Source organism: Quercus robur, chromosome 5 (genome assembly GCF_932294415.1).
Source record: "Quercus robur chromosome 5, dhQueRobu3.1, whole genome shotgun sequence".
Lineage (NCBI taxonomy): Eukaryota > Viridiplantae > Streptophyta > Magnoliopsida > Fagales > Fagaceae > Quercus > Quercus robur.
This window is the reverse complement of record NC_065538.1, coordinates 86,119,806-86,244,137: the sequence shown is the minus strand read 5'-3', so window position 1 is coordinate 86,244,137 and position 124,332 is coordinate 86,119,806. Positions and strand designations below refer to the sequence as shown.

The 124,332-nt window shown below is 35.4% G+C and overlaps 4 protein-coding genes and 2 pseudogenes across 9 annotated transcripts; 3 read left to right on the top strand and 3 right to left on the bottom strand.

Moving 5' to 3' along the window:
- Positions 1-9,999: 9,999 nt before the first annotated feature.
- On the top strand, positions 10,000-15,411 carry LOC126728893 (beta-amyrin 28-monooxygenase-like; annotated as a pseudogene).
- Positions 10,615-15,059, bottom strand: LOC126727550 (oligopeptide transporter 7-like). Of its 5 annotated transcripts, XM_050433263.1 has the most exons (5): positions 14,514-15,059; positions 12,183-12,641; positions 11,564-11,818; positions 11,067-11,249; positions 10,615-10,926 (listed from the first exon to the last, which is right to left on the bottom strand). In XM_050433263.1, exons 3-5 carry the CDS (start codon positions 11,774-11,776, stop codon positions 10,696-10,698), a joined length of 627 nt encoding a protein of 208 aa, XP_050289220.1. In that variant the 5' UTR covers positions 11,777-11,818; positions 12,183-12,641; positions 14,514-15,059; the 3' UTR covers positions 10,615-10,695. The 5 variants fall into 5 exon arrangements, with proteins under 5 accessions (XP_050289220.1, XP_050289222.1, XP_050289221.1 ...); XM_050433265.1 differs by lacking the exon at positions 12,183-12,641 and having other exon boundaries at positions 11,564-11,825; XM_050433264.1 differs by lacking the exon at positions 12,183-12,641 and having other exon boundaries at positions 11,564-11,806.
- A 2,218-nt stretch (positions 15,412-17,629) lies between the features above and the next one.
- LOC126727549 (beta-amyrin synthase-like) lies at positions 17,630-62,269 on the bottom strand. Of its 2 annotated transcripts, none has more exons than XM_050433261.1 (17): positions 62,254-62,269; positions 22,540-22,725; positions 22,067-22,156; positions 21,733-21,930; positions 21,455-21,539; positions 21,117-21,283; positions 20,811-21,002; positions 20,609-20,722; positions 20,234-20,353; positions 19,932-20,054; positions 19,740-19,838; positions 19,331-19,387; positions 19,000-19,190; positions 18,722-18,899; positions 18,432-18,512; positions 18,257-18,340; positions 17,630-17,981 (listed from the first exon to the last, which is right to left on the bottom strand). In XM_050433261.1, exons 1-17 carry the CDS (start codon positions 62,257-62,259, stop codon positions 17,859-17,861), a joined length of 2,094 nt encoding a protein of 697 aa, XP_050289218.1. In that variant the 5' UTR covers positions 62,260-62,269; the 3' UTR covers positions 17,630-17,858. The 2 variants fall into 2 exon arrangements, with proteins under 2 accessions (XP_050289218.1, XP_050289217.1); XM_050433260.1 differs by lacking the exon at positions 62,254-62,269 and adding an exon at positions 39,938-40,291.
- Positions 62,270-65,109: 2,840 nt separating this feature from the next.
- On the bottom strand, positions 65,110-73,951 carry LOC126728892 (GDSL esterase/lipase At1g29670-like; annotated as a pseudogene).
- A 25,686-nt stretch (positions 73,952-99,637) lies between these two features.
- LOC126728890 (cysteine proteinase inhibitor 1-like) lies at positions 99,638-100,012 on the top strand. The gene has a single exon (XM_050434646.1). It carries the CDS (start codon positions 99,638-99,640, stop codon positions 100,010-100,012), a length of 375 nt encoding a protein of 124 aa, XP_050290603.1.
- A 9,519-nt stretch (positions 100,013-109,531) lies between these two features.
- LOC126728889 (cysteine proteinase inhibitor 5-like) lies at positions 109,532-109,834 on the top strand. The gene has a single exon (XM_050434645.1). It carries the CDS (start codon positions 109,532-109,534, stop codon positions 109,832-109,834), a length of 303 nt encoding a protein of 100 aa, XP_050290602.1.
- Positions 109,835-124,332: the final 14,498 nt, after the last annotated feature.

The window sequence follows — 124,332 nt, the reverse complement described above, 5'->3', positions numbered from 1 at the left end:
TTCTATACCTTTCATGGCTTTAATAGTTGGGTTTGGTTCAGCATATTATGTACTGTTGATGGATTAGGAAAACCAAGACGAAAAAAAAATATATATATATATATATATAATATATGAAGTTACAGTTGGGAAATGAGTACGTGCTTTTGTGTATATATTTGTCCCTGTGGCTATTTGTGTGTTGGTGGGTGACAAAGTATGAACAAATTTAAACAAAGTTGGGAAATGAGTATTTAGTGCTGAAACATTCATCGTTACTTTGATGAGTATTTTTGGAAGTAGTTTTCCCCCTTAAAGCTATTGTTAATAATTGTTTAAGACTTTGATTAGTATTGTTTCCTAATCAAGATGACTGCTGAATATATTTAGGGTTTACCGAAGTAGTACTTCATGCATAATGCGTGTCTATGCATCTTTTGCAGTAGGAGGATTAGAATGTAGGTGTTGTGTTTAACTCTTCGTAATGCAGTTTTTGGTTTTGTTTTTTTATGAGCTGATCGTGTTTCCATTGCTGACCATCAGTTAGTTATGGCTTCAAGGAGGGCTAAGAGGGGAAAATCCAAAGCTGCATCCGAACCTGAAGTGGTGTTTGATCAATTAAGGTTCGAAACGCACGCGGATGAGCAAACCTTTGAAACCTTGATTAAGTATAGGTCTATTTGGGGAGAAAGGCAAATCAATCTAGATGAATTGCATCCTTCTGTCCTTGGGAATCTACAGTCTAGGCATTGGCTGTCTCTGTGTACAAATATACAACCCCCTCCAGTTGATTTGATTAGAGAATTCTATTTGACTCTCTCGGTGTATAAGGATGTTCACGATAGTCATTGGCTGACATCGTGGATACGTGGTGCTTTTTGGATGGCTTTATGCTGTGCTTGTCATTGCTTTTTGGATGGCTTTATGCATAGCTTCTAGCTGCTTTTTGGATAGCTTCTAGCCACTTTATTTAGATAGCATTATGCACAATTTGTAATAGTTTTTTGGACAATATTTGTAGCTGACTTATGAAAAAAATTCCAACTTATAGTTGATAACTATACACTTATCATATATGTGAGAATGAATATTTCTTTCAGTACAGTCTTTATGGTTTTATTTGCCACTTTCTTTTCCTTCATGTGTAATTTGATTGTAGCAGTTTTTCAAATAGTATTTGATTATTTGTAATGGACATGTGAACTATTCAAACAGTTTAAAAGTTTAGCAATCAAAGTTCACAAATCATTCTCAAAAATTTATTTAACATTCCCTTGAATACTGATACTTATTGGCTACCAAAACATGATATATGAACAAAAGAATTTTAGTTATAACTACATTCTAGCTTTAATATCATTTTTCAATTCATGTGTTTATCTTCACCGCCATTTTCAACGTTTTAATATGGTCAAATTTACATCCTTACACAAATATATTAGTGTCAATTGTATTCATATGCCTCTTTAAAATATCAAGAGGTGAAAATTGCTAAAGACAAAGGCCACAATTCATTGGACATTATAGAAGTCCAATATAAGAAGTTAGAAGATTTAAAGTATAGACATCTCAAGTGATATTGCCCAAAAGCTGTTAAATTTATTCATTACAAAATCCATTCGGCAGGATGTATTACATATGAGAAGCCATTTCACAAGTCTATACATGAATAACCATTCTATGCTATAATAACAAATCATTTACTAACTCAAAAAAAGAAAAAAGAAAAATCATTTACAAAAGATTTGCTCTAACAAATCTAAAAGGGAAAAAATTTCCCAACAATTTCCTTCTTCCTTCTTAATGTCTTCAAGCTATGTTAAACAAATATACTTTAAACAATGATAGCTTTCAAGCAACTAGAGCTTTAGCCTTAGTCCATAAAATTGTAGTTTTTCCAATAGTACTGTCACAACATACAGGTCCATGTTTGAAGCTAGATGCCGATCTTGAAAGTATCCTACACAATAGTAGACAACATCAAAAGTTTAGCAATCAAAATAGAGAAATTTTTAGAATCCAAAAATTCAAAACTTTAAAGGTTGGGAAAAGAGAAGACTTTAGTGAGGTCAGTTTAGAGCAAATATAAATCATGCTAAACTTCAACCATGATTCCAAGATTAAATTCTTTCTATTAAGCTTAAGAGAGTACACACCGGTTCAACCCAAAATTGAAGGAAGAAATTAAAGGTGATATTTATGTCTACAGTTTAGGATTAAAGGGTGATATATATGTATATAACCAATCAGTTTGAAGGTGGAAATTCAGAGGCACCAAAGGCAAGCAATGGAAAACCAAATCCAAATCCTCTACGTCCAAATCCAAAAGCCCCTCTGAGATCTACTACCCCAAGTCAAAGACCAACCATTTTCATCAACTCAATCAACAAAAACCGCCAAAGTAACACCGATTGTAAACCAAAAACTAGCCACCAATATTAGTAGTAATAAGCAAAGGGAAATTCATAATAATAATCCAGTTCAACAAAATCCAGAACCCAGTCCAAAACCAAGGAAGCAATCATATTCACCAAGTGTGACGAGGGGTCCAAAAGCCAAATTCAAGCAAGAGAATACAGAATCAAATTTTATACCTTATTCCATTTTCTCTTTATTATGAGTGTGAAATTTGAATGAATTTGTAAGTAAAACAACTTTGTGTTTCCCTTAAATTTTATGACATAGCAAAAGCCAGACATAATATTGTAACCCAAATAACATCAAATGCCCACCAGTCACCACCTTCTGTATTCACCAACCCAAACTCACAAAATCCAAAAAGAAGAAGAAGAAAGAGTTGCCTCTGGCAACCCACCAGTCCTTGGTCATCAACACATGCACACCCAACTTAGGTTTCATACCCATTATCAAAAATCTTAAAATTTCAACAATACTTTAATCAAAATCACGAAATGAAGCGAATTGAAAAAGAGATGGGATCAAATTACCTTTAGGTGAGCAAATCTGAGAAAAAACTTGTCAGAATCAACAAAGACCATGGTATTTGTAAAATGGTAGAGTATAAGTGGGGAAGATATAGGTTCTTTTCGTGGTGTCATCATCAAGGTGGAGCGGTCATCAAATCGTCGCCATCTGGTGGATTACCATCAGCTGGAATTGAAAGAGACAGAGACCATCAACTGGAATTGGAAGAGAGAGAGAGAGAGAGAGAGAGAGAGAGAGAGAGAGAGAGAGAGAGAGAGAGAGAGAGAGAGAGAGAGAGAGAGGAGAATGAAATTTGAATTCTGAAAAACTCAGATAAATAAAACTTAAAGGAGCTGGCTGGGCTATTGAAATTTGTGAGGGTATTATGAATTTAAGTGTTACACGTGTCCTATTTTAATTGGAAAGGCTCACCAAATAAGTTGCTGACATGGAGAGAGTGTCCCATAGGATACTTTCTCAGAAGTTGTTGCTTTGATGTCCAGAATCTCAATTGAGTGAGATCACAATATATGTCAAGTGACATGATAGGTGAGATTCAGATTTTGAAAAACAGTTGAGCTAGCAATCTCGCCTCTCTCTTTGTCAAGCGAGATTGACAGAATTTGAGAGAATTTTCTTACACTCATCTCTACCATACTTATCTAATTAACTCTCTCATATGCCCCTCAAATCCCACAAGATAAATAAAAAATTCCCATTGTGAAGAGCTAGAGAGCAACTCTAGCTTTACCCTAGAGCCGAAAACCAATTTGTTTTCTCTATCTTCTCTCCCTCTCCAAATTTTAAATTCTTTGATTTGGACTGTATTTATCTAGATTACACCATTTTCTTTCTCTTTTTATTTTTTATTTTTTTATTTTACAATAGCCTTCCATTTTTTTTTTTTTCATTTTCTTAAGGCAAGCCCTCTAGATCATAGCTAAAAATGACTAACAAAGATAAACTTATCAATCTAAATTTATTAATAAATTTTTTGTATCCATTTTCAGAATTTGAGAATAAAAAACACTGGGTACTCTATTTGACATTTGATTTTTATATATGAAAAAAGTTACTTCCCTAATAATATGCTCACAATCTTTTCTCACAATCTTCAGTTTTTATTTTTTATTTTTTTTAATGAAAATGTCACTGGACTCATTTTACTGTAAATAAAAATGCCAAAAAGTTATTTTCTTTTTTTATTCTCACGTTTTTTAGGTATTGAAACTGAAATGATAACAAAAAATAAACCACGCTACTAGGCTTGTCTTGTTGCAAAAGGTTTTACACAGGAGTATGAGATTGATTATGAAGAGACCTTTGCTCCAGTTGCTCGTATCTCATCTGTTCGTGCTCTCCTAGTTGTTGCTGCTGCTAGTAAATGGGATCTTTTTCAAATGGATGTTAAAAATGCCTTCCTTAATGGGGATCTGAGTGAAGAAGTCTATATGCAACCTCCTCCTGGTCTCTCTGTTGAATCAAACAAGGTTTGTCGCCTTCGACATGCACTTTATAGCCTTAAACAAGCTCCATGAGCTTGGTTTGCCAAGTTCAGCTCCACCATCTTTCACTTGGGTTACACTGCCAGTCCTTATGATTCTGCCTTATTTCTTCATCGCACTGATAAAGACACCATTTTGCTTCTCCTATATGAGGATGATATGATCATAATTGGTGATGACCTCAGTGGCATTCAAGAACTCAAGGATTTTCTCAATCAGCAGTTTGAGATGAAAGATCTTGGACATCTCAGCTATTTCTTGGGTCTTGAAATTACTCATTCCATAGATGGTCTTTATATTACTCAAGCCAAGTATGCTTCTGACCTTTTGTCTCAAGCTAGACTCACTGACAACAAGACTGTTGACACTCTAATTGAACTTAATGCGCATTTGACACCCTTGGGGTGGAAACCATTATTTAATCCTTCTCTTTACAGACGATTGGTTGGCAGCCTAGTTTATCTCACAGTTACTCGCCCGACATTTCCTATGTTGTTCATCAGGTGAGCTAGTATCTGTCTGCTCCACGATCAACTCACTATGCTGCTGTTCTGCGCATTCTTCGATACTTAAAGGGCACTCTCTTCCATGACCTTTTCTACTCAGCTCAGTCTCCTTTTGTACTTCATGCATTCTCTGATGCTGATTGGACAGGAGATTCCACTGATCGTAGGTCCACTACAGGTTATTGCTTTCTCCTTGGTTCTTCTTTGATTTCTTGGTGAAGTAAGAAACAAATTTTTGTGGCCCGCTCTAGTACTGAAGCAGAATATCGTGCCCTTACTGATACCACATCTGAGCTCCTTTGGCTACGATAGTTTCTTAAGGATTTAGATATGTCCACATCCTTTGCTACTCCTCTTTATTGTGATAACCAGAGTGTCATTCATATTACTCACAATGATGTCTTCCATGAACGGACTAAACACATCGAGATTGATTGTCATTTTATCCGTTATCATCTTGTCCATGGTGCTCTCAAGTTTTTCTCAGTCTCCTCCAAAGATCAACTTGCAGATATCTTCACCAAGTCACTTCCTAAGGGACGCACTTGTGATTTGGTTGACAATCTCAAGCTGGTCTCACATCCACCTTGAGTTTGAGGGGGACTGTTAATGTGTATTATATTGTGGGCTTTAGGCCCAGCTAGATTACTTGTATAGCACACATTCTTGTACTACACTCTTGTACTGCACACATATAGGCACTCATGTATATTCTTTGATCAAGAAATACAATACTAAAGATTTCAGTATTTCTAACAATAAAAAAACTACAAACATATGGTGACATACTTAATACAATATTAATTATTGGACACTCTCAAAAGATAAACATAAAGTTTCTCAAAAAAAAAAAAAAAAAAAAAAGATAAAGGTAAAGAGCTCCACTATGTTTTTTCATTAAAATTATTAATAATGTTGTAATGAATAGCTAAATGATAAGTCATAAAAGAAAAATTCATAAAAGACTATTACGTAACTCAAGTTTAACTTATTAATTAAGGAATATATTAAGAATGTTGACACAAATATAAGTAGAAACAATTCACTTACGAAATTTAAAAATAAAAAAAAAAAAAAGAAAAAAAAAAACTTTAAAATGAAAATATTCAAACCATTTCTACATATATAAATTAAGAGACACTTTTTGTTGTTGTTGTAAATAATCAAAATAAATCATGGGAGATAATGTCTTCATTGATTTTGTTCCTTAATACTGGTTTTTCTCTTTTCAACAAAACCAAAATTTCAAATCATTTAAAAAATTATGTGGAGTATATAAACAAAAAAAACCCACACGCTTTTAAGAGTTCGTTAGGGGTGAAAAGGATTACAAAGAATTTACCGGAATTTACTAGATTTGACCAAGTCTTATGCTTTATGTTTCACTAATTCATTGATCCTACTAACCAAATTGGTTTGGGTTTTTTTTTTTTTTTTTTTTTTTTTTTTTTGAGAGAGAGTTTTAACCTATGATGTCCGCTTCTGATGATAGCTCTTTATCATCAGACCAAGACACCAATTAGTTTTTGGTATAGGCGGGGATCGAACCCCAGATCTCTTATACAACCATCAGAGACTTTACCAGTTGAGCTAACTGGAACCCACAAGTTGGTTTGGATTTTATAACTATTCTAGAATGAAAAATCCTAGAGGTACAAATTATTTTATAACAAAATATCATACTTAATTAATTTTCATTTGGATTAGGGTTTATTGAAAATATTATTGATTTATTTACTGAAAGTTGGAAAATATATGATCTTGTTTAAAAAATAATAGTTTTAAAAATTGAAGATAAAAAATAAGTTAATAAAATAATAGGAAAAAGCTTTACGAAATACCAATCTACTCGGGGCTTGCTTTCATATGCTTGGCATGGCATTGATTTCTATGGATGCAAACAAAAACTAATGATCCGTTTGAATTGAGGGGGAGAGAGGGAGAGTAGAGTAGAGTAAAGAAGAATAGACCCAAAATTATCATATTTTCAGCCAAATCAACTTTACTCCCCTTCACTCCTCCACTCCCCCTCTCTCTCCCCTCAATCCAAACGGTCCCTAAATGTAATAACTCTATTTGTTTCAATAGAAAACCTTATATAAGTACAACTTTTCACATTTTTCTATATTTGGTAGTGTAAAAAAATGGGTTAAAAAAAAGTTATCTCTTAACTTTCCTTATTTAGTTTGGCATGAGATAGAGTTATTCTCCACTAAAATTTTCAAGAAAACAACTTTATCTCATGAGAAATTAAATAAGGAAATTAATTTTATCTCATGCGAAGCTAAATAAGGAAAGTCAATAGATAGTTTTCTGTTTTCGAACTCATTTTAAGGTTGCTACTAAACATAGGAAAATGATATAGTTTTCTAGAAAATAATTTTTGAAAAATTATTCATTATCCATAAAATGTTAATGTCGAAACAAATAGTTATATTTGCCAACTTTTAGTAAACAAGTCAATAATCTTAGTTACAATTATAAGGTTCAATGTATTAGATTCTTCAACTATATTTAAATTTTGAATGTAATTATCTTTGAAAAGACAATAATTTTTTATTTTATTGATCAATATTACCATATATATATATATATATATATAAAGATATATAATACAGTAGTAAAGATAATTCTTTTTACTGATATAAAAGCAGTAAAGGAAATTTGGGGAAAAACAAAAGTCTCTACAATAATTATTACTTCAAAAACTTTTTGGAAAACTTTCTATCATCTACCATTCCTCAAATTCTATTGTTGAGTTTGATAGGCCAAAAACGAATTGACCCCTTGTGATAAATTAACCAATTAATTTAGCCAAGTGAATTAATTAAGTTAATTAACATGCAAATGCGTGATAGCACAAACATATCACCAATAACTAAAGTATGCAGCGGAAAATAAATTTGACACGGTGATTTGTTTACGAATGGGGAAAACCTAACGGCAAAAACCCCACCGGGTGATTTTCAGGTCACCACTCCTGAAATTCCACTATTATCAAAACAAGCGGTTATAAGTAAAGGAATCCTAGTACCTTATACCAACCTACAGTTGAACCCTTACCCCAATACCCAATTAGACTTGTTCTGTAGTGACAATTTCTCCTTTTGATGCACGACTCCCAAGTATGTGACTAACTAATGCGTGGATCCCAGTACGCGACTTTAATCACCAACTAGAGAAGGTTGTTGGTTGCAAAGTTCTTCAGTTCATCCTAACGATGAAGATCAAGAAGATGCTTGGTCATAAAACCCTACGGTGCACATACACAACAACTTCTTCACAAGAATGATGAACTAGGGCAAAACTTTGTCTCCGGTTACAAATTGCTTGAACAAACTTTGCTTAACACTTGTGCAACTTGTGTACCCTTTAACGGCCCTTAAAATAATCATTTTATATGTCTAGGGTTAGAAGAAAGGAAAGCCCAAACATATAATCCCGGATTAGAGTCAAAACAAAACTGGAATTCTGTTTTTCATAAAGCTCGACAGATACCTGTTTGTCGAGCAGCTGTCGAGCCACGGGGCTGGAATAGCTTCTTAAGCTCGATGAATAGCTAGCTGTCGAGATTTAATGAACATCACTTTTTCAGCTTGAATCTTGGACAGACTTGCATGTCTTCAACACTTGATCTTGAAACACAGTTTCTTGAAGTATTAAACACATCCTAGATCTACCCAAATACAAGTAAAGTGCGTTTTGTCAAAGAATAAGCCAATTACATAAAATAGTGACATATGTTCCTAATAAGTGAATCACATATGTCCTAACAGAGTTGTAATGTATATAAATATATAAATAAAACTATATCTTTAAGTATAAAAAGACAAAGTTAATAATGTTATTATTTAAATGATGTAACATTACGTTTCAAAAAAAAAAAATGATGTAACATTAAATATATATTTTAATTTGTAATATATAATTGAAACCACGAATTGGATCCATTTCTTACTTTTATGGCTAGTTTTCTTATACATTTAAAATAAAAGTTAAATCACACTGATACAAAATCATTGTTTAGTCATCTTCATTCACATTTTTGTATGAAATAGAGTTGTTAGGACAAAAATGAATTGACCCCTTGTAATTAATTAATTAATTACCTAAGTTAATTAATTAGATCAAATTTCATGCAATAGCGTGGTAGCACAAACAAATCACCAAATTATCTAAATGCAGCGAAAAATAAATTTGACACAGATGATTTGTTTAAGAATGGGGAAAACCACTGAGGCAAAACCCCACCAGGTGATTTTTAGGTCACCACTCCCAAGAATCTATTATTATCAATCACAAGTGGTTACAAGTATAAGGAATCTTACCAAACCCTTTAGCTTATCCCGAAATACCAACCTACAGTTGAACTCTTACCCTAATACCCAATTGGACTTGTATTGTAGTGACAATCTTCCAGTTCAATGCACGAATCCCAATACGTGACTAATTAACCAATGATGCACGAATCCAAGTACATGACTGACACTAGCAACTTGAAGAAGATGTTGGTTGCAAAGTTCTTCAGTTCATCAACGATGAAGATCAGAAAGCTCCTTACTTACAAAACCCTTGGCGTAAAGACGCAGTAGCTTCTTTAGAGAGAATAATGAACTAGGTCACTTTTTGCATGTATTCTCCATGTATGACGGCCTTTAAAATAAGCCTTATATATGTGTAGGGTTGTGAGAAAAGAAACCCTACACATACATGTCAACTAGGGCCAAAAATCATATCTTGAAATTCTAATTTCGTAGACCTCGACAGAAACAGCTTATGTCGAGCTTCTGTCGAGTTTCGACTTTAAATCTCGATAGAAGTCTTTTTGTCGAGATTGTTGTTGAGCTTTAAGGAACAACTCTTTTTCACTTGTTTCTTGATCAAATCTTCATGGATTTAACACTTAACTTGAACAACATGTTTCTTGATGTCTTAAACTTATCCTAGATCTACCAAATTACAAGTAAAGTGCATTTTATCAAAAGATTAGCCAATTACATAAAATATGTCGCTACCAAGAGCAAATGGAGATTGCGAAATTAAAGAAACCAGGGGAGTTACTTAACTGGGATGACATTCAAAAGATGAAGTATTCATGGAATGTTGCTTGTGAAGTGATGAGACTTGCCCCACCCCTTCAGGGTGCTTTTCGAGAGGCCATTAATGACTTTATTTTCACTGGTTTCTCTATTCCCAAGGGTTGGAAGGTTGGTATATTCATTTTTTTTTTACACCATGCTTATGCTAATGCACGTGTTTTTGTACCTTGGTATATATATTTTTGTACTTTGTTATATACACTTTAATTTGGACGTTTATATTTGCAATAACTTTGCATTTTAAAATTTTGTTAATTTCATAGTTATATTGGAGTGCAAATTCAACACATAGGAACTCAGAATTCTTCCCAGAGCCTGAAAAGTTTGACCCCTCACTACAAGAAATTTGATTATTTTCAACGGTTAAAACCGTTGAAAAAAGTATTAAAAACCGTTGAAAATAGTATTTTCAACGGTTAAAGTAACCGTCGAGAACCGCCGTTAAAAACTATGTCGAAATTTTTTTTCTACGGCCTATGCAACCGTCGAAAAAAATGTTACACTTTTATCAACGGTTAATAAACGTCGAAGTATTATTAAAAGCCGTTGAAACATAAACACAGAAAGATGCTTATTACTTTTTTCTACATGTACTCAACCGTCGATAAAGGGTATTTTGAGATAAATTTCAACAGTTTGTAAACGTTGAAATAAGTATTTTCTTTAAAATAAATAAATAAATCAATCAAATTCATTCTTAGGCCACATAGAAAAAAAAGAAAAGAATATACATAAATACAGTAAGGAGTCTTTTGAAGAAGAAGACTCCTTACTGTGGAAGACATGATCACCAGGGCAAGTACATGGGCTGCCTGTTGGAAGCAATGCCCTGTCACATATGTTTGGAATTGTGTCCATTAGCCACCATGCTGTTGCCAAATGCACAGGTGCTGCTACTATGGTACCTGCCACCTAAAAAGAATCATTGCTATGGAAATCAAGGGACAGTAATAAATAAATATATTATTATCATTTTATTAAAACAAAACTTGAAAAATTCATTTCCATAATATTTTCAGTTGTGAAGAGGAATGCATAAGATAATAATTAACCTGTGCCACGAATATTGCTCTTGGAGGAATCTTCATGTAATGACCAAGCTTGCAGTCTTGCAAAAAGGTGATCTCCTGTTTCATACTTTTGTAGCCATAAACTTTGAAGCATATGTTGGCAACAGGATATCCTGGATACAAATACCCAATAATATACTCGGTGATTACATTTAAGGTTGGCATCTGCTCACGAGAGAAAGATTTACTCATGTTAGAAGTTAGAAGACTAACACCTGCATGTAGTAGATGTAGTACTCAATGCACAAGTTGATAACACAATGCTGGTTAAATTTAAAATCTACATATAGGATGAACAAATAAACGCCATTTTAGCATTTACATGAACTTTAGCTAGAATTGATTATGGTGAGTGAATAGAAAGGTAGAAAACTCAAAACAACCCAAATTTACGGTCAAATGTGTGTATGGTGGTGAAAGAATTTACTGCACATTGATAAAACTTAATGCAAAATTTGTAATATAGTGCAAAGACATACCTGATTTGTTGTGGCAGTGATGACTCCAACAGGAAGAGTGAAAAATAAGGCAAGACTGCATGCTAGCAAGATGCCCCACCATGGTAATTGAAGTTGATCAATGTAGTACTGGCAGGAAAATATGGTTGCCACAATGTTAACCACAAGTAGGCACATAAACCACCATTGAGGAACTTGCTTATATTTTCTCATGAGCTTTGTGTGCACATCCATCTTCTTCTCTTGGAGGGCAGACTTGCTTGGCTGCCATTTTCACTACAACCTTGAAAGTATGAGTGACTTATTGATATAAAACAATGTACAAGGCTATAAGCTAGTTCACCCCTGCCTAGATATATATATATATATAGGTGTTGACTAAATCATTTTCAATTTAAAGAGGGCTACTTTATATGGCACATACATGTACAAACACACAGAGGCATGTGCTAGCAAAACAATATCTATTTTATGTTGTTTTGTCCTATATGAAAAATTTCCTATTGAATTCATCAAACTCTCCATTTCCTATAAAAGATACAATTACAGGGATATTCTAAGTTACACACATCTAACAGCAATCAGGAAACGATTCATTGCAAATTTCAAACAAACAATTCAAGTAGAGAAGTGTGCTTACCTTCCATGGAAGAGGAGCACATGAACAATAGTTGCAGCAAGGCAGGTAAAATTAAAACCATAAGTTATAGCAAAGAAGGTGCTCATATAGAGAGGGCCTTTACGGTCATATGCCTCATTGTTAAAGCTGAAGTTGGGGTCTATTATAGCTGAAACATTATATTTTTGGCCAGTAGACGTGAATAGCCCATCTGAGAATATAGGAAACGTCTTGGTCTCGTAGATATTGAGCCAATATGCTATAGGGGTAATGACATACATGAAAAGTGCAAAACCAACAGCAACATTGGCTGTAGCAAACCACGGACTGGCCAATGGGCTCCCAAGGTAAGCGGAAACATTAGACCAATCAAACCCCAATGCACCAATTTGAAGACCATGAAGAGTTTAAGCATAAGCAGTTTAATGAAAACCATAAGCATAGGCGTATGGTACAAAAAGCTTTGAAGAGTTTTTGTATCTGATGGGATGACAAAAAGGGAAGGGAGATCAGTTTAGACTTCAAAGTGAGTACTGAGGCTATAAACCAAAAAATTGGAAATTAACAACCATCTATATCACAATGTGCATTATAAAATTTACAACCGAGCACATCTAATCAATTACAACTTACAACTACACATAATCACATAATTCTCAAAAACCCTCCTGGTAGAAAAAAAAAAAAAAAAAAAAAAAATACAACCACTATGACTCTGAATTCTCATATAATACTTTAAGGAAGGCCCCTAATTGGTTGGCAATCTAATGCAATCTCCCCTCCCTATGTTATATAAGCAATGTCTAAGGTCATATAAGCAAATCTGAAAGTCTTAGTGTGCACATTAAAATGAAGTAGTGTTAGTGACAAAAGTATAAGATTAAAACAAGCTCATGAGAAACAGAAAGAAGGCATTATAGTTGAAAAGTGCAAGCTTCTGTATCCATATCTAAAACTACTCACTATAATTATCAGGTTCATAAAGAACTGACAAAAAATGGCCCTTTCAATCATAAAGCAACAAACAAAAACAACCATATAACTCTTGTAATTGCAACCCTGGGTCTAATATTCAAGGGTAATAGGACCGGACAATCCTACTATTTAGATTGCAATTTTAAGAACCACATACCATGCTACCATATGATATCTAGGACAACAGAAAATCAAAGCAAGAATAACTCTTATTAATAGCAGAAAAGCAGAATATCCCTTTGAAATTTTAGAGCTATAATGACAATGACATCTTTCAGTCAATTCCACAAAAAAACAAACATTAAAGTTGCAAAGTTGGACTGTTATTTAATACTAATATTGTTAATTTACATTTCTCATATTCACGCACAATACAAAACAACATGATACCAAGCAACAGAGATTAACTCTTAATCTTATTTTCCAATAAAAATTCTAGATAACTGTTCCACTTGGTAAGTATTTTTGCTTTTCTTTAACTTTACTCACCTTGAATTATTTCAAGTGGGAAAAATAAAATAGAACTTTTACCCTATTCCATCACAAACACTGCTACAAACATCAAAACCAAATTCTTAGCTCAAAATCACAATCAGCAGCTAACAGGTCCATTATGGAAGCAATCACCTCCGCTAGAACTCATGTCACACCACTGCTTCAGCCTCCACACACCATAAAAACCAGATATGAAACCAGGTAATTTGTGACAGCAGAGAGTATCATCTTGCCAATGAAGTTCTTATCCAATCCCCAAAAAAGTATAGACAAACTAATCCCCAATCGAACCCGAAAAGAGTCCACAGAATAATAAAGGGGAAATGGGAGTTCTCAAACATATAAAAAATTTCGTGATTCAAAAGTAAATCTATTATAATGCTCTCATAGTCCTCTTCTATGCTAAATCAGCCATTTGCAAAAAAAAAAAAAAAAAAAAAAAAAAAAAAAAAAAAAAAAAACTGAACCAATACAAAACTAACTATTTACAACTACCATAATAAATAAATAACACTGTTAAAAAACAAAATACCCAGATTTTCAAAATACCAGAGAGATAGCTTTATGAAAAATCAACACGATCAATATTGCTTCAAGGGAACGAGTCATGAGGGAATCGGTAAATCCACAATTACCAGTGAATGAAGCATCTTAGAATCACACAAAATTACCCAAATCCGCTTGAAAATTGGAGCAATCAAACAGTATATCATCAAAATACATGCTGGAAATACGAATACCACAGAAACCAAAACAAAACCATAAAAAGAGTGATATAAACCCTAAAATCAACTAGAAATACACGAATCCAATCCAAAATCAGAGCATTCAAAGCGAATAACAGAGTATGGACAAAATTACTGTATTCAATAAGAAATGGACCTTAGAGAACAATGCAACTGATATTCGAGACGAATCAAGCAAAATGATCTTCGTGTCGTAGTGGTGATTGAGCTTGAAACCCTAGAAAATTGGGGGAGATTAGATGAGGCAGGCGAAGAGTAGTGGAGTTGATGGAAGACTTCGACTTCGACATTGTGAGTGACGATGAGACAGAGCCACCGCGTTGAGAGAACAATAGCTATGCGATTGCCATGACCTAGAGCTTCGAAATTTCCATGATTGAGAGCTATGAAATTGGCTTTGAAATTTCTAAGTTTTGAGTGAGAGAGATTTGAGCTAAACTTTGATTTGTTCTGTATCTTTATATAAATTCCGTTTTTCTAATTTTCAACACTGACAACCGTAGATAAAAGATGTGGTTTATCTTCTACATTCAACAAACCCGTGGATAAAACTTTTTATTTAATTTTTTTTTAACACTTGGTTCAACAGTTGTGCCAACTGTGGAGTGGAAATAGGTAGGTTAATTTCCTTATTTTGATCAACAGTTGAGTACAACTGTAGAAATTTAGGGGTTTTATTAACATTTTAAGTAACCGTAGATAAAAAAAAATGTTGAAAAAACTCAAGTTTGTTGTAGTGCCTCAAGATTTGAAGGGAATGGACCATTACCATACAGCTATGTACAATTTGGAGGAGGACCTAGGATGTGTCCTGGAAAAAAGAGTATGCACGCATGGAAATTCTGGTTTTCATGCATAATGTTGTCAAGAGGTTCAACTGGGAGAAGTTGCTTCGCGATGAGAAGATCATTGTGGATGAGAAGATCATTGTGAATCCAATGCCCATACCGGCCAAAGGGCTTCCCGTCTGCCTTCTTCCTCACCATGCTTACCGGCACCCTAATTCCACCATCTTACTGAATGTATGCGGATAAATAAGGGTATATGATGAGATACTTGAATGAATGCCATAGCTAATAGCTTAATAGTGAGGATTAGGGAAAAATAGGTAACTAGCATTAATTTTCTAACTATTTAGTTAGTAGTTAAGGTTTCAAAACTATTTATTTTTATAGCATCTCGAGTCTTTTAAACTCGATTTTGGGCAATAACTCGAGCATAAAACACTCGATTTCTATGCTCTAATTTCTTCCAACGTGGCATAGTTTTCCACGTGGGTAGACAGAAATCGAGTCTCTAAGACTCGATTTCTAAGGGTTATACATAGACCCAAGTCATGAGGAACCAGAACGTTCTGGGAAGAAAGCAGAGAGAAAAAAAAAAACCAGAAACAGAGAGAGAACAGTGAGGAACCAGAACGTTCTGGGAAGAAAGCAAAGAGAAAAAAAAAACCAGAAACAGAGAGAACATCAGGGAAGAAATCAGAGAGAAAAAAAAAAAAAAAAAACAGAAACAGAGAGAGATCGGAGTGGGTCTCGCCTGGGCTCGCGAGACCCAGGCCGCGCGCTGCCTGGGTCTCCCCTGGGCTCGCGTGACCCAGGCGCCGCTCTGCCTGGGCTCGCGCGACCCACTCCGATCTCTCTCTGTTTCTGTTTTTTTTTTTTTTTTTTTTTTTTTTTTTTTTTTTTTTTTTTTTTTTTCTCTCTGATTTCTTCCCTGATGTTCTGGTTCCTCACTGATTTTATGTATAACCCTTAGAAATCGAGTCTCTAAGACTCGATTTCTGTCTACCCACGTGGATAACTATGCCACGTTGGAAGAAATTAGAGCATAGAAATCGAGTGTTTTATGCTCGAGTTATTTTCCAAAATCGAGTTTAAAAGACTCGAGATGCTATAAAAATAAATAGTTTTGAAACCTTAATTACTAACTAAATAATTAGAAAATTAATGCTAGTTACCTATTTTTCCCGAGGGATCATCTTTCTTTCTTTTTTATTTTTATTTTTTATATGTACAGAATTTCTTTAGAAATCACAAAATGTTACCTTAATTTACTTGTGATATTTTTGGCTGATTTGTAATGCCTTCCATACAAGTCTGTCCCTCACAAGGGTGCAAGAACATCTTAGAAACAATAGCTATTCCGTAAAAGTGGTTCAATAATATTTTTTCAATAAATAATATCTTGACATGATATATAAAACTAATTAACTCAAAATTTTTTTTTTTTTTAATTTTACTATCATGATTAAAAGAGGGTTATTGTAAACATCCCATTTTATACTGGTTTATAAACTCAAACTCTTGGTCCCCAGTGATGATATTAGAAGGCGAAAGTCTTGGTCAAATAGAGCATGAGTTGGAGGATGTAAAATGAGAAAATCATGGAAAAGTTCCTACAATTGGGTCCTTCAACTTTGGGCATGAAAGTCGAAGTACTCATAACCCCAAAGCTACAACAAGAGAAGTCAGCATTTAAATCAAATCATGAGCACAATATGAGGAAGTAAAGGACAAGGAAAATAAGTCTTTACCTCCCAATTACTTGGTGAACAGCCTGAACCATATGTGGATAGGTAGATCCATAATCAAAGTCCCTGATATGGTCCACATCCTCTAAAAATGGAAGTTGATGGGTCTTTGGTGATGAAGAGACATGGAAAATTCAATAAGTTTTGATAAGATGAAACAATGAAGTAATCAAGGAAATTTGCTGAGAAGAAGGCTTCAGTTAGGAGAGGGAGTGGAACAGTTTTTATTTTTATTTTTAAAACTGGTGTGTATGGAAGTTTGGAGGGAGAAGAGAGCAGAGGGTAAGAGGGGGAAGTAGAGGAGAGTCAAGTTTCCTATAACAAATCTTGAGGTACAAAAGTCCCACAACATTGATATATAGTTTATATGACTATAAAATAGTTAAGTATTTATAAATAATTTTAAAAAAATAAATAAATTTACGGGTTAGTATAAATTTTGTATCTTTATCAATGTCCTGATTTTTCTTTTCAAACTATTGGAAAAGACTTGAGGTAATGTCTTTTGAATTTTGTATTCCCCGCTTTCCCTAAGATTGTAATATATTTTGTAGTTTAATAAATGTTTTCTTCAAATATATACACACACACATATATATATATATATATATATATCAACCTTTGGCCCGGAATTGATTTATTGACTTATTTTAAACGTGACTTAAGTGACCTGTTCAAGTTCAAATGTGATGTAACATAGTGTCAATTGTGTACCAATGTGAAAATCAATAATAAGTTAATAAGTTCAGAAAGACATCGTGGAAAAGGTTGTCTGTATCATTATTACATAGATATTCCTTCAAGTAGTACCACGAGTGATTATAGGAGTCCAAATCTGCCGAATAATGTTATGAACTTCTACATCCCAGAATAGTAAGAGAATTAAAAACTGGGTTTTATTTCAGCGTCATTCATATATTACTTGAACTACAGAATTCACTGCTTCACTTAAGTGATTCTAGATGGCAATGGGACATGCTTGCGGTATTCAGCGAGAGCCCACAACGGATATATATTTCTGTATGCTGCATAGTGTAACATGCAGTTCTGCATGAAGACTCCAGTGATTTCCTGCCATAAAAGAATTATATAAATGGTTAAAAACGCTGTCAGTAAAATTCAAGCATAATATATTTTCATAGTTTGTTACTTTGTTTCTCTCTTCCCTCCTCGATAAAAAATTCTTGTTTCAATCACCTAGTGTCACAAGCTAGTTTTAAACCTGTGTTCTTCATAGTGCAAGAAAGAAAACTATCTTCATGTCAATCTTCTTCTTTCTTTTTTAAAAAACATTATCTTTTTCCTTCTTTTGATTTTTGAAAGCTATGTTAATTACAGGGAGATACCTGTTGAGGAAAATCACCATCTTCCAGTTGAGAATTGATTATCAGCTTTGCTGCACGGTGAAGAGGTGTTGGGTCTCTTTCAGCCTATTACAAAAGGTTTTGATATAGAATTATGAAAGAAAAACATAAGAATAGATAGTATGTATAATGCTAGATTTTTAAACTAACAACTTACTTGTCCAGCATGAATAAGACCCATCATTGCCCATGCAGTTTGCACCAAATTTGATCTGTTTCCTTCCAAAGGTACATATTCCTACATAATTTATGTAGCATCCACTGAATCTCACGTTTAGAAAAAACAATAACTTCATTGACAAAGATTCTTCCCTTAATAACAATTTGGGAAACAAAATGGGGTGTGTTATTAAAGGTGCTTGAACTGCTATCAATAGTGATCGAATCAAAGATATTATGACAATTTATCAAAGAAGCTCAAAGCACATTCCATGTTGAGACATTTACCTTCTTTGGGCAAGAGAGATAGCTCTCTCCCCAGCCACCATTATCTCTCTGTATTTTGAGTAGAAAGTCAACTCCTTTGCGCATAGTGAGACAATTGTTGTAAGTCTTGCCAACAGCAGCTAGACCTCCAAGTGCAAACCACGAACCATAAGTGAAGCAAACTCCCCAATTTCCATACCTATCAAAATGCTTTATCATGTAATCGATCTTCTCTAATACTCCTTTGTATAATCAAAAATAGTTTCAATCATATCTAATAAACTAGTTGAGGTACATACCATGAACCATCTGGCATTTGTATGTCTTCAAGGTAGTGTACAGCATTTTTAATGAAGTTTTCAATCTCTTCCTTCCTATGCTTAGGGTATAATTTGTTAAACAAAACTAAAGCTTGGATTGCTGATGCGGTGCATTCAACATACTCATGCTCAATAACAATATCCGCGAAGAATTCAGTTGGATTAAGCAGCTGAGGGGGGGTGGGGGGGAAGAAAAATAATATACCATTAATATATGTCAATGTGTGAATTTAACGGCAATTAGATAGTTTCAAAGTATTTCCAAAATAATATTTCAAGGTCAATTCAGTATGCTGAGATCATTACTTACCTCCAACCAATCTGATGCTCCTGCTGGCTCCCATGCGGCTAAACCACCATTTTTACTCTACATTAAGCCATAGAATAAAGCTTATTGATCTGAATAAAGTGAAATACTTAAGAAATAAACAATGTACTAGAGGGAAATAAAGCTTCCACAGTTTGTGCAAAGTGAGTTTCAAAAGCCTTTAGAGTTTTATCATATCATTCAAATGTAATGGTAGCTACAACTGGAATTGGTAAAAGTTTAGGAGAAGATGCTTTAGAAAAAAAAACCTTTTGCATTTGGAAAAGTAATTTTGTTTTAGTTAAACAATTTTATTTTCGTAGTAAAACCAAGGGCATTCTGGATTTCCTATTTCATGCTCACAAGTGCACAATAAGTATTCTTGAAGATACGACATTAGGTTAATCCTTACCTGTAGAGAAAGTAGGACGTTGACAGAATCATAGAACCGCTCTGGTTCCATTTGCTCACCAACAATTTCTGGTGGCATCATTGAGAAAAGCAAGCAACACTGTGAAATAGATTAAATTTGGTGAGGAACACAATGATTATGGATGAGGTGAAATACTTGACTTTATTGAATCATGTAAACAAAGTAAATTACCTTCAAACCTTCTGCGGTGCAATCAGAAACTTGCCATCCATGATCTTGATCAGAGAAGGTCCACGATCCTTTGGAAATGTGACGGTACATGCTTTTGAAGTCCCCAGAAGGACTGTCTTTGACCTTTTTAATTTTTCATGGAAATTGCAATAATTAGATTGAGTGAATACAGGATATATGTGTGTCTGTATATATATATATATATATATATATTTTTTTTTTTTTTTAAATAAAAGAAAAAAGGTCAAAAGGTATGCTTGATTATTAAGGTTAAGAGATGGTAAAAGAATTGAAAAGCAAACCTGAGATTTCTTTATGAAGTCATGTCCCCTTGCGAGTGTAGGTCCAATTTCGCCAACAAGATTACTAGCAAGTAATGCTTGAATGGCAAAACCAGTATCCCACTCTTGACTACCAAAACTCTGCATACAAAATATCAAAATTAGCAAGCACTTATTTTCTTGCAAGGTACCTTAGCAATTATAAACTCAAAACCAGAAAACCATAGGTTTAGGCTTATGCTAAAGTTTAAATGTATATATTGGTGTACATAGCCAACCCTAAAATAGAACAATTTATAGAATGTCTTCTTACACAGTTCAATATAAAGTGAAATGTAAATCTTCAACATGAGGGAAAAAAATTCTACAATTGTTTTGCTAAATATAATTACTAACCTGCATCTTTATTCCATCTTCAGCAACCCATATGTAATCTGGGATCCTAGCAATATGCTTCTTGAAATAATCTCCATTTGGATCTTCAACCCAACAAGCAAGCATACATAGAACCTGTTCACAGCATGTGACATTAGGAAAACTGTTTCATAGCCTAGGTAGATGTTCACCATTGCTTTTCTTGATTGTAAAATTACATTACTTTTTCCACACATCCAATAGTAATGTATCGACTATTCTCATCTTCATAATGAATGTGCTTCATTGTTACTTGAAGAGCCTTCTCTCTGACCAACTTCTTAAACGGCCAACGAGTGAGAAGAGGCTCAGTGAATATGTATAGACTATCCCAAAGAAAATCTTGTATCAGAGGGTGGGGATAGTAGATATCCTCCTGTAATAATAGTTTTACAATCAATGCATTGGAAGAAATATTTAAAAACATTTCTAGAAAAAAGAAAGAAAAAAACAAGTATCAACCACGCGGAGAAAATTAAGGTAAACTCACTTGCGCGCATAGATGACGCACACTCTTCCAGTTAATTTCATTATAAGGTTCATTGTAGAGTTCCTCCCTCAATTGAAGAATGAGAGGTGTGATTGGGCCAACAAACCTTTTCCCATATAAGTATGACATGGGCATGTACACCATCCGGCAGTAGCACCACATTTTGGCTACATTTTAGGGGCAAAGCAATTGGTAAGCCATAAGTAAAATAAGCATTTTGAATGTTGAAAGTTTTATTATGAAATTTCAAAAAACAAAAACCGGTAAAACTTTGTTGTAACAACTTTAAGTAGAGATGACTAATTCAAATAGAAGCAGTAAGTAGATATTGTACAAACCTGGATGCATGGGAAGGAATGAAGGAAGGATCCAAAATTCTGGGGGCATTGGATTGCTTCCAGTCCATTCAAACAAACCAAGTATCTAGAATAAAGGAACATTGCATAGTTGAGTTATTTATCCTATGATAGTTATCATCCAGAGTGTATATATTTGAAACTTAACCTATTTATTTCCAAATTGGTAATACGAGTATGATTAGATTTTAGTTCACAGTACAAATTATTTTTAGTATGTAAGTCTATTGAGATTTGAATTTTACTGAACATGGTCATACCGAAAGCCATGTCTTTCCCCAAGAAGGTATGTGTGTTACTCCACCATGATCAAGGATCCATTTTTGCGCTCTTACACAAGCATTGTCCTGACCTCCATCAAGTCCTTCCCCAAGCATTCGCATACAAATATAGTTGAGAGCTGTGCAAAACATGGTGCTATGGCCCTCTATGTGAAATCCCCAACCACCATCTTCATTCTAATAAGATACAAAATTTACAAAATTGTTGTTATATAGGAAAGATTGAACTAAAAGAAAAAGGTAGGTGAGAAATTTAGCTGAAGCTCTAATTTTGTCATTAAGATTAACTTGTAAAGCTTCCAAAAATATGTACCTGATGGTAATATATGTATCGAAGGATTTCTTTTTGATACTCAGCAGGAAATACAGTATTAAGATGTCCTGTAATATACATACAAAATACCTGCATTTTTTGAAAACCATAAGAAGTGACAAGCAGGCATCTCATAATCCAATTGCACATTGTATTGGAAACAATTGTATTATTCAAATTAAAATCAATCTTATATGTTTCAATGGTATACATTGGATGAATTAAAATAAATTATATCAGCAAGCACAATTTTCTATTGTTTTTCTCCCCCTCAATGATTTAGTATGGTATTACCCTACCAATTACCTCTCACAAAATCCATATAAGTGGAAATTTTTTGTACTGGGTATGACATTTTTAGTTTGATACCGCAAAAAAACTCTACTAATGCATTCTTTGTAAATATTATGCGAAAATAGTTTGTGTTCCATGAAGTATTGATCACAATGATGCTATTTAATGATGAAACTCACCAAGGGTGGAAGGAAGAACAATGGGCCAGCATTTTCAGCTGGCCAATGACCATCACTAGCTTGCAAAGCAGAATAGAAATGGACAGCTCTCTTCAATGCAGTTGTGGCATTTTCATATGTGATTTCTTGCCCATCCTCAATCTTAGTTGGAGTGATTGTTTGTTTGAACTTTCTCTCCCTCAAAAACTGCAACCATTTTGTCAACAAAAAAAAAAAGAAAAAAAAAAGGGAAGGATGACATTAGTGTCAACAAATTTATTAAGCATTAGTAAGCCTAATATATAATTAAATATCATCAATTTTTTTTAATCTTCATAGATTACATTGTCCACAAGTGAGAGCAATATCATCACCTAATAATACTATAGAATTTCATTTCCTATATCAACCAGCCAAAGTTGCATTTATATATAGATCCAGCCTCTTCATTAAAATAATATAATTTTGTGTCATGTGTTCTAAATTATTTATTTTTAGAAAGAGTTTTATTTCTTAGAGAGAGTTTTATTTTTGGAGTCAAATGTGAAACCATATCATAAATATCCATCCAAATGAGTTATTGCGTACAAAAACCAAAAAGTCTAGAATTAATAAACATAAAAAAAATTTTAAATTTTTTTAAAAAACGGACAATTTACATTTTAATTCTAATAATATTCTTACAAGACTTTTTAAAGAGTTAAAAAATATATATATGAATGACTACCAATAATATTTAAATTATATACGTAAGAATTATACTATGCATCTTAATGTATATCTTTTAAATATATCCATACATATGCATGAGATTATAAACTACTTTTAATAATATATAATTGCAAACACCCTATTTTATTCTCAATTAATGATGATACATACCTTTTGGCATCTGCATCCCCTAACGATAAACAAATTAAATGATTGGCCTAGACTCTCCAATATTTTTCTCATTTGTTGTCTATTATCTGTTTTTTAAGTTTACTTTTATTCTTGATTTAATCTCTCTTCTTCTTCTTTTTGGAAAATTTGATAGTTTAAAGTAGTGGAGATTTGAATCTAGAATATCTTCATTGGAAATACCAGGAGATACTAATTAAACTACAAGTCTAATGGCAATTTCTATCCTTTTTTTTTTTTTTTTATGAAAAACTTGTAACTTTATTAAGAAGAAGTTACATCATGAGAAATAGCGGACTTAATCAGTGATGAATTTTTCTCTATCCAGATTACATAATTATAAAAGCTATCTAATTCTTTGGCATGCTTAGCCAAAAGATGCGTAGGCCTGTGGCCTTGTTGCTTCACATGGGAGACTTCAGCTGATCTAAAATCCCAAAGTTGATGGACTACACTAGTCAAAATATTGGACACAGTTATAGGCGAGGTAAATAAACCCAAAAGAGCATCAGATACAATCTTAGAATCACTTTCGACCACCATATCCCTTATACCAACATCCCAAGCAAAAGATACGCCGATCTCCATAGCCTTTGCCTCAATCTCTAATGGACCCAAAGGTTGAAGAATTAACTTACTCAATGCTGCTGTAACTTGTCCGTCATAGTCACGGACAACCACCCCTACCCCAGACCTCTGTGCTTGAGCAAAGACAGCACCATCGACATTTACCTTGTATTTTGGTGCCATTGGCAATTTCTATCTTAAATGCATTATAAATCGCAAAATTTGTTATTTATCATTTGTAGTTGAAGTGTTTATATTTTGTCCGGCCGATTTATCAATTTCAAAAAGATCCGAAATTCCTATCTTATTTCTTGCCCAAACTTCTCACTTTTATTTAAAAAGTTAATTTTTGATCTCAGTCATTCGTATCCATTGCACCCAACGCAGACCCACTCAAGTATTGACAAGGCTTTAGGCTTTTTTTTTTTTTTTTAATTTTTTTTTTATAAATTAATTTTTATTATAGAAGAAATGCTTTAGGCTATTTGTAAGTTGTAACGGGTTGAACTAAAGAAGAAGAATTTGGCCCAACTTCTAAAAAAAATTCCTAAGGTGAGGTAGTTCAGATAGAACAAATTTTCAACTCATTCTTTGGTGGGCTGGATTTATAGAACAAGTTTTCAACTCATTCTTTTAATCTAGTTTAATAATTTTTTAACATAAAGTCAATATAAAATAAATGTGCTATTTTCCCTCCAAAAAAAGGTGCTATTTTTCCTTGGATCCCTAAAATAAATGTGCTATTTAACATGCTTTACGTAATCCCTAAAAAATTGGTAAAAATACTATTTTGGTAAACTTTACCAAAAATTTGTTTTTGTCCCTAAATTTTAAAAAGTTATTTTTTCATCTTAAAAATTTTCTAAAGAGTTTTTTTAATAGTTTAGAGACAAAAATATGGATGAAAAAAGAACTTTTTTCAATAGTTTAAGGAGGAAAAAAAATCTTTAAGTTGAAAGACTAAAAGTAAAATATTGTCAATTATTTTGGGACGAAAAATAAACATTTCAATAATTTAGGGGGAAAATGAACTTTTAAAAGTTAGGAATGAAAAACGAACTTTTGGTAAAGTTTAGGAATCAAAATAATATTTTACCAAGAGAAAAATGTTTTGCACAATAAAATTAATGCTTATAATTATTATTGTGGGGTCCAATAACTTGAGACCCTGGCCCATTTCTACATTGGGGCCCAAGGCCCGGGCCGACGAGGGTTATGGCCGAGGATGGGTAGTTAAAGTCCAAATAGTTTTGAGACACAGCCGAGGATGACTTTGTCCTCGGCATATTCGAGGCCTCGCTGGAGGGAAGGGCAAAAACGGTATAGGAACAGCTTGGAAAAAAATCTAAAATATCTAGGTCAATAGAGAAGAGTACGCTGGAAAGTATAACGACCAGAGAAAGCTGCCCTTACTGCCATTCAATACTCTGCACCTGACAGAGCCATACTCTCCAACTTTTACAACCACCCCAAACCACTTTGGATATGGGCTGATGGGACAAGTATCAGTCTTGGAAAAGTCGATCCTACACGTGGACGGAGGATAAAGAACACAAGTTAGTATAAAAGGAAAAGTAAGCAACCCAGAGAAGGGGGCTGGGAAAAATGGCCAAAAACCAGAGCCTCCCAACCCCCCTCTAGGAGAAAAACTCCCAAGGCGAACACGATTCAAACCATGTATAAACGCCACGAAAAAAAACCCGCCGTCTGGTGACTAAGGCCTAACCTTTCAAACCCACCCTGTTATGGGTCATTACAAATCGCGTCCCTTCAATTGGCGTCCTCTGTGGGAAAGGCTTGTGTGTTGGAACAAGCGGTAGGTCGAGAGAGTCCCTTTATCATTTCCAACAACCGATTGTAGTGTTCTAGCGTAAAGTTCCACCAAGGGCTATGTTTTCTTTACTAGGGGCTGCGCTTTGTAGCGTCAACAGCACGGACGGTTCTAGGGGCTTGGCCGAGGAGCTAATTCTCCGTAAACCAAGATCTCATGTCGTAACCGAGGAGTTAATTCCCCCAATTACTTATCAAAATCAAGTTTTGGACAGAACCAGGGTATTGCATGGTCCTTGGACTCAAACCTATGGGGAAACCAACTACTTATAAAAATCAAGTTTTGGACAGAACTAGGGTATTGCATGTCCTCGGACTCAAACCTATGGGGAAACCAACTACTTATAAAAATCAAGTTTTGGACAGAACCAGGGTATTGCATGGTCCTCGGACTCAAACCTATGGGGAAACCAATTACTTATCAAAATCAAGTTTTGGACAGAATTAGGGTATTGCATGGTCCTCGGACTCAAACCTATGGGAAAACCAACTACTTATAAAAATCAAGTTTTGGACAGAAACAGGGTATTACATGGTCCTCGGTCTCAAACCTATGGGGAAACCAACTACTTATCAAAATCAAATTTTGGACAGAACCAGGGTATTGCATGGTCCTCGGACTCAAACCTATGGGGAAACCAACTACTTATAAAAATCAAGTTTTGGACAGAACCAGGGTATTGCATGGTCCTCGGACTCAAACCAATGGGGAAACCAACTACTTATCAAAATCAAGTTTTGGACAGAACCAGGGTATTGCATGATCCTCGGACTCAAACCTATGGGGAAACCAACTACTTATAAAAATCAAGTTTTGGACAGAACTAGGGTATTGCATGGTCCTCGGACTCAAACCTATAGGGAAACCAACTACTTATCAAAATCAAGTTTTGGACAGAACTAGGGTATTGCATGGTCCTCGGACTCAAACCTATGGGGAAACCAACTACTTATCAAAATCAAGTTTTGGACAGAACCAGAGTATTGCATGGTCCTCGGACTCAAATCTATGGGGAAACCAACTACTTATAAAAATCAAGTTTTGGACAGAACCAGGGTATTGCATGGTCCTCGGACTCAAACCTATGGGGAAACCAGCTACTTATGAAAATCAAGTTTTGGACAGAACCAAGGTATTGCATGGTCCTCGGACTCAAACCTATGGGAAAACCAGCTATTTATGAAAATCAAGTTTTGGATAGAACCAAGGTATTGCATGGTCCTCGGACTCAAACTTATGGAAAGGTCGGCTACTTAATAAAAATTCTAAGTTGCTCAATCCTCGGATCAAATACCAGAAGAGGTTAAAGCTATGAAAGTTATTAGGAAGATGGTGAAACACCTTATTACTCAGCAACCTGTGGGGGCTATTCATTTTTGGGTTATATGTTTTCGAATGATTACCTCCTACACCACACCGAGCATTCAGCTATCATCTCGGCTATTTTGGGGTAAGTATCATTTTCTCAGGTCGGCATTATTGTGCCAGGCAACTCTGTTAAGTTCATAATAATATCTTTTTCTTAGCAAGGGCTTCGACCCTAAGTATCATTTGTTCAAGTTAGCATTATTGTGCCGAACAGCTCTCGTAAGTTCATAATAAGGTTTTTTTTTCTTAGTGGGGAACTTCAGCCCTAAGTATTGTTTTCTCAGGTCGGCGTCATCATGCCAAACAGCTCTAATAAGCTCATTATAAATATCTTTTTCTGTTTTTCTTAGTAAGGATTTCCACCCAAAGCATCATTTGTTTAAATCGGCACTATTATGCCGGATAGTTTCAATAAGCACAGAGCAAGATCTTTCTTAAACTGAGATTTTGGCCCTAAACATCGTTCTAAGTATAGAAGTAAAAAAGAAGTTGCAAAGTAGCGCGTCTATTTACGACATATCCATTCCAAAAAGAAGAGATAGAACATACAAAATAAAGCAATGATGATTTTTATTAATATAAAGGGGAATTACAACGTACAAAGAGGGGCTTAAGCAAGCTTATATAGAAAACGAGTTACTAAAACAATAAAAAAAAAAAAAAAAAAAAAAAAAAAAAAAAAAAAACCGAACAGCCAGAGATCTTTTTAAGCCCTGCTCTCAAGTCTTTCCAAACTCTGCTCCATTAGCATCCATATTGAGAGGAGGACCTTCCTCGGTGGGAGAGGAGAAGAAGAGGAAGAAGGAAAAGCACCAGGATGGATCTGGTAGTGGAAAGAAGAAGAAAGAGAGGCAAAAGAAGGCACCAATGAACGAAGAGAGGAAGAAGTAGGGGCACTTAGTCCCTGCGTCAGTCCTGACTCCTAACACGCTAGTGCCATGTTAGCTATGCTCATGAGAGAGCGGCTGGTACTGATAATGAGTGACCCCAGCTCGGTCGCGCCAAAAGTTTGATGCGACGAGCCCCTGCTTCGGATTTTGGCTAAAAGGAGGGTAAGAAGGATCTTGAGTCTCTGCCATCCCTGCCCTGACCGAGCCATTTTGAGTTTCATAAGAACATGGTATTTCTGGGAAAAGTATGGTTCCTTCATTACTTACTCCTATCTTGAACATATCACAATTTAAGGTGTAACTAGCGGATAAAGTAAACTCTGGAGGAGACTAAGGGTTTCAGATGTCAGGAGGATTAAGGGTCTCTATATAAGAGAAATAATCTCTCACTTTTCTTCTTATATGAAGGGCAAACCAGGAGGCATTTAATTCGTCCAAGTTTCCAAGAAAATCGATAAACGGGAATATACCCATTCCACTTCCCCACGCCGTCAATAACTGTCGAATTTAAATAGTCTCGTAAATGGAAATCATTAAAAGCGCGTTTCGGATAATGAAGCGGCAAGAACACCTCATGAATGAGTTCAAAGGGATGTCTCGTAGCTTGGTATGTTTCCTAGATAGATGAAGAGACACCCACATTGATGAAGGGCAGATCTAAGTAGACCGCAATAAAGACGTGGTATTGCCCAAAACCCTCCTCTCCGACCAAGGGGTCAGACAGCAGGATTTTGAGGGGCTATTATGGGGTCCAATAACTTGAGACCCTGGCCCATTTCTACATTGGGGCCCAAGGCCCGGGCTGAGGAGGGTTATGGCCGAGGATGGGTAGTTAAAGTCCAAATAGTTTTGAGACACAGCCGAGGATGACTCTGTCCTCGACATATCCGAGGCCTCATTAGAGGGAAGGGCAAAAACGGTATAGGAACAACTTGGAAAAAAATCTAAAATATCTAGGTCAATAGAGAAGAGTACGCTGGAAAGTATAACGACCAGGGAAAGCTGCCTTTACTACCATTCAATACTCTGCACCTGACAGAACTATACTCTCCAACTTTTACAACCACCCCCAACCACTTTGGATATGGGCTGATGGGACAAGTATCAGTATTGGAAAAGTCGATTCTACACGTGGACGGAGGATAAAGAACACAAGTTTGTATAAAAGGAAAAGTAAGCAACCCAGAGAAGGGGGCTGGGAAAAATGACCAAAAACCAGAACCTCCCAGCCCGCCTCCAGGAGAAAGACTCCCAGGGCGAACACGATTTAAACCATGTATGAACGTCACGAAAAAAACCCGCCGTCTGGTGACTAAGGCCTAGCCTTTCAAACCCACGCTCTATAAATCATATTGTTTGGGCCTTTTTACGTGCGAACCCAACCCTGTTACGGGTCGTTACAAATCGCGTTCCTACAATTATTATTACTAGTCATTAACTTGCGTGATGTAAATTTTTTTTGCATTAAATTATATTTCTCCACTATACAAAAGATTAAAAATGCAAAAAATGATATGAATGAATACAAAAGAGATCTATTTTTACAAGGTAAAAATCCATGTATAACATGACACCTAATTTATTCTCGAGAATATTCAAAATGGACCGAATGAGCGTAATAACAATAAATATTACACTTCAGCTTTTAGATATTAACTAGTTGCAAACCCATACTACGCACTGGAACCTACCTATTTGTGTAGCAGACTAAAATAATTTTTATAAAATCCTAACTTGATTATGAAACTATGCCATCACATAAATTGCTTCGGTCTTTTATATTTAAATTTGATAAAGAATTCATTGCTTGAACGTGCAATGACTTGCAAAAAATTTGCTAGATGTTTTCAGATATTGCAAAAAAATAAATAAATAATTTAGATATAAAAACTTCCAAAATGCCAAAAAAAAATTAAGAAATCAAAAGATTCACTATCTAGAAATTATTGAAACAAAACAAAATATATATGTGACTACACAATAGAGAAACATAAGAGAAAGATGTGTTATTTTCCAAAGAATGATCTATAGTTATAACGGTTGAAATCTACCAAATTGTTTTAGATATTACCAAAAAAAAAAAACCCAAAAATATCAATGTTAAAACTTCCAAAATGACAAAAAAAATTAAAGAATCAAAATAGTCAAAACCTACAAATTATAGAAACAACATAAAAAAATGTGACTATAGTGTTACCTTTGAAAGAAATAATTCATCACTATAGTCATGGAAATCTGTCAAATAATTTCAATATTGCAAAATAATATCTCAAAAATTCATATGTTAAAACTTTTGAAATACCAAAAAAATATTAAAGAATTAAATTGAAAACAATTAAATAAATGTTCTAAGGCATCCTATAAAGGAAGAGACAATCTTATATTGATGTAGCCTATAATAAGATTCACAAGTAATAGAGATAACAATGATTTATAACATGATCCCAGAAAGAGCTTTTGAACCTTCCATCGCAAAGAGCTTTTAAGCCGTTGTGTTACAACGAACGCACCTTCAACTTATTTGTAATAATAAGAATCTTGAAATTAATGTTTGATATGTCAAAACTCAAAGAGTCCAGCAAAAGATGGATTTCAGTAAGAGGAAGAACTACCCCTCCATAGCTTTGTATATTTTCCGTTGACAATACAATGTAGCTAAACAATAACTTAACAGAAAACAACCATACATATAAATATAAGACATTGACCAATCTTTATAAAAAGATGCCAGTTTCAATATTCACTTCGTGGTGAGGGTCCTCAAACATCTTCTCCACAAATAGTTTTTGGGTTTTAGATTTTCTACACAAGCAGTTCTTAAATAGGAAAGAGTATAGGCAGTGGGAGAGTGTTATTGTATTTGGCTAGAAGTCTAATTTGCATTTTGCATTAGGGGTTATTTTTGTTATAGAATTTTAGTTAAAGTAGAATTTTCAAGCTCTTGAAACATATATCTAATAAAGTTTTACTTAAACTAAACTATTGTAACATTTGATAAGATAATTATACGTTGAAGAGAAATAATAAATATATAAGATATAAAACCTAAAATAAAAAGAAAAAGAAAATAGTGATGACGTGGAAAGTTGGGAGAGTTTCAGAAATTTTGGTTTTATATATATATATATATATATATATATATTTTTTTTTTTTGATAATAGATCATGTCTTTTTTATTATCAACTGCACTTGTTTGCATTGTTGAGATAAATTTAGGATAATAAAAGTATCCATTAAATAATTGATTAAACACCAAATTAGCCTTACTCATTTAGTAGAGACCAAAAAGTATTTTGGACGCACATAGCTACCTCACACTTTTCCACAATATAAACCTGTTTCCCGGACTCATCCTTGGTGAACCTAGATTTATTTCCTTACTCATCGAGACAATTAAGTGAAATGGTTTTTATTTCTGTTTTTGTCTTCCCTTTAACAAATATACAATAACTGACAACTCCTATATTTTCTAAAAATTTACATTTTCTTTTATTTATTTTAAAGATAAATTTTTTCTGGAAGCATCACGTGACAGTGCCAACAATAATATATTTATTGCACAATGAGAGCATATGATAATGAAAGGACAATATATGGGGTATAGGCTAATATTAAGAAATCAACAGGTTTAGGAATATAACCTTAAGTGGTTTTTTTTTTTTTTTTTGGATAAGAACCTCAAGTGGATAATTGTGAGTGCCAGAACAAAATCTGTCACATCGTTCATATTTTCTAGGTCCAAATTAGTAATTATTATACATATATAACAGATTTATATTGTAGAAGCACAAATTATTATTAAAAATCAAACATTTTAATAGATTATAATAATCATAAACTATATAATAAAATTTGGGCCTAGAAGTCATGGCTGCGCCAAATAGCTACACCAAATTTTTTAGATAAAGAATAAACAGTTTATTTGTTCTTATCAACTACTATTAGTTTTTTACCATATATATATATATATATATATATTGTTAGTGTTTTAATAAAACATACAACTTTTTTTTTTTTTTTTTTTTTTTGCATTTTCAACGGCTTAATTGTTTTTATCAATATTTTTTTAATTCTATCTTATTTGATTAATAATATTTTGATAAACATAGTAGAATTTTCGTGTGTTTTTTTAAATAAAATAAAAAATTTTCTATTTTATTTTACATTTTTTTATATGTTATTAACAATTTAAAAAAAAAAAAAATATATATATATATATATATATATATAGCGCTCTTTTTTTCTTATCTAACCTATGTTTTAGGATTTGAAATAAAATAGCCACATTATCATAAACTCAAAATCTATTTTGCATCTAAACAAAAAATTTACCTAAGCATTAAATTGGGCCAATCCGACAAAAATGGACCAAAGTGAACCAAACTAGACCAAAATATACTAAATTGGACCGAATGTACCAAATTAGACCCAACGGTCTAATATGGACCGAATTGGATGGTAATTGATGAAAATAGACCCAATGGACTAAGAAGACCAAATAGACTGAATTAGATTAAATGGACCGAAATGGATCAAGGTGGACCGAATCGGCCGAATTATCACCTGCACTTGTTTGCGTTGTTGAAATAAATTTAGGATAATAAAAGTATCCATTAAATAATTGATTAAACACCAAATTAGCCTTATTCATTTGATAGAGACCAAAAAGTATTTTAGACGCACAGCCTCACACTTTTCCAGAAGGGTAAATTGCAAATTACACTCTTAAAGTTTAGGGTTGATTAGATTTTACACCCTGAATAAACTTGATTTTGCACCCTGAAGTTTGGTTCTGTTAGCAATTCACCCTCCACGGTTAATTTCTGTTGTTAAGTGACACATCATTATGCTGATGTGTTTTATTTTTGCCAAATCAGCCCTAAAACTACGTTGTTTCAGTGATGACCAAGCTAACACAATCAAAACTACATAGTTTCAAGCCTAAACGTAAAACATATTTCTATAGCTTAAATGACAGCGTTCAAGCTAAACTCTAAAAAAAAATTTTAAAAAAAAAAATAGAAACCATAACCCCACAATCTGTCTAACCAGCTTAGTCATGGACAAAGAAACTAGGAATGCCATTAAGAAAAGCTGAATAGCCCGTGAAGAGAATTGTCCCCCTTCCTCTTTCAACCATGCCCGAAAGAACCTAATTCCAATTTTATGGTTACCAAAAAAAATATATTCAAATTTTTACAAATTAATCAAATCAATTTTAAACCCAAGAAATTATTGTGAACACAGCAAGAGTATGGAAAGAATCGGTTAAAAAGTGTTTAGTTTCCGACAACATATATTAATGAAACAAAAATTAAGGTTGAAAGTCAATATAATAACATGGGAATTGAAGATGATTATAGTACTAGCTTATGGCTAGTATCTGATGATAGCTGTTGTGTGCAGTGGAAGGCACCAATGGAAGAGACAACAAGGGACTTCTGAAAGGAGTCAACTAGAATGTCAAAGTAGTTTGTGGGTTGCCAATTCGTATTAGTATTAGAGTAACCATTGCTGCATTGTATACCACGAGATTTGCCTGGGTTCACACAGCCAATGGTTTGCAGACAGATCGTGGGGTTATGGTTTTTGTTTTTTTGATTTAAATGCTGTCGTTTAAGCCAAAGTAATGTGTTTTAGGTTTAGGCCTGAAATTTTCTATCAAAAAAAAAAAAAAGGTTTGAAACTTTCTTACAAAATATATATATATATATATATATATTTATATATGTTTAGGCCTGAAACTATGCAGTTTTGATTGTACTAGCTCTTCACTTGGTCATCACTAAATCACTAAAACGACATAGTTTTGGAGTTGATTTGACAAAAATAAAACACATTAGCATAATGATGTGTCACTTAACAACAGAAACTAACTGTAGGGGGTGAATTGCTAGCGGAACCCAATTTCAATGTGTAAAATCAAGTTTCTAAAATTTTAGGATGTAAAATCTAGTCAACCCCAAACTTTAGGAGTGTAATTTGCAATTCACCGTTTCAAGAATATAAACCTGTTTCCCGAACTCATCATCCTTGGTGAACCAAGATTTATTTCCTTACTCATCGAGACAATTAAGTGAAATGGTTTTTATTTTTTATTTTATTTTTTTAGTCTTCCCTTTAACAAATATACAATAAGTGACAACTCCTATATTTTCTAAAAAAATTCATTTTCCAACAAACTCTTGAAAACCTCTTTTTATTAATTTTGAAGATAAACTTTTTCTGGAAGCATCACGTGACAGTGCCAACAATAATACATTTATTGCACAATGAGAGCATATGATAATGAAAGGACAATATATGGGGTATAGACTAATATTAAGACATCAAGAGTTTTAGGAATATAACCTTAAGTGGTTAACTGTGAGTGCCAGAGCAAAATTTGTCATATCGTTCATATTTTATGGGTCCAAATTACATATATAACAGATTTATATTGTAGAAGCTCAAATTATTATTAAAAATTAAACATTATAATAGATTATAATAATCATAAACTATATAATAAAATTTGAGTCTAGAAATTGTGGTTGCACAAAATAGCTACACCAAATTTTTTAGATAAAGAACAAACAGTTTATTTGTTCTTATCAACTACTATTAGTTTTTGACCATTAAAAAAAAAAAAAACTATTGTTAGTGTTTTAACAAAACACACAACTTTTTTTTTTTTCACATTTTTAATGGCTTAATTGTTTTTATCAATATTTTTTTAATTCTATCTTATTTGATTGATAATATTTTGATAAACATAGTAGAATTTAAGTGGGTTTTTAAAATAAAATAAAATAAAAATTGTCCTATTTGATTTTACATTTTTTTTATTTTATTAACAATTTTATATATATATATATAGGGCTCTTTTGTTCTTATCTAACCTATGTTCTAGGATTTGAAATAAAATAGCCACATTATAATAAACTCAAAATCTATTTGGCATCTAAACAAAAAAATTACCTAAGCGCTAAATTGGGCCAAACTGACATGGACCGAATTGGACAGTAATTTACCAAACTAAGCCCAGTGGACGGAGTAGACCAAATAGACTGAATTTGACCAAATGGACCGAAATGGATCAACATGGACCAAATGGACTGAATTAGACCGATTTGGATAGAATTTGACAAAAACTGCGCAATGCACGGGTCTACTAAAAGTATAATATGATATAGTTTGTGGTTTGTAGTTGTACCAACGGGAGACATGAGCAAGTGGGAATTATGATTTTTCTCAAACCAATTAATTAGCCCTGGAAAAAAAAAGGACAAGAAGTTTGCTTAAACAGTAAAACGTATTTATTCTTTCTTTCTTTCTTTCTTTCTCAGAGTTTCACATTATTGACATGTCCATGATCATGAGTTTCATTTCTACCCACCTAAGTTCATAAAAAATTAGGCTGTAACATCGTACATTTTAGCTTACCTATGTCACCTACCAATCTTATATCTTTTGATTGCTTTAATTATAATTCTTTCTAGAACCACAACAAAAATTTATGAAATTTAACAACATTTCTAATTTGGCCTACCACCTCATAATTAAAGGGACAATTGAAAAATAATTATTGCAAATTGTGGTAGATGCATGTGTAAAGTGGTAGGCTAATTTGAGAATGTTGTGAATTTTTGTTACGTCCGTAATTTTATTGTTAATTTTAGTAACAAGTTGTAAATTGCACGTGACCACAAAGCTAATTAGTTCAGTGTTTTTAGACCCCTATGCCTTCAAACTGATATCTATTGGATATCTAAAGCCTTTTTTAGGAATCTTATTAATTCCAAAATTTTGTATAATTAGTATTATGCTTGTGCAATGCATGGTTTAAGCAAGAATTATAAATAATAAAATTTTAATTTTAATTTAAAATCAAATTATAACATATATAGTAAAAAAAAAAAAAAAAAAAAAAAACCACGGTAATAGAGAGTCACTCAAAGTAAATTATATTAAAGCTTTTCATGTACTTAGATACGACATTTAAACAGAAGGTTTGAGAGTAAAGAAAACCTAGCGAACATAAAAGAAAAATCGTTCTACCCTAGAACAATTTTCCCATAATACAAGTTTTACATGATATTGCTAAAAATTTAAATCATTCATTTCATATAAAAAAATTGTCCTGTCATTGTAAGTCATATAGCAAATAAGAATCATATTACTTCAAAAAAATAATACATCTTTTTTTCATTCAAAATTAAAACTCAGCCGCACATACATCAAGGAATTTAGTGAGAGGGAAAAAAGTGAACCAATATATATATATATATATATATATATATATATATATTCACACACGCACATATATTAAATGTACATACATTTATACATAATCACAGAGGTTATTTGAAGTTAATAGTACAACTATAATTAAAAATAGTATACATGACAATTAGGTAAGATATCCCGGTATAATCAGGGACGGATCTAAGTGGGGGCTCAAGGGGGCCTAGCCCCCTTTAGTCTTAAGGGAGGGAAAAAAAAAAAAAAAATATATATATATATATATATATATATAGAGAGAGAGAGAGAGAGAGAGAGAGAGAGAGAGAGAGAGAGAGAGAGAGAGGTATATTTTTTACAATTTTTTTATTTAGACCCTTTCTTTCAAAACTTGTGGGCCTCTCCCTTACAATTTTACATTGATTTTATTATAATAGCATTTGCATCAATTGTAAAATAACATAAGACCCCAAATTTGTCCAATCAACCCGAAAATACACTCACATCAGTCTATGCATTATTGTGCAAAAATACATTTGTGCTACTGTTACTATGTAAATTTACACAAATACTATAGCACAAATGCATTTTTGTACAATGATTCATAGATTGATGTTAGGGCATTTTGAAGTTAATTGGGAAAATTTACACAATTATTGTAGTTATGCAAATGAGTGTTTTAGAAATTATTTAGATTGAGAGTAATGGTTTTTGGTTAAGGAATAGAGAGATGATTTGAGATAATAATAATTGTGGGGATAAATGGCTCGGATAAGGGTATTGGGTCGTGGGCCGTGCCCGAGGATGCCAAAGAGCCTAAGGACAAACAAGTATTAGTAATGGCAAGTAGGTTATCAGGTCGAAGGCGAGAGCTGGTCACGACAAGCAAGTGATGTTGTTTGAGAAGATAAAACTCCTTAGGAAACAGAGTGGAGGCCTGAAGTATGACCACCCAACAAGTACTAGGAAGTGGACAACCATGCTTGGAAGGAGAATAAGCCTTGGAAAGAGGAGAGTCAACAGAGAATTGAGAAATATCTAGGAAAAAAGAAGCTACCACCACATTGAATGCTCTGCACTTAACCAATTAGCCACATTAATGTGGAGGTGATGTCTAAACAGTAACCTTTAGCTTTACAACTACCCACAAAGACTTCAAAAAAGTTCTAATGGGACAAGTATAAAAAAGATTAGTTATTTGATCAACAAGTGAAAGGCTAGGATGAAAGGAGGAGAAGGAGTATAAAAGAGAAAGGATTCCATTACAGAAGGGGGGATGAAAAAGAGAGAGAAAATAAACCACTTTGTAACCAAGAACCTGAATATTCGTATAAGTTTGAGAGATAAATATAAGAACATGCCATTCTCGGACTTGACCGAGGAGTGTTCTTCTTTTCAACTTGTGATTTACCTTTAACTCATTGAACATTCAATGTTAAACTCACTTTCTAACAAATCTATTGTTATAGGTTTATTGGGCCATTGTCCAAATCTTATTGGACTGTGGATCAATTTGTGTCCTTATAATAATAATAATAATAATAATAATAATAATTTTGGTTAGAAAATAGTTGAAATTTCTTGAATTTTTTTACTTATACTCTGATCTCCTTAACTCAAAATCCTAGGTTTGTCCACGATATTTAAGACACAGTTTTGATTTATATATATATATATATATATATATATATATATATAAACACATTATAATTTTTAAAAGGAACATTCAATCAATAAGGCAAAATCAGGATTCTCAAAAAAAAAGAAAAAAAAAAGGCAAAATCAGGATAGTGATAACGGTATGGAATTTATCTTTACCCATAAATTGAAAGTATTCATATGCCTATTACTCGAATTGTTTTTAATGTTGAATTTTTTATATTTTATTATTTAAAAATTATATTTTATTATTTATCCGATTAATCTCCAATACAAAAAGTAAATTAACAATGCCCCAATTAAAAAAAAAAAAAAAATACAAAGTCAAAAGATGTAATGCAAAGTAAACGTGACGTCCATACTCCACATCTCTAGCATAGTACCCCTTCTTTTTTTCTTTATTTATTATTATTATTATTATTTTTTGGGTTTGTTTAAGGTGAGATTTCCAAGAGTGTTATAAAATTACGAGAAAGTTAACGTGTGTCCAATGGTAGTTAATTTAGGAAATATTTTAATAAACTTTTTATAAAAAAAAAAGGTGATATAATTGTTTTAAGAATATTTATTAACATGGTCTATAATTTTGGGTTATGTTAGTAAATGTTCTTAAAACAATGGTTAATAATTCATTTGAGGAATGTTTTGACACCATTTTTATGAAAATGAAAAAAATTATCAAAATATTAATTATTTTTTTTTTTCATAAAAACTTTCTTTAAATAAATTATTAACTGTTATTCTAAATACATTCGTTAACATTTTTCAATTTATAAAGACTTGAATTTATTTGGCAAAATAGAAACATAAAACTAAAAGTGGATACATATCACTGTCATGATAGTCTAATTAATACTCCAATGTAACTTATCATTAGTAGGTTGGCTGTTAGCATGTGGTGGTTGTGGCTCTACATAATGATCGAGTAGGGGCATATTGACTGACAAAGGAGTAACTAAGCATTCAAAAAAACAGGGCAAAGGCAGTAAAGTATGAACAGCGAAATTGGCTTAGGGGGGAAGGAAGATTAATTACTATTAATTAGGAACAGTAAACCAGCCGTAGCATGCAGTCATGGCAATCCGAAGTTCCGAACTTTTTTGAAATGCAATATTTGTATTTATCGTATTTAAGGATTTTTTAAGACACTAAATAACCGCTTAAAACTAAATCTATTTCATATATATATATATATATATATATATATATATTTATATGTATATATATATTATAAACACTTTTTATGTAATATTTTTTTAATGATGTCGAAGCCAACCACCCTCAAACCACACAAATAATTTCTTTTATCATTTTTTTTTTCTTTTTTTGGAGAAACATACACACAAGGGAAGAAATGATGAAATTCTTACACAAAGGCACAAGTGCAAGACCATATAATTAAGTGATTGTTATGGAATTATTGCAGTATTTGCTTCGTTTAGCCTTCGAATTCTAGCTTGGACCATCTTTCATATTTTGGATGCATTAAATCATAACATAAAACCTAAAATTGATATTCTAACAATCATAATAAGGAGAGGAAAACTTGAATCCTAAACATATTTTTGGGAAGCACAAAAATATGCCAATTGAGCTACAAGCTCTTGGATTAGGGGTATAATTAAAACTTACAAATATACCACTTTTCTAGCGAGTAGATTTTCCTTAAAAAAGAAAAAAAAATCTAGGGTCCAAATTCTGGGCTCTCTTATATATATTGGACAATTACAGAAAAGTAATCAAAAGAAATAACTTTGTAGAATTTGTCAATAGGTATATATTAAATTGAGGGTATGTAACCTATATATAAATACATAATTGGAGGGCTTTCAAATCTGCCACCCCATCTGAAATTAAGCAGAAATAATAATAATAAAAAAGAGAGGAAGAAAAGAATAATAGTATTTACACAGTTTACTACGTACGTACTTGAGGAATAATATGGACATATGAAAGGTAGACAGTAGAGATTGAGAGGTACCTGCATTCGCCAAAGTAGGTCGCCACTGGGCTTGATCTGGTAGCGGTTCTTGTAGAAATTTTGACGAGCCTCTTCAACCTCAGCTCGTTCTTCTGGACTACCAGCCTCAGGGTCAAATTCCCATATCTGCCTTCCAACAAAGTTGTTTGTGCTGAAGATGTAAGGGTCATTGCCGCCCTCAGCTATCTTGAGCTTCCACATTTTCTTTTAACTCTGAGTTTCTTTCAATCAAAATGCACTAAGATGATGTTGATACCACTTCTCTCTTCTTTTCATTGTTGAAAATGCAACTACTGTACACTAGTACTATCAAATCATATTTATGGCCATAACATCATAACCAACCAATACACTAGTTCTATCAAATCATAAAGCAATTTTGTGAGAAGGAAAATACTTAATTATTTATTTGTATATATACGACCAAGAATTTAACTTTTTTTTTTTTTTTTTTTTTTGTTAAAAGGGTTATATTATAAACAACTAATTGTTTACAGACATCAAAGATGGGCTTGTCAGCCTACAACATGACACACTATACATATCTACATTCAAAATAGGGAGAAATTCAAGAGAATGAGGCTGATCAAAAATGACAAAATCATCTTGCATACAGCAGCCCCATCTAGCCAAAAAATCTGCACACATGTTGAACTCTCTAAACACGTGCACAACTCTGACTTGCTGCAATTGTCCTAACAACATCCAGAATTTAACATCAAATACATATTGTCAGTGGATTGTAATTTCCAAAAGAAATTTACTTTTTTAGTGTATATAAAACCAAGACCAAGAATATGTGAACAGTATTTAAATGGTTCATACATGGTTTTCTAAATAAAAAAATGGTTCATAAACACGGTAGAGAACTCTTTAATATCTCCAAGAACTCTGTTTAGCAAAAAAATCTCCAAGTACTCTTTTCACCATAAACACGCGCGGTAGAATATGGAAGAGAGGGAGAGAGAGAGTGCAATGTGGGCTTACCTAAAGAGGGTGCATTTTCGGTAGAAGCTGCCGAGACCTTTATGAGATGTGACACACAAAACATGTGGTCTGTGTTAGGAACTTCTTATTCAGTAAAATTGACAAGGAAAGTAGGTGTAAGGGTACTGCTGTTGTACTCTTTTTCTTTTTTTTTGAACACTACTGTTGTTGTAATTGTAGGACGGGGTTTAAATTCAGTGCATCTATTGAACTGGAGCTGTTGAATAGTGACATATGTCTAAAAGTAAATGTATGTCATTATTTCAACAGATCCAATGCAACTGAATATTGGACTTAAACCTCACCCTTTGTTGTAAACTCGTGATCACCTGTGAAGCAATCTCGGACTACAACCTTCAGTGATAAAACTTCGTCATTACTCTTATGGGACAGACGATGAGTAGTAGATAAAAAACGATAGATACATATGAAAGTAACATGCAACAAGTCGCAATCTATTACATGAAATAATTGTAAAAAATAGTATGATAAAAATTGTGATCTTAAAATAACTCATCACCAGTAGGCCATTAGGTCAAAACCCCTCTTGATCTTGATTGTATAGAGCTGATTAACCCACTGTGACTTATGATATTTCTCTATAGCAAGTGGGGTGATACAAGTTACTTAAAATATATTAACTAAGCAATATTGAGAAATATCACTTTCTTTCGTGTAATCAAAAGGTGCCATTGACACGTTCTAACAAGATCAAGAATATATACTGCCTTGCTTAATAAATAAAATAATTCTTTTGATTTAGTTTCTACCAAAAAGAAAATAGAAATTTGTAATTTTAAATCAAAAAATAATTAAGTTGGATAATAAAAAAAAATTATGGTAGCTATACTTTCAAAGGGCCTACAAATCACAACAGTGTAATATACTTTTTTTTTTTTTTTCAATTGAAGAATAAAATTTGGTAAATGATACAATAGAATGTTTTATCTGAAAATTCCTTTTAACTTTGTTTCAAATTTCTTATGTGCATTACTAGCATTACATCCACTTGAGAATATGTTGGTACACATGTTAATCTCCCCCACCCACCCCCCCAAAAAAAAAGAAATTAAATTTGGACATATAAGATATGTGATTCATATGGGACTGTTGTAAGTGGACTAATTACGGTAGAACGAGAAATCATTCTAGTTTAACAAATCTCTAACGAACCAAGGGAAAATAAAATCGTAAAATCCCCCAAAATTTTGAATACAGGACTAAGTAGTTATGTTGTCTCCTATGGAGGCTATTAATCTAATCTTTTTAGAAATCGTTACAACGCTCAGTCTCAGTTTGACACTTACCCCCCAATTGACATTTGTTGCCAAGCTCAGCTCTAAGATATATGAACTGCAACTAGCCAAAAAATAGCATTCAGAGATCCAGACTCTTCATTACACTAATAATTGGGAAAAATGGGTATTTGTCCCTAATTTACAAACAACGAAACAAAATGCATATGTTTTAAAATAATTTAGCAAAATGTCCTTATTTTTTAAATTCAATTTTAACAAAATCGAGTTCTATGTAAAACTCAATATCATCAAAATCAAGTTATATGTATATTTTTAAGTGGAATTCGATATTAATAATGTCGAGTTTCATTTAAATTTTCAAAAAAATTTGAAGTGACAAAATATACATAGAACTCGACATTACTAATGTTAAGTTTCACTTGTAACTCAATTTTGTTAAAATCAAATTTCAAAAATAGAAGCATTTACATAGTTTATAAATTAGTGGCAAATATCCGGTGGGTGGTAGTGCGCATTGGTTCCAACGTCAAATTTCACTTCCTATGGTCTAGCCATTGATTAAAATTATTTAAAAATAAATAAACAAAGCAAAGAGAAAACATCTATGCTGCTTCAATACAAGAATTTGAGTTGATGATTGCGGTGAACAATGACAACTTTTTGACCAAATCATCTTGACACAAAGTCTAAAACCATACTAGATTTTTCATTACCAAATCCTATTGACCAGTTAAATTTGATGTTTTATTAATATACAATTGCATACACCCTATTTAATTTATTCCTCTATTTTGGAACATAATTTCTCACGTATGCATCCCCCAAGAATGAATAAATTAAACGACAGGCCTAGACTCACCAATTATCTTTCTCACTTGCCAGGTTAAGTTTGTTAAATACTTAGTATTAAAAAAAAAAAAAAAAAAGCTATTGTCTCTTGGCGGTCTCTATCTTAAATGCTTTATAAATCACATAATTTAGTGTGCGTTTGACATGGGCTTAAAAGCCAGTTTTTATTTTATTTTTTTATTTAACTTATTTTTACTACTATTCATAGGTCTTATTGCACTTTTTTGTACTATTTATTAGTCTCACTGTATTGTTTCAACTATCTTTTAATTTTATCTACAGTACTTTTAATAAAATATTTTTAATTTCAGCTAAATAAATTGTTCCCAAACATTCACTTAATATATGAGTTATTTATCATTTGTGATTTCTGTTTTGTTTACTTTATCAATTCCAAAAATGATCCGAAATTCCAATTTTATTTCTTGCTCAAACTTTTTAGCTTTTAATAATAAAAAAGTTAACTTTTCATCTCGGTCGTTCATAGCACTTGATGTGGATCCGCTCAAGTGTTTATCATTTCTTTACTCTTTTAGTCCATGTGATGACCTTCACTCGATCATGTGGGTCCACTGTTTGATGTAAATTACATATCAATCCTTTATCATTTAAATAAAAATAGCAAGCAATAATAATTGACAATATTAAGGACAATCTATGGCATGAAAAATAGACCACCATGTTGTTGGGTGCGTGGCACCTAAAGGGTCTAGCCCACTTGCTTGTCACATTAGTCAAAGTTCAATTAATGTGCTTGCTTCCAAAGTTAGCATGCCATTCCTTGGGTAGTGACCAAAGCATGCTGAGGTCTGACTTCTCTTAATGAGAAGTGTTGCAAGGCGTGTGGAACACGCTGAAGAAAAAGAAAAGAAAGAAGCAAAGGCCATTTGGCCTTGTGGTGAGCTGAAGCACTGAGAGTTTCGGCCATTTTTTTGTGAGTTCCAGAGTGAGCAAGTAACACAAAAGAGAGAGCTTCAGCTGAGGGGTGCAGTCCGAAAAATAGAGAGAAACACAGTGAGAGTGTGAGAGAGTGAAAAAGAAAAAGTAGACATTTTTTCTTTGCTCAAGTTACACACAAGAAAGATAAATTGATGGAGTTCTCATGGAGTTTTTGAGTGCTACAACCATGGAGAGTTGGAGTATTTAGAGGAAGATTTTACTACTGGCTTTGTGGTGAGATTGTATTTACTCCTTGAGATTTACTTGTTATATATCCAATTTATCGTGGACTCAAGTTTAGCATAAATTTGATGGTTGTAATCTCTATTTCACAATGGATATTTTTTGTTTCCATAATGTTGCTATTGCTTGGTAGTTATATATTTTAATTCACATATAGACATAGGGGGACCCAACACATGTGAGCTGGTTCTATTATTGCTAGTGGACCATTATGAATGGCCTTAGTGGTGAAACCTATAACACTGGTCCAATTCAAGCATAGTGACCATGCTAGCATTAGGTAGGGCGTAGCCATACAAATACTAACCAAACTAATTATTGAATTAGTAAAATTATTAAATTAGTACCTGGAACTGGAAGCTCAGTTGTAGGTAGATGCTTATCCAAGGCACTAATGTCAGCAAATGACTCCCAACTTCTTGTAGAGTAGTTGTAGTAGCAACATCACCATTAAGCCCAATAACTGAGTGAGGAAAACTGTTGGCATGAGCTGTCTAATTAGATAAGTAGAGAAATCTTGTTTATGTAAATCCCATACTTCAAGGGCCATCCTTATTTTTAGCCACAAAATGTGTATAGGCTAGAATAGGTTCCAAAAATTCCTCTGGCTTTGTATCTATATACGATTGTATTCAACTCTAAATGAATATACAGAAAAATACTTCCTTTTTGACATGGTATCAGAGCATGTTCCTAGGACCTCTGCTCAAACCACCGTGTGACCAGAAAAAAACCCAAACCCGATAAACTCCATGGCGGAGTCCAAAGACCTAACACAACCTCTCATACCCCAAACTAATTCCCTCCTTAACGATCTGACAACAAAAATGACGAAGGTCTTGACTAGAGCCCAGACCACCCCTCAACCTCTGCTTGCCGATTCTTCAACTACTCCGATCGGTATCAAGTTGGAAGGATCCAACTATGCCTTATGGTCCTAGGTTGTCGAGATGTATATCTCTGGCAAGGACAAGTTGGGGTACATCAATGGAGATTCCCCTCAGCCTCCAGAAACCGATCCTTCATTCAGGAGATGGCGAACCGAAAATGCCATTGTCAAGGGTTGGTTGATCAATTCGATGGACCCTTCCTTGATTGCCAATTTTATCCGCTTCCCAATTGCAAAATAGGTTTAGGATTCTGCTGCTACAACCTATTTCGATGGGACAGATACGTCTCAAGTCTATGATCTCCGGCGTCGTGTCACTCGTATGAAGCAAGCGGGTGGATCCATTGAAAAATACTACAACGATCTTCAAGGTTTGTGGTGAGAAATCGATTTTCGTCGTCCTAACCCGATGGAGTGTGCTATTGACATACAAAAATACAACTCGATTCTATAGGAGGATCGGGTTTATACTTTTCTTGATGGACTAGATGACAGATTGGATAAAACTCGGAGTGATGTGCTCCAAATTAAACCATTCCCTACGGTGGAACAGGCCTACGCTTTTGTCCGTAGGGAAGAGGTCAGGCAGACGGTGATGATCTCGGGTGCAGATACTACTCCAGGAGCAGTTATGGCTTCCAAAGGGATCAAGGGAAGTCACCACCAGATGCCACCGAAACCAAGGGCTCTTTCTCTAAGCAGCGGAAAATCCAACTCCTCATCCAAAACCAAACCACCATCTGATGGCATGAAGTGTACCCATTGTGGCAACTCCAAACACACCCGTGACACCTGCTTCAAACTACATGGGTATCCAAATTGGTGGAATGACTTTCAAGCATGGAAAAAGCATGAAACCTCTACTAATGATGACCACACTGGGAGAGCTGCTGTGGTTACCTGTGATCCTTCGTTATCCCTCATCCCTCAAGTAGAATCTTCACATGAACCAAGTACTTCTAGTAAGGCATTTCATATCTCTACTCACAATGATGATGATGACTGGATTCTCGACTCTAGAGCTACAGACCACATGACATTTGATTGAAAGGATTTCTCCAACACAACTCAGCCGAGACGGAGCTGTGTTGCAAATGCCAATAGGGTCACTTATCCGGTTACAGGGGCTGGAACAGTGACTTTATCTCCTGCCCTTTCATTATCTAATACATTACTTGTACCCTCTCTTTCAAATAGACTGATGTCTGTAAGTCAAGTTACTGCAGATCTTAATTGTGTGGTATTGATGTATTCTACCTTTTGCCTTCTTCAGGATATTCTCACCAAGGAGATAATTGGGCGTGGTACTAAGAGGGGGGGATTATACTACGTGGATGACTTCAGTTCGGGAAGAGCAAATCACATGCACCACACGGTTGGTAACAAGGAAAGACAGATTTGGTTATGGCACCATCGACTTGGGCATCCATCATTTGGGTATTTGAAGCACTTACTACTTGGTTTATTTTCCAATGTAACACACTTAGATTTTAAATGTGATACTTGTATCTTAGCCAAAAGTCATAGGGCTTCTTATCCCCTGAGTATGAATAAAAGTATGATTCCTTTTGATTAAATCCATTCTGATGTTTGGGGACCTTCCCCAATAACTACGTCTTCTGGTCATCGTTGGTTTGTAATTTTTGTTGATGATTGCACACGAATGACATGGCTTTACCTCCTAAAACACAAAGATGAAGTATTTGCTATATTTTAATCATTTCATACCATGGTTCAAACACAATTTTCTGCAAAAATTAAGATCCTTCGCTCTGACAATGGAGGGGAATATGTTAATCAACAATTCCAGACATACTTCAACAGTCATGGTATTCTCCATGAAACCTCATGTTCACAAACCCCACAATAGAATGGTACTGCTGAAAAAAAGAATAGACATATCTTAGAAATTGCCCGTGCTCTATTGATCAATGCACATGTGCCGAATAGATACTGGAGTGATGCTGTTGCCACAGCCATGCATCTACTGAACCGTATGCCCACCAAAGTTTTGCAATTTCAGACCCCGTTAAAGGTGCTTTCCGATCATGTCTCATTACCTACTATTTTGATGATTCCTCCCCGAATTTTTGGTTGTGTTGCTTTTGTTCACCTCCATCAGAATCAACGAACTAAGTTGGATCCATGTGCTGTCCGGTGTTTATTTTTGGGGTATGGAGTACACAAAAAGGGATATAGATGCTACGATCCCATTGCTAAAAGAACCTACATTACCATGGATGTCACTTTCCTAAAATCTGAAAAAAAATTTCCATCACCAGTATCCAATTCCTCTCTTCAGGGGGAGATCTATGGTGAAGAACGGAATTGGTCTGATGTTGAAGTGCTAGACGTTGGTGACAATCTAGCACATCCGAATGATGACAACGACATGATTGAACCTGTACCTAGAACTGAAGCTGGACCTGTACCTGAACCTCTAAGAACTGAAGCTGAACCAGTACCTGAATCATCGGAAGATGCAGAATCTGATGAATCCCTTCACTTTTTAGTACCCGACAACCCTCCTACTGAGAATATCCCTGAGGTAAGCTCTCGTATCACACATTTACAAACTAATGCTATTGATACATCTGCGGGTTATGTTCTACCTTTCAGACACAATCGAGGCAAGCCACCAAATCGATACTCCCCAGACATAGAGGAACGATGATCCAAGTATCCAATAACCAATTATGTGTCTACTCAAAGATTATCTGAACCTTTCAGGGCTTTTGCATATACACTCTCCTCATGTCAGATTCTGAGTAGTGTTGAAGAAGCCTTATCAGATCCGAAATGGGCTCAAGCTATAAAAGAAGAATTGGAGGCGTTGCAGAAAAATAACACATGGGTTTTAAGTGTGTTGCCTGAAGGAAGGAAGACAGTGGGGTGCAAGTGGATTTTCTCCATTAAATATAAAGCAGATGGGTCTATTGATCGATACAAGGCGAGGTTGGTAACAAAGGGTTACACACAGAAATATGGTATAGATTATCAGGAAACTTTCTCACCTGTAGCCAAACTAAAAACTATTAGAGTTCTGTTATCTCTTGCAGCAAACTTAGATTGGCCATTGCACCAACTGGACGTGAAAAATGCCTTCCTCCATGGTGATCTTGAAGAGGAGATTTACATGGATATTCCACCAGGTTATACTACTACTTCAGAGGCAAAAATTGCTTGTAGGTTACAACGAGCATTGTATGGACTAAAGCAATCACCTCGAGCATGGTTTGGCAGGTTGAGTTTGGCAATGAGGAAATATGGGTTTCAACAAAGCAATTCTGATCATACTCTCTTCCTAAAACATCGAGTGGGAAAAATAACAGCCCTCATAGTCTATGTAGACGACATGATCATTACAGGGGATGATGTAGAAGAAATATCCAGGCTTCAAGAGCAATTGTCAACTGAGTTTGAGATGAAGAACTTAGGAGGGATTAAGTATTTTTTGGGCATTGAAGTGGCAAGGTCAAGACAAGGCATATTTCTTTCCCAAAGGAAATATATACTAGACTTGCTGGCAGAGGTAGGATTACTAGAGTGTAAGCCTGCTGATATTCCAATTGTCCAAAATCATAAACTTGGAGAATATGTAGACCAGGTACCAGCGAACAAACAGAGATATCAACGGTTAGTAGGTAAACTTATCTATTTATCTCATACTCGGCCAGATATTACTTATGCTGTGAGTGTAGTAAGTCAGTTCATGCACTGCCCGAGTGAAGACCATATGGATGTCGTAATGTGGATCCTTCGTTATTTGAAGTCCTCTCCTGGGAAAGGGCTTATGTTCTTAAAGAATGGTCATTTGAATGTTGCTGGGTACACAAATGCGGACTAGGCAGGGAACATCACGGACAGGAAATCTACTGCTGGGTACTTTACTTTTGTGGGAGGCAACCTGGTTACAAGGAGGAGCAAGAAACAGAAGGTAGTTGCCTTGTCTAGTGCTGAAGCTGAATTTCGGGGAATGGTCAAGGGAATATGTGAGCTCCTTTGGCTGAAAAAGCTGTGTTGAAGGCCAAAATTTCACAAGAATGCCTATTCCATGAAAAGTAAAGAAGGCCCAACTCAAGCAGCAAGAAGAATCAACATTAAGGCCCTATTTATGTTCAGATTTCCAGCAAAAAAGGTCATTAAAAAGTCCAGCGAAATTCAGTGAAAGAACTGGACCGGGATACCCAGAGGCTGCCAGAGGGCCGGGATACCCAGAGGCTGCCAGACGCCCGGGATCCTCAGGTAATGTAGGACAGCTACTGTAGGATTGAGACAACTCAAGAAAGGTACCACGAAATACAAGAAATGAAGAACAGAGATGTCCTTCTCAAGTACCCACTGGTGCAGCAAAGAATCAGAAAGTATAAAACAAACATTCATGAACAAAGGAGCTGTACCACAAGGAACCAAGAATGAGAAAATCATACGTAGAAGCAACTAGAAGAGAACTTTCAACCCAGCAGTAAAAGATTCCAACTATTTGGGAATAATGACAACAAGGAAATAATACCGACAGCTAAATGAGAAACCTTGAAAGAAGAGAGATTGAAGGCTAATTGCTGAGGATGCCCCGAAATGGAAAGTCAGCAAATGACTTTTAGAGAAACAGCAATAAAAGATGAAAACTATGAGAAAAAGGGAAGAGACCAGCCCTTGAGCAACTGTCACAGCACGAGCTCTAAGGGGCAAAAGAGAGAAATCACTAGTACCATGGAGCCCTAGAAAACACACTATAAAAGGAAGAGAAAGCCCATGTTGAAAGGGAGGAGGATTTTCAGTTGGAAGAATATCAAAAACAGAGTCATTAGAACTCTGTAAAATTTAAGAAAAACAGAGGAATGTCTCCCGGTATCCCAGAAACAGCCACTATAGCACATACTTGGATTCAAAAGGATTCAAATTTTGCAAGTCTTAGAGGCTTGAATAGCCATCAAAGTCTGTAATTTTTGAGCTTATTTGAACCTTGTATCACGTCTTAGTGAGCACACTTGTAATCCACAATCAAGAAAAATAGTGAAATATCTCATATTGATTTGAGAATTTCTAACATTTACTTTGCATATTTCTTTATTATATTATCTTCCTTTACTGCTTCTTGCTGCTCAATACATATATATTCTTACTTGTAAAACTGAGTCCCTGCCCAAGCAAAGCCACTCAGACTTGAGTTCCAAATCCCACAAGTCTTGTGCAAAAGCACTAAGTCTGTGAGAATTGGGGCCAGGATCCTCGTGGCTAAATCATTCTCATAAAATTCATTTACATATATGTATATGTATTAATATATATATATATATATATATATATATCCTAATCTAAGAAACTAACAATTATTTGAAGATATGTGCCTTGTATAGTTGTTCTTGTGTAGGACCTATAGAGGTAAAAAGAAAGGACAAAACTCCATTGCATAACAAGCATGGAGAAAGATTGCATAGTGCAGAGAACCAGAGATTCTGGGTTCTTACAGGCCTAATACGCCCCGGGATCCCACGACAGTACGTCCCGGGATCCCACGACAGTACGCCCGGGGAGGAATCGCATTTTTGCCTTGAGGAGATTTATGTGACTTGCGCACAACTTGGTTCGTAATCAGCCCCCATTTAGCTGCGGTGAACCAAGCCCAGTCCACCAAAATACAACTATTTGGCCCAGGATCCTTGGGCCTGTGTGCTAAAGAAAAAAACACTTTCACATTTTGGCGACTCCACTGGGGACTGGGAAAAAGGAGAGGGAAAAAGCAGTCCCTTCGCAAGCACGGCTCCAAAGCTAGGAAACACCTAGAGGAAGGAAAGTTCCTCTTAGTGCATTCAACACCAAGATCCCAAAAATGCGGGTTCCTCCAACAAATGTTCTACCGAGGGACTCTATATAGAATTTTGGGGAATTTCCCAACACAAGATAAGTTTTATGCGTTATTATTTTCTCTGCTTTACAATTTGAACATAATGGATCATTGCCCTGCTTTTTAAAAGAAAAACAGGGGGTCATGTAGTAATATTTAAACAATCATAATATTGTCTCATTGCTTTAAAGAAAAATAGACAAGTGAACAAATGAAATATATTGATGAAATGAAGATTCTATGAGCTATATAATAGAGAAATGGCCCCACATTTGGGGGCTAATGTATTCTTTCTTTTAAAAAAAATTCATGATATTGTTTCACTTGTTTAAAAAGAAAAAGAAGAAAGAGAAGTAAGTGAATCAAAGAGATCTGATGAAATGTAAATTACATAGCAAAGCAATTTCCTTACGTTGTGGGGCTAAATAATTTTGCAACAACTTGATAATAATATCATATGGCGCAGGTTAACAAAATGGACAAGTTCCTTAGCTCCATGATCCCAGCAAAGTCTAGGAGATCCTTGACTCCAGGAAAGCAAAACCTGGGAGATCCTTGATCCCAACAAAGTTGAGAAGATCCTTTATTCCAACAAGGCTGAGTACATTCTTAATTCCAGCAAAGTCTAGGAGATCCTTGACTCCAGGAAAGCAAAGCCTGGGAGATCCTTGATCCCAACAAAACTGAGGAGATCCTTTATTCCAGCAAGGCTGAGCACATCCTTAATTCCAGCAAAGTCTAGGAGATCCTTGACTCCAGGAAAGTAAAGCCTGGGAGATCCTTGATCCCAACAAAGCTGAGGAGATCCTTTATTCCATCAAGGTTGAGTACATTTTTAAATCCAGCAAAGTCTAAGAGATCCTTGACTCCAGGAAAGCAAAGCCTGGGAGATCCTTGATCCCAGCAAAGCCTAAGAAATCCTTGGTTCCAACAAATCTGAGAGGATCCTTTATTCCAGCAAGGCTGAGTATATTCTTAATTCCAGCAAAGTCTAAGAGATCCTTGACTCCAGGAAAGCAAAGCCTAGGAGATCCTTGATCCCAGCAAAGCCTAAGAAATCCTTGGTTCCAACAAATCTGAGGAGATCCTTTATTCCAGCAAGGCTGAGCACATCCTTAATTCCAGCAAAGTCTAGGAGATCCTTGACTCCAAGAAAGCAAAGTTAAGGAGATCGTTGACGCCAACAAAGCAGATGAGATCCTTTATTCCAGCAAGGCTGAGTACATCCTTTATTCCAGCAAGGCTGTGTACATCCTTAATTCCAACAAAGTCTAGGAGATCCTTGACTCCAGGAAAGCAAAGCCTGGGAGATCCTTGATCCCAACAAAGCTGAGGAGATCCTTGATCCTAACAAGGCTGAAGAGATCCTTGATCCCAATAAAACTGAGGAGATCCTTAATTCCAGCAAGGCTGAGTGCATTCTTAATTTCAGCAAAGTCTAAGAGATCCTTGACTCTAGGAAAGTAAAGCCTGGGAGATCCTTGATCCCAACAAAGCTGAGGAGATCCTTAATTCCAGCAAGGCTAAGTACACCCTCAATTTCAGCAAAGCCTAAGAGATCGTTGGTTCCAGCAAAGGCGAAGTATTTCCACGAATCTAGCAAAGTAAAATGGTTATAAAAAAAAATGGAGGCATCCGAAAATGGATAAAAGTTCCATAATAGCATCAAGAGAAAGTGGATCAAGCATGATTCAACAACCGCCTCATGTCTTGGGGGCTAAAGCCTATTATGCAGTGGACTTAAATATATTTTGAAGGAAATCAATAGAAACACTATATTGCAAGTCAGCAGCAAAATCAACATTATTGAAAACTCAACAACTATACAGTGCATCTATCATCTCTTGCAGCTCAATGATTGGGCTCACCCATGGAAATAACAAGATTTGGAGGAGATACAGAGACCACTGAAGAACACCTACAACTAGCTCTAAAGGCCAACCACAACATCACAAGTATTGTCTGATCCTCTCAATGTACCATTAGCACGTGAAAGAGGGATTGAATGGGAAGCCCATAAAAGTCGCTGCCAATCTTAGTCCTTTCATCTAGCACATAATAAACTTTGTGGAAAATATACTTTATGATGAATCGGCTCCAATTGAAGAATATCTCATTGTTAGGATCTCGAGGGGCTCCCATATCTGGGATCCCGGGGGCTCCTATCGCAGAAGAAGAAGAAACTTAGAGGGAAAGCAGAATATTACTTATGAAGGCACGCGGGACCTGAATGTAGCCTACAAGAGGATCTCGGACCACCATCTTACATGATAGCCCAGGAAGAGATCCTGGAGGAACCTGGGGATACGATGAGTCAGAATTTCCCATCTCCAGGATCCCGAGGGGTTCCCATCCAAGAAGAAGGAAGCAATGCCCATGGTTTGAGGGATCCCTTGGACAGAAAAAGAAAGAAGGAAGAAGACTAATATACTGTTTACGAAGATCCTGGAGAAACTTACAGATATGGAAAGGAAGACATAAATCCTACCAAAGGAAAAACTAGAAGAGGTGAACTTGGGGGCTGACGCAAGGAACCCAGGGCCCATCCTAATCAGCAGTCAGTACAGAAAAAAGAGCAACTGGTGGAGCTATAGAAAAAATATGATGATTAAATGGCGTGAACTCCTTCAAATTAAATAAGGCACGTCCAAAGGATAAATTTCCTTTGCCTAACATCGATCTCCTCATAGATCCAACTAAGGCAACAGCAATATCAACCATGAAGAGGCATGCCACGATCAGGGAACTCAAAAGCTTCTTAGAAAGAGTTTCTTACATTAGGAAGTTCACACCAAGACCAACCTTGGTCAGTAGTGGACTATCCAAACTATTGAAAAAGGGGAATATTTTCATATGGGGAGTTGAGCAACCAAATGTCTTTCATAAAACTTCAACAGATCATGAGTCATTTGCCTACCATATGGGTACTATCCATGGCAAAATCACTATTGTTGTACCTGGGATCTTGATCCCAAGCATACAAAGCATTGAAGAACACTGAAATGAGGTATCCCAACATAGAAAGGGTGTGTATGGCAGTTATGCATCTCAACAACTGAATCATTACTTTTCATCCCACCAAATCCTGTTGGTGACAAGCTCTCATCCAATAAAAACCCTCCTCAATCAGCCCTTGCAATCTTGAAGAGTAGCCCGGTGGTTAATATTAATTTCCTAATACAACATAGGTCTGAAGGATCCCCAGAGCTATCAAGAGCTAAGCTGTAACAAACTCACTAACCCAGTTCCCCGAAGAAGAGAAATACCTATTAAGTGAGAAGATCTCTAAAAAAGTAGTAGCGGTAGAGATCCTTGTAAAGAAACAGACTATAAGGTTTGTGAAGAAAGCCTTCAACGAGCATGCCTAGAGAAAGTCATCCTCTTCCAGGATCCCCATACGAAGATCCCCCACTTGAAGAAAACACCATGACAGAATCATCTTGGTGGAGCTCCTGGCCATCAGTCTACCATTGAGAGCAACCTTAGATGACTCATAAAAGAAGATTTTTTCCATAAAGAATTTGTTCACAGCCAAGAAATGATATTTTAGAAAATCCTCGGAGAAGAAAACAAATCCTCATCCCTTTAAAGAAAAGAAAAGAAATCAGTTCAGTAAGCCCACTCGAAAATGAAGGGCTTTGAAGGAGCTTTTTTTTTTCTGAAGATTGAAAAATTCAATGGTCATGAACAAATTTTCCAAGTGGCATGGCCTAGGACTTGGGAAAAGGAAAATTTTCCATGTACCTAGCCCAGGACTTGAGCAAAATAGAAATTTCCTAAGTGGCATGGCTTAGGACTTGGGAAAAGGCAAATTTTCCATGTACCTAGCCCAGGACTTGAGCAAAACACAAATTTTCCAAGTGGCATGGCCTAGGACTTGGGAAAAGGCAAATTTCCCATGTACCTAGCCCAGAACTTGAGCAGAACATAATTTTTTCCAAGTAGCATGGCCTAGGACTTGGGAAAGGAAAAATTTTCCATGTACCTAGCCCAGGACTTGAGCAAAATAGAAATTTTCCAAGTGGCATGGCCTAGGACTTGGGAAAAGGCAAATTTTCCATGTACCTAGCCCAGGACTTGAGCAAAATAGAAACTTTCCAAGTGGCATGGCCTAGGACTTGGGAAAAGGAAAATTTTCCATGTACCTAGCCCAGGACTTGAGCAAAACAGAATTTTTCCAAGTGGCATGGCCTAGGACTTGGGAAAGGAAAAATTTTCCATGTACCTAGCCCAGGACTTGACCAAAACAGATTTTTCCAAGCAACATGGCCTAGGACTTGGTAATAGCAAATTTTCCATGTACCTGGCCCAAGACTTGGCCTAGAACAATTTTTCTAAATACATGGCCCAGAAATTGGCCAAGAGCAAAAGTTTTCAAGTACGACCAAGAAAATGGTCAAAAGCAAAAGTTTATGGGTACAAGTTGTAGCACATACTAGTGCAGATTGTAAGCATATCCAGTCTTGGCTACAACTTGTAGCACATACTAGCACTGGGTACAAACTGTAGCACGTACCAGCAATAGGTACAAGCCATAGCAAGCATGTACTACAATGCATAGAATATCTTTGGCAAAGTTCATGGGGGGATCCCCTCATTCAACCTATTTTGTAAAACAAAAAAAATCTTGTTGACAAAGCTGTGCTATCTTATATTAAGATTTAATATGCATTCAACATGATTTTTGTATGATACTTTCAAAAAAAAAGCATATCCTAGAATTGCTAGCAAAAAACGTTAGTGCTAGAAATATACTCTTAGTATCAAATGCGATACCAATATAATTTGGTTATACATATATATCTGCATATATTATTGATAGTTTGACAAAGTTGATTTATTGAATAACAATCTACAGCCTAATACTAATATGAAGGTGAATTCTAATCTTTCGCAACATGTTAGTACATCCCATGAAGGAAGTGTAGTAATTCCTTTGGAGTTTCCCTCAAAGAATTATTTGATCTACACATTGATTCTACAAACCAGAAAAGTGTCCAAAAACAATTTATTTTCTCGCGCGTCGGCTACAGGTAACCCACGAGCTCGGGGGGCTAATGTTGAAGGCCAAAATTTCACAAGAATGCCCATTCCATGAAAAGTAAAGAAGGCCCAACTCAAGCAGCAAGAAGAATCAACATTAAGGCCCTATTTATGTTCAGATTTCCAGCAAAAAAGGTCATTAAAAAGTCCAGCGAAATTCAGTGAAAGAACTGGACCGGGATACCCAGAGGCTGCCAGAGGGCCGGGATACCCAGAGGCTGCCAGACGCCCGGGATCCTCAGGTAATGCAGGACAACTACTGTAGGATTGAGACAACTCAAGAAAGGTACCACGAAATACAAGAAATGAAGAACAGAGATGTCCTTCTCAAGTACCCACTGGTGCAGCAAAGAATCAGAAAGTATAAAGCAAACATTCATGAACAAAGGAGCTGTACCACAAGGAACCAAGAATGAGAAAATCATACGTAGAAGCAACTGGAAGAGAACTTTCAACCCAGCAGTAAAAGATTCCAACTATTTGGGAATAATGACAACAAGGAAATAATACCGACAGCTAAATGAGAAACCTTGAAAGAAGAGAGATTGAAGGCTAATTGCTGAGGACGCCCCGGAATGGAAAGTCAGCAAATGACTTTTAGAGAAACAGCAATAAAAGATGAAAACTATGAGAAAAAGGGAAGAGACCAGCCCTTGAGCAACTGTCACAGCACGAGCTCTGAAGGGCAAAAGAGAGAAATCACTAGTACCATGGAGCCCTAGAAAACACACTATAAAAGGAAGAGAAAGCCCATGTTGAAAGGGAGGAGGATTTTCAGTTGGAAGAATATCAAAAACAGAGTCATTAGAACTCTGTAAAATTTAAGAAAAACAGAGGAATTTCTTCCGGTATCCCAGAAACAGCCACTATAGCACATACTTGGATTCAAAAGGATTCAAACTTTGCAAGTCTTAGAGGCTTGAATAGCCATCAAAGTCTGTAATTTTTTAGCTTATTTGAACCTTGTATCACGTCTTAGTGAGCACACTTGTAATCCACAATCAAGAAAAATAGTGAAATATCTCATATTGATTTGAGAATTTCTAACATTTACTTTGCATATTTCTTTATTATATTATCTTCCTTTACTGCTTCTTGCTGCTCAATACATATATATTCTTACTTGTAAAACTGAGTCCCTGCCCAAGCAAAGCCACTCAGACTTGAGTTCCAAATCCCACAAGTCTTGTGCAAAAGCACTAAGTCTGTGAGAATTGGGGCCAGGATCCTCGTGGCTGAATCATTCTCATAAAATTCATTTACATATATGTATATGTATTAATATATATATATATATATCCTAATCTAAGAAACTAACAATTATTTGAAGATATGTGCCTTGTATAGTTGTTCTTGTGTAGGACCTATAGAGGTAAAAAAAAAAGGACAAAACTCCATTGCATAACAAGCATGGAGAAAGATTGCATAGTGCAGAGAACCAGAGATTCTGGGTTCTTACAGGCCTAATACGCCCCGGGATCCCACGACAGTACGTCCCGGGATCCCACGACAGTACGCCCGGGGAGGAATCGCATTTTTGCCTTGAAGAGATTTATGTGACTTGCGCACAACTTGGTTCGTAATCAGCCCTCATTTAGCTGCGGTGAATCAAGCCCAGTCCACCAAAATACAACTATTTGGCCCAGGATCCTTGGGCCTGTGTGCTAAAGAAAAAAGCACTCTCACATTTTGGCGACTCCACTGGGGACTGGGAAAAAGGAGAGGGAAAAAGCAGTCCCTTCGCAAGCACGGCTCCAAAGCTAGGAAACACCTAGAGGAAGGAAAGTTCCTCTTAGTGCATCTGGTACGTCGTTGGTGTCCTTCCCTTCATACTTTTTTCTTTTCTACTGGTGAATTGACGATCACCTTGGAGGATGTGGTTAATGACTTCCTCCTCCCGGTGTTTGGTGAAGAAAATCCCTTTGATATTGATCTTTCTGGTGAGGATCTCGTGGTAGAAGAGAAATTATTTGGTCATTTTGGTGGTCGCTCCGCCTCTCTTGGTGGTAAGCCGGCTAGGATGGGGAGATGGGTGATGACCCTCTCTCTTGAAAAGGATAAGGAAGTGAGGTGGGCCGGTTTCCTGGCCTTTTGGCTTAGTAAATTTTTGTTTAGTGAGTTCCCTGGGTACGAAGTTAAGTCTTCGTTTTTTCCGTTGGCAATCAAGTTGGCTCGAGGTACCCAATATCCTTTGGCCCCTCTGTTTTTGGGTCATGTTTATTCTCAACTGGACCAGCTTCATGGAGATGGGGCTGAGGGTGACTCTTGCTATGTGATCACTTCATCTCTTCACTGTGCCATTCTTCAGATTTTCATGTGGGACCGTTCTGCAGCTACTTTGGCTAAGTGTAGAAATTTGAAGTTTGTGAAGGACAAGTTCCAAGGATCCCGTAAAGGGAAGGCCGGACGTTCAGCAACCTCGTGAGAATTGCTCGGAGCAGAACCAGAAGAACCTTCACCCTCAGAAGGACTGGGAGTACGCTCTCTCCTCTTTCGAGAAGAAGAAGAAGCCATGGAAACAACACACACTATGAGAAGAAAAGAGATTGAAGGTGCGAAAGGGAGGAAGACCAGAGTAACAGAGAAGAAGAGAAAAAGAAAGAGAAACACAAAGAGTGAAAAACTCAGAGAAGCAAAGTGATAAGATGAAACGGCTACAATAAAGGCGCAAATAGCAGTTGGGGAAAACAGTTTATGGAAAGACGCGCCAGTTGCCAAAGAATTTAATTTGAAGTAGGGATTACAGCAGTTATTAATGAGAAATAACGGGAAACGAGAAAAGTGGGTAGACGAGTTTTACCTCAAATACCCAACTGCCACGTCCCGTATAAAGAGGAAGCTGCAAAAGAATAAGGGAATATAACACGCAAAAAGAAGGTGGCTAAAAGCAGCAGAAAAGAGCCGGGATCCCAAGTAAATAGGAAGGGAACCCAGTAGATGTTGAGGTCTAAAAAAAAAAGAAGAGATCATAGTAAAATAAGCCCAAGAAAGAATAAGCTAAGCCCAAAAAAAAAAATGAGTTAAGTCCAGAAGGAAAAACCAAGCCAAGTCCAAAGGGATTATACGAAAGGCCCAGAGGATCCCGAAGCTCAGAAAAGAAAAGCATCCAAAAAAGATCACGGCAAAATATAAGAAGCAAGGATCCTCAGGCACCATCAATAGACGCGGATCCTTTCAGGCGCAAAGAAGAAGGAAGATCGGGACAGCTCGATAGAAAGAAGACAGAGAAAAGAAAAAAAGAAAAACAAGAAAAAAACAAAAGCGCGAGCGACTTCTCACGGCACAGACAGAAGAATCCTCGGGGAACCAAGACAGGGAAGAAGGATGACAACAAACGATCTTTAAAGAAGGCAGGATGGGATTCTGCCCAAATAGGAAAGAAAAGGAAAAGCTGAAGGCACTAGAAGTGGGGATGCCGAGAAGGGCATACCTCAGCACTCCCAAAGAAGATAGCCAACAAGAAGCTTTCAAAAGAATCAGAACTGAGAGAAGGAAAGAATAAGAAGAAGCGGAAAAGGGACTTACCAAGACAACAGGGACAAGACGTGCTCTGTTCGCAGGAAAGCAAAACAGGGGAACCAATGGTTCCCCGGGACGCCCAGAAAACTCCATTATAAAAGGAGGGGATGGGTTGTGAAGAAGGCAGCGAGAAAAAAAGAAAGAAACATAAGAAAGAAGAGATTCTCTAGGAAAAACTATCAGAAAATCTGTGCAGAAAGAAAATACTAAGGGAAAAACAAATACTGCTTCCCGATATCCTGTAAAAGCAACTATGGTACATACTCGGATTCAACGAGAATCAAACTTCGCAAGTTTTGAAGGCTGAAATAGCCATTCAAGGCTACAATTTTTGAGCTCGATTGGACCTTGTATCACGTCCTAGTGAGCTTTCTGTAATCAAACAGATAATGCCTTAATGAAATACTGTTTCATAATTCCCAGGATCCCCACAGTACTTTTTTTTTTTTATCGTCTTGCTAATCCTGCTTTTCTTTCTTTCTGAACTTACGTTGTTAATTTTTGGCACTCCTCGATATCCTTGTTTGTCATTTCTTCTGCATGTTGTCAGGAGTATTCTCTGCATTCACTTGATTCTTAAACAGCCATTTAGCTGCGGTGAGTCAAGGCCCAGTCCATCAAATCCTTTCTTTTTCATTCAGGCTTGGGATCCTTGGGCCTGAGCATCCCGAAAAAAAAGACACTCTCACAAGCTGCTAGCTGAATTGGTGTTGCTCCTAGTTTTGAAATGAACTTGTTCTGTGATAACAAGGCAGCCATTGCTATCTCCCACAATCCGGTCCAACATTATCGCACTAAGCACGTTGAGGTGGATCAGAACTTCATCAAACAAAACCTTGAAGAAAAGATTATTCAGCTTCCATTTGTTAAATCAGAAGACCAGTTGGCTGATATACTTACAAAAGTAGTGTCTGCAAGGAACTTCTACAACTCACTTGACAAGTTGGGCATAAGAGATATCTATGCACCAACTTGAGGGGGAGTGTTGGCGTGAGCTGTCTAATTAGATAAGTAGAGAAATCTGGTTTATGTAAATCCCATACTTCAAGGGCCATCCTTATTTTTAGCCACAAAATGTGTATAGGCTAGAATAGGTTCCAAAAATTCCTCTGGCTTTGTATCTATATACGATTGTATTCAACTCTAAATGAATATACAGAAAAATACTTCCTTTTTGACACAATTTATAAATGGAGGGGTTGATCGCTGTAAGCATTGAGCAATTGAACTACTTTCCTAAAATCAGTTGAGTACCATTCACCTATTAAGTCTTGGTCTCTTACCACCATTCGAGTCATGGATCATTGCCATTTCATTAGGCTTTTTCACTCCTATGACTTCCACCTTTAAATTTCTTTGACAATTCCATGCGTATAAAACACATCTTCACATCCTTTTATTGTGCAAGATCTCAAACAGTTAAGAGGACCGCAGGGTTTTTGCACAAGTATATGAGAAAATTTATGGAAGTTTTAATTTTTAAGACCACAAGAAACGGGTATATATAAAAGAACATGTTTTGCAATATGCATAGCAAAAATTTAATGAACTAACTCTTCAATTTCAGAAATAACAAAAATTACTAGTGCAAGAGTCCAAGAAGTTTGAAAAAGGAGAGGAACAATGATGTGGCAGTTACCTAGTATTAAGCACATTGTATGACATGTGTTTACTGTTTACCTACTAATTAAACCACACTGAAATGATTGTATATAATCATAAGTGAGTTATGTACAATTGTATATTGCACATGACATAGACACATGTTATTTTTTTTTATTGTTGGTTATAGTTTTAATCTACAATCAAGTTTATAGTCAAATTCTGTCTATAAAATATATAGTAAAAAACGACTTGATAATAGAGATTCACATAAAGATATGACATCCAAACAAAGAGTTTGGGAATAAATAAAAACCTAACACTTACATAAAACACTATTAGTGTTATTTTATATTATATTTGTATCCCACATTATATTGACAGAAAAACCCTAATACTTAGAACAATTTTCCAATAATACAAATTCTTACATAGTATTATATTGCTAAAAAAATTAATCATTCTTTGGACCAAAAATTTGTCTTGTCACTGTAGGCCATATAGCAAATAAGATATTACTTCAATAAAAGTTATACATTGTTTTCCACTCAAAATTAAAATTCAGCCACACATACATCAAGAAACTTAGAGACCAACTTCAACATAAAATAAAATAAATACTAGCGGAAAATTACAGAAAAGTAATCAAAAAGAAGTTACTTTGTAGAATTTGTTAATAGGTGTATATTAAATTGAGGGTATGTAACCTATAAATAAAAATATGTAGTAACAAATAAATAGAAAAATTGGAGGGCTTTCGAATCTTCCATCCCATCACAAATTAACCAAAAATAATGATAATAAAAGATAATGATAATAAAAGAGCGGAAGAAAACAAAAATAGTACTTATTGTGACTACTTGAGGAACTTACTTTGGAGTAATAAATAAATAAGACTACAAGATTAATTCTAGTACTACCTAAAAAGTCACAACTTTTACCACTACTATTCTATGTGGTAGATTGTGACTGACTGTATGTCACTTTCACATAAATCTATCATTTTTTTTCTACAACTCACAATTTGCTATATAAACAGTTATAGCAAAGTTGTGATTTATTACATAATCTTAGAATTTTTGGAGGAATAATATGTTGGTATTAATAGGAAAGGTAGACTGTAGAGATTGAAAGGTACCTGCATTCGCCAAAGTAGGTCGCTACTGGGCTTGATCTGGTAGCGGTTCTTATGGAAATTTTGATGAGCCTCTCTTCAACCTCAGCTCGTTCTTCTGGACTACCAGCCTCAGTGTCAGCTATCTTGAGCTGCCGCATTTTCTTTTAACTCTGAGTTTTCTTCAATCAAAGTGCACTGCTATGATCAGATTTGATGATGTGGATACCACTTCTCTCTTCTCTTCACTGTTGAAAATGTAACTATTGTAGTTAGTGCTAGTAATAAATCATATATATGGTCATATCCAACACTAAGCTTTAATATCAATAAGTTTTGTTATTTGATGATAATGACCACTTTTTTTTTTGTGTGTATATACAACCAAGATCATTAAGGATTGAACTTGTATTCAATTGCTAGTTCCACTAAACACGCTAGAATATTGACATATATTTAGTGGAACTGGTCTCTTGACACGAGCTGACATGAGCTTTTCCCAATCATGAATATGGCAAATTTATGAGAGGGAGAGAGCATCGTGGGCTTACCTTGGAGAGTTTGGAAAATTATTAGGTACTCTTGGAGTACCATAAATATGTACTCCATCATCTCACATGAATGGTGGGACCCACCATTCATATGAGAGGAGAAAATACGCATTTATGATACTTCAAGAATACACAATAATTTCCCGGAGAGTTTTAAGTTGGCCTTAACTTTAAGAGAGCACTTTTTTGGAAATTGGACCTGTGATCACGAGTTACGAGTAGGTTTAAACCCTTCTTTATATAGATAGCTAGGATAAGGCTAACAAACTCACTATGAATTTTGAATATATATAAAAATAAATAAATAAATAAAAACTCACTATGAATTTTAATATTTTATTACTCAACATGGGTGGTGATACAAGTTAAAATATTAGCTTGGGAAATAGCAACCTTGATACATCTAACGGAAAGGTGGCATTGTCACCTTCCAACAAGGTCAAGAATACTAGAACTTAATTCTCATTATAATATGTTAAAGTTTAAAACTTGTCGTTGTAAACACAAATTTTAAAGTTTAGAAATCAAATAATTAAAAATGTTTCACAAATATAAATTTGTATTATTAATGAGTGAGTACAATTTTGTACTTATATTCTATTACAACAAAATAATCATTTGATTTGATTTTCTTGAAATATTCTGCGATTAGGGAATTATGTCAATACTGTTAGGTTTTAGATATCTATAAACTAAATTGTTTAACCTATTTAATTAACCAAGTGAATATTTAGATTTATTATTTGAATTTAGGTTAAAACAATAAAGTTATATAATGTAAAGCAGCGGAAAATAAATAACACAATCATATGATCACCTAGGAAAACCAAACTGGTAAAAAACCTGTGGATGATTTAACCTAATTATCCTCAAGATAAAAAGAAAATCCACTATAGAGAATCGAAGTTTACGATAAGACTTAGACCACTAACATTCTATTGCTACCACATGTAGAACTTACTGACACGACCACGTCATGCAAGCTTCGAATCCATAAACTCCTTCTCTATTAGGTCTTTGCAACACAAGCACCCACACTTGTGACAAAAAACACAAACTCACCTATTTGTGACTCCAAGACCACCCTTAAAAGTTTAGATCATCAGCATCTTTAATAACTAGAGAAGGCAGCAACTTCTACAACACCGAATCTTAAGATTTTTCAAGGAATAATATGGATAGAAGATATGAGAGAGCTTTTTGGGTACAAAACCCTAGATACAAAAGAGGCACACTCTTCTTTCTCTGAAAAGCCTTATAAAAACGTGCTTAGGCTTTCCTTTTATATACTACGAGAAGTAGATCTGAAACCCTAATCCTTTTTGGGCTTAATGAGCAGTTGGACTTAAATAAAAATTCTGCAGAAAATGTGTGTCTGCGATTTTCGATCGGTTGAGCCTATTTTTCGATCTATCGAACCAGGTAAATTTCAAATTCTCTTTTCTGTAGCTTGCTTGTTTTTGGATCTTGACTTGTATTACCTTGAGCATTGTCTAATAATATCTATAGACTCTAAGATCTATATCTAGACAAGTTTGTGTTCACGGTTCACCAATTGTTCTAAACTTTTAGAACCTAACTAGTACAGTCTTGATTCAAAAACACCAAATGTCCTCCACTTTGATAGGAAAGCATATTGAGATTGAAACGGAAATACAATGAATCTCTAGTTATGTACTTGATAGAAACTTTTTATTCTTTGCATACTTTATATGATGTTCGAATGTTTGTAATAGTTTTTCCTTAATACATATAACAACATTTTAAATTAATATATTTCCAAAAAAAATACAAACGTTACATATGCGTCATCTTTTATGAACTTTTCATATGTAACAATTGAATTTATGAATAGCAATACTTATTCTTCTATTACAACATTTTTTATTCTCAATAATAAAGATGATTATTCTTAACATAACCTCCATATAGTTTATCAAAAGTGCCTTTAGTCTTCCATATGAGAAGAAATATAATTTGTATCCTCACTCCTCCGATCCATTTGATGTAACAATTACTAAATAAAAAAAGTAGATGCAATGGAGGCTTTTTCACTTCTTTTATTCTTCTGTTAAGCAAGATCTACATCACATAAAAATGTCCACCAAGTACAGAAGCATAGTGTTTCAATGAAAGAAAACACAACTTGAAGGAACAATTATTGATGCTATATACACAATCTCCGATTTTCACATATTATTGACATCATTTTATTATCTATCATCAATAGCTTGCCACCTCAACATTTATGAAAAAAGTTGTGTCTGTAGACTTATTGATAACTATGAAAAATTCTTTCGATCTACTGTTCCAACTATCATATCCTTCCTTAGAGTTGAGCTAGGTGATGAATATCAATTGGGTAAGTGTCAGATTGTGATCGAGCGTTGTATGCTTTTCCTGCAAAAATCAAATTCGCCACCTCTGTAGGATGCAACATATCCCAAAACACATACTGAGTCCTGTTACTACATGGAGTGCTTAAAGGAACACATGTTACCATCCCCGTCTCTACTTCACAGCATGGCTTGTTTGCGATTGTAAGACCTGAAATTGACAACAAGATCACTAACACATTAACCTTTTCTTCTTAAAAGATATATATATACAAGATTTCCTACCATAATGCAACTATTGTCTTAAATATCTTGGCTTACCAAGTCAATGCACTTCTCAACACCCATTACAATCTGGAAAAAATGTAGAATTCTCTGCATGCTAGCAATGTTGTTTCCTTTCACATGCATGATGCATGGTATATATTTGTGAGTTCTATTGCAGATTTAATTAACAGAACTCACCATTATGTGAGATGATAAAATCTTACACTTCGAAACATTGAATGGTTACTCTTGCTATCGTATCCAATCGGCCACCTTTCAAGATGATATTACTCTTACTATCCCACTTATTTATATGAAAAGTAAAAGAAAAAAATTGCAATTTATACCCCTATAATTTAAGAAAGTAACAAATTAAACTTGAATTTTAAAAGAATTACAAATTAAATTTTATAGTTACAAAAGTAACAAATTAAATGTTGAAATTTCAAAATATAATATATTAAGTCCCTAGCCGATTTTAGACTCCAAAACACAATACAGTTCCATTTAAATGGAGTAAGGTTTTATAGTTACAAAAGTAACAAATTAAATGTTGAAATTTCAAAATATAATATATTAAGTCCCTAGCCGATTTTAGACTCCAAAACACAATACAGTTCCATTTAAATGGAGTAAGGTTTAATTTGTTACTTTTTAAAATAACCACAAGATTTAATTTATTAACTTTTTATATTATAGGATTTAATTTGTCAGGTTTCAACTTTCAAAACATCAAGATTAAATTTGTTACTTTTTAATTGTATAAAGTTTAATTTGTTACACCCCTTAAATTACATAATAAAATAAAAGTTTTAATCTATATACCAGCAGATGAAGCATCTCCTGCAGCCAAACTGTAAGTGTTCACATAAATAAATGTTGCACCACTTAGACTGTTGTTGAGGTCATCAACGAGTGATTTAAGCCTGTTGTTAAAGATTTGGACTGCATTGTTGATGATATCTACACACGATGAGCCATTTGTGCCATACCTAGCCATTTCAAATGGAGTACAGCCTAATTGACCCAACCCAAAAAGTGCTATCTTCCTTGCTTCAAGTCTGTACAAAGCCTGGCTTCAAGAAAGAGGCAAATTATACGAAACCCCAACAGTTTTTCACCTTAAAATAAATAGGCTAGAATCCTCGAAATCAAATGATAATATATAGACATAACAATTTTCAAAATATTGTTCACAAATGCTGAGATAAAATATCATGATTGATTCTAACAAAAGTGATATCAATGCCTGTGAAAATGATGTTATTCCAATCAATTTCTCATGTCAACCGTTGTAAAAAATACTAGTAACTCTTGAATAAAACTCATTTGTCCCAATTTCAGTATTCTACTTTATACTTAAGCAACTACAATAGTTCATGTGTTTTCCATTCTAAACTAACTAACTAACTAACTATATATATATATATGTGTGTGTGTGTGATAGGCTGCAATTAGTAAAGCGTGAAACCACTATAAAAGTGGGATAAAAAATTTATATTTGATAATATAAATCATACAAAATCAGTCAAGGAAAGCACCTAACCCTTAATTGTTGAGAATATTGATTAACAAGAACTGTAGCATATTGATCTGGGGTGTAGAGGTGACTTGTTGGGTAAAACTGTGGCATGAAGTAGTTGTTAGTGTAATCATTTTTGCCCATTCCGACTGAGTATATGCACTTAATTGCTTAGGTAATTCGCGGTTGCGTTGTTGTCTCTGAATATAGCAGCAATACGTGAGACTGTAGTAAGGTGATTTTCTAACTGTGCATCCATGCTAATCCGAGCACTGTGTGTGAGACATAACAAATATGTATTATGGTACACAAAGCATTTGTTTTTTTTTTTAATTACATCCTCATCCCTTGTTTTATTTAAAGGTTGTCATAGTTGACATTTGGTCAGCAATAAAAATCATCTATCTCATGAGTGTTCCACTCTATACTTTATCAATGATAGTATGCTATATGTTCTTCTTTTTTTTCCCTTATTAAAAAAGATAAAAACATGTGTCATATTCCAGTTGGTGGAGTATAGAGCAAAACATTAAAGATGTAACTGAAGATATTTATTTGTTAGATTAGTATAGGACTCTACAAGCTGAATAAAATTAAGTACTAAGTAGTCATGCTTCCAAAAATTCCAACATATATAATATTCTTATTTATAAGATGATCAGAGATTAATAATTATCTCATCTATCAAATGATTTAATTTCATGTTTTATTGTCTTAAAATTATGCACAAATATTTAGTATATGGAATAAAGTAAAGTAGTAAATATTGAGTTTATAGGTTAAAGATTGTACCCATTATAATTAAGAGCTAGCTAGCTCTCTCTCTCTCTCTCTCTCTCTCTCTCTCTATATATATATATATATATATATAGCAAGCAACTTTGAGAGGCAAGTGGGTATAGGTATGTTACCATTTGTTGTCCAGATTCACTGCGAATTCCAGCTGCAGCGGATGCATAATTAACTCCTTTGAGTATGTCTTGGCCACTTGCAGTTGCAAAGGACGGAATATAATTTTCAAATCCAAGAAGTTCAGCTGTAAGAAGAAAGGGCACAGTTAATTAGCTGGCAATTTTGTGTAAAATAACTCCTCCTTTTTAGGCCTAAAAAATCGACCATGAAGCAGATAGTCGAGTCAAACGGTCGGATTGATTTTCATTGGTTCATGCACACTCAAACTTCCTAAAACTCGTTGAAACTTTTTGTGTGTCTAAAAGTGGCAACGCTCCTCATCATATTTGAACAAATTATAAGATTCTTATAACAATATATAGTTGTGGACTCCAACTAACTTAACCGGGAAAAAGTTTATTATCGAAGAAGATTTTGATCAAATCTCGTCTATCTATCAATTAAATAATAATAATAATAATAATAACAATAACAACAACAACATACACTTAAGAGTAGTAATAGGTTCATCATTAATTAGGGTAACAAGTAGGAGTGTTCACCAAACCGCATAAACCGCACAAACTGCAAAAACCGCACCAAAACCACCCACAAAATAGTATAACCGCACCGCACCGCAAGTAATAGTGCACCGCATGGTGCAGTGCGGTTTGCAATTTTATAATAAGAAAACCGCACAAACCGCACCGCACCGCACCCTCTCTATATATTAATATATTTATTTATTTTTAATATTAAATATATTATTGATAGTTTAATAACCCTAGTTTTCAAAAAAAAAAATGTTTAATAACCCTAGCAAGTATTGACTAGAAAAGCCAACCCAAAATAAAGAAAAACTAGCTCAATAATTTAAAATTTGGCCCAAAAAAAGGGGAAAAATCAGTTTTGGGTTGAGTAGGAAAAATCCAAAATTTGAAAAATATACCAACTTCAAACTGCATCTTATACATAGTATCGCACATGTAACCGCAAAAATGAGATGCAGTGCGGTTATGGTGTTGGCTAAACTCTAAACTGTACCACACCGCACTGCACATGTGACCGCAAAAATAAAGTGCGGTGCAATTATGGTTTTATCTAAACCGCACCGCAAAGTGCGGTGCTAAAAATGAACTAAAACCGCACCATACCGCACTGCGAATACCCCTAGTAACAGCAACATGATTGGTCATTAGTTATATCTTATTTTTTTTATTCCATTCCAATTTTTGTATTTCTTAAAATACCAACTCTTTTCTCATGTAAGCATCATATTCATGTACTAAATATGTCCTTCGTTTTGTGTAGTGTTTACTAACTCAAGAGTTAAAATCTCCTATTCACATGTTAGAAAACTTTAAAGTTAGCTATCAAGTAATTAAAGAAAAATAAAGAATAAAAAAACTTCAATATAGCACTCAGAAATAATAAAATTAATCATTAAAGAAAGAGACCTATGATATCAGCCATGGTTCGGCCATTGCAAAATCTTCCTGTTGGCCCATAGGGAAAATCAATTCCATATGGTGAGAAATTAGCTTTAGCCCTTGTTGCAAGGCCATTATTGTTTCCATTATCTATACGTTTTTAGACCCCTTAAACAGATTAACCTAGTTATTTAGTCAAGTAATTAACTTAGGTAAATTATGCAAATCTAGGTTAACACAGATAAATCATATCATTGAAACAATGCGGAAAATAAATAACACAACTATATGATAATCCAAGAAAACTAAACCGGTAAAAAACCTAGGGAAGATTTAACCTAGCTATTCTCAAGGTAAAACAGATCCACTATGAAAGAATTGAAGTTTACACAATAGCAACTTAGACCACTAACATCCTATTGCTACCTCGAGTAGGAAACTTACTACCATGACCATGTGACAGCTCCGAGTCCATGGACTACTTCTTTCTTGGATTCATAGCAACCACAAGTACTCTCACTTGTGTTCTCTTTAAACTCTTTATGCAGCAATTGAAACGATCACCAAGCTCTCGACATCAATCTTGAGATTGGAAACCCTAAGTGTGTATGAAGGCAAATACTTCTAGATCTTACAAAAGATCGATTGATACACATGGCATAAATAACAACTATAAAACGTGGCTAGGGTTTTTCCTTTTATACTTAAGAAAAAACATAAAACCCTACACGTCAAACGAGCTTAAGCTGAGTTGGAAAATTTGCAAAAAAAAATAAAAAAAATAAAAAAATAATAATTTGCACGAGTTTTGATCGATCGAGTCTAATTTTCGATTGATCGATCCTTGCAGAAAGTCAATAGTAATTTTCTGCAATTACTCGATTCCAACTTTATATACAAATACTTTGAGCGAGTCTAAAACAAGACTAAACATTTTAATCATGGTTTATCAACATTACATAATGAAGTTCTAATACATTTAAACCTAAAGTCTTAGAACCTAACATTATCAACTAGTGAGTCTCCAAAGATAAAGTAGCAAGGTACTTGCTGCTCTCCATGAACTGGAGATTGCACGTATGTTAACAATAGAATACATGTCACATACAATATCTTAAGCCCCCTTTCCATTGACAAAGAAAACTACAATGGAAAAGCAAATGAGATAGGGAAAGAGAAAAGGTAGGAGAAGATGAAGCAAGATAGGAGGAATGAACCAAGAGCCTTTGTATTCTGAATTCGAAGCCAAGGATGAATACGTATATAAGAGGAGGAAATAAAATAGGCCAATGAACAAGTTGGAATGATATAATAGAAAGAATGGTGATAGAATGACAAAAGTATATATGTACATGTAATGTATGCATTTTTTGAAAATAAAAAAATTTTGTTTGTATATTACATTCAAAACTCAAATTACGTTGAAAAATTGCATGTTTTCTATTTAGAAATATAACAAGAAAATACTAGTTGAGCAATAAGGCTTTTGGTATTTTTCATAATATATGTGTACAACTAATATTATGAATTTAATAATATATAAGAAACAAAAAATAGTATGATTTTTCTGTTAATTTGCTTGAGATTACTACTCAAAGCTGATATTAACTTATTTAATTAATATCAGAAAATAGCTTTTTATATAAAAAATTTATAAAATTATACTAAGATGACATAAAGATAAAGCTCAATTGTAATTTGATTAAAGAAATGGTTTTAAATTATAAAGTAATTCTTATAGTTGTGTACTTTTATTTAATCAATAATATAACCCCTAATATTTCAATTTAAATTTCTATCAATTCCATTTTTCACTAAAAAAATTAATATATTTTTTCAAATCTTTGAATTTAAACATCTAAAACAATGATATATATATATATATATTTTTTTTTTTTATAGTACTAAAAAAATTATATCTCTTGTAAGGAATTAGTCCAAAGGACTTAACGCGTAATAACACAAGAATTGTAACCTTTTGCTTTTCAGTTGAAACAGTGGATTGAGCAAGATCTCTTATAAATCTGTGTGCAAGCTTTACCAATAAATTAGTAATGAGAATTGACTCATATAGTAACTCCTCTTTAGAATTGAATGCAGGATGATAATGAGTTCAAAACCCAGAGCCGGTTGTGCATATAATCATTTAGTCTGTTGGCAACAACTGACTCAGTTATGGGCAAATGAGATCAAAGAGTAGAAGTTTGAGAATGATGACAAAAGTGTGACATGATGTTGTGGTTGATGCATGAGAATGCATATGTCACCATGAGGAGGGTACAAATTAAAATACATGGTATTTGAAGAATTCAGTTACGATTTTATTGGTGGCCGTGGAATGGAGATCAAACTCAAAATCTTCTGTTCCATTTTTTGTATTCTGCTGTGTACTCTACCATTTACAAATTTTTAACCTGGACCTCAAACAAATTGACCTATGATCCGACCATTTTTTTTACAGGTTGACCTGACCCAACTCATCCCATCTAACCAATGACATGACCCATTTTTTAAAAATGGCTTTTAAAAAAAATAAATAACATTCATATTTTTTGTTAAGTGCCACAAGTTTGCCACACTTGTTTAGTTCATCCAATAAAAAGATGTCATGTCATTTTTATTATGCCATGTCATTTTTAATTATTTAAATTCTTTTAGGCTAAAACAATGATTCAGCATCATTTTATTAGACAAACTAAACAAACGTGGCAAGTTTATGTAGTACTTAACGGAAAATATAGACGAATAGGTTGTTGATGCAAACAGAATAAAATTTTATGAAGTAAAATTCAAATTCTAAAACGTTAAGGTGTAAAATCTAAATATTTCCAAAATTTACGGGTGTAGTTTGCATTTTAGCCTTAATGATTGTTGAGAACAAATTTTTCACACCACATGGATTCATTTCATTGGTGACCCACACCACGTCAACACTATCATGGATTTTGGGAAAATCTCTTCTAAAGTCCAAAAGAGCCCATATTTACACAAAAATACGACAAAGCCCATGGTTCAAGCTCATAGCACATCATCTCATTTTTTGGCTCATGATCCAAGCTTATAAGTCTCATCGGGGGAATTTTGGGAGTCGTGGTTTGGAGGGCCAAGAAGTATGTTCAGTAAAGCTCCTTCAAAGTTGATAAAGGAAAGCATGTTGCTTGGCATGTCTTCCCCAATTCCTTGAACACCTACGGGTCAGTGTGCAATAGGTAACATTTGGTAAGCCTCTCATATCACATAACACTTAAAATGATAAAACCCCACATGCTCTTTACATAAAAATTAATGTCCATCATATAATATAAGTTTTAAAATATAATTATATCATTCCATATTAGTTATATTATTATATTCATATAAATCAATTCCAAGCACATGGCTAAATATATATTAATATCTCATATCTAGCTTTAAAATCCTCTCCTTACTCTCCAAGATTTGGTCGAAATACAAAAAGACCATAATTACATCTCTAAAACTTCATCAAATATCAATCAACTAGTCTATTACTTACCAAAATTATATATGGACTATGCATATAATTTTCCAAAAGAGAAAACTTAGCCGAAAATACTAAAAATGACTCCAGTGGAAGTTGGAACAGCTTCTGCACAAGCTGTAACAGCTCCAGCGGAAGCTGGAACAGCTTCTGCAAAAGCTAAAACAGCTCCAGCGGAAGTTGCAAACAACTTCTGCAGAAGCTCTAGCAGGTTGACACATGTCCTAAAAATAATGTCATTCGCCCATTAATGCCCAATCCCAACAGCTGTGATACTAGAAACGAAAGGATTCCATAAAGATTATCTTACCATCTGTAGAGAGGGAAAATTCCCGACCTATCACAAGCTGACACATCACATTATCAAGTCCACAAAATACAGCCAATTACAGAACACCATGTATTGCTGCTAGGTTTTGCTATCACTATTCAGAAGCCAACAGAAATTTGCCAAGTGTCATGCAAGAGCCAATCACGCATCAGCGCACGTGTAAGCGATGACTCAAGCAGCCTCGCACGTGTAAGCGATGACTTAAGCGGACCAATCAAGCTGTGACATGTGTCACCAATCAAGCTCCGCCACGTGTCGCTCACCCACCCCAAAACTCCTATAAATAGAAGCCTTCCTGAGACATTTGAGGGGACCAAAAAAATTTTAGAAGTGAAGAAGCTCTGTGAAGATCAAGCCTCAAAGCCTTCAAGAACTTCAACCCCAAAATCGGAGAACATTCAAAGCAGAATCATCCAGATCATCTGCCTAGATCTTAAAGTTCACAGGAATCCAGCCAAAAGTGTCTGAAAACATCAATAAATCACAAATCATTGAAGCTCAACGGATTCAAGCCTCTAAAGCTCCGAAGAACTTCCACCACAAAACCTTCGAAGACGAAGAACGCACGAAGAACACGAAGAACGCGAAGGACAAAGGATTTCTAAGCAAGCTCATAGCCAGAGATTCATTGTAATTCCGTTTCAGTAATCTTCAATCCATCCCTCAACCAAATTGAAGGATATTTTGTGTTCAAGTCAAATCCACATTACCATAAATCTAATCAATAAGTTTTGCAAGGAGATCGAATCAGAGGATCACTCTTTTGTAATTCCAGAGAATTGTACCACACAATCATCAATACGAAATTCGCATTTGTGAAACTATTTTACTTGTTTGATTAATTTCAAACTAGAAATTTAGTCGCTTACAAATTCTGGCACGCCCAGTGGGACATCTCTGCCTCTCATCTCTTCCTCCTTCAAAAGAAAAGAAATTCGACATCATTTTGCTACTAGCTTCAATGGCCTCTAGCAAGAATGTCCGAAAGTCAGTGGTTGATGATTCCAGTGCTGATGAGTATGTCGGCCCAATCACTCGCAGTCGGTCCAAAGCTCTTGATCGACTCCAACCTCAACCAATCCAAGAAAGCCAACCTCCTGCTGTTACCTCTCTAGACTTTCTTGCAAATAGGAAAACTACCACTAAAGATTCATCTGCCTCGAAAGATTTGGAGACCAGTAATGAATCATCCCCAACAAAGACCTTTTCTATCAACTCTTCACCCGTGATGAGAAACTTAAGGAGTGAAGTACCATTGACTCATCCTGTTTCATCATTTTCCCCGTCATCTATAGAGGTCATGCCAGTAATGATGACTAATACCTCTACGATGGAAGAAAAGATGGCTGAAATGAAACAAAGGGTCATCCTTCTCACAAAGGCACTTGAAGAAAAGGATGTCAAAATTGCAACCCTAATGAATAAGCTGGAGGTACAAGAGACAGGTTAATCAAGTCTTGGCCTTGAGCCGCCACCTGGCTTTACCCCCAAAGGAGAAAACGCCAAAGGTGATAGAGGAAAAGGAGGTGAAGGCACTTCTCAACATGGACATTCCACCTCAATGGCCTCAATATCTGTCCAACAACTGCAGGATATGATTACAAACACCATTCGAGCACAATATGGAGGTTCTTCCACAAGTTCTCTCATATATTCCAAACCCTATACAAAGCGCATAGATAATATGAGAATGCCAAATGGGTATCAACCTCCTAAGTTATTGCAATTTGATGGCAAAGGAAACCCTAAGCAACACATTGCTCACTTTGTGGAAACTTGCGAGAATGCAGGGACTCAAGCAGGCCTCTTTGTAAAGCAGTTTGTCCGTTCACTAAAAGGGAATGCCTTTGATTGGTATACAGACTTAGAGCCTGAATCAATCGATAGCTGGGAACAACTTGAAAGGGAGTTTCTCAACCGATTCTACAGCACACGACGCACAGTAAGCATGATGGAGCTTACCAATACTAAACAGTGGAAGGATGAGCCCGTCGTTGATTATATCAATCGGTGGCGTTCTTTGAGTCTAGACTGCAAGGATAGACTTACTGAAATATCTGCTATAGAGATGTGCATCCAAGGCATGCATTGGGGACTTCTTTACATCCTTCAAGGGGTAAAGCCTCGAACATTTGAAGAGTTAGCAACTCGTGCGCATGACATGGAATTAAGTATTTCCAGCCATGGAAATACGAAACCTCCCGTACCTGAAGAAAGGAAAGAAAGACGGGAAATAAGGAAAAATGACAGGAATACAAAAAGTAATATCAAAGACTCAATGAATGTCAATCCTGCCCCAATCAAAATTTCAACAAAAAATGTGAAGGCCAATGAAAAGAGGCCTGAAGGAGGTCAACAACGTGAGACGCGTCGCTCATCACTTAAGGAATGGGAACAAAAGGTCTATCCTTTCCTAGACGCCGATATGCCTGAAATGCTAGAACAACTGCTCAAGTTGAAATTAATTGAATTGCCAGAATGCAAACGACCGGAAGAGATGAGAAAAGTTGATGACCCGAACTATTGTAGGTATCATCGCATCATAAGTCATCCAATCCAAAAATGCTTTGTTCTTAAAGAACTCATCATGAAGCTAGCCAAGGAAAGGAAAATCGACTTGGATTTTAATGATGTTGCTCAGTCAAACCTGGTCACGTTTTCTTGTGAGTTATCTAGTTCCCTGTCTCCAAATACTAAGCAAGGGGCAAATACCACGCTCATCCATTTTGGTTCTTTAGAACCGGTTCAAGTTCAGCTCTCACAAAAAGCACCTCATTATAGTTCAAACGATGATAAAAGGTCAACGACGGATGAGGAAGAAGGTTGGACAATGGTTGTTCGCAAGAGATGGAAGAAGAAACGAGCATTCCCTCTTCATTTGATCACCCAAGAGTCCAAAAGAGCACAAAACCAGATTCAGCCTTGGTCAAAAAGAATGAGTGATAAGAGGCAAAGGAGACTGGGAACAAAAGTATATGAAGATTCAGCACAAACCCAAAAATCTCGAAATCTCATCACATTGGAAGAATTCTTCCCCAAAAAATTCTTTCAAAATAACTCAGCTGAGGCCGTCCACACAGTTTCTCGTTGCGAAATCCAGGACGAAAAGGAGGACGTTAACCATGATGATCCAAAAGAGACCTTATCAGCTTTGGAGGAACTCCAATCTCAGGTCGATGAAGTTGAACCCTTGCAATCCTCTACATCACCAAAAGAAGTGCTCACCCGAGCTCTTGAGGAGCCAGAGATATACGCCCTTCATACCAATACGCTTCAACAAACACAGGGATGTTACGCATGCTCTCCAGATTTGACTTTCACTGATGAGGATCTATTGTTAGGCTCTAAGCCCCACAATCGCCCACTCTATGTCTCTGGTTATGCTCGTAAACAAAGGATCGAGCGTGTCCTTGTTGATGGAGGTTCAGCTGTTAACATACTTCCAAAAATGACCATGAAACGACTGGGTTTTACTATGGAAGAATTATCACACAGTCGTTTGGTCATCCAAGGTTTTAATCAAGGAGGACAACGTGCAATCGGCCTAATCCACCTAGAATTATCCATTGGAGAATTGAAAAGCAACGTCTTGTTCCACGTCATTGACACTAAGACGACCTACAACATGTTGTTAGGACGTCCTTGGATCCATGAAAATGGAATAGTGCCATCAACCTTGCATCAATGCTTCAAGTTCTTTCAAAATGGAATAAAAAAGGTCGATGCCGATTTAAAGCCTTTTGCAGAAACTGAAGCTCATTTTGCTGATGCAAAATTTTATGCAAAAGAAGACATTTCTAACGAGGTTCTTCCAGTTGAGATCCCGTCTATGAAAGGTAAACAAGATGAAAGAAAGGTAAACAAGATGAAAAGGAGCATGTTAAATTCATCGCCAAAAAGGACATCTCTTCCCCAAAGAAAGGTCCAGAACCATTCCTTCGGTATATACCATTATCACATCGCAAGAATGGACAATCACCATTCGCGGAATGCCTTCAACCTACAAAAGATATGTCGAGACCTGCAAAGCTCACGATGAAGGATGTAGCCATATTGAAAGAAAATCATGTCATGCCTTTAACTTCATCCACAAATCCTTTGCCCTCGAAGCCGTTAAATGGATTCGTGAGGTCTTCGCAAAGTTCGATAGAGCATGGTATTCTACCAAGCGAGCGGACGAAAGAATGGTTCGACCCAAAGGCATATAGGCTGTTAGCCAAAGCAGGCTACGATTTCTCAAAACAAGAAGACTTAGGGAAGCTAATTCCAGAAGCCACCGGAGAAAAGATGCATGGCCTTAGCAGAACACAAAGGAAAATGCGGCTTGAAGGGCATAAAATTCCTATCCCAAAGACCGGACTAGGTTATACTCCCGAACAACCAGCTCAGATATGGATCAAGAAAAGAAACGATCCTTCGAGTTCTCAATACATAACGGTGGAGGTCGGCGAAAGTTCAAATCAAAGAAAAGACCATTCTTCACCCCATGTCTCAGTGTTTGATCGCATCGAGCCCTCGTCATCACGAATCACAGTGTTCGACAGGCTAAATACAACTTGTTCAACATCAAATCAGGACACTCTTGCTTGTAAATCAGTCTTTGATCGATTGGGGGCAACGAAAAGGCCTATTGATAGTCATTCTCAAAGTTCATTAAACTTTGACGTTCAAGGGGAGAAGAGAGCCAATGATGAAATCCGCAGTAGCATTCCTTCACGCATGAAACGTAACTTTACCTTGGAGATCAACACTGAAGGATCGCTCAAAGTCAAAAGACGAACGATTGTACATACAAGTCAGTCACCCGTCCATGATGAGGAAATTGAAGAGGTATCATCCTCGTTTCATATTACAATAGAAGAGGGTACACTGTCAGATGCTGAAGCAACCAATGAAGAGGTCGATGAAGCTCCTCCAGCCTTGGAAGATGGAGGACAAGCTACAGTTGATGAACTTAAAGAGATCAATTTAGGAACTGTTGAAGAACCCCGACCAACTTTCATCAGTGCGCTTCTTACCCCTGAAGAAGAAGAAGGATACCTCAAGCTCCTAGTAGAGTACAAAGATGTGTTCGCTTGGACTTACAAGGAAATGCCTGGGCTCAATCCGAGTATTGCTCTACACCATTTGGCAGTAAAGAAAGGCGTGCGCCCAGTCAAACAAGCTCAAAGACGCTTTCGGCCAGAGCTTATCCCTCAAATAGAAACCGAGGTCAATAAGCTCATTGAAGCAGGCTTCATTCGTGAAGTGCAGTACCCGGAATGGATTGCTAACATCGTCCCTGTCAAGAAGAAGAATGGACAAATCCGAGTGTGCGTTGACTTCCGTGATTTGAACAATGCATGTCCCAAGGATGATTTTCCATTACCCATCACTGAGGTCATGGTTGATGCCACTACTGGTCATGAAGCTTTATCTTTCATGGATGGATCTTCGGGTTACAACCAAATTCGAATGAATCCTAAGGATGAGCAGCTTACAGCTTTCCGTACTCCTAAGGGAATTTACTGTTACAAAGTGATGCCCTTTGGACTAAAGAATGCTGGTGCTACTTATCAACGGGCCATGCAGAAGATCTTTGATAATGTACTTCATAAATACATGGAGTGTTATGTCGATGATTTGGTGGTTAAAACAAAAAGGAGGGAAGACCATCTGGTAGATCTACGATCCGTGTTCACCCGACTGAGAAAATATCAGCTTAAAATGAACCCCCGCAAATGCGCTTTTGGCGTAACATCTGGAAAATTTCTTGGTTTCATTGTGAGGCACCGCGGTATTGAAATTGACCAGTCCAAAATTGAAGCAATCCAGAAAATGCCAGAGCCCAAGAATCTGCGAGAACTTAGAGGCTTGCAGGGAAAACTGGCCTACATACGACGATTTATCTCGAATTTGGCTGGTCGATGTCAACCTTTCAATAGATTGATGAAAAAGGATGTACACTTTGAATGGGATGAGGCTTGCAGCAATGCTTTTGCATGCATCAAAAGATACTTACTTAATCCTCCAGTTTTAGGTGCTCCTATCCCAGGAAAGCCTTTGGTGCTGTATATTGCGGCCCAAGAAAGGTCTCTAGGTGCTCTTATGGCGCAAGAAAATAAAGAGGGGAAAGAAAGAGCCCTTTATTACCTAAGTCGAACTCTCAATGGGGCTGAATTAAATTATTCTCCTATAGAAAAGATGTGTCTCGCTCTTTTCTTTGCCATAAACAAACTGGAGCACTACATGCAAGCATATATGGTCCGTTTGATAGCAAAGGCAGACCCAATCAAATATGTCCTCTCCAGGCCAGTGATTTCGGGTCGAATAGCTCGATGGGCAATCTTGCTTCAGCAATATGACCTTGCATACATTCCACAAAAAGCTGTCAAAGGACAAGTATTGGCAGATTTCTTAGCTGATCACCCAGCTCCGTCTGATTGGGAGTTCTCTGATGATTTCCCAGATGAAGATGTGTTTTACATTGAAGTAATGCCACCACGGGTGACGTTTTTCGATGGGGCTGCACGTCAAGAAGGAGCGGGGGCAGGTGTAGTGTTTGTTTCTCCACAACGGCATATACTTCTTTACTCGTTCTCATTAAGCGAACTCTGCTCTAACAACGTGGCCGAATATCAAGCATTGATCATTGGTCTACAGATGGCTATTGAGATGGGCATATCGCAACTTGAGATATTGGGAGACTCCAAATTAGTTATCAACCAAATCTTGGAGCAATATGACGTCAAGAAAGAAGACCTCATCCCCTATTGCAAATATGCGAAGAAGTTGCTAGCAAATTTTGAAGTCATCACATTGGAGCATATACCGAGGAAGGAGAATAGACAGGCCGATGCTTTAGCTAATTTGGCCACTGCCTTAGCATTATCTCAAGACGAGACAACCAAGGTCGCTATTTCCCAAAGGTGGGTGGTACCTCTCGTGGTTGAAGAAGAAGAAGAAGAGCAAGCCAACATCATTTCTGTATGCCTTGTCGAAAAAGAAGATTGGCGACAAGTGATCATTGAATACCTTCAACATGGAAGACTCCCGGATGATAAACGCCACAAGACTGAAATTCGGCGGAGGGCTGCTCGATTCATTTACTATAAAGACACTCTCTTCCGCCGTTCATTTGATGGATTGTTTCTCCGTTGCTTAGGAGAGAAGGAGGCTAAACAAGCCTTAGAGGAGGCTCATTCTGGAATATGCGGCGCACATCAGTCAGGTCCTAAGTTACATTATAGGATCAAAAGAATGGGTTACTATTGGCCTACAATGGTGCAAGATTCTATGGAATGCGCTAAGAAGTGCGAAGCTTGTCAGTATCACGCAAACTTCATCCATCAACCGCCAGAACCTTTACATCCAACTGTAGCTTCTTGGCCTTTTGATGCATGGGGACTTGATGCAATAGGGCCATTACCAAATTCATCCGGTGGCCACTTGTACATCTTGGCCGCAACTGACTACTTCTCGAAATGGGCGGAAGCTGTACCCCTTAGGGAAGTGAAGAAAGAAACGGTGGTCAATTTCATTCGAACTCACTTGATCTATCGGTATGGTGTCCCTCGGTATATCATAACTGATAATGGCAAACCATTCTACAATAGGCTGATGACAGAGCTATGTGAGAAGTTTGAATTTAAGCAATACAACTCCTCCATGTACAATGCCCCGGCAAATGGACTAGCTGAAGCGTTTAACAAAACACTTGGCAGTTTGTTGAAAAAAGTGGTATCCAAGACAAAGCGAGACTGGCATGAAAGAATCGGAGAAGCATTGTGGGCATATCGAACAACATTTCGAACGCCTACTCAAGCAACGCCATATTCTCTTGTCTACGGAGTTGAAGCCGTCCTTCCTTTAGAACGCCAAATCCCATCACTACGGATTGCCATTCAAGAAGGATTGACTGGAGAAGAAAATGCCAAGCTCAGGTTGCAAGAATTAGAGGCACTTGATGAAAAAAGGCTTGAGGCCCAACAACGCCTTGAATGCTATCAAGCTCGTCTTTCAAGCGCATTCAATAAAAGAGTCAAACCACGATCATTCCAAGTTGGTGACTTAGTCCTCGCCGTTCGAAGACCTATCATCACAACTCATCGTACAGGCAATAAGTTCACTTCAAAATGGGATGGACCGTATGTTGTGCAAGAAGTCTACACCAATGGAGCTTACAAGTTGATTGATAATGATGGTGTAAGGATCGGCCCCATCAATGGGAAGTTCCTCAAACGCTTCTATGCTTGAAGATCGAGGAGTGCTCCTCGGTAAGAGTTTAAACTACCCACCATAACGCTGCAAGGGTACATGATGTCTTCCCATTACCTTTGAAAGCGTACAAATAAAGAAAAATTAATCCCCCTTTATGACACCATTTGCGAGTGTGGCGTAGTGGTTGGATGCCTATGTCGCCCTTGAGGCCAAGGTCTCGGGTTCGATTAGTGGTAATACCCACTATGCGCAATTGGTACCCATGAAATACCGTGGGGCGTAGGGCGAGGATTACACACATGAGCCCTCCATTTTTGCCAAAGAAAACAAGATTGATCTAGACTTCAATGAAGTTGTCAGGTCAAACCATGTGACCATTGCTTATGGTGTACTTCCAACTCTCAAGCAGGGGGCAAACACTAACCAAGCTCACAAGTTGATCAACAATGACGATGCAAAGATCGGCCCCATCAATGGGAAGTTCCTCAAATGCTTCTATGCTTGAAAGTGTACCAATAAAGAGAAATCAATCCCACTCCATGTTAACAATTGCGAGTGTGGCGTAGCGGTTGGACGCCCGTGTCACCCTTGAGGCCATCTCGGGTTCGATCAGTGGTGATACCCACTATTGCACACTGCGCCCCCCTTTTTGTGCCTGAGAAAAAAAAAAAAAAAAAAAAAAAAAAAAAAACACAAAAATCTTTTGAACTACGTGATGACTTGATCCCTCTCAAGGGTACGTAGGCAACTTAGTATCCTTTGCTAAGTTCAGTCTCAAAAAAAAAAAAAAAAAAAAAAAAAAATGATGAAGGAACAGAAAATAAAGTCTTCTTTATTGATTAACGAAAGAAATATAGTACAAGAGGAAAGCATGTTGACATATATGAAGGAAATTAAAACAAAAGAAATTACGACATCCATTTCAAATCTTTCAAGCTAGAACGATTATCTTCCAGAAGGGATCGTATCTTCTCTAAAGCCTCCATATCCTGGTCTTCAAGAGCGGGGGTAGATTTGACTTCTTCAAGTTGTTCTTCTAAGTCTTGCACAACATCGTCTTGTTCAACTTGATGAGTTTTAATTTGAGACAATAATTGCTCTAACTGGACAAGCTCAGTTTTCAAGTCAACCATCCTCAATCTAACAGCATCAAGTTCAGTCTTCAAAGACGCTTTCTTCTGCGATGCTTCAGAAAAAAGGGATTCAACTTCAGCCTGGCGTTGAGACAAGATGACAGAACTTGGTCGTTGGTTTAGAAATTCCTTCATCTTCAAATAGTCTACAATACCCTCGCAATATTTGTCAACATTCTCGCACAAGTGTTGAGGGTCCACTCCAAGACTTTCAACCTCACTATAAATCTCTTGTACTTCAGCTTGTGGGAGGACGGTGTCTACGGAAAGATTTGAAAGCCTGTTTATAAGAACATCTCCTAGCATAGAAGCCCCTTTCCTACGCACAGAAGAAATATGTGCCTTGGCTTGAAACACAGAGACTTCCGGAGGTTTAACTGGTTGTAGGGATCGCAGAGGTGCCCTTTCTGTCTCAATCGGAAATTGGGATGACGTACCAACATCAGCAAATTCACACCTCTCAAGATCCGAACTCTTTGCAGATGGCTTTGAAATAGAAGACTCGCTATTTGAAAGAAGCTGTACATGATTAATAGAAATCTCCACATCAACACCCTCCATTGGACTCTTCGATTGTTTCCAATTATAGCCCAGGTCGTTACCCACCTCCTCCTCAAAAATCTTACTGGCATCCTTAACTGGTACAACAAATAGACCTTTGGTGCCTTGACTGCAGGTGACTTCGATATGTCGAGATGAGGCTTTTGAATGACTATCATCTTCAAGACGACGTCGTGCAAACTCTGACAAAGGCTGTGGAATGTATGGGTCTTGTAGTTCCTTCTTTCCCTTCTGAGGCTTGTTGGATGTTAATGGCTTAACAGGGAAGGAGGCGATGTCAGCTAGGAGGTCTGTTCCTTTGGTAAAATCATTGCCGCAAACCCTTTCCCACCATTGTTTGTAGCTATGTCTGACTCGACTTCCAAAGTCTGTGGCAAAGGCTGGAATGAATATCTTAGAATCTGTGTTGCAGCAGGTGAAGGATTGATAGAATTGGTAGAGGTCTTTTAAAGAACCGGTGTGAATTTCTTCCTTCAAATCACCTGGGATGTCTTGATGAAATCCAAAGCGCCGACTGAACCTGTGAGGACTATATGCTTCTACAATATGTTGGTCTTCACATCGAAGTGACAAGTACCCCGAGCGAAGGCTTATAAAGTAGTCGAACTTCTGAACGGATAAATGATCATTGTCAATAAAAGTCTGGTCATAGTTTTTCTTGAAAGCAGTTCGGTGCCAAAGAAAGTTGGTGGCGTTTCGTATATGCTTGCGTGCAGAGAATTCGTTGAACGGAGAGACATAGCCCACACCAGAATATTTAGTCATCAAAGCATCAGATGGTTTATCTTGGGTGAGGCGATTGCTTCGGAAGAAATGACCTACCCAGGCATGAACATAATGGATGGCAAAGCTAGCTCCGGACTTGCTCGGGGTAGAAGAGGAAGAAATGGTATTAAGCCCACGATAAATGCTAGCCAATACTGGGGAAGCAAGGCCAAATGAACGACCATTAGCTATGGAACTAGCAATTTTGAAAGTGTCAGGACGGATGCTGTTCTGATCCTTGATAGGGAAGACAAATATGCACAGCCAACAGGAAAGAAGCGCCGATAAATAAGTCTCCTCCTTTAAGTCACCTTCAACTTGAAGATCCACAAAGACCCCGTGTTCTTTATCAAGCCATGGCCCATGCTCCTTTATCTCACCCGAGGGATTCTGGCTATACTTGGGAATGGTTGTCCGTCTCGCTGGTTTTCTAGGAGCCGAATACTTGCTATTTCCTCTATACCAAAAAGTAATCCAGTCGCGAACACTTACTTTCCCTTGTTTCTTCAGCCGATTTTGAAGATGATGATACGCCAGGAAGAGGTAGCGACAGCTGTACGGTAGATAAGGTCGTCCTTGGTCATTGATCCCATCTAGCTCTTCCGCATTGGGTACTACTTCATCATAAAATGCACCGGTACAAGGAAGTCCACCGAGAATGGAAAGATCCCATGGTGTGATGGAAATTTCCCCAACGGAGGTATGGAGGGTATTAGTGGACGGACTCCAACACTCACAAAATGCTTTCATGAGGTTTTCATCATAATCATATGTGAATAAGGAAGCAAAGACCGCACTGTAGAGGTGGGTCACATCAAGGAGCTGTTTACACCGGCTGAGCACATCTTCTAGCCAATCCCAATAAAGGAAGAAGTAAGAAGATCCTCCATTCACGTTAAAGGAAAAATCCCAATCCGCATGTTTGGCAATTATCTCCCGTCCCAAAGTGTTGTACGGCTTTGATTTAGCAACATTTTTGTGATGCGAGGCAAGAAGGATGGTTGTTTCCAAGTTAGAGCCGCCATTAGAAGAAACAACCTGTGACCATTTCGGCAAATTGAGAGGATAAGAGTTACGACCCCATTTCTCTGAAAATTTTCCAATTGTGGGCGGACGAACAATCAAGGTCGTAGGCTTCGCATCTTTGTCATCTTTCTTCTTATAAATAAACAAGGCTGGTTCTTCACCAATTTTCGAATCCTTAAAAAAGAGCATCATGATACCTGTGTACTAAAAAAAAAAAAAAAAAAAATCAAATAATAGAAAATAAATTAATTAACATAAAATAAAATAAATAAAATAAAATAAAAAAAAATAAAAAGGGGTGGGCATGGTTTCTCCATACAGAGTATTATGTTACTATAGAGTATTCTGTTATTAGAGATTACCTTTGTACGAGTTAGTGCATGTCCTGAGTGGCTTTATATAGAGATCCATAGAAGCTAGTAGACAAAACAAAAAAATACACCTGTAAAAAAGTTAAAAGTGCCATATTTTCAAAGGGTGACGTGCCCATTTGAAAAATCAGAAATACCAAAGCCCATAAATGTATCATGCTGTCAGAAAGAAAAAAATTACACTAGACCTCAGAAATTATGACATTAGACTGTGAATGAAGTCTTAGACCGACGAAGGGAAGCTTCTTGTTCTACTCCTTTGTGAACAGCAGAGACACTCAGTAATTACTCTGGAACCACTCTCTGCCTGGATTGTCAAATGTTGTCAGGACAACCACCATTAATATAGATCAAGGTGCCAACAAGTCCAGCAATGCTTTCAGTCTCCCATCCTAGACCGACGAAGGAAAGCTTCTTGTTCTACTGTGTCACCGACTTCTTGAGGACAATAGAGATATTCAGTGATTACTCTGGAACCACTCTCTGCCTGGATTGTCAAGCATTGTCAGAATGGCCCCCGCCAAAGTAGACCAAGGTGGCAACAAATCCAACAATGTGTGCGGACTCCATTTTGGATTTCTAAATTTTCTGACAAGATTTCACAAAGAAATCAATCCACATAAATCTTCTAAGGACTTTGGTGTACAAAACCCAGAAAAAATCTTCAGCAGCGGCGCCACCACGCACCGCCACGCAGCGACCACAAACTCCTAAACGACCCGCGGCTTTCACACTCGAATCTGTGCAAATCCAGACACCATTTCAGGAAACTGAGCATACCACTCGATCCAGCGTGCCCCGATCTGCAAAACCCAAAAATTTCAAGACCAAAAACGGCCGCACGCGCCACCACGCACCGCCCCGGAGTAGCGACGACCCGCGGCCTAGTGCTTCAAATTCGTGCAAACCTGCTTAGAATTTTACAAAACTGACCATACAGGGGTCTTGTACGGCCTTAAAACTACAAAACCTGAAAATTTCACGACCAAAAGCTTAAGCACGCGCCGCCACGCGCCGCCAAAATATTCGGCGGCGCGGCCTTCAAATCCCACGCGCCGATCAAGCTCTGCCAGAAGTCGCACGTGCCACACGCGTCCAGAGCAGTGACGTCATCCGTGACGTCACCACCCACTACAGACCGACCCGGTTTGACCCGGACCGACCCGGTTTGACCCGGATCCGAACCGTCTGAAAAAAAAAAAAAAAAAAAAAAAAAAAAAAAAAAAAAGCTTTTTCCAAGCAGACTTTTGACCTTGACCAGAAAATCAAAATTTTCAAAACGGACTTGTCCCACTCGATTTTTCGAGTACATTCCGATTTTGGGACCCGTTTCTTCATTCGAAGTTCAGAAATTGTGCAAACATCCAATTTCCAAAAAAGTTGACTTTTGTGCAAATATTAACCAGAAAGTCAAAATTTTCAAAACGGACCTGTCCCACTCAATTTTTCGAGTACATTCCGATTTTGGGACCCGTTTCTTCATTCAAAGCTCAGAAATTGTGTAAACGTCCAATTTCCAAAAAAAGTTGACTTTTGTGCGAATGTTGACCAAATGTCAAAATTTTTGAGATGGACCTATCTTGCTCAACTTTTCGAATACATTCCGATTTTGGAGTCCGTTCTGTCATTTGAGACTTGAAAATTGCAAAAATGACTCAATTCCAAGTGTTCAAAACTTAGGTCCTCAAGAGCAAAATTTGAGATTCATCCATTTAATTGGGATCCTCGCAGGGTTATTCTCCAGATTCCATCAAGGCTTGCCTTTCAAAGTACAAATGAACTCTTACAAGTGTGTCTTAAAATTACACTAGGTCATTAGTTCAATCTGCTATTCCCGTTCGGTGCCTACCAGTCTCCAACTTACCATTCCCGTTCGGTGCCTACCATTCCCACCTACCGTTCCAACCTACCATTTCCACCTACCGTTCCCACCTACCGTTCCCATCTACCATTCTCACCAAAAATTCTCAACTACCATTCTCAACTACCTACCTACCGTTCTTCATCTCTCTACTATAAACAGGAAGGCCGGGTTCATCAAAAACTCATCCAAAAAAAAAAAAAAACACTGAATCATGAAATGAAGATTTGCCTCTTTCAGATTTTCAAATCCTCATTTTCACAACCATTTCTCACTATGACCTCATCATTCTCAACACCTAGCAACCGATTTTGCTTCATAATCGGTTTGAGATCAACCCTCCCATGGTTTGATCGAAACCCTATTTACAACATCATTGCAATTTTGAGATCCAAACAAACTTTGTTTCTCCACCTAACGACCACCTTTGTCCATAAGATTACTCGTAACAAGGTCTGCATCGACCTCCCATGTTTCCGTGGACTTGGTTGGCCAGGGAATCCAAGTCCAGCGGACACACCTGTTCCTAACCTCAGGGCTCCTGTAGTCTCTTTCCAATTGCTTGATCTTCCAGCAGCAGCAGTGGTTCGGAACAAACAGCAACTTGTCTGGTTTCCAAACCAGGTTCACAAGTTGGTTCCATCTTTCATTTTTTCTGTGCTTTTCCAACAAGTGGCAGTAGATGAAGATGGTAAAAAAGTGTTGGGGTATCCTACAAATTGTTTTCCATCAACACTTAAAACAACCTCCAAGGCGCCAGCTCATCAGAATTCAGCCTTTGGTGCTGGTAAATGGTCATCAAAGCCTTATTCCATGTCCCCACTACTGGGGGACCCAAAGGTCATCGTTGCTGGTACCTCAAAACTCATTTTCTGAAATTACTCCAACTTAAAATCAGCTTGAAGAATTTCAGAAGATACTCTTCTGAAATTACTTCAACATAATGTCCGTTGGCATGGTCCCATTACACAGGCGCATTCAATTACTTACTGCCGAACCCCATGCAACGCACAGTCAGTCCCATATTCCAAGTTGTACTTCCCATAAACATCTACACCAGAAGGGTCCCAGCATACAGGGCCAGTACCATGGTGGTGTAAACTTTGCTCGTTTGCTTTGCTTCATCTCCATCTGCTTCATTGCCGCTACCAGCATACCCAGAATACATAAAGCTTCTGAAATTACTTCAACTTAATTTGGGTGATACAAGTATGCAGGTGCATTCAACCATTTTCCCACCTGTCCTCGTTGAAATCCATCGCGTGATCTTCTGAAATAACTTCACCAGAAGTTCTTAAGAACACGAGGTTAGTTCCATGACCCTGCATGCTGTATCCAGCCACCATTCTCTCATCTTCCCCATCTTCAACATCTTGTGATCGCCGCCAACGATCCAAAATACTCTTCTGAAAGTACTTCAACTTAATCTTATCCTCCTGAAAGCTCCACCACCTTCAACAGCTCCACCACCTTCAACAGCTCCACCACCTTCAACAGCTCCACTACCTTCAACTACTTCACTTAAAGAGTCAAGTACCAAAAATCCATTTTCGAAACTCATTCCCACACCACAATCATCAATCTGTGTGCGTGAACGAGTCTCGAGGGGGCATTTGTAGAGAGGGAAAATTCCCGACCTATCACAAGCTGACACATCACATTATCAAGTCCACAAAATACAGCCAATTACAGAACACCATGTATTGCTGCTAGGTTTTGCTATCACTATTCAGAAGCCAACAGAAATTTGCCAAGTGTCATGCAAGAGCCAATCACGCATCAGCGCACGTGTAAGCGATGACTCAAGTAGCCTCGCACGTGTAAGCGATGACTTAAGCGGACCAATCAAGCTGTGACATGTGTCACCAATCAAGCTCCGCCACGTGTCGCTCACCCACCCCAAAACTCCTATAAATAGAAGCCTTCCTGAGACATTTGAGGGGACCAAAAAAATTTTAGAAGTGAAGAAGCTCTGTGAAGATCAAGCCTCAAAGCCTTCAAGAACTTCAACCCCAAAATCGGAGAACATTCAAAGCAGAATCATCCAGATCATCTGCCTAGATCTTAAAGTTCACAGGAATCCAGCCAAAAGTGTCTGAAAACATCAATAAATCACAAATCATTGAAGCTCAACGGATTCAAGCCTCTAAAGCTCCGAAGAACTTCCACCACAAAACCTTCGAAGACGAAGAACGCACGAAGAACACGAAGAACGCGAAGGACAAAGGATTTCTAAGCAAGCTCATAGCCAGAGATTCATTGTAATTCCGTTTCAGTAATCTTCAATCCATCCCTCAACCAAATTGAAGGATATTTTGTGTTCAAGTCAAATCCACATTACCATAAATCTAATCAATAAGTTTTGCAAGGAGATCGAATCAGAGGATCACTCTTTTGTAATTCCAGAGAATTGTACCACACAATCATCAATACGAAATTCGCATTTGTGAAACTATTTTACTTGTTTGATTAATTTCAAACTAGAAATTTAGTCGCTTACACCATCTTTAGCCAAATCATGAATTTAATGTCAAGTATTGTCCTCCAAGCAAAAGATGTCATCCGCCAGCTGTGACAGCTATGATTGACAGCTGTGACAGCATCTCCATCAGCCTTAAGGTCCCTAGCTTTCTTCTTTTGGCTTAAAAACAAAATCCCTCTAATGAAACCACTTGCTTTGTCAAGGACTTTTCCTCATTTGCTTTTTTTCCCTTCAACTAAGTTCTGATCTAGTTACATAGCTTGGTTCTATATAGAAAGGACCAAGCCACACCCCAGGGGGCCTCTCTCTCTTTGATCCACAAGATTTTGAAACTTCATTTTGCTGCATATGTCTCTAAACTCTTCTATACTTCTTCATCTCCCTTACAAAAATATCTCTTTCTAGATAGCACCATTACATCACACCTCTTACACCACACCATTACACACGATCCATCTCTCCCACACTTCAATACTCTGAAATTTCATCATTTTACTGCCCAAAAACACATCTTCATTTCATTCTTTATTTCTCATACAAAATCTCCTTTCTTAGAAAGTAACATAACCCATGACATAACACAAAAACCACTCCAGCAGCAGCTATAATCTAATCTATTTACTATACTTAACCTTCATATCATCTATCTCACACTTCCATATATTTTACAAACACATTCCTTACAAAATACCCATATATACTCCTTATGTATCTTTAAATTCCATGTCTCACAAAGTGTACATATACAAAATCCATGTCCAACAAAGTATTTACATATAATTTATATACATATTACAAACATCATATCTCACAAAATATAAATATAAATATATATATATATATATATATATATATTTTCTTATCATCCCCACACATCTTAAAACATATCAAACACTCTTCCAAGAACTTATTACTAAAAACCCTTTCTTTTGGAAGGTATATATTTATTTTATCAAAAGCCCTTCCTATGAAAGGCAAAAACTTACAATACTAAGAGTCATTCTCATGGAAGGTAACATCACTCATATTTTACTGAAAAACTAAAAGAGCATTACATGGGAAAAGTCATTTAAGTGCATGATTAAGGGGACAAACTTAACCAACTGATGCACACGGCTAGACATGCTCTCTCTCCCTCCAGTTGCACCCATTTTTCCCTTTCAGACATGAAGTTACCATGAAAGGATTCACTTCATCATGCTGTTGAAATGTTAAGCCCATTGATGTGATATGGTTGAAGCTGCAAAACATGAAGATAAGTCATCATATTTTTGTCTTCAAATTCATATTATTAAGTAATTTTATTCATCATTATTATACCACTCGACTAATGTTATTATGCTGCTAGACTTATTTTCTCATGTTGCTGAAATGTTAAAGCCTACTAATGTGATACGGCCGGAGCTGCAAAACATGAAAGGCTGGAGCTACAAAATATGAAGAATATGAATGTTATCAGCTCATTAATGTTAAACGGCCAGAGCCACAAATCATATAAAGAATGAAGTGCCACTACATAGCTGGGGTCAGAAACATAAAAGATAAGTCAATGTTTTCTCCATCTTTGAAATTACATTATCAAGCATATGGTAATTCATTACCATTTTACCGCTGGATGCAAATTACTTTAATATTATCTCACCATCTAATAATCATGGATTCACTAATACTTCATTAATGAACATACATATTAATAAATCGATCTATCTCTGTTGCACATATATTATTTGGACATGAACCACCCTTGGACACATATTTTTGGAACTAAACTATCATTGGACATACATTATTTGCACACGGACCATTGCCAGACATACCTTATCATGTTGAACATGAACCATGAACCACAACTAGACATGGACTATTGGACTCATCCCATTATTGGACATTTGATACCTAATTAATTATTTTCTAATATTGGACATCACTTAATATACAGAGTAATAACGTATCAACTCACTATTTAATAAAAAACTATCATGCTAAGCATATTATTTATTTATTTCAACTATTATCATAATTCTAAGACTTTGGGTTTTATATATTTTGTAGGCTTAAATATATACCGGAAGCCATTGGTCTATGAAGCCCAATGTCGAGTTCCAGGTTGAACTCTCCAAAACAAATCCAGACCTAGCAAAGTCACACCTCCAAAGACACGTGGCTACGTGCAAAAGAACTGCCCCCGACAATGATATAATTCCACAGTCATTATCCAATGCCAGCCCAAACACATATTATTTATATATATATATATATATATATATATATATATATATATATATATTGTTTTTTCTAAAACAAATAACCGGAAAACTTAAAACCTAAAGTTATACCGTTTAATTTCTTCAAAATTGGGCCTTCAATATTCTCAACCATGGGCATTTAAAATGAAACCTCTTCATTGCGTTACTACAATAAATAAATAAATATATATATATATATATATATATATATTATCACACTAAATATTTTGTAAGTAACCCTAATAAATTTTTACATGCATATCCTATTCTAAAAATTGGGCCTTCAATAGTTTTTGTAGTGCTTCTAATTCTTTCTCCAAAAAAAAAAAAAGAAAAATTGTTATACCTTCTAACTTATTCAAAGTAAGGATATATGAACACAATGGTAGTAATCTTTAGTGTTTTTATTTTATTTTTATTTTTTTTATTGGCAATTCTCCATTTGCTTTGAATGTATTAGTTTCTGTTTGGTTGATGAGAGATATGAATGAAAGAAAAGAAAAATTGAATCGTTTGCATTATATTCAATTATTATTAGGCTTGTTGGATTTGCAAATGAATTTTACAAAGTTTATAATGTGCAATGAATCATTATACAATTTGACTTGATCTAAAATTTTCAGATTCTTTTTATGGTCTAAATAATATGTTCTTTTGGTGTATTTATGTTATTAATTATACAAAGGCAATAACTTAATGAAAGCACAAAAGAAATACCCCCTAGATTTATACGAAAAACATTGAACACATTTATATAGATGACTAATCCATTATTTTTCTTTACTCTAATTACCCTTATACCATACATAACTCATTAATTCAAACTATACTTCATTTATTTCATAAAAATAGAAAGTTTATATTATTATTAATTCAAAGTCTCTTACTTTGAAAAAAATAGACCATGTATGAAAAAATAAATTATAGTATATGTTTATATTAGATTTTGTATGATAATTAATTTTTTTTATTAATATAAATTAATATATTTTGTTTTTTTATTTATCCTGTGTTAATTTAGCCCTCCTACCTGGCCTGGCTCTGCCACTGCTTGCCCTCACATCCACCTGTTTAAATATTAAATTGGTTCTAAAAATAGGGTCACAATACGGCCAACATTGTTAAATTACTAATTTCAAAACAGTTGTTTCTATCTTAAGTCCCACCCAAAAAATATTCAAAATTTTAAATATCAAACTAACCTACAAGGAAATTCATTTGTTTCTCTCTTCTCTCAAGGCTCATCTCTACGGGAACTTCTAAACATAAACTTCTAGAGCTTTTTCATTATCTTCAATTCCAAGTGGGCAATATTCTCTAAAATTTTTCATTTATTTTTCCCAAATTTTTTTTACACATCAAGTTGCATTGTGCATACTTTTTTTTTTTAATTGAAAATCCATTTTGAAAATGAAATAGAATGCAAGAGCTCCATGCATGATTCAAGAAGAGAGTGAGGTGGGGTTTCGGGAAAAATGAAAAATGAAATTAGAAATTATTTTTATTGAATAGGTTGGACGAGCTACAAATTTTATCTTTTTGTTTTATGATAGGCTTTTTTAAAATAATTTTTTCACTTCTTGTTGTTTGGTCTTGTCTTGTTTTTGTTTGTTATTATTTGAGCTATATTTATTGTCATTATTTAAGTTTTAAAAAAACAAGGATTAAGAATTATATTTGGGGGCAGAATTAATTTTGGAGTAATGCTACGTCCTCAACATTTTTACAATAAATCTTATGCAAAAAGCTGTTACTGGTAGATAAAAAAAAAATATATATATATATATATATATATATATATATTAGTATTTGGCCAAAATTAAAATCAGTAATAGCTTACTACGTTAGATTTGTTATAAAATTATTGTAAAAATATTGTGAATGTTTTAGCGCTATTCTTATTTTTGTTGAACCCAAATTTTTGTAATTCTCAAGTCAGGGTGTTCAAAATTTTTATTGGGGTGATCACAATTGGTTAATTAAGCATATAATATTTTTTTGGCAAATGTATATATACATTTTTTTACAAGTCAGGGTGGTCCTATGACCACCTTGACTTGCATGTAGAGCCGCCACAGGGATTGATCCACTTATTCTTGAGGGAGAGAAAGTGAAGCTTTTGTACTGATATGACAAAGCCAAGTGAAGCTAAGGTGCTGCCTTACCCAAACGATGGTTAAGGGGCTGTTTGGTAGTGTATTTTGAACAACAGTTTTCAATGTTTAAACAACATTACACATATTTTCACACACTTTTTTACCCATATATATTTCCAAAAAATACAAACAACGTTATTAGAACAACGTTGCCAAACGGGCCCCAAGACTTCTGTAATCTATATATATAATTCTACATTTCTACAAATTTTTGGATAACCAATGTACATAAATTTAAATTTAAACAATAACAACATCAACATATATATTGTTAGAAATACTAAATAAGTGAATTGTATTTTTTAATAGAATATACATGAGTGCCTTTATATAGGAGGCAGAGTGTGCAGTACAAGTAAGTGTGCTATACAAGTAAACAAGGTGAGCCTAAAGCCCACATACCCTAATACACATTAACAGCCCCCCTCAAACTCAAGGTAGATGTGTGACCAACTTGAGATTGTCAACCAAAGTACGAAGACGTCCCTTAGGATGTGACTTAGTGAAGAAATCTGCAAGTTGATCTTTAGAGGAGACTGAGATTAGCTTGAGAGCACCATGGACAAGATGATAACGGATAAAATGACAATCGATCTCGATGTGTTTAGTTCGTTCATGGAAGACATTATTGTGAGTAATATGAATGGCACTCTAGTTGTCACAATAAAGAGGAGTAGCAGAGGATGTGGACACATCTAAGTCTTTGAAAAGCCATTGTAGCCAAAGGAGCTCAGATGTGGTATCGGCAAGGGCACGATATTCTACTTCAGTACTGGAGCAGGTCACATGAGTTTGTTTCTTATTTCGCCAAGAAATCAGAGAAGAACCAAGAAGAAAGTAATAACCAATGGTGGACCTACGATTAGTGGGATCTCCTGCCCAATCAACATTAGAGAATGTACAAAGAACAAAATGAGACTGAGAAAAGTAGAAAAGACCATGGAAGAGAGTGTCATTTAGGTATCAAAGAATGCGCAGAACAGCAGCATAGTGAGTCGATTGTGGAACAGACAAATACTGGCTCACCTAGTGAACATCATAGGAAATGTCTAGATGAGTGATAGTGAGATAAATTAGACTGCCAACCAAGCGTCTGTAAAGAGGGGGATTAGACAATGGTTACCCCCCTATTGGAGTTAGATGCGCATTAAGTTCAACTGGAGTGTCAACAGTCTTGCTATCAATGAGTCCAGCTCGAGACAAGAGTTCAGAGGCATACTTGGCTTGAGTAATATAAATTCCATCTACAGAATGAGTGATTTCAAGACCCAAGAAGTAGCTAAGATGTCCAAGATCTTTCATCTCAAACTGCTAACTAAGAAAATCCTTGAGTTCTTGAATGCCACTGAGGTCATCACCAGTTATGATCATATCATCCACATACAAGAGAAGTAAAATAGTGTCTTTCTCAGTGTGACAAAGAAACAAGGCAAAATCATAATGACTAGCCATGTAACCCAAGTGAGAGATGATAGGGCTGAATTTGGCAAACCAAGCTCGTGGAGCTTGTTTAAGGCCATAAAGTGCACGTCGAAGGTGACAAACCTTGTTTGATTCAACAGAGAGACAAAGAGGAGGTTGCATATAAACTTCTTCACTTAAATCCCCATTAAGGAATGCATTTTTGACATCCATCTGAAAAAGGTCCTATTTATTGGCAGCAGCAACAACTAAGAGGGCACGAACAGATGAGATACGAGCAAGCGAAGCAAAGATCTCTTCATAATCAATCTCATACTCCTGTGTAAAACCTTTTGCAACAAGATGAGCTTTGTAACGCTCAATGGACTCATCAGAGCGAGTTTTAATCTTGTAAATCCACTTACAACCAACAACAGATTTCCCAGGAGGGAGAGTCACTAAATCCCAAGTATGATTTTTAGATAATGCATCAAGTTCTTCTTTCATTGCAATATGCCATAAAAGGGTCAGTGGAAGCCTTACAATAGGTGTGAGGCTCGTGCAGTATAACAATGATAGTCAAGTAAATGTGTAGGAATGGATCTTACTCGAGTTTAGTGACGAAGTGGAATGTCTTGTGCAAGATCTTCAGGCGGAGCAGGAGCAGGGGACCTAAGCTCAGGGTTAGGTAGCTCATCTTCAACTTGTTCATCTTCCACCTGTTCACTAAAGGGTGAACTAGGAAAGGAATCAAGGATATCTGGTGGTTGGACGGAGAAGTCTACAGGAGAATCAAGAGCAACTACAGGAGGATCAGGAGCAACTACAAAAGGAATATGTGCCTCATCTGGAAAAAGTTCTAAGACAAAGGAGGAAGATAGGGAGGCATGGAAGTGAGAGAGCTTAACAAAAGAGCAATGTTCCCAAAAGACAACATTGCAAGAGACATGAAGAAGATGAGAGATAGGATCATAACATCGATACCCCTTTTGAGTTTCACCATAGCTAAGAAAACAACAAAGCCTTGACCGAGGCTCAAGTTTGTTATGTTCATGTGGCTGAAGAAGAACAAAACAAGCAGAACCGAAGGAGCGAAGGTGGTGATAGTTTGGAGGTGACCTAAAATGGCACTCATAAGGAGTTTGATATTGGATAACAGGACTTGGAATGTGATTAATAGCATGAACAACATAAAGAGCAGCTTCGCCCCAAAAAGGAGTAGGAAATTTGGCGGAAAGAAGGAGAGCACAAACAGTGTCAAGAATATGACAAAGTTTTTTTTCAGCTCTACCATTTTGCTAAGAGGTACCTAGACAAGTTAGTTGATGAACAGTGCCATAGGAATGCAAAATAGCTTGGAAAGCATATTGAGTGTACTCAAGAGTATTATCAAATCGAAAAATTTTGATACGTTTGGAAAATTGAGTTTCAACCATTTTTGCAAAATTAGAATATACTTGCAATAATTTAGAACGACGTTTCATATGAAAAATCTAGCTATATCAGGAATAATTATCAACAAAGACAACAAAATATCAAGATTCACCAATACTAGAGACAGAGGAAGGCCCCCAAACATCAGAATGAATTAGGTCAAAGATATCAATGAACATTGATTCATTAGTATTGAAAGGCAAAGCTAGTTGTTTTCCTAACTAACATGAGACACAATCAAAATTTTTTGTAGATATTGAACCTAACAAACCTCTAGAAGCCAATTGTTGTACTCAATAGTATTGAAAGGCAAAGCTAGTTGTACTCATCAGAATGAATTAGGTCAAAGATATCAATGAACATTGATTCATTAGTATTGAAAGGCAAAGCTAGTTGTTTTCCTAACTAACATGAGACACAATCAAAATTTTTTGTAGATATTGAACCTAACAAACCTCTAGAAGCCAATTGTTGTACTCAAGAGGAAGATGTGTGACCAAGTCGAGCATGCCAAAGTGCAAGGGAAGGAACAGAAGAAACTGCAGTAGCTGCAGCAACATAAACAGGAGTAACAAGTGGAAGACGAAGGTTGTCCACAGAAAAAATATGCCTAACTCTAGGATTGGTCCTAAGCTCCTATCCTTTCCGTGGATTCTACACAATACAACGAGAATAATCAAAGATAATGCAATAACCTAACTCAACTAATTGTCCCACAAAGAATAAATTGTAAGAAAGGTTAGGAACATTAAAGACCCTAGGAACCGAGAGATTGGAGGTCGAAACGGAAACTATATTATGACTAGACGTTGTGGAACCATTTGCTGTGCGAATATTAAGAGAGTGTGGTGCAGGTTTAAGTTCAAAAAAATAAGGACGAGTGAGGTGTCATGTGATTGCAACAAGCAGAATCCATAAGCCAAGAGGTAGGAGACATATCAGATAAAACTGAGGGAGAAGAGGAATAAGATGCATTACAAACCATAAGAATGACATTAGCAATGATGTTTATAAGCTCATCTCTGGAAATGGTGAAAGTGGATCCAGAAGATTGAGACTGTGTAGACACGGGAGCCATGGGTTAGAAACTCTCAATGTTAGAAACTGTAGCAAAAATGGAAACAACTGATTTGTTGCGTTGATAGCAAGTCTCAATATTATGGCCAAAACGTCTGCAAAAATTGCAAAAACGTTTGTTGGATTGTTGGCAACGAATGTTGCAAAAGGAAGAAGACTTGTCCATATTCTTCATTTAGAAGCAAAATCTGCAAAAATAGACTGGGTAAGGAGCACCTGAACTACAAAAGTCAACTCTAACAAAAAAGTCAACAGTCAACTCTGGTCAAAGTCAACGGTCAACGCTTTCGAGTCAACTGATGAAGTCAGAAGGCTGATTGGGAGATGACGTCAGCAGATGACAAGACGCTGATGTCAGCTAGGGTTGACGTGGCAGAGCTGTTTGGCACGTGGAGCGCATGGCGCGTACATTAGGTGCAGCGTATACTGCGGCGCGTGGGAGCGCGTGAGCTATCCGATGAAGCCAATTCTTTCACGCAAATGTAGATTGGAGAAAGGCGAGTCCGATGGTGGTGGAGGAAACAAGATCGAAGCAGCCCTGGTGGCGTGTAAAGCGCGTGGAAAATTTGACCGGAACGCTGACCTACGCGTGGTGGCGCATAGAGGGTCAAATGAGGATGTTTCTGGCGGCGTTGTGTAGAGGGATTGAAAAGCTACGCAGTGATAGGTCTTATGTCCTAATCGAAGATCAAAAGTGATAGATTCGATGATGGCAATGGTTTTGGTGGTGGAAGAAGAGCTTTTGGCGGTGGAGATTCAACCTTGAGGACCTCTAACGACAGCGGGGTAGTCGGGAGAGGGCACTGAAAGGGTTTACTGACCACAGAAGTTGAGGCAGCAGAAAATACCGACAAAACAAGACTGCAAGACACAAGAAAATTAAAGTAGTGGCTGTGATACGATGTTAGAAATACTGAATAAGTGTATTGTATTTCTCAAGTAATAGAATATACATGAGTGCCTTTATATAGGAGGCAGAGTGTGCAGTACAAGTAAGTGTGTTATACAAGTAAACAAGGTGGGCCTAAAGTCCACATACCCTAATACACGTTAACATATATAAATCTTCAAGAGTTTTGCTTCTGTTTTCTCCATCTCATCTCTTTCACTTCAAAGTGATTGTGATCCCTTAGTCTTTGAATTAGTTTTGCTAACTTAACAATTGCCCTTGTTGGCTACACCTTATCAATATCCTTAACAATTGTTGTGGGCTTGACTTGAATTTGTTTTGTAAAATACTTCTTTAAATTTTATTAGTCTTTAATTTTCTAATTTTATGGTTTAGAAATGTTATTTTTGACATATGAATCTACAATTTCTAAACGTTTCACATTTTAAATATAGTCCTATTGTTTAGATAAATAATTGACCTTTGATCGCTATATTTTTAACCACTCAAACCCTATGCTAGTTTTTTTGGTTAAAGAATACTAGTCTCTTCGCAAGAGTGTTAGGCGTGCTAAGAGGCCTTTTTTTTCTTTTTCTTTTTTCTTTTACTTTCCACTCATCTTAATTTAGGATTTATGCATTTTTTTAGTGATATTTATAAATTTTTCAATCGTCAAAAAATCTAGAAGTGTGTTGAGATGTACAAAAAAAAATTAATACACTCACAAGCACATAAATCTCATCACATTAAAATGTATAAATCTTACTGAAAAATGCATAAACCGAAAATAGCAAGGTCTTTGACCACAGGTAATGTGAGTGAGAAGAGGCTAGTCCCCTGTATATACATAAATGACAATTTCCAATTTCCATTTATAGCCAAAGGTAGCTGTTATATCCTACAAATACCAACCACCATTGAAACCATTCTCTCACGCTATTTCTAACCAAAATCAGCAGCACAGTTGTTACAAACTTACAATGAAAGCCCAGAAGTACTGCTATTACCTATTCCTTCTTACCCTTCTCATCCTTCCAATCTACGCAAAAGACATTGGAGGCAAACGTGGTGTTCGTGATAAACATGGCTGGAAGCCGATAAAGAACATCAAAGACCCGTACGTGAAGGGGATTGCAGATTTCGCACTGTTCGAGTCCAACAAGAGGTTAAATTTTAATTTGTTGTTCGAAGGAGTGTTGAGGGGCCAGACCCGATCCTCAAACGGGACCTATTTCCGGCTTGTCGTGGCGGCTAAGAATGGTGCACACATCAGAAACTACCGAACTGTTGTGTTTGAACAGCCTTGGGCAGATTTAAGGAAACTTGTCTACTTAACTGCATTTAACAAGCACTGACCTTAAATTAAAAAGGGTAGTTGTTGAGTGTTCGTTGTGACCAAACTTCCTTTGGTTTGACTTGGAGAATCATTTAATTATACCTCGAAAAATAATAAAAGGATTTGGAGAACAAATATTATAAATAAGACTTGTAAGTATTGTTATTTCTTACCTTTTCATATTGGTTTTTGTTTATTTCATTTTTATTTTTTGTCTTACTAATTTTTTATGTCAATTGCGGCAGATATGATTTCAAATGAAATAAAATTGAGGAAAACAATTCATGTGGTAACCCAATCTAATCAATCGAAAATCCATAGTTGATCCAAATTTTGGGACCAAGACTTGGTTACTGTAATTTTTATGCATGGAGAATCAATAATTTACATTTTCTGCGAAAATAAGAAAGGGGAAATTTATAAATAAATAAAAATTTGAAAAACTTTTGAGTCTTCATGGCAAAGTTGGGATTTTGTTCTCATATAATAGATGAAAGTTTTAGAATATTTTTCAATCAAAAAAAATAAAAAGAAAATGAACTTGTGAAATTTTAGATAAAGGCAGTAACCTTTTTTGTATTTATATGCGCGATTAGATTAAGGCCTTCACTGTACAGTTTTACATTCATCCAAATATAGAGAATTTACAGTGAAGGAAAATTAAGACATAGGTATGAGTGTATGACAAATTTTACTACAAAACTCTTACAAACTAATGCGACACTGCAAAATATCAGCTATTTTAAAGAAAAACCTACTGCTCATGTTTTAAGTTTCGGATTTATTAAGACTTAAAATAATAATAATAATAATAATAATAATAGCAATCCATTAAAGCCGGACGGTCAAGTGTCCATCTCCTTCCAGTTTTCGCCGCTGACATACCATCAAGGTCTGCTTTTTAGTGACCACCCACTCAGGCAGGCCGGAATATCCATCTCCGGTGATAATTCAACAAAAAAACTCCCCCAGATCTATATTTCTTTCTTTTTTATGTTTTTACGGTTTTTTGAAGCACACAATTACAAATGCAAGATGGCTAACAGCTATGATATAGTATACGATAAGCATCAAACCCTTAAAATAATTTACTGTCCCATCCTGCATGCGAGAAGAAAAACAACTTACTAAGTGATCCACCAAAAAGCAGCTTCTGATGCATAAACTATGAAGATAACCTTATACCTCATACTTGTTGAAATAAATAAATCCGACATTTCTAATTCCTTAAGATTTTGAAATACTGGAAATTTATCATGATATACCTTTTGTAATTAACTTTAAGTGCCTAATTAATTATGCTGCCTGGAGCCTTGTAACTCTGTGACATAGCATACTCTCATTCACTATGAAAATCAAAGTTTAAATCCTACCTCCCTCATTATTGTAACTATCGAATTATTAAAAAAACTGCCTAATTATGTTGCATGAGGACCTAGTCTGTAATACCTAATCTGTATGTGTTAGGTTCTAAGGATTTAGGATCTAAATGTTTTAGAACTTTAATATGTAATGTTGGCAAACCATGATCAAAACTTAGAGTCTAGATTTAGGCTGCTCAAAGTATGTTTATTGTGAAGTTGGAATCGAGTGATTGCAAAAAATTACTATTAATTTTCTGCAAGGCTCGATCGATTGAAAATTAGACTCGATTGATCGAAGCTCGTGCTAAATGTTTTTCTGCAGAATTTTCCTCTCAACCCAAGCCCATACGACGTGTAGGGTTTTATGTTTTGCCTTAAGTATAAAAGGAAAAACCTAGCCACGTTCTCATGTTGTTGTTTATGTTGTGTGTGTGAATCTCTTATGAGATCTAAAAATGTTTGTCTTCATACACACTTAGGGTTATCAAGATCAAGATTGATGTCGAGAGCTTGGTGATCATTTTAGTTGCTGCATAAAGAGTTTAAAGAAAAACACAAGTGGAAGTACTTGAGGTTGATGTAAATCCAAGAAAGAAATAGTCCATGGACTCGGAACTATCACGTGGTTGTAATAGTAAATTTTCTACTCGAGGTAGCAATAGGATGTTATTGGTCTAAGTCGCTATTGTAAAATTTCAATTCTTTCATAGTGGATCTGTTTTACCTTGAAGATAGCTAAGTTAAATCCTCCCCAAGTTTTTTACCGGTTTGGTTTTCCTGGGTTATCATATCATTGTGTTCTTTATTTTTCGCATTGTTTACATGATATGATTTACTTGTATTAACCTAGATTTGAAAAATTTACCTAAGTAATCACTTGGCTAAATAACTAGGTTAATCAACTTGTGTTTTAAGCGGTCTAAAAACGTACAAGTGGTATCAGAGCGGGTTAACTCTAGTATTTAGATCCTTTGATCTAAGAGTTGATCCTTGACCCCTGTTGTCATGGATTCTTGAAAGTTCTTATTGCTAAAGTTCCATCTTTTGTACTTTTGGTTTGTGTCTTTTGTTGCTTTTGTTAAGTCTTCCTTTAAGTATCTTGGTATAATCACATGTGATGATAATTATGTGTGCTACACTGCTTTAACGACCTTGAAGGCATGTGATTCTTTTCTTTGGTATTTGGATAGTGGTTGTTCCATGCATATGACAGGAAATAAAACTTTATTCAAGACACTCTTTGAAGGAAAGATTCGGACAATCACATTTGGAGATGGAAGCAAATCTGTGATCAAAGGTATTGGAACTATGGACATTCCAAGGTTGCCGATTTTTGAAGATGTCTAGTATGTTGATGAGCTGAAGGCTAACTTACTAAGCATCAGTCAGATTTGTGACAATGGACTGAATGTTCTTTTCACCAAGTATGAATGTGAGATATTTGATGGAGGAGGTGACTATATGTGTATTGGTGTAAGGACAGCTGACAACTGTTATGGTATAACCCCAAGTATAAGCAACAAGTGTTTCAGTGCAAAGATCAACCAAGTAGACTTATGGCATCAATGGTTGGGACATGCAAGTCACAAGCAATTAGAAAAGATTTCCAAGTGTGATGCAATCATTGGTTTGCCCAAGTTTGAAAAGATAAAAAAGTGCATATGTGGACCATGTCAAATAGGTAAACAAGTGAAGTCCAAACATCTGTCTGTAACTAAAGTTCAAACTTCAAGACCTCTAGAGTTGTTGCACATTGATCTCATGAGTTCTGCCAAAGTTCAGAGTTTAGGTGGAAAGAGGTATATTCTAGTTGTTGTGGATGATTTTACTAGATATACTTGGGTTGTGCTTTTGAGAGATAAAGTTGAGGCTCCTGAAAAGATGATACACTTGTGCAAGAAATTGCAAGTTGAGAAAGGTACTATGATAACCAGAATTAGAAGTGATCATGGAAGAGAATTTGAAAACACAAAGTTGGCTACCTTGCATGCAATGATCAAGGCACACATCAAGAGTTCTCTTCACCCAAGACACCACAACAGAATGGAATAGTGGAACGGAGGAATAAGGTTGTTTAAGAGATGGCTCGTGTCATGCTAAACAACAAAAAGATGCCCAAGTCCTTCTGGAGAGAAGCAGTTAACACTGCTTGCCATACACTCAACTGGGTGTATTTCAGACCTGACTCCAAGAAAACTCCTAATGAACTCTGGAGATGAAAGAAACCTGTTGTCAAATACTTCCGGATATTTGGCAGTGACTGTTATATTCTACGTGATCGTCCTTGAGAGAACAACATTTTAGATTTGCCTATTATAAATCTCTATAGTTTTTTTTTTTAGTTTTCATCATCTCTTCTCTTCTATTTCAAAGTGATTGTGATCCCTTAGTCAAATGATCTGGGCTAAATTTTGTTAGTCTTAAATTTTCTATTTTTATGGTTTATAGTTGTTATTTTTAACATATGATTCTAGAATTTTTGAACGTTTCACATTTTAAATATAGTCCTTTAACTGTTTAACTGTTTAGTTAAACAATTGACACTTGAACAATTTTTTTATCCACTCAAACACTATGTTAGTATTTTTAGTGTTATTAGTTTTGGTTAAAGCATTAATGAATATAAAAATACCGGCCTCTTCGCAAGTACTTGCTTAAAGGCTTTCGTAATCTTTTTTTAATATTACTGTCCACTCATTTTAATTTAGGGTTTATGCGTTTTGGAATGAGATTTATACATTTTTCAACCATCGAAAAACTTAGGAATCAGGGACAAATCCAAGTTGGGGCTGAAGGGGGCCCGAACCCCCTTGGTCCAAGTTTTTTATTATTATTATTATTATATAAAATTTTTGTAGTTGCCTACTTCCAAAACTTTAGGCTCCCCTTCAACTAACAACTATCTAATTCAAAAACTTAACAAAAACAATAAAAACATTCATAATGGTGATTGTATTTTATCAAAAAATTCTATTTTACTACCAAAAAACCATGTGTTATTGGAGAAGCTAAAGCTAATTTTTTTTAAAATTACAGTAAACTTGTATAAATACCAATTGACTGTAGCAAGTTGTTAAAAATAAAATACAATATTTTATTAAGATCGATTGTCACTTTACCTTCAATTAAAAAACTCAAATTCTCTCTCTTCCTTTGTTATTTTATTGAGTTGTTTATATTATTTTAAATGAAGTGTAAAAAATAGAATATTTGGTGTTGGATATATTGTAAAGTAAGGTAGTAAAATAGATAAATTAGCTTTTTGAAATCCTAAAAGTTAAATTTTTCAACACTACCATTGTGAATGTTCTAACTTCAAGAAAAAAAAATCCAAGCCAACTTAGTATTAAAAAAAAAAAAAAAATCTCATCTTTGTTGGTAGATGATTGCATCTTAATGTATTTGTGTGTGCCAAAAATGAGACTATTATGCTGGGCCTCACTTGGGCTCACAATCTATTTGTAAAGTGGGATTGGATTTCCTAAGTTGGGTTGTTCTCGGCACAGAAACTCACCGAAACTATCTCTCTCTATCTCTGGGTTCCTTACCTCACTTTGTTCTTTGTTTCTCTTTCAGCCTTTTTCCAACAACCCCTTTTCCTCCTTTAGCTTCTCATATTTATAGCCAAGCATTAGTGGAGGGATTATAATTGCTTTCAAAGTTAGTGCATTAGGAGGTCCAATATCGTTAATCGTAAGTGGGTGTTTAGGTGGGAGTGGGGTGTAGTGAGAGTGGCCTTGGAATTGGTTCCCACTCCAGTAGATATGCTCGGCAGTAATATTCCCCAAGGCACTGCCAGGCATACAAGGGACGGTGTACCCAAACACCTTTCTTCTTGCTTGGGAATGGTTCGCCAAGCAAGGACCAAGTGGCAAAACAAGGTGCGTGCTAATGTAGATTGTCTACTCTTTTGGCTTTTGAGCAGTATGAAGCTTGGGCCCGTGACTTTAGTGGGTTCAGCCTGGGATCATGGGTAGAGAGAGATTGGGGCCATGGGCCACACTGTTGAGTCAGAACCCAAGGCCTAAATGGGTTTGGGTACCATAGTGCCGTACATTAGCCCCCCCTTGATTCATGCCCGGCCCTCGGGAAGAATCAAGGAACCCAAAAGGCACTCGTTATCCAAGAAGCTCAAGGGTTGGATATTTGGACAGTTTTCAGAAACCCATTAATGTGCCCTCAAAAGGTGCGTTATATCTAGCCGCTTGGTTCAGCTGTCATCATTACCTGACAGTTCGTGAATCGAGGCAGTGCACGTGTCAGTCGGCATTGGTATCCGTAAGGTTTTTTTGTTTCATTATTGCTAATTAAGCCTCATTATTGCTGATTAGACATTGCTCACTCCCCTTTGGTTCCTATAAATAGCCCATCCCAAATCATTCTTTCACTTTATCACTCTTCATTCTCTGAGTTTTCTCTTTGCCATGCATTCATCTGTGCGCTTATCCATCAGTCCGGAGTTCCTTTCTTTCCTAGAGCCCAAAGTAAGTTCTCTACCTCTTCCTTTTACTTCTGTTTCTTCCTTCGAGTTTCTTTCTTCAATTTTTAGAGTTTAAGATGGGTTATGCTTTCCTTCTGAACACTGAGGCGTCCTTAGCCACTTTTAGGCAAAAATTCAACATTCCTAATGATGTGGAAGTGGCGTACTGTCACGAGACTGAAATTGCTCTCCATAGAGGGGCAAATACTGCCTTTTTCCCTTTAATGGCGCTTTTGGAGGGTGGGATTAATTTTCCCGTAGACCTTCTTTTACTCAATACCCTTAGGTACTATGGGCTGCGCCCCGACCAACTTCCCCCCAATTTTTACCAGGTAGTTAGTTGTATCAGTAAGTTGAATCAAATGTTCGGTTTGCAACTAGACCACCACAACATAAACCACATGTATAGTCTATGTGGGAATAAAAGAACCAACTATTACTTAAAGGTTAGAGATATGAGGGTACGGCCAATTTCATGCCTACCTGACTCTAATAGGAATTCTACCGGGGAGTTCATCCAAGTGTGCAACAATTGGTTTGCCGGTGAAATCCCTTGCCCCCTCTCACGGCGTGAAGTGGGTTCATATCGATTTCTAACTTGTTTATTTTTCCACTTATGATCGTTTTGTTCATCTGAACACTGACTCACTGTATTTTTCATTGCAGACGGCAAAGTTTTTACCCAAGATCTTAGGGTAGTTCATGTAAGGGATCTAAATTTTATACTTAGGTCCAAGATATTCGTTCACTAGGATGGGCAGCTCCGAGCGTCCCATCTAATTCTCAGTGTCAAACCCGTGTATTCTTCCTAGCAACCATTCGAGCAAGAAGAATATAAATATATGTATTCAATTTTTTTTTGAAGCATACAATTTCAAATGCAAGATGGTAAATAGCTATGTTATAGCATAAGATAAGCATCAAACCCTTATGCATAAATTATGAAGATAAACTTACTCCTCGTACTTGTTGAAATAAATAAATCCGACATTTCTAACTCCTTAAGATTTTTAAAAGTTGGAAATTTATCATGATATACCTTTCTTAATTAAGTTCAAATGCTTTATTATATTGCCAAGAACATTGTAGCTCGGAGAAATAGATTGCTCTTCTTTATTAGAAAAATTAAAGTTTGAATCCTCACTTCCTAGCTCATTGTTGTAACTATTAAACTACTAAAAAAAATGCCTAATTATGCTGCATGAGGACCTAGTTTATAATTGACTTCAAGCACCAACATAACTGAAGGAAGGAGAAAACCTAAAAGTAGGTTGGTAGCTTTATACATATATACATGGTCATCCTAATAAAAATAAAGGAATGAGAAAATCCAAAGAAAGGGGTGGATGGAATAGAAGAATGAAGAAATGCAAGAAAGCAATGCACTTGGATAACCATTTGTGACATTGTAGATATATTGAGTTTCCATTATATGACAGGAGAAATAAAAAGGGCGGGGCCATGGGGGGTGGGAATGGAGGAGTGAAACACACACACACAAAAAGAGACAAATTCTTGATGAGTTTGAACTTTGAAGGGCACTTACTAAGCTATTCTTGTACGTTCTTTACATATTTGAGAGGCTTTTTAGGGGGGCTTATGTAAGAAAACTAGGAAAAAATTGGCCTTTTCCCTTTTTAAAAAAATAATCCAACATTTTGTCCCATTTTCCAAACTAATTAGGGAAATGCCCCTCTTTTGAAACTCGATTTTCTCAAAATCGAGTTAAACCCTATAGTAGCGTTTTTAAGGAGCTTATAGTGACGTTTTAAGGATATATAGTGGCGTTTTGTCACTCGAACTCCTTGAACTCGAGTTATAGGAAAAAAAAAATTGCATGTAACTCGACTTCATGGAAATCGAGTTACAAAACGCCACTATAGGTACTTAAAACGTCACTATAGGCTTCTTAAAACACCACTATAGGGCCCTGGATTTTTTTTTTTTTTTTTTTTTTTTTATAACTCGATTTTATGAAAATCAAGTTTCAAAAGAGGGGCATTTCCTTGATTAGTTTGGAAAATGAGGCAAATGCTAGATTTTTTTTTTTTTTTTTGAAAGGGGCATTTGCCCATTTTCTCCAAGAAAACTATAATGTAGAACTTTCAAATCCATTGTCTCTAATGGATTAATTTATTAAGAAAATGGAGAGAATAAAGAAAAAAAGGAAGAGAAATTAAGGTAGCGATTGTGTTTTCATTACAATTACATTGCCTAGTTGGTAAGCCAGCACAATCTCATTAAGCAAAATTAACAATAACAATCCATTTAAATTTCAAAGCCTTACCAAACGCATCAATATATGTGTAGATGATACAACCAAAACTCGGAGTGTTTTCAATAATGGCAAAATCAATACACACACAGACACACACACACACACATATATATATACGAGAAATGCTATATCCACAACATTTTTACAACACTTTTATAATATAACCTAGGTGGCAAGTTGTTATTTCCTATTACTAATAATCAAGAAAGTAATTTCTATAACAACTTACCACTTAGGATTTGTTGTGAAAGTGTTGTGAAAATATTGTGAACGTAGCACTTCTCATATATGTGTGTGTATGTGTTGTGAAAATATTGTGGATGTAATATTTCTCGTATATATATATGTGTGTGTGTAGAAAATATATATATTTTTAGACTTCAAAGCATTCACGCATGTTCCTAATGGCAAAATTAATTGCACAAGCATTTTAAATAATGGCTCCTCAAGGTTTTTTTTTTTTTTTTTTTTTTATAAGATAGAAATTTTACTCTAACCTAATTTAAGTACATATGTGTGTGAAACTCCCTTCTGGAGATTTGAACCCTGCCCCTTGCCCCCCACACCCCACAAGCGCTTATACTTATATAGTGATCATCACCTAATGGTGTGTAGTGGTCCCTCAAGGTTATTACTAAAAACATGTAACACATTTATTTATATGATTAATGTATCATTTTTGTTTCCTTTAATTACTCTTATACCATTAATCGCATTAATTCGAAGTATATTTAATGCATTTCATAAAATAAAAAACTTTATATATTATTAATATGCTGTGTTTTTGCCTCTAATTACTCTTATTCCATAATAAAATTAAAATAAATATGTAAGTAAATCTTTTTAATAAAAGCTTTTTTTAATTTTTCATTTAGAAAATTAGAGATATTAACAATTTTTTTTTATATAAGAATAAATAAGATAAATATGGATTTCATAGTTTGGAGTTAAACTAAAAAATTATTTAGTTTTTATATGATCACCCTCAACACAAGTTGTCTCCTCGATTCTCTTGTAATCATAACTTCTATGCCATAACTTTGACTTGACAGACTATAAATTCTTCCATTACAATAACTTTTCTTCCGTAAAACAACGCATTCGCCATGTTGGTACAGTTTACCAGTCCCATGGTAATTGTCGCAAACTCCAAGGCCATAAACCTCTTCACCTCATGACAATTTTGAATTTCCATTTATAGCCATAGGTAGCCATTATATCCTCCATAAATAGTTAAATACCAAAGCTTATCACCTCAAGACATTTTCCGATTTCTATTTATAGCCCTTATCCCCTATAAATAATTAAATACCAATTCACCGCCAATGAAATCATTCTCTCACTAAACTTACAATGAAGTCCAAGAAATGCCTTTACCTTCTTACCCTTCTCATCCTTTCACTTTACGCAACAGCTATGGGAGGCAGACATGGTGTTCTTGATGAGGAGGGAGAGTGGCAGCCGATAAAGAACATTACAGACCCTTACATCAAGGTGCTCGGAGAGGTCTCAGTGTACTACTACAACAACAGGACATCATCTCATTTGTCGTTCGTAAAAGTGTTGAACGGCGACACCCACGGCCATTACTATGACGATTACTATTACCGGCTCGCCTTGGAGGCTCAGGACAGTGGACTCACCAAAAAATACCAAGCAATTGTGTTGGAAAGGCGTTATGCGTATTTTAGGAACGTTACCTCGTTTACTCCTTTATAGAGCATTAGCCTTAAATTAAAAAAGGGTGGTTACTTGTTAAGTGTTCAATGTGACCAAACTTCTTTTGGTTTGATTTGAAGAAAAAATTACCTCAAAAAATAATAAATGGTTATAAAGACTCGAAACAATATATATTATCTCTTACTTTTTCATATTTGTTTGCTTATTTCATTTTAATTTTTGTTATATTAATTTTATATGTCAATGGAGGAGGGTATGTATGACTTCAATTAAAATAGAATGTAGGAAAAAATATACATGTAATTAGCCCAGTCAATCCATGGTTGACCTCAAATTATGACTAAGGCTTTGCTGTTGTTGTTGTTGTAATTTTTTATGCGTAAAGGATCAAGTATTTGCATTTGTTATGAGGATAAGAAAAGGGAAATTATTTATAAAAAAATGATTTTTTTTTATTTGAAAATTTTTTGGATTTCATTGTTAAATTGGGATTTTGTTCCCATGTAGAAGATAATGGTCTTAGAATATTTTCAATTAATAAAAAAATAAAAAGCAAATGGACAAGTGAAATTTAGGATAAAGGCAGTAGTGTTACTTTTTTTAGTACTTATGTGTGCTTAGATAAAGGCTGGTAGTCCCCTATATAGTTTTACACTCATCCAAATACAGAGAATTTACAATGAAGCAAAACTATGATATAGCAAAAGATAAGTATGTCCAGCTCACCCTAAGTCCATTGTACTATTCACCTCCACATCGTCAGTCTTCAATCCTACTCTAGTATAATCTCTAAGTATATATGTATATGAAGTTTCCTGGAAAATTAAACCCCAACATTTGCCCTCTCATTCCATAAGAACTTGTATTTATGGAGTAACCATCACGCCAAAAATGCGTGGTGGTCTTCTTAGCTACTTCTTGTTTTGTCTGCCTTGAGTCCCATGTGAACTTCTTTTTCTTTTTCTTTTTTATTGGATAAGGAGCTATGATTTTATTAAACGAAGGGAAAGAAAGTAGGAGCTGCCTATAACAGATCATGTCCAAGTTCCTGCAATTTTAGTGGGTTAATTATAATGAGAATAGGTCTATTAATTAATTTTGACATGGTAGGTCACCACACTCCCAATTAGCTTACTAATTTGTTAACTTTGATACTAATTTTGGATGGTAGTGTTGATATTATACATCAAACTTGAATTAGTGTGTTAATTACAAAAAGAAAAATACAATGTATGATATATATATATATATATACACACACATATAGCAAATAATCCTATTCTATTGAGTTTTTATTATTATTTTTTATTTATGGTAATGATACAGCATCATTAATTAAACTTGTTGGCAAATGTTGGTGTAAACATAATAATAATGGAAATAACACAAAGAAAAACTGAATAATACTTCTGAATATTATTTATTTGAGATTAGAAAATACACAACACTATTTGGACTGAGACGTGGCATTCATTCTCTTTAAGGAAATCCAAGCCATTAGTTGGCTAAACTTTGTAACTGATGCAGATCTTCTCTAACTTATCTCCCTCAAGATACGATAGCCCAACAAATGTCGTATGGCTAGAACAACCTCTACACAAAGTGTTCAAACCCAAAACTTCACCAGAAAGAACACTCTTCCTTGCCAGGAACCTCTCTATTTTTTAGTGTATAAGAATGCTTGCAGTTGCTGGATTTTTTGGTATGCTATGGAATGAGTTTGAATGAGTTGATTTATAGGCTCAATGGGCCTCATGAAATTGTTACCTAAATTAATCTCATTAATTAGGTCCATAAATCTAACAAAGTGCTAGACATAAATCTGATGGCTTGGAGTTACACAATTAAATGAATGAGATAAGTAGTTTCTGAAGAGTAAATAGGCTCAAACAGCTAGTCCATTAATTGGGTGAATGACTCTTCATTTTCCATCACAAAAAGGTCATTTACTCACCAATGAATAAGGAAATTATTTTGAATGTATCTAGCCAATAATTGCTCCAATACATATCAGTCCATTAATCACCACATTTAAAAAGAATAAAATAGTCTCTCTCCTTTTTGGGTGCGGCTTGTGTCCAGTGGAAGTTATCACTGGACACGTTGGATTGCAAACACGTGTCTAGTGATAACTTCCACTGAATACAAGTCCTTCCCCTCCTTTTCAATGTAAGATTAAACATTTTCATTAACTCCTTATCTTTCATATTAATTAACTCCCACATCTTTACATTTATATTATCATATAAATTCATTTTAATTAATTAATATTAAAATTCTCCAACATCAAATAATTAAATATAATTATTCCATTTTTATTGACATTATATCAAAAAAATATGTCAATGTACTTTTTTTTCTTTTTCTTTTTCTTTTTTTAAGAATAAATATGCAATTGTGATCCTTATTAAATTTGCAAATAAAAAAACCATAAATAAACAAATAAATAAAATTTGCATGGTACTCGACTTTCAAGCAAGTACCATGTTTTTTTTTTTTTTAACCAAAAAAAAGAAGTACTGCTGTTATTTTCTCTTCGATGTGAATGAGTGGGTTTATCTCCAGATTCTCCACCCACATCAATCCACATAGCCAAGCCTTGGGAGTATTTTACTAAAAGCATGTGATGCATTTATTTAGATGGTAGGGGTGTTAATGTTCGACCCAACCTGCAAACACGACATAGACCCAACACGGATTTTTATAGGTTAGGGTTGGGCCTTAGCGAGTTTGGGTCATAAACGGGTCAACTCGAAAGCGACACGATAAGAAACGGGTTATAAGCAAGTCAACTTGTGTGACCTGCAATAGACACATTTGATACGTCAATTTATTTGTGTCAACCCGAAATGACTCATTTAACACAACCTATTTAACTCCTATAACAAATAAATATTCATTGTATTTTAACTTTGTCAAATAGCTTTTATATCCAACCTATATTTTAAACTTAAAAAGAAAAATAAGTAATTACAAAAACTTACAAGGGATATAATTGAAAATTGAAACTTTATAAACCCTAAATCTCTAAACCCTACAAATCCTAAATCTCTAAACCTTCTTATATTTTTGTAAAGAACTTATTTCTAGATGGATATTATATGTTTGTTGAACTATACTATTTTGAATGTGGGTTGAAGACTTGAAGTATATAAACTATTTTTGGGATGAAAAAAAAAAATTATTTATAGATAGATATTATATTTAATATTAAGCAAATTAAAATGGGTTGGGTCACATTCGTGTCAACCCAACAAGACCCGTTTATTAAGCATATCAAGTGGGTTAGATTAGGTCAACCCTCCTTATTAACAGGTCGAGTTAGCGTTAAAGAATCATAACACGATTATTAAATGGGTTGGGTTTAGGTTAAGTCATTTAGTTGAATACCCTTACCTCGACATGACACGAACCCGATACGCTAACCCGAATTAACACCCCTCTAATGACTAATGCATCATTTTCTTTTCTCTAATTACTCTTATAACATAAATACTCATTAATTCAAAGTGTACTCAATTCATTTAATAAAAGTAAAAAAATTTATATATTATTAATGCACTTTATTTTTTCTCTAATTACTCTTATAACATAATAAGATATCCTAAAAATATACTCCTATAATTAATTTCTTTAAAAAAAAAACTTCTTTATTTTTCTAATATTTTAATTTTTCATTATTATTTTTCCCTTTTTATAAGAAATAATAAATTTTCATTTCATGGATAGGAATTAAACATAAAAATCCTTTAGTTTTTAGATGACCATCCCCAACACAAGTTGTCTTTAGAGTTTTTTTTTTTTTTTTTTTTTATGACCACAACTTTTGTGCTCATAACTCTGACATAACAGATTATGAGTTATTCATTAACAACAACCTTCCTTCCACGTAACAATGCATGTGCCATAATGGTACGTTTTAATGATCCCATAGTAATTTATTTAAATGACTAATGCATCATTTTTGTTTTCTAATTACTCTTCTACCATACATAACTCATTAATTCAAACTGTATTTAATGCATTTCTTAAAAATAGAAAATTTTATATGTTATTAACACACTTTTTATCCTCTAATAAATCTTATACCAATAATAGCATATCCTAAAAATATATACGTAAAATTTTTTAATAAAAACCTTCCTTATTTTTCTAATATTTTAATATTTCATTATTATTTTTCCCTTTATAAGAAATAATAAATGTTGATTTCATGTAAGGGTCTTCAATGGGCCGAGTTAGGCCAGCCCGACCCATTTTTACTTAGCCCATAGGTACAATGGGCTGGACATAATGGGCTATTAACTAGTTAACGGGCCAGGTCAGGCTGGGCCGAAAGAGAAAACCTCAGCCCATGACCCTACCCATGGGCAATGCCCATTTTGTCTTTAGTGAGCTGAGCTATCGGGTTGAGCCTAATGGGTTACTCATGAGCTTGTGTTAGCGTATTATTTTATTATTTTTATAAAGAAAGAATCAATTTTTTATAAGTGAATAATCAATCTATTTTTTTAAAGGAAAGAATTAAAGAATTTAATACTTAATTACAAATTTTTTTACAGTCAAATCTATTTAATTTTTTGTTTTGTTGATGGAAACCTTTTTTTTTTTTTTATTAAGGCTTAAATAGTTTTTTATTTTTATCTTTAATAAAAAAAATGTCAAATGGTTAATTCAAATTTGCTAGACTACTAGAAAAATATATATTTAGTAAACTAAGTTTAGCACAATTACTTTGAGTATCTTAGTGGTTGAGGGAGTTCTCTTAAGAAATTCCTCTATAATATCTCAAGATCAATTCTTCATACACTTCCTATATATTTTTGTTATGAATTATGAGTTATTGGGCTAGGCCAACGGGCTGGGCAACGAGTTGGGCTATTGGGCTAGCCCACCGAGTACCTATGAGCATAAAAACTAACCCACGGCCTGACCCACTAGGCTGATGGGCTAGCCATGGCCTCAATAACAACAGTCCGAGCCGCCCATTAGCCTGGTGGGCCGTCAGGTTTTGGGTCATACTGTGGGCCGTGGGCTATTCGATACATTTTAATGATCCCATAGTAATTTATTTAAACTAGTCGCTAACTCGTGCGATGCACGGGAAAGCTATTGATAACTTCCCCAATATGAAAAAAAAAAAAAAAAAAATCAAGATCATGGTATAAATTATATACCAAACCAATAAAATCTATCACTTACAAAGTAATAAAATCTATCACATACAATGAGATATCGTGATAACCAAGAGCTTGAGATAATATTTAGAAAATATATAACTAATATAAGTACACTCCAATACAATTAATTACACAAATATAGTTAATTCCATACTCATTCAATCAAATATCTTTCATAAATTACATTAATCATTCTTGATATTCAAGATGTATCTAAATTTCAATATTGTCAATAAACAAAGATGCTAGACCTCAATGGGATTGAAAAGGAAACATAATGCCAATTTACACAATTGTTGAAATAAATTGCATGGAAGAGTCGAACAAAAATTGTAAATTTTCACTTATAAAAGTTTCAACTTAAGAGGAAAAATAAAATACTAAGACCAAAAGTGAAACTCTAACACCAATAATGTTGTATAGTCTCAACCTTCAAATGAATAAAATGACATTGTTAGAAAGCAAAGACAAATAAATGTACCAAATTTTGAGTAAAGATGCTTTAGTCATCTGGCTTAAATAGTAGAACTATTTTTAAAAAAATTGCTTTGGACACTTGTAAGCCAATAAACAAAACAAACCCTCATCACACAAATTTGAAAAGAATAGATGTTGAACTATATGAATGTAAAAAAGAAGAAAAGGTACCAATTGAATGGCAAAAAAGAGCATTAATCGAGTAAAAATATAAATTGATCATATATATGAAAAAAAAAAAGGGTGAGACATTAAATTCAAGCTGAAGATGAGCTACTAATAACATATTTCATAATTTAAATTCAAATTCAAATCTATAAAGATGTATTTCATGACTCTAGCCGACCTTTTCTTTACATACCAACAATAAAAAAAAATAAAACAAAGTTATAAATCAAAGTTTACAATTGTTTTATGTGTTAGTTTTTTTATTATAAATTATTATTGTTTCTTGATTACACCTAGCATCATTGTATATGAACACTAAAATACAAATATATTCGTAACAAATTAATGGTGAAATATGTCTAGTATTCCATAGCAAAAGTGATTCTCATCAGGATTTGAAATCATGAAAAACCAATAAACTAACCAAAAAAATATTGAAAAGATTTTATTTCCTTTTCAAATTAGTGGTGAAGGGAAAAATAAAACTATAGCTCCCCAATCTTTAATCTCTCTCTATATATCTTCATTGAGGCATTCCCTTAAAAAAAATCATCAACATTGCTAATCAATGCAATAAACCCCAAAATGCAAGAGAGTAGGGAAAACCGATTAAAAAAAGTATTAAAACAAACAAAAGGGATAAAAAATTTTATCACCTTCAGTCTTGCAGTAAGGTAGAAGCTTGGCTCACTCCATAATGGTTTGCAACCAACTACAAATCAAAAAATCTCAAATTAAATTGCTGAAATTTTTTTTAGCTTTTCCGGTTTAGAGTTTTGTTTACATTGCAAACCTTTGCTCAAGGTGATGGCATTTTTGGCAGGTTACTATCATAAGCTCGCAAAACTTTTCTTGTTTTACTCAATTTGTACAATCATACACCCCATTAACCCCACGGTGGGGTTAAACTGCCGGTATAAAACATGGAATTCAAATTGGATTTAAAATACTCGTATTAGAATAGCCAACTATAATACTACTTTCTAACTGAAACAACCTCCTCAAATATCTAGTACAATTTACATAGACGCACAAATGTGAAAAGAACCTGACTTGAAGGCCCAAACTAATTGAGAAGGAAGAAGCCGATCTAAGACTTCAATATATGTAAAAACTACATAGTATGTTTGCCAATAAAAGTTAAAACACCATAAATTAATTATCATATAATCATACGTACATTCATATTCGCATATGGTGGACGACCGTCGGGGGGTGGATGTGCATGGAGACGTGGTGGTGAATGCTAGCAATGTGGTGATGATGATTGTGAGTACTGCTGGCATGGTGGTGGTGGTGATGATGATGGTGATTGTTGTCACGGTGATGGTGATGATGTTTGCGACTGTGGTCAAGGACTGGTGCCGGTACATAGATGGGGAGTTTGGGAACATGGTTCTTCTAGCTCATCTTTGCCTCCTTCGTCTTTGTTTCCACCCTCACCTCCACCTTCTCCGTCATCACTTGCCTCGCTCCTCCGTCCTTGCGGTCTCTCTTCTTGCTAGATTTTCTGGAGCAAGCAAATATTACGTGAGACCTTTCTCATTGAATTTGACGAAGAGAGCTTTGTTTTTAGGTTTCTTGCCGTATGGTCTTGTAGACAGGTTTTACTGCGTATGGTCTTGTAGTAGGATTTTATATAGAGTAGTTTTGTTTAAAAAAATAATAAATATATAAGATATAAAACCTAAATAAAAAGAAAATTAAAATGTGGTGACGTGAAAAATTGTGGGAGCTTCAAAGGCTTCGGTTTTATATATATATATATATAGATGACTAATGCATCATTTTTGTTTTCTAATTACTCTTCAACCATACATAACTCATTAATTCAAATTGTATTTAATGCATTTCATAAAAATAGAAAATTTTATATGCTATTAATACACTTTTTATCCTCTAATAAATCTTATACCAATAATAGCATATCCTAAAAATATATACGTAAAATTTTTTAATAAAAACCTTCCTTATTTTTCTAATATTTTAATTTTTCATTATTATTTTTCCCTTTATAAGAAATAATAAATGTTGATTTCATGGTTAGGAATTAAACTTAAAAATCTTTTAGTTTTTGAATGACCATCCCCAACACAAGTTGTCTTTAGAGTTTTTTTTATGACCATAACTTTTGTACCCACAACTCTAACCTAGCAGATTATGAGTTATTCTATAACCACAACTTTTCTTCCATGTTACAATGCATGTGCCCTATTGGTACATTTTAATGATCCCATCGTAATTCCCACAAATTAAAGGCCAAAACTTATGACCTCATGAGAATTTCGAATTTCCATTTATAGTTGTTATCCCCTATAAATACCAATCACCATTGAAACCATTTTCTCGCACTAAACTTACAATAAAGACCCAGAATTGCTTTTACCTTCTTACCCTTCTCATCCTTTCACTTTACGCAACAACCATTGGAGGCAAACGTGGTGTTCTTGATGACAATGAGTGGCATCCAATAAAGAACATCAAAGATCAACCTTACATCAATGTGCTCTGAGAGTTCTCGGTGTATGAGTACAACAGGAGGTCAAAGTCTCAATTGCAGTACGTGAAAGTGGTGAAGGCCGACACCCGATCTGATAACGGAACATATTACCGACTCATCTTGGAGGCTAAGGATGGTGCAGTCACCAAATTATACCAAGCTATTTGGTTGGAAAGGCCTTGGGAACTTCTTAGGAACCTTACTTTGTTTACTCCTATATCAAATAAACTTTAAATTAAAGAGTGTGGTTACTTGCAAAGTTTTCAGATCCGGACCGTTCATTGAACCATAAAAGGAAGAGGTTCAAGATTTTTGAGGTCGAACCGAGGTCGAACCGTGATAACGTCATAATTAATTTAATAATTATTTTAAATATATATAAAAACATTAAATTAATAATAAAAAAATTAACTAAAATAGTCCAAAACAAATATAGATAGTATTTTTATAACATAACTTTCATAATACAAATTGTGGGGGCTGTTCGATCAATAGGCCCATTAAGTTCAGGATTGTTGGGCCTGTGGCCCATCCGAGGATGCATATCCGTCCGAGGAGGCCAAGTTAGGTCATAAGGTAATTACTGAAGAGAGTGGTGGTCAGTATCACGAGGGTTAAGTTCTGTATCCGTCCGAGGACGCCATAATCCTCGGCAGTATGTGTCCGAGGACGATCCGAATGCGGTCTTGTTGCAACCAGACCTCAGAACTAAGTCACCACTAAAGATAGAATAACCGACCAAGAATGAAAGAGATAAGGCAAACAAATATCTATAACTACAGCTGCCTCCGCATTAATGACCTCTCAACCAACTCTCTGGCCGCATTAATGTGGAGGTGATACCTGAACAGTAAGGGAGCAGCCTTACAGCTGCCCATAGGAAGTTCCAGTAAGTGCTAGATGGGACAGAAAGAAATCCTCCGAACCCAACCTACACGTGTGCGGTGAGGATGGAACACAGAGGGGGGTATATAAATTGAAAGAAGAACATGCAGAAGGGGGGATTTTGGGCAAGAGAAAAGAAAAGAAAGAAAAACACAGAGAAAAGAAAGAGAACAAAAGGAGAGAAAAAGAACGGTATAATCTTTTCATGATATCAAAGTTAACCTAGTTCTTTACACCCACGCTCTACAAATTATATTGTTTGGGCCTTTTTACGTGCGAACCCAATACTATTACGGGTCGTTACAAATCGTGTCCTTACACAAATAAAAGTTATTAAATTCTAAAAAAACATAAATAGCTATTGAGTTTCTAAATTATTTTTAAGTCATGACACAGCACACTTTAGTACCGAATAATTTTTATTTTATGAAACCCAATAAAATAGTTAAGAAACAAATTAATTTATTTGCTCATGGCCAAGCCCATTTGACTGGATCATTTTTTTTCCCAAGCCCATTTGAATAGTCACTTTTCACCACTTATTATGAATTAAAAAAAATAAAAATCAAAAGCTAGATCTGAAGAATGAAGATGTCCACCCATTTAAAAATTGTTAAAGTTTAAACAAATAGCAAAACCCAAGATATTGTTTTACTGTCCACAAAAAAAGAAAACAAAACCCAAGAAGTGCTTGATAGCAAGCAAGCATTTATGTGAGTAGTTGACACGCATAGTAAAGAAGTCTCCGGAAGCGTAAAGAAGTCTACAACATTTTTAGCAATAATTTCACAACAAAATTTATATAAAAAATTGTTATTAGTTCTAATTTGAACTCACTATTGAAATTATTTTTTTACTCACCAATATTAACTAATAATAATCTATACTTAAAATTTATTGTGAAATATTATGAAAATATTATAGTAACATTTAATTGTGATTTTCTATTCTTTTTGTTATTATTATTCCCTTCTTTCCTTGCATCCATACGTTTCTTTTCCTTTTCCTTTTCTTTTTTTTTTTTTTTTTCTCTTCCTCCACACACATTTCCCCACCCCCACTCCTCTCATCTTGTTTTTATTTTTCTAGACTCTTCCTTCTCCACACAGAGTGTCCTCTGCTTTTATTTTTCTTTCTTTATCTCTATCTCTCTGTTTCTCATTCTCTTTCTCTCATACTCTCACCCTGTCACACACACATTACCGGCGAAGAACAAAGCTAGAATTTAAAGCATGCTTCACCCAAGAGAAGAGTTTTTGAAGAGAGGGAGCTGCGTGATGTGCTCTGAAGAGAGAAGAAAAAGAAACATAAAGACATGTTGTGTTTCTCTGGAGATGGCAGTGGTAGACATGATGTACTTTTTTTTTTCTTTTGAGAGGGAGTTGTGTTTCTTTTTCTTCTTTTTTTTTAATTTTTTTTTTAAGGTTCAGATTCAAAGGGAATCGTGAGAAGCAGTCTGATCACGGTTTTTAGAACCGTGGGGTTGAACCGTGATTCGAACGGTTACCTGCTTTTTTGGCATAGAACGGTTCTTGAGCATAAAAGAACCGTGATTGTGAGAGGTTCACGGTTTTTCCGGTCGGACCGTACGGTCCGGTCCGGGTTTCAAAACCATGGTTACTTGTTGAGTGTTCAATGTGACCAAACTTCTTTTGTTTTTTTTTTTTTTTTTTTTTTTTTGGGGGTGAAAGAATTTCTGCTTTGATTTGAAGAATAAATTACCTCAAAAATTAATACAGTAAAAGATTTTGGAGAAAAATGTTATAAAGAATTTGAACTATTCTTATTTCTTACTTTTTCATATTGGTTTTGCTTATTTCATTTTTGTTTTTTCTCATTTCATTTTTGTTTTTTATTAAACTTTTATGTCAATCAGGGAGTGCAAAACTTCAAATAGAATAGAATGGAATGGAAGGAAATAATTCATGTGATGATCCAATCTAATCTATCAATGATCCATAGTCGAACCCAAATTTTGATACTAAAGTTTTTTTGTTGTTGTTGTTATTGTAATTTTTTATGTGTGTTGGATCAAGTATTTACATTTGCCATGAGGATAAGAAAAAGGAAATTAAAAATAAAATAAATTATTTGAAAAAATTTTAGACTTCATGGCGAAATTGGGATTTTGTTCCCATATAGTAGATAAAGGTCTTAGAATATCTGTCATTTAAAAAAAATTAAAAGCAAATGGACAAGTGAAATTTAAGATAAAGGCAGTAGTGTTATTTTTTTAAGTACTTATATGCGTGTTTAGATAATGGCTGGCAGTCCCCTGTACTGATTAATTTACACTCATCCAAATATAGCGAATTTTTACGATGAAGGAAAACCTTGATACAGCAAAAGATAAGTACGTCCAGATCTACCTATTGTGAACATATCACAATGAAATTTCATTATAAGGGTATTCTTTGTATACTAATGCAAGGAGGGAAACAGCAATGAAATAGCAAAAGATAAGAATCAAAACCTTAAAAGAATTTAATGTCCCATCCAGCAAGAAGGAAAGCAGGGTTTATTTGAATACCGTTTATTTGTTAAAAACTAAAAATTTATTTACTAAAAACATTGTAACAAAATTTTTTTTTTTTAAATACAAAATACTATTCATAAACACTATTCACACGTTTTTGTGTTTTAGCTAGCCTATAGACAGAGTCATATAACCAACCAAAAAAGAGACAAACTCAGCTTAAACGCAAAGACAGTGTCAGGCAAACGCCCACTAAGTTATCCACCAAAAAGCAACATCTCATGCATAAAATATGAAAATAAACTTAAACCTTTTACTTAATGAAATAAATAAATCTAACATTTTTAATTGTTTAGGATTTTGAAAAGCTGGTAATTTATCATTATATACCATTTGTAATTAACTACAAGTGCCGAATTATGCTGTCAATAACTATTAACTAACTCTCTCTCTCTCTCTCTCTCATTTTTCTGAACCCCTTCCATTTGAGGGTTTCCCTCTTTATATTTAAGTGTAGATAGTAGGACTGGTCATTTCGACAATTATTGGTTGGGCCACTACTATCCCCCTCTAACGCCACAACTGTTGTTTTATTATTATTCCTTTGATTTTCGCCATGTCTTGGGGAGCGTCCTCGGCTAGGATCACATCCCCAAGTATCGCAATTCATTGTTCAACCATTTCGGACGGACCTTCCTTGGCTATCTATTTTGGGCCGAACTCTTCTCGGCAAGTTCATGTACCCATAGGCTAGGTCTGATTCAGTTTCCTTTCTTCATTGGGCCTTGGGTAATTAATATATATATATATATATATATATATAGAGAGAGAGAGAGAGAGAGAGAGAGAGAGAGAGATAAAGGTATTAATTCATTTGTGACTAGAGTTGGTAATCCAACTATTTTTGCCATTCCCAGCAAATTCCATCAAATATTCTTGATGTCAAATCATTTAGATTTTTTTTATTACCGTAAATCCAGACGTGCTGAGAAGACGGAACTCAGAAGGGTATCCTACACTTTCCAAGACCAAATATTATTATTGCCTTAAAGGATACCCAGGAAATCCTTATCTTCCCACGGGATGTCAAGGTCAGCTACTGCAATTACCAACAAGCTTTCATTTTCTCGCATATATATATATATATATATATATATATATATATATATATATTTTTTTTTTTTTTTTTTTTTATTCGTCTAGTTTTCACTGCTTTTATTTATTTATGTGTAATTATATGAATGAAAACCATGTAATTTGGGGGAAATTTTTCTTCATTTCATGCTCCTTTGAAAAGTACTTAGCAAATATATTTGTCAAACTCAATTTAGATTTTCTATTATATTTAATGTACGTACTTTGCTTACTAAAAATGAAATAATATCATGAAAATGTATATGATATATTTTGTTAAATTTATAAAATATATTTACACAAAATAAAACTCATTGAACAATACAGAGACGGGAAGTTAATATATATTATATTAGATCTAACCTCATAGCTTGAAAATTTGGACAACCCTTTTTTCCCCTTCTATTTGTTATATAACCCTTGGAATGTTGCTACATGATATACTTCATTATTTGTTAATTATATTTTTGAAAATTTTTACGTGGTGTTTTAATTATATTTACTGAGAACTAAATATCCCAAACTCAAGTGTATTCTTCTCTGACGTTTGAAATCAAAACTCTAAGCTTAGAGTCCATAGACTCTATGATGTGACTATTTAGTTCTCAGTAAAGCTACTTCTTGATTGATGAATCTACTATTATAAGATTTTTAGGTGATTTTCTCTTACGTTTGAAATTAAAACTCTAAGCTTAGAGTCCATAGACTCTATGATGTGACTATTTAGTTCTCAGTAAAGTTACTTCTTGATTGATGAATCTACTATTGTAAGATTCTTAGGTGATTTTCTTTGACGTTTGAAATCAAAACTCTAAGCTTAGAGTCCATAGACTCTATGATGTGACTATTTAGTTCTCAGTAAAGCTACTTCTTGATTGATGACTCTACTATAGTAAGATTCTTAGGTAATTTTCTCTGACGTTTAGGTGATTTCTTTTTTGAGGTTACTTTATTAAATGGATTTTACTAACGTGTGCAAAATTTTGGAAAAGGTCCAGTTAATGTATGCTCTAATAAATTCATTTTTGGATAAGTTTTATTGGAAACTGAAAAAGTTGTCAAAACTTTTTCAATTTCTGATAAAACTTTTTTAAAATTGGTTTACCATTATGTGTCCTTAGGTCACACACTAAATAATTTATGAAAATTTATGAGAAAGCTAGGAAGCAGTTGTTAGGAGATTTGAAGTAAGATTTGAATCAGAAAGACTTCATTTATGAGAATCATACTTCATTTACTATTTAATTCAGAAAGACTTCATCTTATTTAGAAAGACTTCATTTAGAAAGATGCTCTCATACAACATACTTCATCTTATTTAATTAAAAAAAATTACTATTTCCAAACAATCCACTCATATGTGATGGTGCCAAGCTGCTCTCTCATATTATAAAATCTCAGTACTCACAGTGCTGTCTCATATTATTTTTTTTTTTTTTTATTCATCTAGTTACCAAAAAAGAGACAAACTCAGCTTAAACGCAAAGACAGTGTCAGGCAAACGCCCACTAAGTTATCCACCAAAAAGCAACATCTCATCCATAAAATATGAAAATAAACTTAAACCTTTTACTTAATGAAATAAATAAATCTAACATTTTTAATTGTTTAGGATTTTGAAAAGCTGGTAATTTATCATTATATACCATTTGTAATTAACTACAAGTGCCGAATTATGCTATCAATAACTCTCTCTCTCTCTCTCTCATTCATTTTT

Bases quoted from the DNA above. Each gene is read 5' to 3' on its own strand.
- LOC126728890 (XM_050434646.1), top strand. From the start codon at position 99,638: ATGAAAGCCCAGAAGTACTGCTATTACCTATTCCTTCTTACCCTTCTC.
- LOC126727549 (XM_050433260.1), bottom strand. From the start codon at position 40,138: ATGTGGAAGCTCAAGATAGCTGAGGGCGGCAATGACCCTTACATCTTC. The intron at 18,900-18,999 runs GTATGTACCTCA...GCATTTTGATAG, and splicing joins CAAATGCCAGATGGTTCATG to GTATGGAAATTGGGGAGTTT. The intron at 18,513-18,721 runs GTAAATGTCTCA...TAAATTATGTAG, and splicing joins ATCTCTCTTGCCCAAAGAAG to GAATATGTACCTTTGGAAGG.
- LOC126728889 (XM_050434645.1), top strand. From the start codon at position 109,532: ATGGGAGGCAGACATGGTGTTCTTGATGAGGAGGGAGAGTGGCAGCCG.
- LOC126727550 (XM_050433263.1), bottom strand. From the start codon at position 11,776: ATGGATGTGCACACAAAGCTCATGAGAAAATATAAGCAAGTTCCTCAA. The intron at 11,250-11,563 runs GTATGTCTTTGC...TCTCGTGAGCAG, and splicing joins TCACTGCCACAACAAATCAG to ATGCCAACCTTAAATGTAAT. The intron at 10,927-11,066 runs GTTAATTATTAT...GATTCTTTTTAG, and splicing joins GAGCAATATTCGTGGCACAG to GTGGCAGGTACCATAGTAGC.